The sequence below is a fragment of the Eptesicus fuscus genome, chromosome 2, assembly GCF_027574615.1.
Source record: "Eptesicus fuscus isolate TK198812 chromosome 2, DD_ASM_mEF_20220401, whole genome shotgun sequence".
Lineage (NCBI taxonomy): Eukaryota > Metazoa > Chordata > Mammalia > Chiroptera > Vespertilionidae > Eptesicus > Eptesicus fuscus.
The window spans coordinates 71,103,635-71,212,983 of record NC_072474.1 but is presented as its reverse complement, the minus strand read 5'-3'; the positions used below and the strand labels follow the sequence as shown (position 1 = coordinate 71,212,983).

Here is a 109,349-nt window from a genome sequence, read left to right as displayed (position 1 = left end):
TCAGGGGAAATCACATAGAAAAGGCTCTGTTTGTACTTCTTCAGCAGCTGGACCATATTTGTGAAAAAGGATGACTACATACAGGCGATTTTATAAAAATATTTCAGATAATTTATTTAATTCTTCACTATACTAATTCACTCAGGCCTTTATTCAGTTGACTTTTATTGAGCACAATCTATACGCAAAACATATCATTAAGTACAGCAAAGTATCCAAAGTATCCTCTATCAATAAGTATAATATCTGGAATTGAATCTGAACTATTGTATAACTGATGGTGAAATATTTGAACCATTAAGACAAGTATAAATGGTTTTGTGACAAAAATTTATATTCTTTTATTTTGCAAAGATGACTCTGAAGTGAACAGATTTTTTTTTGCCTTAGAAATTGTATGAATTATCTATTGTGATATAACAAATTATTATAAAATTTAGCAGCATACTACAACACATATTTCTTATTTCACACAGTTTCTGAGAATCAGGAATCCAGGGAAGGTTTAGCTGAGTTTTCTGGGCCAGGGTCTCTCAGGAGGTTATAGCTATTAGACAGGGGTGTGATCATCTGAAGGCCTGACTAAGGCTATCTCATGGCCCATGCATATGGCTATGGATGGAAGGCCTCAATTCATTGTTGGCTTTTGGCAAAAGGTCTCTATTCTCCTCTTGTAAGCCTTTCCCCGGGGCTGCTCTTAACATGGCAGTTGGCTTTCCCCAGAGCCAGAGGTCCATGAGGGTGAGCAAGGAAGATGCCACAGTGACTTGATGACCTAGTCTCCGAAGTTACATGCTGTCACTTCCGCTTTCTTCTATTCATTGGAATTGAGTCACTAAGTCCAATCCATTTGTAAGGTGAGAAAGATTAGGCTATACCTCCTGAAAGAGGAGTATAAAGACACTATGGATATATTTTCAAACTACCACAGAAGTGATGTTAATGTCTCACTTAAATAATTTAGTTGAACTTTTTTGCATGTAGTAGAACTCTGTTTGCATGTACTTGCTATTTTTTGTTAACTTTTTAATCATAGCTTTTTCATTTCCTGATTTAAAAAGTAATACATGTTCATTATAAAATCCTATATAATAAAGAGGTAATATGAAAATTGACTGTCACACCCTCACACAAGATGGTCATTCCCATATGGTCACAAGATAGCCACCACAACATGGCTGGCAGGGGAGGGAAGTTGGGGGGGATCAGGCCTGTAAGGGAGGGCAGTTAGGGGTGACCAGGCTGGCAGGGGAGGGCAGTTGGGGGAGATTGGGCCAGCAGGGTAGCAGTTAGGAGTCAATCAGGCTGGCAGGGGAGTGGTTAGGGGCAATCAGGCAGGCATGCAGGTGAGCGGTTGGGAGTCAGCAGTCCCTGATTGTGAGAGGGATGTCCAACTGCCGGTTTAGGCCCGATCCCTGGACATCCCCCGAGAGGTCCCAGATTGGAGAGGGTGCAGACTGGGCTGAGGGACAAACACCCCCCCCCGCCCCCCCCCCCAGTGCACAAATTTCATGCACTGGGCCTCTAGTATTTAATAAGCAAAGAAAAATTTTAAAAAGTGAATCATTGATAATTCTATAATCCAGACATAACCACATTGAACATGTCTTTAGTTTGTGAGTTGTATGTACAAATACCAGTGTTCACACACATATAAACACATATTTTATGCATAGGAAATATTTTAGAATATTTGTGTGTATAGTCTTATTTACATAAGGAGAATTTAACCCTATCATTAAAATTTATTTGGGAACAATTCTAATAGCTGCATAACATTCTATGGATAAGTATTTCTTTCCTTCTTTCATCTTTTTTCTATTTTTGACATTTAGGCTATTTGTTTCTTTTAACAACAATAAATAGGAATATAGTAAGTATATTTGCATAATGTCTTTGTATGACTGATTATTTCAAGATGATTCTAAAAATAGAATTATAATTTGAAATTATAGCTTAATTGCTTTCAAGTTATATACATTTGTATTTCTACAGTAGTTTGAGAGCCCATCTCATTGTAATTTGTTGAGTATTTAATATTGTCACTTTTTAATCTTTACTGATTTAATAGGCCAAAAAGTATATTTTACTTTTTGTTACTTTGTGTTTTGTTGACATGCCAGTTATTTTTGCTGTTCTGTTCCAAATTCATTCATTGCTGTCAGCTTTGTGAAAGGGATATGGACCCTTTAAATATGTTTTCTTTGCAGCTTGGATGCCATGCTTTGTCAGCAGAGGGCACTGGAGAAGCACCTTAGGAGGAAGTCTGTCTTTCCTGATTCCTAGTGGCTGGCTGGGTGGCCGACTTTTTTCTCCACTGCTCTGCCCAGTGCTAGTTGCCAGTGGCTTGCAGCTTTCTCTAGCATTTATTTCCCCCACAGCTTTCCCAGTTTTTGATTGGGTTTGTGGTGGCATAGCCTGGAGCTCCAGTGCAGGCCTGTGCCCTACTCAAATCATTGCTCTCTGCACCTTCTCCTCAACTTGGTGCATGTTCCCTGAGAGGGCCCTGTGGGCTAGCCATTTAGTGAGCCATTTGCCGGGCCTTTATCCCATGCAGCTTTAAAGATGCCACAGAACCAAATCATACACAGAGTTGTCCTAGGTTTCTTCAAAGGAGGCCCTTCCAGCTCCCAGTCCTAGCAGCATCCCTGACTCTCTGTGCCGACCCTGCTGCTCGGCCTACTTGTTCCTCTAAACAGTTTCCTGGGGACCGCCAGACACAGACCCTGTGTGATCTGAGCCTTGCACCTGCAGTGAAGTCCCAGGTCTCTCTGCACACCTGCCCACCTGCCCACCTGCCCCAGCTGGTCCACCTCTCAGAGGTTGTTTTCCTGCTTGCCCTGTGGCTGTGGCCCTGCTTGGTGTGGGCACCCAGCCAACTTCTCCTCCATCCAGTGGGTTGCAACCACACCTTCTCCAATGAATTCTGAATCCCTTGTTCCAAGCTTTTTCTTTTTGGAGCACTCTTCCTCAGCCATAGGCAACCGTTTAGCATTCTCTTTCCATCTTTTAGTTATTCTCCTTTATACCTAACTCCCTTTTCAAATGACTGTGTGGTTTCTGTCTCCTGATTGGACACAGACTAATTGATTATGTTAAGATACAACTTTTTCATATACTTAGTAGCCATTTGCATTTCCTCTTATGTGATTTTACTTTACATCTCATCTGCCTTTTTTTTTTTTTTTAAATCTGTCACTTTGGGTAATTTTCTTATGTGTTCTGTAGACTTTCAATATATTAAGGTAAATCTGTCATATTTAGGACAGATACTTGATGGTACTTTAAGTTTATTTATTTAAAATATTTTTATTGATTTCAGAGAGGAAGGGAGAGGGAGAGAGAGAGAGAAACATCAATGATGAGAGAATCATTGATCGGCTGCCTCCTGCACACCCCCTATTGGGGATCGAGCCTACAACCCAAAGAGTTTAATACAATGGATCTGAGAAATGCAAATGGAAGTAGTTTCCAGAATGGAAGAAAGCTGCATAGAACTCCATTTTAATATAGAGTTCACAAATAAAAACATAGATGAGACTGTGCCATTCTCAGTGTTTTGTGTTTTTTTTTTTCCAAATTGGTTTAGCAACTTGTAAATACCTTGAGCACTATTTTATAGAATGAGACGCCTTAGAGAAAAAGAGCAGAACTCCAGATTCCTCTCCTAGATTCAGCTATTAGAGCTTTGCATATCCCTTTGTATTCATTCAGTAACAATGGTTACTGTGGGCCAAGTCTTGGCCAAGCTGATTAAATATGTGAAGTCTCTGTAGTATATGTTTGGAAAAATAAAGAAAACTAGTTCAGTTGACCTAAAAACATCTTTAAGGAAGTCATCAGTAAAACAGCAAAAAAGGGGGCTCAGGTTGAGAAAATTACTCTTAAGAGTCCACAATCCTTTCCTTCCCAAAGGATTTATAGCTCTGATGCTACAGATTGCCAAAAGTCACCTACCCACATAAAGACAGCTCTAGATTTTATGAAAATATTAGAGTTTTCAAGGAGCTATAAGACGGTCACCAGCAGATTTCTTGGTGGGGGGAAGTATATACTTCTGTTTTATTTCACTAGCTGGCAGCTTTGACTTCTGAATCATTTCTGAGAGTTGGTTGTTGATATTCCAGTTCTCTTTACAGTTCAAGCTAAACGACATTTAAACTGCGTGAAGTTGAAGGTGCCATTAAATTCCAGTTTATTGTTTCTCTATGAACGCTATTTGGAATACACAGTATCCAAGCTTATTTCAGTTACTGAAACTAAATTCAAGCTCATTTCAGTCCCACTGTGAACCTCATCACCTCTGAGAGAGACAAGCTTTTTCAACATTCAATTTTCTACAGAGTCGAGTTCATATATATTTGCATGAATGCAAGTATAGGGTGGATACACTCATAAAATAGTAACATCTCTCTGATTTTGTTGAAGTGTTTTAGCAACAGCAGCCACTAAACTGTCGTCTCTGTTTTTACTACCTGTTTACTTAGAAGACATTTCAGTATCATAGCCTTTTCTGTACTGAATCTGAAAATGAAAAGGAGAAAAAGAATATTAAAATTTGGACACATTTAGTGCATTGAACTTATTTAAAGGAACAAGCACCCCAGCATGCATGCTCTTGACTTACTTTGTTTTTATTCTTTGAATCTCTCTTTTCTCTTCTTCATTTAATCTCTGAAGGATGGATTCCAGGAGAGAAAAATGGAAGTTAATGTATTGAGCCACCTAAAAATAAAACGCACAAAAAGGAAAGCAGAATATTTATGTGAGAGGTGCTCAGTCAGGAGCAGGCAAAGACAGACTCAGGGTGATGGTATTCATACATCACTGCTAATTTCTTCCGTATCTTTATCCATGAGGAAAATGCGAGCGTTCTTTTTGGAGGGTCCCTGCAGGAGCCTGTGCAGTAGTGGAATGTCTGTCTTCTTCAGCCGTCTCCTTTCTGCAAAAGAAAACAAGAACCAACTGTAGTCAAGAGTCCGTACTAGGGAAAAAGAAGAAAGGTAGTTTCGCTATTCACTTTCTTTCTTTAGCTCGCTTTGAAAGAAGAACTAAAAAAATCCATGTACAATAGGAGGCACTCACTCAAAAGAGTTAAATTGAAATTAAAACCTTGAAATAAACTAAAAATGAACTCCTTTCTCTTGTTACTCCTCAAAGTTTGACTGAGAGAATTCAATCTTGCCTTTGGTTAGGATGTTCAGAAAAATCTCCAGATCCATTTATGACTTTTATCAAGCAACACACTGCAAAAATTCTTTATAATTTTTCATTCATTCATTCATTCATTCATTCACTCATTCATTTATTCAACAAATGTTTATTGATTCTTCTCTATTTTGTTGAACAAAAAGCCATCTTCCTAGTTATTCAGATCCAGTACTTTGTAATTATCTTCAATTCTTCCTTTCTCTCTTACCCCACATCCAATCCTTGGCTCTTCCTTAAAAATATATTCAGAATATTTTGCTATTGGGGTATTTTTATTATTTCCTTCATCTGTGGGCTTCATCCATTCAGCCATGATAATGAGATAAGAAAGAAAATAACAGCCATTTGGTATATTCTAATTTCTAACTTCCAGCACAAAAGCACTTCTAGCTCCTATCAAAGTAGCTTTCACATCTGTGATCTCATTTTTATAAGAATGAAGCATAAACATATCATAGTGCCCTTATATTCATCTTCTTTCCTCTTTCCTTCTTTCCTTCACCATTTTTGAGTTCCTACTCTGAGTCAGGCATTGCTCTATAGTGCAGGGTACACTACGGAACAAAACAGAGTAAAACCACTTAGTCTCACCAACCTCACATTCTAGTGGACAAGACACATAGTAAGGAAAATAAATCAATTTATATGTTAGTGATAAGTATTCAGAAGAAAACTAAACCAAGGAAGGGAGAGGATAGAAAGTGTGTGTGTGTGTGTGTGTGTGTGTGTGTGTGTGTGTGTGTTTGCAATTATTGATAGGGTGATTGGGGAAGCCTTCAATGACAAGTAACACTTGAATAAAGACCTAAAAGAGATGAGGGTGGAATCATGAAGCTATTTGGGGGAAGTGTGTTCTAAACAGAGTAAATAAACAAGTAAAGCACTCCTGAGGCCAGGGCATGCCTAATGCCTTCAAAGAACAGCAAGGAAGCAGGGTAGCTGGAATGGAGAAGATGCAGGGAGAGCTAGTGAAAGATGAAGAGATGTAAAGGGGCCACTGTAAAAACTCTGGTTTCCTGTGAGAAGACAGATCATTGGAGGATCTGAGAATAGGTTCACATCTCATGGTCTGATTTACATTGTTGATAAACAATCTGTCTGTTACATTGAAATAGACTGAAGGGGAAGGGTAGACCTTTTTACATTATAATTTATCTATAAAATAAATTCCCTTGGGCTCTGAAAAATTTCAAGAGTCAGAACTGTTCTCATCCCTTTGGCTGGACTTACCTTAGGAAAAAAGTCAAGAGAGGGTCTAGAACACAGAAGCTCACAATTGAAGTGATATTATATATTCCTGTTTCCACAGTGTCAGAGTCCATTGCTTTCTTACCATTTCTGAAGCAATAGGGAACCTGGGTAATTTAGCTCTTCTCAATAACACACTAAGTCCTCTTTTGACCTCTATATCTTATGTGAACTTTGTTTTGCACCTTCAATTTGTTCCATTCTTTATATTATAGAGCAAGGTTTCTTGCTTCATAATTTTGCTTCATGGTCACCTGAGATAATTATTAGAAATACATATTATCAGACTGTCCCCGGATCTGGAGGGGCTTGGGAATCTGTATTTTAAATGAACTCTCCAGGAACTTCTGAAGTGCAGCAATTTGAGAAACAGTGTTATAGGTTATGGGCTTAGTAGATAAAGCTGTTAAAATGCACCCATCTTTATTTTTCATATTACTCCCCAGACAGGTGCCATTTGCTGCATTCTTTACTCTGATCCTGGTCCCTAAAAGTTCCCTGTTATGATTATATTCAGATATTTTATGTGTAAGAAATTTTGAAACAATATATAAAAAGGAACATAATATTCATAGATAAAATTTTAAAGACCTACATTTTTACAATAAAAAAAATGTGCTATTGAGGAAGGCAAATGGCATACAATTTTTCAGTTATCAGAAAAGTTCTGAGGCTCTAAGGTGCAGCATGGTGACTATCCTATATAATAAAAGCCTAATATGCTAAGTGTCTGGTCGTCTAACCACTTCTGCCTGGCAGCCTGATCACCCCCTAACCACTCCCCTGCCAGCCTGATTGATGTCTAACTGCTCCCCTGCCAGCCTGTTTGCCCCCAACTTCCCTCCTCTGCCGGTCTGGTCACCCCTAACTGCCCTCCCCTGCAGGCTTGATCGTCTCCAACTGCCTTTCCCTGCAGGCCCAGTCACCCTTAACTTCCCTCCTCTGCCAACCTGGTTCCTCCCAACTGCCCTACCCTGCTGGCCATCTTGTGGCGGCCATCTTGTGTCCACATAGGGGCAGCCATCTTTAACCACATGATGGCAGCCATCTTGTGTATTGTAGTGACAGTCAATTTGCATATTACTCTTTTATTAGATAGGATAGAGGCCTGGTGCATAGGTGGGGGCTGGCTGGTTTGCCCTGAAGGGTGTCCCAGATCAGGGTGTCCCTTGGGCATGGGGTGGCCTGAGTGAGGGACCTGTGGTAGTTTGCAGGCCAGCCATGCCCCCCGGCAACTCAAGAGGAGGCCCTGGTATCTGGGATTTATTTATCTTCTATAATTGAAACTTTGTAGCCTTGAGCAGAGGACAGGGCAGCCCAGGGCAGGCGGGAAGCTTGGCTTCCTCCATTGCTGGGGAAACCCAAGCCTCCTGCTGGCTCCGTGGCCACAGCCATCTTGATTGTGTTAATTTGCATACTCGCTCCTGATTGGCTGGTGGGCGTGGCTTGTGAGTGTAACGGAGGTACGGTCAATTTGCATGTTTCTCTTTTATTAGTGTAGATATGTTTGAGAGCCAGCTTTAATTTTCTTATAGTTATTCTGACATCAAAATGTGTTATTTTACTTATTTCTGACACCTAAATTATAACCTGGGATATAACATTTCAATTTTTTCAATTTTGAGGTTTTCCAAAAATTGAGTATCACCTTGGGTTTTCTCTAATTTCTCACTCGCTGCTCCTAGCATTCGATGCATAGCACCTTTTCAATGTCCTGGTTCTAACATTTTACCCCCTACCACCAAGTTCCAAATGTGTTTCTCTACTGAGGAAGAGTAACACTCCTACAATGTGTCAGGCATTCTGCTAAGAAAGAGATAAAAGTAAGATCATAGAAAAATCATCTATAATGATGACTCCAGTAAGAGCTACAGTGAGAAGGAAAAGCCAAAAAGAAAGAAGTACAGAGAGAAACAATGACTCACATGCTTAACAGTTCCTGGGAAGCTTCATGGATTCTCAAGGGCTCTGATCACCATTCAGATAATTGAATGTTTGGCCAACAAGCAAACTTTTTTTTGTATTATAAACTCCTCCAGGATACCTTTTCTTTGGTTCCTCTAAAACACCCTCCCCTCCTTTCTTTCTTTTCTCCCATTCTTCCACAAATGGAGTAAACTGCTCCCCTGCCTTTCCTATGGGCAGAATACTGGGGACATGTGAAAAGGGTGATCAAGCTTTCTTACCTCCTGTTGCAAAAATAATGTAAAGTGCAAAATCCTGGGCACTGTTTTCAATCTGTCAGTGGAAAAAAAAATAGACATGAATTATTTGTTGCCATATGATGTTTTCTAAGCCAACCAGACCCAAATTATATACCCATTTCCTCACTTTCATTTTTCACTTTTAAGCATAAAATCTCTGTTCCCTGGGAATAATGTAATTTCTCAGGGCACAATTAATAAAAGGTGTCACACATAGGAAAGAATTCTTCAGAACTGAACATTGATTTTAGATTTACATGTTCATAGGTCTTTTTCAGACAAAAGCATTAATATGTCTATAGTTAAATTATATACAAGATATTTATACTACAGTTAAGTGATAAAAATTACCTTAAATTTTTTAAGAAGTTGCTTTATTACTTCTTCAGTGTTCATGTTACTGTTTATTCTGACCTTAGTTTCTGATTCAAAGGCTGGGGTGAAAATTGATGTCTAAAAAAAAAAAAATATTGTCATGTAAGTCTTTAAAATTACATCAAAGTAATAGCAGTCAATATTTTGAAACTGTCCTTCTTTGGGCAAGGAAATTAAAATCCAAGGTCACCATTATAAAAAGCTTGTTTTCTTGTTTTTGCTTTCTTTGTTGTTGTTGAATATTATGTCTCCTTTTAAGCAGCCTTATATTGTTTCTAGAGTAACTTAGGTAAAATATTATTCGAGCATGTTCAAAATATTTTCACTAGATGATTACACCATTCTTTAGTATAATTTAAGATTTCAAAATAAGTTAACTATTATAACTAAAAACAAATAAAAATTTACATGAATAGACTTTTTTAAACACATGCCACACCTTCCTTCTCATTAGAAATAATTGTTTTAAATTGTTTTCAGTTCAAACCTTATAAAATCATTTCTTTTTGGTTGGTCAGAAATGACCCAATGTTGGCAATTACATATGGTTCAGCCTATATCTCAACTAAGTTTTGGAGTAAAAGTGCTACCGATTGAAAATCTAGAACAATATTTCCCATAAATTGCTCTATTCAAGAGTCTGCCTTCTAGATGATACTTGGTAAAAGGTTTCTGTGGTCAGATAAGTCTGAGACATCCCTCTTGGGGGTTAGTAATGCACCATAAAAAACGTTATAATCCTATATAATAAAAGGGTAATATGTAAGTTGACTGAAAGGCGGAACAGCCAGTTGCTATGACACACACTGACCACCAGGGGGCATATGCTGAATGCAGGAGCTGCCCCCAGCCCACAGGTCCTGGGCCTGCTGGCCAACCTTTCGGTCCCTTCCTCGGCCAGGAGGCTCTGATCGCCGGATGGGGAACGGGGAGCCAGGTGTTGGTGGCGGCAGATGTGGGCAGTGCCAGGCCATGGTCCCCGCCCCACTGGTCACCCCACACACAGAGGGTGACCAGCTTTGGGGGACAGAGCCAGTGAGCGGGTGGGAATGGCCAACCTCTTGGTTCCTCCCCGCAGCCAGCAGGCTCCAATCGCCCGATGGCGAACAGGCAACCAGGGGGTGGGTGGCAGCGGGGGGCGGGGCCAGCTGCCCACAGCCAGGGAAGATGGCCCTGATCGCAGGCCAGGAGTAGGGACTGTACCCATGCACGAATTTCATGTGCTGGGCCTCTAGTAAGCACATAACCATGACTTTTTCACTCTCAGTTTGATCATTTTTCTTACAGTAATATCCTTTTTAAGTATACCTATTAATAACCAATGGCACATACTTTGGGAAATGCTGACCAATATTTGTTTAGCTAGGATTTCCTTAACTTATACATATTTCATGGTTACGTATGTACACAGAGATTAAGATGTGTTGGTACTTAAGCAAGGGCTGATTTACCTATTTAGGTAAGTCAATATGTAAGCAAATTAGTGTTTATTAGGCAAAATATATAATTCATGAAAGTAATGGTATTATTCCCAAGAATGACAGAATTCTCAAGTAAATGTTTTTCTTTATTTTATTTTTGCCAAACAAACAATTATTAATTTAGCATAGTTGTAACTATGTGCTAACATATATTCTAAGCCCTTTATAAATACAAATTTAATCCTTATAACAACTATAGATAGACAAAATTAACTTTATTATAATATAAATATGTGTTCAAAATTTAAAAAAGAATAGTGAGTGGAGAAAACCACTTAAACAAAACTTCAGAATAAGAATAATATCAATGGATTATAGTAGAAAGAGGAGCAAGACAAAGATTTCCCTCTGAGGAGAAGTATGTAGAGAAACCAAAAGTGACTACGGGAGATCAAAACAAAACAAACAAACAAAAAAAAAACCCAGAAGAATGTGAAGTCTCCAGAAACTATACCTACAGAAAACTTAAACAGAACCTAACTTCAATTATCATACATCTTCACATGAAAAGCCCACTTACCTCAGTTTCTTTTACCTGATACATGTTTGGCTTTTAAAAAAAGTTACAAGTCAAGACATAAACCACAGTCTTTAGAGACAAAGGAAGATCATAATCAAGCTCAGCTATAATACAGATATTGGAATTATCAGACAGTGAATTTTAAATAACTACAATTAATATGTTAAGAGTTCTGATGACCAAAGCAGGCAACATGCAAGATCAAGTGGGTAATGGAGTAAAAAAGTGAAAACTCTAAGAAAGAATCTAAACAAAATGCTAGAGATAAAAAACACTGTATTATAAATGCAGACTGTCTTTGATGAATTCATTACTCATAGACTCAATATAGCTGAGGAAAGAATCAATGAGCTTAAAGCTAGGTCAAAAGAAACTTCCCAAACTGAATTGCAAAGAGAAAAAAAAAATAAAATAAAACAACAATAGTAACAAAAACAACCATAAAACAATAGTGAGTAGAGACTCACAAGGTAGGTAGTTGGTAGGTAGTATATGTATAACTTATGACCTCAAAGGAAATATGACTCCATGTATTCCACAGCATAAAAAACAAAAAAGGTTCTCACTCATTAAGTAGCAGAATGTAAGAAAAATGCAATTACATATATATTTTAAAATAAAAAGGAACATTAAGTAAAGGTTTATTTCCATATATCTCATTTATGTGTACAATCTCAAAGTGTTCTAAGACAGTAGAAATGAGGTGTGTTCAGCAGATATGGACACGAATGGATTTTGGGGTGGTTTAATGGAATGTTAGATAGATGAGTCCTATATTGAGAGATTAAGTAAATAAACATCAAAGTATATATATGGAGGACGTTTGGGATAAATTTTTGTTAATTATGGAGAAAATTAAATGTTTGTGGACATTGTAAGGCATGAATGGGTCACAAATATCACAATGTAAGCATCTAATGTGGATGTTATCCACAACCTAACAATACTGTCCTTACTAAGAGGTTTCATGGTATAAAAATACATTTAAAGACTGTATCAGCCCTGGCTGGTTTTGCTCAGTGAATAGAGTGTTGGCCTGAGGACTGAAGGGTCCTGGGGTTTGATTCTGATTCCAGTCAAGGGCACATGCCTGGGTCGCAGGCTCAATACCCACTAGGGGGCGTGCAGGAGGCGGCTGATCCATGATTCCCTCTCATCAATGATGTTTCTATCTCTCTCCCTCTCCCTTCCTCTCTGAAATCAATAAAAATATATTTAAAAAAAAACTATGTGTCTTTCAAAAAAAAGGGCTATGTCAATTTAAGTTTATAGATGCTCAGAATTGTATACCCATTGATAGACAGAATGCTTTGGGTTTGGGGGTTTTCTTTCTTTCTAACTTTCTTTCCCGCCCTTTTTTTCCTAGTTATTACATTGCAGTGAATGACATTTATGTGAAATACCTGTAGTCCCAGCTTGATCTCTTTCAATCAACAACAATAAAGCGAATGTAAATGGAGTCCTTCCTTTGTGTTCGGCACTGTGCTTAACTCACCTTATTCCATTTAATCACATCAACAACTTGGTAAAGTAGGAAGGATGAAGGAACTAAGGCTAAGAGATTCAGTACATTTTTATTTTGCTCAGCAAGAATTTTAAATCAGGTCATTAAGCTGTAGCACCCAAGCAATGAATCATGTAACCCTATGCTATGCAGCCAACTTAGTGCCCAATTCATTCTTACTATAAGGATCCCATCTGGAAGCCAATTATTTGGTACAATGTGGCTTTCACTGCCTTCTTTAACACAAGATGACCACACACAACATAATTCTGAGGAGAAGAACAGGAGATCTGTAGTTGCACATTATGTTGGGGACTGTCAATGTTCCTTTATGGCCAGGAAGATAATTCTTGAACCAAAAAAAGAAAAAGTCTAATTTGAACAAAGCATTCAGAAGAGAGGTTTGTTCCCCCCCAGTCTCCAAAGGCACACTACTGATACCCTCACAAGGATGGAAGAAGAAGGACTAAGGTAGAAAGCCCTATAGGAAAAAGTTTAAGGTAAATGAGTTAATATTTTATATTAAAGAGCTTAGAGTGGTGCCTGACATATATTAAGTGGTGCCTGACAATGAATGGATGAATGATTGCTAAAATATATGACATGAAAATTATTTGTTTTAGAAAAATAATACATTTTCTACCCTGAGTTAAGTAAAATGTATTACAAATAGCACGGAGAAGCACATGCAAATTTAACACATATCAAATGAAAAATAAGAATACAAATTATATCAAAACTACAGCTAGACTTATATAGAAAATGACGTGTATTTGTATAAGACCTGGAAGGGAACATGAAAAATGAGAAATCTGATTTATTGGCGTAAATAGGACTTTTACAAAATTTAAATGTTAATGCTTAATGTACTTTATTATTATTTTAATCTTCACCTGAGGATATGTTCACAGATGAGAGAGAGAGAGAGATACATCGATTGGTTGCCTCCAGTACATGCCCTGATGCCCTGACTGGGGATCAAACCTGCAACCTAGGTATGTGTCCTGAATTGAATCCAGGTGCTTTTGGCACATGGGACAACACTCGAACCGAGTCACCTGGCCAGGGCTGTTTCCTGTACTTTAAATAAAACTCTACTGTAGCACTTACATTATTCTAATAACATTTGTCATTGTATTGGTTTCTTTGCCCATGTTTTGAGCTCCTTTCTGGCAGAGGCATAGACTAATTCCTTTTTATATTGCCAGTGCTTGGCACATACCAGCTACTTAGGTAAGGTTCATCCATCAGGGTGACTAAGAATTTGGGTTCTGGAGTCTGACAAAGCTGGGTCCAAGTTCAAAGTAACTATTAAAAGCAGTGTAACCTAAGACAAGTTGCTTAACCTCTGTGAACCTCAATTAACTTGTATGTAAAGTAGGGAAAATAATGGTACCTATTTCATAGCATTGTTGCAGTTTATTAATGAGATAATTAATCATAAATCAATTTAAATTGTTAACCTAATACATTACACACAGAGCACCCAATAAATATCTATAATAATAAAAGCGTAATATGCAAATCAGCCAAACAGCAGACCAACCGTCCAGACAACTTTCTAGACGACCTTCCGGATGAAGCGGGGGCTGCAAGGGCTGAGGCAGCCGGGGCTGAGAGGGCCTACTCTTGCACTAATTTCATGCATTGGGCCTCTAGTTAGATATACTACTACTATTGCTATTACTATTTAAATTGCAAGATGAATTGAATGTTATTGTTAGCATAATAGACAACACTATTTTAAATGACACCAATAGAATTGTAACTCACTTCATGGTTATAAAAGTGTCCGTTAATAGAAGCTCTATGTTTCTGTCTGTCTTTTCTGTCCATCATTGGAGTCTTCATCCTTTTTCTCACCAGGGTTGCTTCACTCATGGTTCTATAGAGCAATGGAGATTCTGGCTCTTCAGCTGCATGAGGCTTCAGAGTGCTGCTGTGATAAGATAAATAATCTGGGAAGAATAAAGATAATAGGCACATATCATTTAACCGCCCACCTCTTTGCATCTTGGGTGGATTTGTGTATGTATTTAGTAATACGTAACTAAGCAATGGACTCTAATGCTTTTAAACAGCGAGGGAATAGCAATGCTCTTATGTAAGAAGAGGGTCTGCTGGCGGCATTTGTGTTCTATTTTACCTTGAGATTTTAAATAATTTTCTATTGTAATTAGAGCATCATGAAATAGGCATGAGATATTTCATCTTGCTCTAGCACTGGTCCTCAAATACAAATAGATTTTTATTATATTTTTGGCATCAAGATATTGAGAGTCCCCTGGGTTTAGATGAGTATTTTTTTCCAAGGGGCTAATTGGAAAGATCCTTATCTAAAAGATGTCAAGAGGCTGTGAGACAAGGATCAGGGAATCCTGGAAGGACATCATGTTTGTTATACAATATGATTTGTTACATGAAAGCAGAGGAAGCTGAATTAAGAATGGTTTGAAAAAATAAATAAACATTGGAAGTTGTAGGTAGATTCAGGAAGGTAATGTCAGTAGGAACCCTTGTTCAGTCTGAAGCCAGCTTGGTAATATCACCACCAGAAACATGAACCTGCCCCCAGTCTCAGTCACCCTCCTTCTTGGATCTCTATATATTATACAAAAAACAAAATCTCTTTAAAATATACGCTATTATACCTGACACTCAGTAGTCTCAGTAAGTGATAGGCGTTAATATAATTACTATCACATAAATTATTATTGTCATTACTACTGATGCCATTTTTTATAGGTGCTGGCATTTTCCATTGGTTTGGCAAATTGATATAAACTCATTTGATGTTCAAGTAGATTTTTCTCTTTTTAAAACAAATGCTTGAAACAACTCTATCAAATATAAATAGTGACCTCAGTATATCTGCCTCTTTCTGAGAAGCAATGTTATGTAAATATCTACCAACTAAAATGGTCAACTTCTAAAAAGATGTGAAGTTCAGTCTGAGATGCATGGCCTAACATAAAAAGCTACTGAATATAATAAATAATCCTAATCCTTGGGAAAAACATTGAATAATTTTATGAGAACAAACTTAATTCAAGCCTTTAGCTCTCCTTAATCTAATAAATCTAAGTGCCTTGATGTAATTTTTAAAAACCATCATATTTTTCTAGAGCTAAGTAATGTTCTTAAACATCACATCAGAACTGTAGTGATTTAAGCCTTTTTTTTGAAAACATAAAATAAGAGTTTATTATGTAGTACTGTGTAAAATGTTAGACTTCAGAGAAACATTTATGATGCATGCTTTAAAGTCTCCTCATTAATAACAGTTTGACACTTACCTTCCTGGGAATTCATTGCTTCAGACACTGGAATCTCAGTCCTGTCCAGTTCACTAATATGATAAAGATCATCAAATTCTCCCCAGCGTGTCATTCCCCTGGAAGATAATAAGTCTTATAAGTGACATCAATTCCATTCATATTGAGGTCCATGATGGTTTTCAGACTTACAGCATTTTTATTAGTACTGTGGGCCTCTATTGGTAGATATTTCACCCTGATTTCTAACAATTTTACATTATTAAAATAATATTTATACCAGAGTGGACAGCATGTGTTTTAAATACTTCATTTACTTATTTTGAACATATCTTGACACAATAATTCAATACATAGAAACACAGGTTACATAGATTCTGTAAAATGGATGTGCAAATGGAACTGGTAGAAACCAACACAACCTGTTGTTATACAGAGATCTTATAATGCTCTCAAGATAGTTTAGATACAAAAAGTGTTCATTCTGTCAACCTGCATTGAGTTCCTGTTTTGTTTTTTTCCAAAGCATTGTTAGGTAAAGTGGCTCCAAAATAATAAGATATGGTGCCTATCGTCAAGGTCTTGACTACTATGAAGAATGCAATTTATAAAGGAGGAAAGTATATGCAAACTTCTTTTCTAGAAAATTATGATTTATATGGGATGCTAACAATTGCCAAAGCATCCTAATGCCCAGAATAAATAAAACTAGGCAACTGCTTATTTTTTCCAGGTGGATCAACAATCATCTTTATTTTGTTTATCTCGCCTCAGACAAGTTACTTATCTTCTCTGTCTTTTCTATAAAATGGAGATGATATCAGTATGAGCTGGATAAGATGGTTGAGCAGATTGAGTTAATTTGCGTAAAATTCTTAAAACAGTGTCCAATACTTAGTAAGCATTCAGTATGTGTTAAATTATCATAATTGTCCTCATCTTCACCGTCATCCTCATCATAATCACCATTATCTGTATCTACTTCATGATGGTCCAGGAACCATTAGAGATCTAGGCTATCCCCAGATCTCTCTAGGTTAATGGATATTATTAGTGATATGACTATCTTCTTCCTACTAAAATCTCATTCATAATGTTTGTTTTCCTTATGACCAAAACATATTCACCCATAGGGTATTTATGGGATTAATTCTGGCTGCAACCAAAAATGCTTATTAATATTAGTGGTCAGTATCCACAAATTGATAAATGTGATACTCCACATAAAATGAAGGATAAAAATCACATATTCAATAGATGCAGAAAAAGCATTTGATAAAACCCAGAGCCCATTTGTGATAAAAAACACTGAGCAAAGTGAGAATAGCGGGATCGGACCCCAACATAATAAAGGCCATATATGCCAGCCAACATCATACTCAATGAGCAAAACTACGAGTATTTTCCTTAACATCAGGAACAAGACAGGGGTATCTACTTTCACTGCTTTTATTTAGCATAGTATTGGAAGTCCTAGCCATGGCAATAGGACAAGAAGTAGGAAAGAAAAGGTATCCAACTTGGAAAGGAAGAAGTAAAATTGTCATTATTTGAAGATGACATATTATATAGAGAGAACCCTAAACTACTAGAAACATCAAAAAACTACTAGAAATGATAAATGAATCCAACAAAGTAGCAGGATACAAAACAAATATCTAAAAATCAGTTGAATTTTTATCCTATATAATAAAAGAGTAATATGCAAATTGACCATCACACCAAGACACAAGATGGCCACCCCCCATGTGGTCAAAGATGGCTGCCCTCATGTGGACACAAACAGGCCGCCACAAGAAGGCCGCCACAAGATGGCCTGCAGAGGAGGGCAGTTGTGGGAAGTTAGGGGTGACCAGGCCAGCAGAGGAGGGCAGTTGGAGGTGATCAGGCTGGCAGAGGAGGGCAGTTGGGGGAGACCAGGTCAGCAAGGAAGGGCAGTTGGGGGGACCCAGGCCTGCAGGGGAGGGCAGTTGGGGGGGAATAGGCCTGCAGGGGAGGGCAGTTGGGGGGGGGACCAGGTGTGCAGGGGAGGGCAGTTGGGGAAGGGGGCTAGGCCTGCAGGGGAGAGCAGTTGGGGGGTACCAGGTCTGCAGGGGAGGGCAGTTGTGGGTGATCAGGCAAGCAAGGAGGGCAGTTAGGGGTGACAGGGCTGGCACAGGAGGGCAGTTGGGGGAGACCAGGTCAGCAGGGGAGGGCAGTTGGGGGGACCAGGCCTGCAGGGGAGGGCAGTTGTGGGGGGACAAGGCCTACAGGTGAGGACAGTTGGGGGACCAGGCCAGCAGGTGAGGGCAGTTGGAGGGGACCAGGCCTGCAGCAGAGGGCAGTTGGGGGTGACCAGGCCTGCAGGGGAGGGCAGTTGGAGGGGACCAGGCCTGCAGGGGAGGGCAGTTGAGTGGACCAGGCCAGCAGCGGAGGGCAGTTGGGGGGGACAAGGCCTGTAGGGGAGGGCAGTTGGGAGCCAACAGTTCTGAATTGTGAGAGGGATGTCCAACGGCCCGTTTAGGCCCAATCCCAATGGGATCTGGGATCGGGCCTAAACGGGCCGTTGGACATCCCTAAAGGGTCCCAGATTGAAGAAGGTGCAGGCTGGGCTGAAGGACACCCCCCACTCCCTGTGCAAAAATTTCATGCACCGGGCCTCTAGTATACCAATAATGAACTATCAGAAAGGGAAACTAAGAAAACAATCCTATTTGCAATTGTATAAAAAATACCTTGGGATAAATTTAACCCAGGATGTGAGAGACCTGTACTTGGAAAATTATAGGACACAGAAGAAAGAAATTGAAGAAGATACAAATAAGTGGATGCATATACTGTGTTCATGGATAGGAAGAATCAACATCATTAAAATGTCCATACTATCTAAAGCAATCTACAGAGTCAACGCAATTCCTATCAAGGTAACACTGGTGTATTTCACAGAACTAGAAGAAATATTCCAAAAATTTGCATGGAACCCCAAAAGACCCCAAATAGCAATCTTGAGAAAAAGAACAAGGTTGGGAGAATCACACTACCTCATATGAAACTATACAACAAAGCCACAGCAATCAAAAAAGCATGGTATTAGCAGAAAAACAGACATATAGACCCATGGGACAGAATAGACAGTCCAGAAATAAACCCACACCTTTATGATCAATTATTATTTGGCAAAGAAGGCAAAAACATACAATGGGATAAAGATAGACTATTCAATAAATGGTGTTAGAAAAATTGAACATATACACTCAGAAATATAAAACTAGATCACATTCTTACAGCATATATAAGAATTAACTCAAAATGGATAAAGCCTTAAATGTCACATTTGTAACCATAAAAGTACTAGAAGCAAACATAGGCAGTAAAATCTCTGACATTTCTCTTAGCAATATTTTTTTCTGATATGTCTCCTCAGGCAAGGGAAACAAAAGAAAAAAAAAAAAAACAAATGGGACTGCATCAAACTAAAAAGTTTTTGTACAGAAAGGAAACCCTCAACAAAATGAAGACAGCCCATTGAATGGGAGAACATATTCCCAATGATACATCTGAAAAGGGGTTAATATCCAAAATTTATCAGAAACTTATAAAACTCAACACCAAAAAACAAGCAATCCAATTAAAAAATGGGCAAAGGACCTGAATAGATTCTTCTCCAAAGAGTATATACAGATGGCCAATAGACATATGACAAGATTCTCAATGTCACTAATCATCAGGGAAATGCAAATCAAAACCACAATAAGATATCATCTCTCACCTGCTAGAATGGCTATCATCAATAAATCAACAAACAGCAAGTACTAGGGAGGATGAAGAGAAAAGGGAACCCTCATGCATTGTTGGTGAAAATACAGTTTGGTGCAGCCACTATGGAAAACAGTATGGAGTTTCCTAATAAAAAATAAAAATGGAACTGCTTTGTGACCCAATGGTTCAACCTCTGGCAATATAGCCAAAGAAACCCCAAACACTGATTTGAAAGAATATATGTACCCTTATGCTGATTGCAGTGTTATTTACAATAGCCAGGATTTGGAAATGGCCCAAGTACCCATCAGTAAATGAGTGGGTAAAAAAGCTGTGGTACATTTACACACTGGAATACTACTTGGCTGTAAAAAAGAAGAAAATTTTACCTTTTGCGACAACATGGATGAACATGGAGAGTGTTATGCTTAGTGAAATAAGCCAGTTGGAGAAAGACACATACCATATGATTTTACTTATATATGGATCTAATGAACAAAATAAAGAAACAAACAAATAGAAACAGACTCATAGATACAGAAAACAGTATGGTGATTAGCAGAGGGAAAGGGGAATAAGGGGAGGTAGTAGAGGGTAAAGGAGGATAAATGGTGACAGAGGAGATTGGACTTTAGGCGGTTAACACACAATACAATATGCAGATGATGTATTATAGTAGTGTATACCTGAAACCTGTATAATTTTATTAACTAATATCACTCCAATAAATTCAATAAAAGTTTAAAAAAAATACTAGTGTTGGTGAATATGAATAAATGTGATTCTTTTTTCCTTGATCTTTGAATTATTTTGAAGTCTTTTTACAATTTTTATATCATTTGAGCCTCACAATAGCCTTAGGAAGGAAAAAAGGGGATCCTAATATATTTGTTGATTAGTTTTCCAGTGAACTCTACTATCTAACATACAGTCGGTCAAAACAAATACTGTAATGTCCAAAAACTATAAATAATAACTTTAACTCAAAGAAGAAGTATTCAGGTCCTGACTCAGAATCTATTCTTATAATAGATGAAATTATTCATTTTCCACAATGTATAGAAGATTAATAGACAAAGGAGGAAGATACAATTATCATAAAAAGGGGGGTAGTAATTGAAAAAACAGACTACCGAAGAAAAACAGAAACTAAAAAGGAGAAGCAACCTGGTGTTATTTCATAAGGGGGAGATGAAATGCACAAGAATATGCAAGACCAGTAATGTACTATACATTCTTGGGAACCCTGGCAGACGTGACACCTCTTCTCACTTTCTTATAGCTTAGTGGCGCCACACTACTACTGGGAGACAGACACGGCTCAATATAAGCAGTGTTTAACCACCTTTTCTTCCTACCATCTTAGGAGACCACACCAATTTTAGCTCTGGTTTGCATAATTTGAAGTACCGACATATACAGCTGTGCACATGACCAAGTTTGAGGGCAGTTATCCAGAGTTTTCCAAAGAAAACTGACTACAACTTTATGTAATATCAAGCAGTTTAACTTGCCCCAGCAGGAGACTGTTTGGATTGCTCTGACGACCAAGCTTCAGGATGAATACCATTAGCAAATTTAAACTGTGGGTAGGTTTTCTAATGAGTTGCAAAAGAAAAAGGAGGTAGGTATTTGATAGGCCAATAGCAGATGTCACTTCTGTACCCATAATGTAAGAAAAACCCCCACTATTGATATTATTGAAATGTACACCTGTCCAGTTTCTGCTCTTTATTTCATTCCACTATGACTTGTCCAAAATGTGCCAACGCTGACTTTGGAAAGATAGGAAAAGCAGGAGGAAAAACTGATACTAACAAGCATAATAAGGCTGTCTTTTTTTTTTTTTTTTTAATTTCCAAAAGAAAATACTTGGACCAGATATAAGAGATCAAAGTACTCTCTATAGAATTCATTCCATAAAGGATTATAAGTGGTCACAGCTCAAACAAACTGATTTATTTTAAGCTTCTACCACTCCCAGTAAACTGACTCAGTGTGACTCATTTCTAATGTAATTAAAACAAACCAGCACAACAAACGGATGAATCTCTCAAAGGGTGAACTGAAAGGCAAGATGGCAGTGCTTCCTGCAGCTGAGAACACAACTTCCACTTTTTTTCACTCCACATCCATCCACGGGAGCTACCAAACCTGTGATCCTGTGACTGCAGAGGTGTAAGTTCTGCCCATAGAAACCCCGTGTGGGGAAGGGATCATGAGAGCAGTTCCACAGAGTGAGGGAACAGTCCGTTTCATTTCACAGTTTCATTTGAGCTCAGTATTTAAATGAATGTGGGTGTCTAGCATTGGAGTGCAACAAAGAGGAGAACCTTAGGCGGCTCTGCAGCCCACTAGGACACCCCAGGCCAGGGGGCAGACCTTCCGAATTATGCTGCACCTTCCCGCTGAGTGTTCAGAGGGCTCCCAAGAGGGATTCTTGGCTAATTAATTGCAGCTGAATCTATTCTTGCTCTGTGTGGGCGAAAGAGAGGAGTGGGATCTTTTTCTGACAATCCTCACCCACCAGAAGTATCTGATACACTGCAAGTGTGCACTCAGACATTCTCCCATAGCTCTCATTACTGCAGTAAAAATCAAGCAGTTTTCTATGGAATTCTTTCTCAATCTTCAATTAAAGAGATAATTCCTGTTTCAGTCACAGTAATGCTCTGATAAACACTGGAAAGTGGAAATGGAGTCCATGAAAGTACATCCTGAGGATAGTCATTCATAACCTGCCACAGTATGTGGAGAGGCATTATTATCGCCTTCTCTACCTGGACTCTTAAAACGTACCCCCAAATTCAGGATTTATAGGAACAAGTTCCTTATATTTTAAATTGAGACATTAAAAAATATCTTGGGATATTCAAAATAACGACGGCTTAATGTGATAATACAATGCCTTACTGCATCCCCTTGACATCTTCCCATAATGGTCCATACTTATCAAGTTTTCACGAATAAAATCATCAAAAGGAGCTGGCTGCCAAGAGAACTTGGCAATGAGTTCTAAGGTAATATGGAGAATGATAGCTACTTTTGCCAAATTCATATCTTGTACAGTTTTCTAAAAGCAGGGCCCAAGGGTAATTTCACTTTTTCAATGATGCTCCTACTCATTTAGAATCATCAGCTCCATCAATCACATAGTATATGAAGGTGAGGGATGCAGGGCTTCATCAGGCTGCCTAGGTTTGTGGTCTCCCTTCCACTCTCTCATAAGTCCTGGACCCTTTGCCCATTGGCAATCTTAGCTTGGGTGGAAGACTAGTCAGAAGTAGTATATGTACAGAGAGTTCTCACAACAGAGGTAATTTAACCACCAGGCTTCCGAGGGCTTCATTTAATACTATATTTGAGTCCCTTCTTTGTGTCAAGCACACTGCTGAGTAATGGGATAGCAAAGATGAATAAGATATGCTCCTTACGCTTGCGGAACCCGAAGGCAAGATGGGGAGATAGGTACATAACAATATAGGTAGTGGCATGCTCTGAAATGGTATAGAAAAGTTGTCAGTGCATCTAGTACAGACTGAGGTGTCAGAAAAGGCTTTCTGGGGAATGTGTTATCCAACCTGAATCTACAAGCATCAGTCGAAGAGTCTGAAAATAAGTATGGAAAAGCAGGTAGACTTCCAGGCAGAGAGTTAGTGAAGTAAGAAACGGTATGCTATATTAAGGGAATAAAAAATGTTCAGACTTGCTGGAGCATCATGTTTGAGAAAGATCGGCAAGGTGCAAATCATAGTGGGGCTTCAGTGTTTTCTTCAAAGGAAAAGCGGAGCTTCCCTCATGGTGTAATCTGTTGTTGTTGTTTTTTATTATGGTCAAAGACCAGATTGGGGAAATCATCCTGGCGCCTCTCCCTCCATCCTCTCCTTTGCTCTGCTAGAACTCTTGGCCATCTAGCTATAGATGGGAGGATGAGTGAGGTGAAGGTTTAGTACCTTCACGCACATACAAAAGGGAGATGAGTTACAACTTCAAGGATTAAAGAAGAAGGGAGGTTGGATGATAGAAGATCTATTTTTTTTTTTTTTAGGAATCTCCGTAAGATTTCCATAATGGCTGCACAAGGGTTCCCTTTTCTCCACATCCTCACCATTTCTGGTTAAAAGTCATTTGTTGACTTTTTGATTATAATGTGCAGTAGTTCCTCACTGATGATTAATGATGTTGAATATCTTTTCATATGTCTCTTGGCCATTTGTATGTTTTCTTTGGAGAAATGTCTTTTTATGTCCTCTGCCCATGTTTTGATTGAATTGTTCGTTCTTTTGTTATTGAGTTGGATGAGTTTCTTATATATTTTGGATAGTAATTCCTGACCAGATGTATTATTTACAAATATATTCTCCCATTCTTTTAGTTGTCTTTTCATTTTTGATGGTTTCCTTCACCATGCAGAAGCATTTCAGTTTGATAAAGTCCCATTTGTTTATTTTTGCTTTTGTTTCCCTTGTTCTAGGGGTTATATCCAAAATGATATTACTCAGAATTATATCAAATAGTGTACCACCTATGTTTTCTTCTAAGAGTTTTATGGTTACCATACAACCCAGCAATTCCACTTCTGGGTATTTATTTAAAGAAAACAAAGACACTAATTTGGAAAGATATTTGCACCCCTATGTTTGCTGCAGCATTATTTACAGCAGCCAACACATGGAAGCAACTAGGTACCCATCAATAGATAATTGAATAAAGGACACACACACACACACACACACACACACACACACACACACACTGCAACATTACTCAGTAATCCTGTATTTTGAGACAACATGAATGAACCTAGAGGGTATTATGCTAGGTGAAATAAATCAGACAGATAAAGGCAAATGTTGCATGATTTCATTTATATGTGGAATTTCAAAAGGCAAAACAAATGAACCAACAAAAGAAAAGCAGACTCAGAAACAAAGAACAAATTAATGATTGTCAGAGGAGAGGAAGGTAGAGGAATGGGTGAAAAAGATAAAGGAAAATATAGTCAATAATTGTGTTATAAGTTTGCACAGTGACAGATGGTTACTAGACTTAGTGTGGTGTTTACACAGTAAGATGCATAAATGTTGAATCACTATGTTGTACATTTAAAACTAATATAATATTGTATACCAATTATGCTTTAATAAAAATTAAAATAAAAAAGGAGGAAGGGCGAGTGGGAGAAAGAATACAGAAAAAATATATACATTTGATTCCTTTTGAGAATATTTATTTGCTTTTCTAAAAATAATGAAAGGTAATGAAAAAACCAGCCCATCTTATTTATTAAAGGTATGGTTGCATAAACCCACACAGAGGACTGTTTTGTGCATTTACTGAACTTCAAATACACCTGCTGTGCCTTGTTGAACAGGGTCAGGACAATTAGTTGGAGCATAATTAAATCTCCTTTCCAGAAAGCAGAAAGAGCCCTTTGTTTCAAGATAAATTTAAAATTTAAATTTGTATCCTCTTTGTGTGTGTGTGTGTGTGTGTGTGTGTGTGTGTGTGAGAGAGAGAGAGAGAGAGAGAGAGAGAGAGAGAGAGAGAGAGAGAGAGAGAGCAGGCCAGGGATAATGAAATCTTGCCTATACATTTAATTTTTTCCAATGAACCCATGCAGCCTTCAAGGAGAGAAGCAATACAACAGAGAGATCAAAATCACAGGCTCTCCAGCCCGTAGACCTGAGGTTCAGTCCAGTCCTGCTACATAGTGATTAGAGATCTTGCATAATTACTGAATTCAGAGCTCTGGTTTCTGAACACCTACTTCATAGAGTTGCTAAGGGATTCAGTGAGACTGTATGTAAGCATTTAAAAGAGCTCCCATCTGTAAGAGTGCATACAATAAAGGTAAACATGAAGGTTATTTAAAGAATTAGAAACATGAATGATAGCTTACATTTTGGAAAAGACATCTGGTGACTTCACAGTAAAAGAAGGGATTTGCTTCTCATCTTGTATTTTCAGCTGTATAGGCCGTTTTACTCCCCAGAAAATGTCCAACATTCCTTCAACAATTAGTTTACCATCTTCAGTCTAGGGAAGAAACCAATCATCTCAAACATTGTTTTTTGTATTATTTATAGAAGATAAATGTTTCAACTGAAGATGTAGAAATTAAGAATGTAAAACATCTTAATAAATAAATGTTTAAGTGGGATTGCTTGGCTTTTCAATTTATCTTCAAAATAATTCTACTTTAGCATTGGAAGAATTTTTTTTAAGTTGGAAATATTTAACAAAAGAAGAAAAAAATATTTTAATTTTGATAACAGCTATAACCAGTGAAGTAAGTCACAATGATGATGACACGCCCATCAGAGGGCACAGTATGGTAAAGCGCTTCCTGAATTTTATGATTCTGCAAAGTTCTCTCCCTCACATTCAGAGCCTATGGTTAAATTCTTTTCCTCCCCACTAAGTAAGTAAATATCTTTTCTTCTCCTCCCCACCCTACCTAGATTCTGGAGCCTGCTTCCCCACTTTGATGTTCTCCACAGCCATTGTCACCATCTGACATACCATACATTTTACTCCTGTTTCTTGTCTGTCTACTAGAATTTAAGCAGCATGAAGGAAGCACAAAACAAACTTCTAAACATCAGGAATTCTGTGGGAACTATTGAATTAAAATGTAAATCATAATTTTCTTAAAGTTTTTACCTTTTCCTAAATTTTATATTTTTATAATTATAGATATTAGAGATCTCTCAGATATTGAAATTATTTAAAATTTGATCCATTTCTTTTTAAAGGGATCAGTTGTTGTTCTGTATATAATTACATTTGAGAAGTTATTTGAAATATCCAATTGAAGTAAATTATTTAAGCTGACTAGTAAACATTAGAGGGCTTTGTAAATATCCTCTGTCCCAAATGCAGATTTAAGCCAAATCATGGTGACCTAAAGTCAGTGTTCTACCACCATAATTGAAGATTTCAACCAGAATATTAGAAAATTATAATATTCCCTGGGACCAGGAAGATATAAAAATGGGAAGCAAGCAGCATTAGAATACAAGACTGTGGCGAGAGAGAGAGCTGTGGAGAATGAGGCATTCAATTGAAAGGAAGGAATGAGAAGGAAGAAATAAAAGAGAAAGAAAGGAAGAAAGAAGAAAGAAAGAAAAGAAAGAAAGAAAGAAAGAAAGAAAGAAAGAAAGAAAGAAAGAAAGAAAGAGAGAGAGAGAGAGAGAGAGGGAGGGAGGGAGGGAGGGAGGGAGGGAGGGAGGGAGGGAGGAAGAAAGGAGGGAGGAAGGAAGGAAGGAAGGAAGGAAGAAAGAGGGAGGGAGGGAGGGAGGGAGGAAGGAAGGAAGGAAGGAAGGAAGGAAGGAGGGAAGAAAGGAAGGAGGGAGGGAGGGAGGTTGGTTGGTTTAAGGTCAGTGTGTACAGTAGCCTGAAAATGTTTTCTAGCTTCAGGACTTTCCGGAATTGTTTCTTTAACATTTGGAAGTGTATTATTATGACATGGTATACATGCACTTTAATGATCATGCATTTTAACAACCAAATCAGACTATGTTACAGATATGCCATATAGTTATGGTTTATTGAGTAATTCTCCATTGATAAGAGACTTAAGATACCTTCAAATTTTTTTCCATTACAAACGATATCACTGTGAACAGCTTTCTGTATACATCCTGGTGCATTCGTATGGAAGTATTAGGATAGATTTTTTAGAATTGCTGAAAGCACATATGTCATTAACGTTATTTTAAATGCTTTCATTTTCCCCAAAAATTCTGAGTAAGTTATTGATGTCCCAGGACTAGGATTTTTGTGATATACTTAAGAAAATTATGATCAACTTAAAGATGAACCTGTTTCTCAGACCATTTGTGCTACTGGCTTATGAACTCCAACTCATCCCAACTTCTCTGGACCTTTATGGAATTTTTTTCCTGTGAATCAACTGTATTTAATTTATTTGATGGACTTACCTGTCCATATGTAATATGCAGATTTTCCTGGTTCGCATAAAAAATGTTATAGGTCTTCAATAAAGAATTAAGTTGTTCCCTAAAAGAAAAAAAAAAAATACGTTCAGTTACAATCAGTCTTGGCTCTTTCACGGTGAAAAACAATAATGGTGCTTCCAGGTCATAGAGGTATGAGATGGAAAGAAATGGTTCAATGGGATCTTTACTCATCTGTCATTTTAAATTAATGTAGGTCATTGAAAACAAAAGGCTTCTTAAGACACAAATAAACATTAAAGGTGCTAATTCGTAAATAGCCAAAGAAAGGAAAATGACTCTGGCCAAAAGTGGTGAGGAGAGTGATCTACAGCAGAAGGCAGCCATGAAATAGACATTTGGTTCTACATTCCTTTTTTGTTTTGCAACATCTAACCACCTAGAATGTGCCTGACACTGTGCTTCCCACTGGGGATAGAGCAATGGTTCAGAAAGGGTCTCTGCTCTGAGTTTCTGCCTCTTTGTGGCAGGGGCTGTGCCAGGGGGAACACTGTATCCTGCCACCCTCCATCCTTTACTCTGTGCTGCCCACCGCTCAAGATGCTTATCTTACCTACTCCGTTGGTCCAAGCTATTGTCTTTCATCTGGATTATTGCAACAGTCTCTTAAAAGCCTCCCTGTGTCCGTTGTCTATTCTCAACAATAGGAGTTATTTTAATCCATTCTTGATCATATCTCTCTTTTGTTCAAAAACTTCTCATTTTTAGGAAAAATGCCAATATCCTTCCAATGACTTCAAAGGCCAGATGTGATCTTGTCTGCTGCTACACCTTCAGTGTCATTTCCTACCTCTCTCTCCTTAGCTCACTACACCTCAGTCACTGACCACCTTGATGTGCCTTGAACACTCCAGCACATTCTCATCTCAGGGCCGTTGTATTTGCTGATCCCTCGGCCAGAACGCTCTTTCCCCTGACACCATGCTCATTTAAAAAAATTTACTCAAAAGTCATCTTCTCAAGAAGTCCTTCTTGACCATCCAATCTAGAAATTTGCTGTCTCAAACATTCATGTCCTGCTTTCCTCCTTGCTTTTGTCCCTTACTCACCATCAAAACTTGTATACATTTTACTTATATTCTTATCTATAATAATAAAAGCATAATATGCTAATTAGACCGGACATCCTTCTGGACAAAGCCAGGGCTGTGAGGGAAGCCCAGGTCCCCGGTGTCTGCAGGAGGGAAACACGGGTCCCAGGTGACAGAGGGAAGCTGGTGCCAGCAGCCGAGGGAAGGAAGGCCTACTCTTGCACGAATTTTGTGCATCAGGCCTCTAGTAATATGTAATTATATATTTTTATATATTAATAAATACCCATATATTATAAGAATATATGTTTTTATAGTATTGTCTTATATTCTGTCTCTCCCACTAGACTATCTAGATCCCTGAGAATGGGCAAGCCTGTGTGTTTTGTTTACATTGTATTTCATGTGCCCGGAAGAGGGCCTGGCACATAGTAAGAACTCAGCAAATGCTGATTGAATGAAGTGACCAGAGAAATTTTTATTCCTAAGAAAACAAGACATACCAAAGAAAGGAGAAAAGGGTTTTTAAAATATAAGCAGTTTTATACGGGAGAAATCTCATGATATTACATTCCCAAATATATCAATAATTAATATCCCTTTGATCCTCAACATATCTCTCTCCTATAAGAATTTTGGCTCCTTGAGGGTAGAAATTTTGGTCATATTTATTACTGTCTTCTCAGTGTTTACAGCAGAGACTTGCTCATAGTAGGTTCTTATTTAATAAATACTGAATATTGAACAACAGAATTCATGTATATTAATTTTTACATGTTTGAGATTGTGTAAACATTCTTTTTCCATTTGAGTTTTCTCTGTCATATTTCATGTCCCCATTTCCAAGAATCAATACACTCTGCACAATCACCACATAAAAAATTTCTATAGAATATGCACCCCTATGTTCATAGCAGAGTTATTTACAATAGCTAAGATTTGGAAACAGCCCACCCATCAGTAGATGAATGGATAAAAAAGTTGTGGGATGTTTACACTATGGAATACTATGCAGCTGTAAAAAAAGAGGGGGAATGAGAAGAGATAAACCAAAGAACTTATATACTTATATGCATAGCCCAAGGACATGGGCAATAGGGTAGTAAAGACCTGGGGTATGGGTAGGGGCTGGGAGGAGGGGGTAAAGGGGAGAGTGGAAATGGGAGATATCTGTAATACTATCAACAATAAAAAATACATTTAAAAAGAGAAAAAGAAAATTTCCATTTCAATATTGAAAAAAGAAAAATTTCTACAGAATTCCTGTATGCTATATCATTCAATTTCCCAACTGGGTTACTTTATACTTTTAGTGTTCGTAAATATTTCTATTCAAAGTATCACTGAGCACACTGATTTTGTTCCCTTGGAGACATTGCTGTGGGATATTTCCTAAAAATTGCAGTCCTGGTGTTGATCACAAACACTTTTCCAGCTCTCATTATTGAGTGTCAGGACAACATATAGACATTTCTGGTTCACGTTCTAATATGCTGAGCTGTGAGAGTTGTTATGAAAGCAATGAATTTTTACGTAACCTTATTCCCTCAGCTTCTCTTTCTGATAAAACTGCAAGTATCCTCCAAAATATTTACCTCAGGATTATGTATAGTTAGAAAGGTTATTCTCTGGGAACAAGCTATTTGGAAAATGTTTCTGTACCCAAACAAAATCTGACTAAACCTTCTGCCATAGAATTAACTCGGGGGATTGGCAAACAAATGACCCAGGGAATTGGCAAACAGTAGTCCCGGGCCATTTGTTTTTTTAAAATAAAGGTTTATTGGAACACAGCAACACTCATTTGTTGGCTTGTTGTCTGTGGCTGCTTTCCTGCAACAACTGCAAAGTTGAGTCCTTGTGGCAGAAACCAGATGGCCCACAAAGCCTGAAATATGTTTTATCTGGCTCTATCGAGAGAAAGCCAGCCAACCTATCAGCCATGTGTAACACAGGGTAACTGAATACCTCAGGAGTCTTCCATACACAGGCAGGATCTTGCTGACTATTAATGGTACTTTGAAGGATATTGGAGTGTGGGAGAAGAGTTGAGCTCAGTAAAATAATGTTAAGATAAAATTAGGTAAGTTAATGGTGCAAAAAAGCAAGGAATTACCAAAGAAAATTCAGAAGTTAGGTGAACAACTATAACAATGGTGAGTGCATTCCAAATACAGTATTTAAAAAATCATCACATTTTAACTCTATGTACCTGACCAGAGGAACTTTTGGAGATGATTTGTTTATACAGCTGATGAAACAATGGAGCACAAAGAGCTGAATTGTTATTGATCCTCTGCTGACTGATTCAAATTATGTGCCCTAACACAAGACCTGTAGTAATGGTCATTCATTCATTCACTGTGTGAGCACAATCATGAGGCCGCAGTCATATTCTGAGGGTGGGTGAGAGCTTAGAGGAATAGAAGATCTACAGCAAACATGGGAGGGTGAATATTGAACCAGGAAAGTGTGATGAGCTTACCAGGCAAAGTAAACATTAGCGAGGCCATATAGCTTTCTATAGCTATTGTGCAGAAAGCTCAAAGAGTTGGGATTCCAAGAGTATAACACGGAAAATGGGGAGTGGTGAGCCATGAGCTGAAGAAGCGGACAGGAACCTCGTGAACCATTTTAAGAGGCTTAGAATTCACCCTGCAGGCAATGGGCAGCTACTGAAGGTTCTTGGCAAGAAAGAGACAGGATGATGCTAAGGGCCACTAGGGAACTCATGGGAAACAGATTTCAAGACAGGACAAGATGCAGCAAGAGGAGTAGGACCATTGTAACAGTACTGGGGCAGAGGTACAGGAGCAAGGCTATGTTCCACGGAAAGGTGATCAGATGCCCCACATACATGGGAGGATCTAAAGCATTAAAGGGACCTAGAATAAGTATAGGGATTATGCGGTTTAGGAAACCCAAAGGTAATCACCAATCGTTACCTAGGCAGTCCCTAGTCAGGAAAAGAGACACTGATTTAAGATACACTGTAACTTATCAATGGTAATTGTAATAGATTTTAGAGTACACTTAAATGTTATATATGAATCTCTCAAAAGAGCACCCTTCCCTCTCAGCCCCCAAATCATTAATCCAGCCCAAACCAGAATGCTTAGCCTCTGTTCAGGCCCTAACAAAGCTGTAAAATGGGTGATAAGCAATGGATTCCATATCCCATCTTCTCAGTTTATAAATCTCTGGTGTATAGAAGCCATAAGGATACTCAGGAAGTAGATGTAAGGTTCAAACAGCCTGTCTACTTTATGAGTGACAGATAAGAAATCGATTTTCTAAGATCTGGATGTTCTTTTAGAAAACATCACACAGTATATCATCTGGATTGTATTTTTACAAAACTAAGGGATGGCAAACTTCCATGTAAGCTGGACATCCAACTGAATGAACACAGAATCATAAGCTTCCCCAGGACAGAAGCAGGCATCGCATGCTGACAGTGCAGAGAGGGGATCCTGATAGACGCTGATGGACACCCAGAATTATTCATTACAGCTCCTGGAAGAGTGCTAGCCAGGGAGAGACTTATCATGGAGTGACAGGTGTAGAGGAAGGATGCAGGGGAGAGCCCAGGGTCCCTGTTCCTTTAAGGCTCCCAGCTCAATTTTAATGAGTCATAATGGATCAACTGTAAAATGCTTAGGTGTACTTTGTACTTTGTGGCCTGAATTGCAGCTGCTCAGCAGATGGGAATTACCCACAATCTGACGTTTGCCATGAATAACAGACTTAGCAAGAAATGAGTTCCTCAATCTTATCACGCTATTTAGCTGCCCGGAAGAAACAATTTTATAAAACTGTAATATGCATGGACATTGGATGGCGCGATGTACAGAAGTGAGTTATGAATAGGTAGAATGGATGTCAAATACTAGTTGTAATAAGAGTGCTTTCTCTTGTTTTACTAATGATTCATGGCATAATTAAGTGGATATCAGATCCTTTTCCTGGAAACCAAAAAACCCTGTCCCATTCTTTACTAAGTAACCTTTACAGTCTGGACTCACTGAAGGCAAGCCAGAAATAGTGTTGCATGTTGTATTTCAACACACACTTCAGAGACTGCCACACGACACAAAATAAACTTCAGAGAAAAATACAGCCCACGCAGCCACCAAAGATACATTTGGCCATGGCTGTGCTTCCTGAGTTTGTGTGACTTCTGCCTCTCGGAGTCTTGCTAAAAATATTCAGGCTTCAAATCAGGCAGCCACTGAACTGCATGGAGGCAGCAGCGCTAGGAAAAGTTCCGCTGTGTGTGTTGCCTTAACAGCAGGAACCTCAAACATGTAAGAGTCTCTGCAAAGATATGAAAAACTGAGGCAGAATAAAAACACTAAACTGCTCTCTTACACAGGTTATTTCCTCCTAAAAAGTCCCCCCCCTTATTGATTTTGTTCATAATGTTAAATTTTAGCAATGACATGAATAATTTCATGTCAGTTTAAAAAAAAAACAATTTAAACTTACTGTATCTATAATAATAAAAGGGTAATATGCTAATTAGACCAGATGTCCTTCCAGGCATCATTCCAGACATCCTTCCAGATGAAGCCAGGGCTGGAGGGAAGCAGCCCGGGTCCCGAGTCCTGGGTGCCTGCCAGCGGCTGGAGGAGGGAAGCCTGGGTCCCAGGTGCCAGAGGGAACCTGGTGCTGGCAGGCGGAAGGAAGGCCTACTCTTGCATGAATTTTCGTGCATCGGGCCTCTAGTGTTTTTATAAAATAACTAGGAGTTAAACATGAAAAAGTAACAAATTGAATTTGCTGGAATTAAGGTCGGATTTTTAATTTTAGTTGCTGTAGTTCTGTACACCTTCCAAACTCTATATAATACGTGCATAACTAATTAATAATATTTTCATAAATTTACTTCCATAAAAACATAAGTAAATGCCTCCATGTTTGGGGAAAGGTGGCACCAGAAAATAGGAGAACAGAGAATTAATACAGGCTTATCCTTAAGCTGCTTGCCAAGACAAATCATCATTCCATATTGCTGACATCTGCAAGCAGTAGCAGAATTATCTTAACTCACTTTATCCCTCATTACTGTCAACTCGAATCCTGGAATTAACACTGCAAACTTCTGCAGCCCCTCTTCCAGAAGCGGCCCCAGCCCCAGGTCTTATTTGCCTTTGGCCTCATCTTTTGGTTCAAATGATGAGGGAAGAAAACCTTTCAACCTTTGCATGAAGACCTTCCCCAGTTAGCAAAGTAGGTTATTCACATTTCCATTACAAATGAGGATCTGGTGCTACAGAGTGAAAACTGAGAAGTTGGAAAGAGGAGGACTATCTTGATTGAAGTAAAAACGCAAAGCCTAAATTAACAGGGAGCTCCAAATTTGCCCAACTCATCCTGCCTTCCTTTGAAAGGGCTGTCCTTTGGAAAAGGAAGGGATTCTAACATTTCTAGCAACTTTGCCAAGGTAGCCTTAATTATTGCTGCTGTTTGGGGCCAGGGCACCTGTGATTTGTTTGTTCTTCCAAGCAGTGCTATCTTGAGGCCCCAACTCCCTCTTCAGTGCTGATAGCTGATAATTTTAACATTGGGAGAGGGGCAGAGAGAAGAATCTGGGGATTCATGAAATCCAAATCTAATCAATAAGGTAATATGACCAGACCTATCTCGCTTCCACCACATAACCACCCTCTAGCTGCTTTCAGCCATTTTGTGACATTCATATTTTCTGGGCTATTCATCTTTTCAATATGGCCCTGTAGTCATCAGTGGATAGAAATGTCAGCTTTTCTCAGCTCCTCAACTTCTGGAACTCTGATAAGAGCAAAAAGATTAAAGATTAGGGAGTAATTTCACAGTATTAAGAAGAAACTTGAGCCAGGCCAGTGAGGCTCAGTGGTTGAGCATCAGCCTATGAATCAGGTCACAGTTGATTCCCAGTCAGGGCACATGCCAGGTTGTGGGCTGGATCCCCCATAGGGGGCGTGCAGGAGGCAGCCGATCAGTGATTCTCTCTCATCAATGATGTTTCTATCTCTCTCTCTCCCTCTCCCTTCCTCTCTGAAATCAATATATATATATATATAGTCAGCAGATACAGAACAAAACACCTAAAATGTGTGCAAACTCCACTGTTTAAGAGAGCAGCTTTAACTACTCAGAGCAATCACACTAGATAAGACATGGAAGAGGGCATAAAAAGCAAGAGACAAAGGGGGATTGTATCATTTACCAAAGTGCTGGTTTCCTGAAGAAAACAGGAATGTGCTTTAGGTCTGATATCTGATTTTTTAAGAGAATCCGTTTATAAGGGTAAATATCAATATTTGATATTTTAACACTCTATAATGTTTTCTAACAACCTCAGATGAGGGAAGACACTTATCTATTCCCTTTCCCTTTATGGTCTAACTTCTAAAGATTTTTTAAAAAATTTATGAGTTATTATTCTAGTTGGTGGCTGCAATGAGCTGCTTCCATATCAGACCTTGGTTTCTGTTATCACATACAATTAGTGCCCACGAAAATATATTGTGAGAGCTACAAAAAAGCTGTGTATCTCTGTATGTATGCCCAGCATGAAACACAGTGGTATATATGCTTTTGTTAATCAGTGGTTCTCAAACTGGAGCTAGCATCAGCATCACCTGAAGGGCTTGTGGAAACAGATTGTGAGTGGCATCCCCCAAGTGTCTAAGTTAGTCTGGGATGGGTCCTGAGAATTTGTATTTCTAACATGTTCCTGGGTGGTTCTGATGCTGCTAGGCTAGGCATCATACTTTGAAATCTATTCTTAGGGTGCTAAGAATCAATGTGATATTATTCTTTTAGGGGAAAGGAAATCTTTCTGCTGGCAGATTGCAGGTTGAAATAGGTGGCCATTCCAATTAACACTAAAATAGCCATATATAACTGGCCCACTAATACTTCTGCTCCTCCCCCCTCTATTGCTGAAGTCAGGGGCAAGAGAACACTTTCCTTCACACGTTCCTGGGAAAAGGTTTGTTCTAGTTTTTCTATTGCTGCTGCTACAAATTGTCACAACCTCAGTGGCTTTGAACAACACAAATATGCATATTAGTTTACAGTTCTTTAGGTCAAAATGCAGGTCTCACAGGCTATAATCAAGCAGTCAGCAGGGTTGTGTTTCTCCTGAAGATTCTGGGGGAGAATACGTTTCTTGGTTTCCTGGCTGTCTCCAGTTTCCAGGGCCTGCCCACATTCCTTGGCTGCTGGCTCCCCTTTCCATGTTCAAAGCCAGCAATGGCCATTGACTTATTCTCACCAGGAAAACTCTGGCACTGACTTCTCTCAAAGAGCTCCCCTCCCATGTTAAAGGACCTTTATGATTACACAGGTTCCATCTGGATAATTTCTCTATTTTCCTCTCAACTGATTAGCAACCTTAATTCCATCTGCAGTCTTGACTCCCTTTTGCCTTGTAATGTAAAATAGTCATAGCTTCAGAGGAGCAGAATGTAAACATCTTTGAGAGGCCATTATTCTGCTTATCATGGGATTTAAGAGCGACTCCTATCCAAATAGTGTCAGAACACCTAGGAGACATCTTGTTAGAAATCAGAATCTGTATTTTAATGAAGATCCCCAGGAAATTTGTATGTGCATGAAAGTAGAGAGAAGCCCTGATGTAGATGAATCAGTATTTAAGGGTAACACATGTGAAGTCTAAATACTAAGTTCCCAATTCATTTTTTGAGGTAGGTTAACCATCCCTCCCCCCCCCACACACACACTTATTCATAACCATCCAAAACTTACTGAAGAATTACTATGTAACAGACAATGTAATAGATGCTGGGGGCACTGCAATCAATGAGGCCCCTGCCATATAGAAGGAATACAGAAGAAAAAAAGAAGAAGAAAAAAAGAGATATGCTAATTTCACAAATATATCCTATGAGAATAATGACACAAGATCATGTGATGCAGTGCACTGAGAGGACATTTTAGAAAGGGCCATCAGGAGGCCCGAAATATTACCAGTAAACTGAAACCTCAGTGAAGGAAAGGAGCCAGCTGTGAAGAGTCAAGGAGAGTGTTCCAGGCAAGAGGCACAGTGCCACATCCCATATGTGGGATTGAGCGTGGCATGGTCGATGGCGACAAAAGGGGAAGAGTGGTTCAAGGTGAGGTCCTAAAGGTCCTCCAGGCCAGCTCCTGTTGCGCCTTAGAGACTCCTTACGGTAAGGATTCAGCAATAGAACTTTAAGGCTTCAAGAGAGATGCTGTGACATACATTATAAAGAAACTTCTGGCTGCTGGAGGAGGATGGACTGTGGGGACAGGAGGTGGAAGCAGGGAGCCCAATTCCGAGGCTGTTGCAGTTGTTCAGGAAAGAGATAATGGTGGCTTGGACTAGATGGTGAGAAGCAGTTGGATTTTGGAGGTGGAGCTGATTGGATTTTCTGTGGGGCTGGGTACAGAGATGAGAGAATGGAGCAATGAGATTGGGATCTAACTTTTGTTGGGATCTTGCTTCTCATTTTATCCACGAGCTAAACTTCCATTTCAGGTGTTTCTAATACATGCCTTATAGATTTAAAAAAAAAAAAAAACTAGTTGAAAAGTAAACACAGTTGCGCCATGCAACACCAGTCATTATTGCAACAGATGGAGGCTGACTGTAAAATAACACCCTTTGGGAATGAACAGGTGGGGGTTTTGTGCTTGTTCAGGATGACTGCCTGGACTTCACAGTCTGCTACCCCTTGATGGGGAAAACGATATCTATTATTCTGTTAATGAAGTCTTTTAGTTATTTTACTGCTATGCCTTTCAGCCTCTGGGACTAGGGGATTGTTACAAGAGTGTCTGAAACACAACAGGTGGTCAGTGATCCTCAGGGCCGTCCTTGTGAGTGTGAGCTAACAACAGGAGCTTTCTTACCTCCCCCTTCTGTAGTGGGGTCTTGACTTTGACCACGGATTTCCTTACATTTGAAAAATATAGATTAAGCAACCTCCTTGTTTCTCTTGTGGGCACCCTCCAACTATTCTCCACACTCTATACAGAGTATATAGAACATATCTCATCATATATTTTGTTTAACATCCTTAACTGTTTCCCATTGCTCTTGGGATAAAACCCTTTAATACTTATCAAAATAGGTAAAGTCCTGCTTGGTTTCTCCTCCTCTTTAGCCTCCTTTCAGAAAATGTTTTCCCTGTGACCTGGATGGACCTCAGCCACGCTGGGTACCTTTCCCTTGCTGGAATGGTGCTCCCTCTGGCCATAAAGATTTTGGGCTGACTCCCAGTGTCAGGAATGCTTCCCCCTCAGTCCCTTAAACTTGCTAGTTCCTTCCTCCTTCAGATCTCTGGAACCTGCCCCTATGTAGCCTAGGTCCTTATTCTCTCCTAAATCTGGGCTCCTTTCCATTAGAACACTTACCCTCAGTTTGTTATCATCCCTTAAGACCTGTGGTTCTCAAAGTATGATTCCCAGGCCAGTAGCATCCCTACCACCTGAGAACTTGTCAGACATGCAAATGATTACTCCAACCTAGACCTACTGAATCAGAAACTCTAGGAATTGGGTTCAGCAATCTTTAGTTTAATAAGCTCTCCGAATGATTCTGATGAAGGCTCAAGTTGGAGATCTTTAGCCTGAGATTGCCCTTGTCTGTTTTTACTCAAAATTCCATACCCCAGCTTCTAGTACATCTGGCTTACTGTAGGTCTCAGTAATTATTTGTTTAGCAGGCGTCCTCAAACTACGGCCCGCGGGCCACATGCGGGTGTTTTTGCTGTTTTGTTTTTTTACTTCAAAATAAGATATGTGCAGTGTGCATAGGAATTTGTTCATAGTTTTTTTTAAACTATAGTCTGGCCCTCCAACGGTCTGAGGGACAGTGAACTGGCCCCCTGTTTAAAAAGTTTGAGGACCCCTGGTTTAGGGAATAAAATAAAGAAAATTAAACCCTGACCTATTTGTAAAGAGGAAAAACATCTTTCACCAGTGTAGCTAGAAATTAAACTCCATAAATTAATATATTTTTATTTTATTAGACATTTGTATTGAAATATTTTCAGTGTATCTTGGACAGAGAGACGATCTAATTGTTTATTAATGGATTGAAGTAATAAAATAGGTAAACGTTGAGTAAATCAATTTTATTGGGAATAACAATCATATCGATATGCTTAATGACTGTGGACAATATATATTAATTGAAAAATATCTGATAAAGAAAGCTTAAATATGACATTTTTCACATGTCTGGGGGGACTTTCTTGGCCTTTTCATGACATAGTAACAGATGTGGTATCCAATTTCTCCTAAAAATTTTGTGTGTGTTGTTTTTGCTAGATCATCAAACATAAATAATAAGAATTTTTAAATAAAATTTTAAAAACACTGTCTACATAAAAAAATTTTCTCATTCTTAACATGATGGTCCTAAACACGCCTCAAACGTTTTGCCCTTGGCTTATTTTAGAATCCTGACTCAGACAAAAATGTGTCTGAGAAGGCGGGCTCCCCCATCCTTTACTAGACAAGAGTCCCGCGGGCTTCAGGGAAGTGGTGCTCTCTCTTCATAAACCTCCCTGCAGGGCATGCTGGGGCACGCAGTGTTCACTCGAGTTCCTTTGCTCAAGAGAAGGCCCTGGCCGTGAACTTGGGCAAATATTGCCCTCTGGCTTTACCAGCCAGGTAGGAGCAGCCTCTGAACACTGGTTCTTTGTGCTGGATTTGTGCTCAGAGGTGCAGGTGGCTGGTTCCTTTGCTTCAGCAAAGGGCACTGGCCAACATGCTTGGAAAAAGAAACTGTTTGGAATAATGCACTTTCTGCTAAAATTTACTACATCATGCGAATTAAAGTTATTTACTCAGGGCAGGCACGCACACGTGCCTTGTGGGCTGCAGTTGGAAGAGTTGTAGCCTGCAAGGGTTTGTATTAGGTTCCTAAACAGGAGAAAAAGTCGAACAGGTTCCCAGAGTGAAATCTGACCTGCATTCTACAACTGAATTTGCATTTTATTCAGGCACGGGGGTTGGCATTTACTCACCTCTAAAGTGCCCTGAATTCAGCCTAGAACCTGTAATAAAAGTACTTCAAGAGCAACCACATGGAACCATTCTTTTTTAAAACCCGGCTCACTTAGAATATTTACCATGTGAAGCAACAGAGTGATGACCCCAGGCAATGAAACAGCACCTGGAACTTGAGTCATGTGAGCGTGAAGCTAACTTATGCCAACACCCTTCACCCAGGGAAGTTTCTAAGCTCAGAGAATTCTCATCCAGGAGTAAGGCATACATTTTATATTGATTACTGTGCTATTAATATTAAAATCTCTTATTTTATTGATGACATGTCATTCTTATGAAATTTGCTAAATTAACCAAATTTCCATCAAGCAGATTCTGTTTTCCTATTAATTTCCATTATTTTTATGTATTTTTGTGACAAAAAAAGAAAAATCCCTTACTAAGTTGGTAATTCTGTCTTGATTGCTAGAACAATGACTGGTACAGTGTGGGAGCTGAATCACTATTGGTTAAGTGAGTACATGAATGGAGGTGTTTGCCAGCTTTGTGATGTGTTGGATATCATAGGTGGTCAGGGATATCATTATCATTTCTGGCCACTATTTTGTAAAGATTTCCCCAGGCTCCAGGAATTCTGTTTATTTCAGGTGGTCCTCAGTCCTCAGACTTTAATCCTTTCCTACTGTGAGCAGTGGTTCTTAGACTTCACTATGCAACAGAATTACCTAAATAGTTCTGGGGTGGAACCCAGGATCTGCATTTTTAACAAGCATCTGATTGGGAGGCAGGTGGGTCATGCACCACATTTTGAGAGATGGTACCTTTATGTCAAGTGTTTGTATTTACTTTATCATCTGGAATTCCAATTAATACATGGATTGTAGGGTCTGAAAGGGGCTCTGGGTTATAGAAGATAAACTATAAATCCTTAATTCAGTCAATGAAAAATATGACATAAAATAAGGGTCACTAGAATCACAGATCCTTCTTTGGAAATATCCTCCTCCAAAATATATGGTTTCATTGTGACATAGTTTACTGCAGGCCAATTATAAAATGGGAAGGCATATAGATTCTCAAATTTTGTTAGCTTTCTTTCTCCTCTTATATTCCTGATAATTAGAAAGTATTTATAAAAATATTTGCAAAGGTAAATATTATTATAGAGTGCTGACTTTAAGGTTATTTTGTAGGAAAGTGATTAATACATTCTGGCTGAGAGCTGTGGCTATGCTATCAAACTAATCATGTACTGCTTTCATGATTTTGGCTAACCCCAAGTATCATCTGTTGTCAATGTTTTTCTAATTGACTCCACTTTTAAGTACGATTTTATTTGTCATGAGCAATAATGTTTGTGAAATCAAAAATTTTATGTGCTAATTATATTTTTCTGATATTTCCCATAAATGGTCAAATAAAAGTCAATTACCTATGTTTCACTTATAATCATCCAGGTACCCCACCTGGGAAACAGGATGCAAAAGATGCTTAGGGCTTACCCTCAAAGGATTTACATTCTACCTCAGGAAATCATCTGTTATGGAACAATAAAGACAAGTCAGGAGATGTAAGCTGCTGGTGAGAGAAAAATCATCAAAGATTTTTAGAAAGCTAATTTTTGTAGCAATAACATTAGATATATTTGTACTCTTTGATCCAGTAATTCCACTTCTGTGAAATAGCTCATGTGTATTCAAAAAATTGGAGCCATCTTGAAAGTCAGAATTAAAGGAATGATTATATGATGATACTTCTATATCATTGAATGTTATGTCATTAAAATCATCTTTAGGAATATTTTTTAAAAATAAATAAAAATATTTCGAATATATGCCAGGTGTGTAAAACAAGATACAGCATGACTTCAACTATGGCAAATAGAATCATTAGAAGACATGGAATCTGACAAATTAAATAGTACTGGTATATATTTTCCCTTGGTTTTGAGGTTATGGATAATCTTTATTTTTTCAATCTATATGTTTCTATATTTTCTGTTTCATAATTATACTAGAGGCCCAGTGCACAAAATTCGTGCACTCTGGGGGATCCCTCAGCCCGGCTTGCGCCCTCTTGCAGTCCAGGAGCCCTTAGGGCAGTGATGGGCAACCTTTTGAGCTTGGTGTGTCAAACTTCGCCAAAAAACTGAGCATAACTCGGGTAGTGTGTCACTTTGAGGAAAAAACATTATTTCACAAATGTTTCACCCTCGGCATGCAGCCGCCTCAGTGGCCGCGTGTCATCAGAAATGGCTACGTGTGTCAGTGCTGACACGCGTGTCATAGGTTCGCCATCACTACCTTAGGGGATATCCGACTGCCGCCACCACTGCTGCGCTCGCCAGCCATGAGCCTGGCTTCTGGCTGAGTGGTAATGCCCCTGTGGGAGTGCACTGACCACCAGGGGGCAGCTCCTGCGTTGAGCGTCTGCCCCCTGGTGGTCAGTGCGCATCATAGTGACTGGCTGTTCTGCCATTCGGTTGATTTGCATATTAGCCTTTTATTATATAGGACTAGAAGCCCGATGAACAAAATTCGTGCAAGGGCCTCGTCCCCCACCACTGTGGTGGCTGCTTCTGCCTCACCCCCGCCGCTGTGGCTTTGTCTGGAAGGTTGACCGGAAGGACATCTGGTCTAGTTAGTATATTATGCTTTTATTATTATAGATTAATATGAATATATGCATTATAATAATTTATCAAAACAATCATACTTCATAATTAGGAAATACATATTTTAAAATAAAAATTAACACAAGCTAATTAAAATCTTACTGCAGTTCAAGGAGGATTTCATGGGGAAAGTGAAAAGGTGAGACTGGAAACAATAAAATATTACAAAAGAAGCAGAAGTTGACTTGGTATCTATCAGTGTATGGAATGGGTGTCTATGTTGGCTAAAATTTGTGATTTCCATTCTGTGACTACTCTGTAGAGAGATGAACAAAAGTAGGGGATGTGGTGATCCAGGATAGAAGTTACCATTGGATGGTCATGGCTACAGTGAGATAGACATAATTCATTAGAGCTGAACTAGGAGCTCTAGAAAGGTGGAAGAAAACTTTATTCTTTAGAGAAAGGGCCAGGAGAATAAAGAACCCAGAGGATAAAGAGAAATGCATGCATATAAATGGTGGGGATTAGCCAGAATAGGCATACCCCTAAGAGCAGACAGGAGTCAGGGAGGGCACAGGAGCTTCTCTATGACATTTGTCTTGAGGTTTTGTCAGGGAAGGGAGATTGATGCCAGAGTGTGCAAACAAGAGACAGTGTATTGGTTACCTGATACCTGATGTGCTTTAATCTGATCACAAGGGCAAGTCTAAAGGTTTGAGTGAGAAAGAACCTTGCTTCCTTGGTAACTCGTGAGGCAAAGCTGCTGTGTCACAGGTGAAGTCAACTAAGGGACAATGGTTGTAACCTCAGCGGTTGTAATCTGAGAGGTGGGCCCCCAGGGTAGTTTAGCAATACTGGTGGGGCAGATGGGAGACATGATTTCATGAGCTGAACTGAGTCATGCAGAGCTGAATAACAGAAAATGCGTACATGGGTTTGTACATTCTTCTCTTATAGTCTGTACTTTTCCTTCTCTGAACCTTCCTCCCGGTGTGGTAAATTTGTTTTCTTGGTTGGGTAAACTTACACTGCACAGAAAGCATGCAGGCAAAAAGAAACACTGGTGCAGGCCTAGGGCTGTTGTCTTTGGAGACACCACTCTTCTTTCTGTAATTGTCTTTGGGAGGAGGCAAATGTAGTAGGGGGACCTTCTTGGGGCTGTCCTGGGCTCTCATCCCGTTCTTTGCCTCCTGTAATTCTCTTGGGAGCCTCTTACTTTTTAGTCACAACCTCTCACCTTCTCCATCATCTACCTACCTTGAAACTAATTTGCCCCCTGCTAATCTTGCAGATCACTCAAACCTTTTCTTACCTTTTTCTCTTCCCAACCTGTCATCTTTTCGCTCCTCTCAACAATGCTCATCTTGTTACCAGGGACATCTCTGACCAGTCTCTAGGACCTTTCTGTAGAGGTTATGTTCTCTGACCTTCATTGTCAGTGTTTCAGTTAAATTTCCCAACTCCTCAATTTCCCTCTTTTCCTTGTATGTCCATCAATGCTTCAGTTATCTTGACATCTCAAAGTGGTGTCACAGGTCTAAGGTAGGCACGTGCCTGTAGGGTGGAGACTGAACAGAGAGGAAGAGCAGTATATATTTACTATATTACCCATTACATATATGACATATGACATATGACATATGACATATATGTAATGGGTAATATAGTAAATATATATGACATATATGTAATGGGTAATATAGTAAATATATACTGCTCTTCCTCTCTATTCAGTCTCCACCCAATATACTTCTTCCTTGCCTCCTTGTTTTCTATTGTTCTTACTTCATTTCACTCTTTTCAACCTTGGATCTGGAATCTTCTCTGTTTATACTTATTCCCTTGCTGATCTTACTCATTTGCAAATGTAACACGTCTAGGCTGAACTCCTGATCTACCACAAACTTGTTCATTTATAATCTTTATAAAACCAGAAAAGTTTAACTTCATTTTTCTCAACCAAAACCTTGGAATAATCCTTATTTATTCTCTTCCTCTCACACCCCACATCTAAACCTTCAGGAAAGCTTTTTTTTTTTTTTTTTTTTTTTTCCTACCTCCACTGCTGCCACCTTGGTCAAAGGCACTATCATCTGTAGCCTGGAATATTATCAGCTCCTGGATAGTTTCTCCACTTCTACTCTTGTCTCTTCTTCATTCTTCTCTTAACGTAACAGCCAGACTGATCCAGTCACCCATGTACTCAATATCCTTCAATAGCTTCTCATTGTGTAGGTGGGAAAGATGAAGTATTAAAATGGCCTATGAGACCCTCCTTGTCTAGCCCCATTATGTCTCTAACGTCAGCTTCTACTGTCCTTCCTACTTCACTTCTCCACACTGGCTTCCTCCGCCCCTACAGGCATGCGCCTACCTTAGATCTGTGAACTTGCCGTCCCCTTTGCCTGGATCCTCCCAGCCAGATACCTACACAGCTTGCTTGTGCACCTCCATTGGGTTTTATTCTGTTACTTCCTCACTGAGGACTTCCCTGGCTTCTTATATGAAATCTCACCTGCCTGCTCTCCACTCCCAGCACTCAGTACTCCCTTTCCTGCTTTATTTTTATTTTTCATACCTTTCCGCATCTAATAATATATATCATTACTCATTTATCTTAACATACTGACTATACAGTGGTCCATCCTTATCCATGAGGATACATTCTGAGACCCCCAGTGGATGCCTGAAACTGTGGATAGTACCAAAACCTGTACATACTATGTTTTTCCTATGCATACATACCTATAATAAAGTTTAATTTATAAAATAGGCAATTTCATGAATAGAAGATTTGTTCTTACCATAAATCTTAGCAACCTCAGCATAAAAATTTTTTCTTTCCTTATTAAGTTAAGAATGTTTACCTTTGCTTACTGAAGGCTTCTCTTTGGCATATCTGAATTGCCAGCAGCACTAATCCGGTATTTTGGGGCCATTGTAAAATAAGGGCTGCTTGAACACAAGCACTGTGGTACCCTGACAGTGGATCTGATAACTGAGGCAGCTACTAAGTAGCCTTTGGGCAGGGAGCCTATATGGCCTAGATATGCTAAGCAAAAGGATAATTCATGTCTCAGGTGCGACAGAGTGGGATGGTGAGATTTCATCCCACTACTTAGATTGGTGAACAATTTAAAACTTATGAACTGCTATTTCTGGAAGTTTCTATTTAACATTTTCAGATTGCAGGTAACTGAAACTGTGCATAAAGGGAGACTACTGTATTCCTTTTTAGAAGGCAAACCCATCAGGGTAAAGGCTTTGTTTGGTTCATTGCCAAGTGCTCAGGATCAAGAAGAGTACCTGTCCACAGGGAGTTAGTATTTGAGGAATGAACCCACTATCTTGTACTTTATGTCTTCTTCCTACTTCTTGTACTTCATGCTGTCTTCCACGGGGCTTTAATTCCATTTTTGATCATATTTGTTCCCTATGATTTTCTATTTCCAATTCTTGCATCATTTACATCCACTTCCCTCCCTCATTTATTTGGCTTTGTTTCTCCTTGTTGTAAGACATGCTCTAGCTCGGTGAAGTTCAGTTCTTATATTTTCTCTAATAATTTTTAAATCTCTACTTTATTATTCCCAAAGCAACATAAGATGCTATTTACTATGTGTAAGAAAATAGCCATGGATGTTGGCCATATATTGTATTACCTAATGGGGAACAGTGAAAATGAAGTGTGTCCTGAGGACAAGGGAGAGAGAGGAGATGACAGGAGACCCTATGTTGGGCTCCTGAGAATCGTACCAATGGCTAAAATAAAAATTTAGCTGTTAGTAAAATTAGACCACCATTTATGAAATATGAGTGATTGTTCCATGAAAGGCTATGGTTTAGCAGTCTGTAGGAACATCTTTCTTCAACTTATTTAATGTCTCAACTGGTGATTCATATTACTGATATTGTGAATGATATATCATGCTTAGAATGATATAGTGCCGGGTATAATCTACAAAGGACTGGCAACTAGAATAACATAGAAGACAGATATACAGTTACCCAGTAAGGAATGTCCTCTCATTGACGAAGATCCAAGAAGAGTACTGGTGGGGCATCATAGTCATCTTTCCTCCCTTTTTGAGGTCATCTATGGATACCCTAAAACATTAGAATAATATTAATGGCATGCACCTGTGATGCATTCAGAAATCAGTTTCTGACTTAAACTGAATTTTCTTGTTGTGTCCCTAGTGTGTAAAAGTATTTGGGGAAGAGGAGTGTTTAAGTAGTGTTTCATGTATGGGCATGAGGGTTGGGTTGAGGAGAAAAGGAAAGAGAATATATTTTTTTTACCATGTGTCTTACACTCTGTAGGTGAGCCAGTTTATAGACCTTCTCTCATTTAATCCTGCGACCATCTATCCCAGCAAGGTATGCAGGCTATTGCCTCCACTTCAAACTCTCAGTAAGTAACGGAGCAGATCATTTGAAGCACGGCCTGAATATCTTCAAGGCCTCTACTTTGTTTCCTTTTCACCAACATTTTTGCAGTTTGGAAAAGGTTATATACATTAATTTTTATTTTATTTTCTATAAATTAGTCCATGCTAAGATTCTTTTCAAGGATGTTTTCTATGTCTAAGGGAATTAATACTGAGGATACATGAGATGTTCTGCAAAATCTTCAATTGTAAGAAAATAAGCTTAGAGTTCAGAGATCAACTACAACTCCCTTTGAGTGAGTTTCTAAATGGCCTCCTCCAAAGCTCTTTTTCACGATTGCTCATAATTTGTTTTGGGAACAAGTAATAATGTGTTGTCTTCTCTGCCCACTCCTGCAAGCCCCAACCTACTTAAGTTTTAAGATTCTTAGATGTTTTCCTCTGTTCTAATTACTCAATCTGTGCTTTTGAGAAAAATCTATTTTGTCTCTTTTGATATGATCTTTCATTTTAAACTGAAAATTGTTTTCTTCATATAATTTAGGAAACATAGTAGTAAAGGAAGAGGAACAAACAATTTAATTTTGACAATCTCTAATGAAAGATGATAAAGAGGACATATGAAGAAATATCAGATAAGCCACAAACATATTAACTTGACAAATGGTCTTCCCCTTGTTAATCAATTTGAGAAACTGGCAACTGTGGGATAGAGAGACACAGAGAGAGAAAGGCAATCAGGGCAGAGCATAGTTGTAGGAAAGTTAGGATACAAAATCCAATGTCGGCCCATGATAAATGCTAATGATTTGCAAATTTATAAGTGGAATCTTGGATCAAAGTTATGATAATAATAACTTTATGGTTGATGGCTGTCTTAGCTATACTCCTGGTAAGGAATGTACTCAGAATATCCAAATCTGGCATTACTACTATTATAAAGAATCTTATTTCTGAATTTTTAGTATTTGATTTGGAATACACTCTAAGGATTTTATTTCATTTTTCAATTTATCCACAGTTCTAATACTACCAGATTTTCGTGATTTAAAAGTTATCCTCTTGTTCCATCCCTCTATAAATGCACAGGTATGCTTGGAGTGTTTGAAGCTGCCACAAAGCTTACATTTTATTGATAAATATAAAAAGAAAAAATGAGACACCATATGAAAAATTCTGCCCAGCTAGAATAATGTTTCTGAAGACTTTCTGGTTATATTTTATAGTAAAATCTCCAGAAATTTATGAAAAAATGTAGAAGTCTTCTGTTATTATATTTTAAAATAAAATTTCCAGAGACTTGTGGAAAAAATATCAGTCAGTTTTAAACTTCTGCTTACTTAGCAGCCCCGTGTTATTTTCTTTAAGAAGATGTTAAATCCCAAAGGCTTCTAGGGTCCCAAATGAGGCATTTTGCTAAACTTTTGTGGCAACATAGGAATACAAGATAGCTACAGTAGAGAAGAGATCCTGGAGGTATGAAGAAAAGAGAAAACTGTATTAGGTAAACTGGAAAACTTCAGAATAAGTGGCCCAATGCAAGGAAGAATTGACCAATTTGGTAAGTTTTTGGAGTATTTCTAGAAAGAATTTTCTCCTGTAAGATTCTGTGCAAGGAAACATATTCTTCCTATTACAGAAATTAAAAACAAGCTGGCTGAACCCTGCCCATTCCTGCAGACACAATTTTAAGTTTTCAGGCAGCTAAAGTCAAGCTCGGACTTGCAGGGTTGATAGTGATGTAACATCACTGAAGTCTCCTTCAGGCTCTGGAAACTGTGGTCAGACATGAATAATATCCTCCTTTAGGTTGTCATATAAATGGCATTAACGTATAACCAGAGATTTTAAGTATAATAATTTCTAGTCATTCCATTGCTTCAAGCCTACAGAATTGAAAGGAATATAGCCAGAATAAAAAGGTAGGCTGGAGAGAAAAGATGAATTTTTTATTTAAAAAAGAGGGGGAGGGATTTCCTTCTTTTTCTTCTGAATCAGATTTTTTTGTTGGGATAGGGTGTGTGGAAGACATTTCATGTTTTTCTTTCTCCAGGAGACTAGCCGTCCAAAACAAAACTAAACTAAAAAAAACCACAAAAAAAGCTATTCTCACATTTCTTATGCATATTTTTCCTTATAGCACACTGTTAGTTTGAAATTCTGTCATCTCTTTGAAAGCTATGAGCACATTTCATCAGGCATATTGTAATAGTCTCTAAGCTGAATAGTTGACGAGTTTCCCATTATGCTTTTACCATTCTGATCTCACTTCATCTTCTTGTTCACAAACCTTCCTGGTATCTCATTCTTAGCAAAGCAAATAGAGCCCATGTCCCTTAACCTGACATTCAGGCTTTCTGCAATTCCACTCAAACCTACCTTTTCAAACTTAAACTTGAAGCTTTTCTTTAACACCAGGCCTTCAAGTCTAATGAAATCTCAAGCCACAGAGTGCTCTACCAGTTGCTTTGTATAAGAGGGCCCTTGTCACTGCAGGTCCAGATTTCTGCTTCCTTCTAGTCCCTGATCAGGTTTGACCTTATCAAATATCCCACAGCCTATTTACACTGTTGTGATGCCATTTTCTGCATTTGACCTTGTATTGTTATTATTGATTTATGTCTTGGCTACTCATATCCTCTTGCTCAAAGAATGTGTTCCTCTAGATGGGAATGTCATCCTCTTTGATAGCACATTATTTAGAGGAACTCTCCATATCATGGAGAGGACTCAAGCCCCAAGGGTCAGCAGCTCAGCAAACTGGGCAAATTAACTCTGTAGGTCAAAAACTACATGAGAGCCCTAACTGGTTTGGCTCAGTGGATAGAGCGTCGGCCTGCGGACTGAAGGGTTCCATCCCAGTCAAGGGCATGTACCTTGGTTGCGGGCACATCCCCAGTAGGGGGCGTACAGGAGGCAGCTGATCGATGTTTCTCTCTCATCGATGTTTCTAACTCTCTATCCCTCTCCCTTCCTCTCTGTAAAAAAATCAATAAAATATAATTTTTTAAAAAACTACATGAGGTATTTTAGGCTCCCTTGGGACAGAGACACAGCACACTCCGTGAGCCCTATAAATCTCATTTTCTCATTCATAGAATTTCGCCTGGGTTGTTTGGTTACACAGTCCTTGCTCTTGTTTCTAAAACCTGAGTTTTACCTCTAGATTTATGATTCTAATCACCCACAAAGAAAAGTTACTGATGCACCCTATAAGATTTCTCCAATGGTTACCTTGAGGTCGAAACACTATCTTCCCCCTCCTGAATCCAGATTAGTTATCATCTATTCCTTTAATTTACCCTCCTTGCACCTCTCCTCCTACATTCCAATAGTTCATTTTTCTCTGCCTCTTAGCAGCATTTGACAAGGTTGATTGTGCTCTCCTTTTGAAACACTTTTATCTTTAAGGCTTTTTAAAGTAATCACAACAACCCTCCCTTATTTTCTTGCTGTGTCATTGGCTTCAATATTTTAGCCTCCTCTGCTGACTTCTCTAAGAATCACAAAATGCTGGCTTTTTAATGTCCTTGGCCATCCTCTCTATCTACACTTTCTTCCAGATACTTGAATTAATCTCCAGCACAGACTCTCTGCTGGGCTCAACTATGTACTTACTCTCTTTGGATGTCTAACAGCCATCTCAATATCAACCTGGCCAAAACAAAACCACTGACTTTCTCCCATGCTCCAGAATTCCCACCTCCACAATTCTTCTCTATCTGCCCAATTAAGCACAAAAACTAAGAGTCTTATTTTTTTAATTCTTTCATCATAACCAGATTCCAATCCAGAAGTAAGTTCTATTGATTGTATCTCCATATGTAACCTGAACTCAAAAGCTTCTATTTCCAAAGCTATCGCTTTGAGCCAGGCCACCATCATCTTTCTCCTGGATTATCTCATCAGTCTCCTGACTGGTCTCCCTGCATCCACATGATGATCAACATTCCATTCTTCACACAGCATAACGGCAATTTCAAAGATCAAGTGAGATTTTGTCATCCTATGATTAAAACTTTGCAAAGACTTGCAAGAATGAACTAGAATAAAATATAACCTTCTTGTGATTACTCATGAGGTCCTGTCAATCTCTTCAGTATTCACTTCCTTTATTATTTTCCTTATTGAATCTATATCATTTACATTGGCCTTCTTTCTGGTTTTCAATTACCCCCTAAGTTCATTCCTGCCTCAGGGACTTATACTTGCTGCTTCTCCTAGTTGGAGCATCCCCCACATCATGCAGATCCCAGCCCCTGTTTCTTCTCTCAGAGGCTTTCTGTAAGCAAGTCTCTGTCACTCTTACATTATTTTCAACTAGTTACATATCAGTATCTGAAAGGATCTTATTTATTTACATTGTCTGTCTTCCTTAAGTACAACACTAGTTTCTTACAATAAGGGCTTTTGAAAATTTGCCTGTGTACATCCAAATATTAGAATTTGCATGGAAAATGGAAGGAATTAAATTAATATTTGTTGAGTGACTAACTGAATCTAAAGTTGCAGATATGGCCCAAAGGATTAAGAATTATTTATAAACATTTTCTAGACCTGAATTAAAATGACATTTTAGCTGAGACTAGAAGTTGGACATATTTTGAACTGAAGAACCAAGATGGAAGCCCCTTAGAGTCACAAAGTGAAAACAGACAGTGATGGGCTAAAGAATCATTGCAGAAGATTCCTGTTTATATTCATGAAATAGCTAAGGCATCATTAAGGGTGGCAAACAACAGGCTTGTAAACTGGTGATCTATGCTGAACCAAAGCAAAAGATTTCAGATGGGATTAGAGAATTTCAAAAGCTCTGACCTTAGGAAGACAGACAATTGAATGGAATTTAGGGAAGAAAATAAAAACAGCATAAATTTTTGTTCATAGACAGTATATACTAATTAAATAAGAAATAGTATTGACCATATCTGAATCTAAAATTGACTAAGCAAAATATTCTAACAGTCTAGATACCAGAAAGGTAAAACTTTGATTTGGTAGAAGTCTCATTTTATTATTCACTAAAGGGTCGATGCATGAAATTCATGCAAGGGGCTCAGCCCTCACAGTCCTGGCTGCCTTGGCCCTCGAAGCCTCAGCTTCGTCCAGAAGGTCATCCGGATGGTCATTCTGCTGTTCGGTTTAATTAGCATATTAGCTCTTTATTGTATAGGATTGCTGAAGTGATAAATAGATCTATGAATTCAGGTAGTTTTCTCTCTCCATTTCCACTAACCATGATTCATAACAAATTAAAACCTGGTTGGGCTCTTGTGAATATCTTTTAAATGATGAAGACTTGGTAGATTTTAAGCTAGTTTCCTCAAAAGGCTTAAGAGGATGATCACAGAGGCTATGATTAGCAGAGATAGAGAGGATTTATGAAAACAGAAAAAAATTATATAGAAGCCTAGAGTTCTTACTTTGGACATTCACCATTATTTTGATAGAACATAATAAACTATAATTTGAGGAGGAAAGCAATTGTTATAAATCTATGTACTTTACTGGGAGGGCTCTTCAGTCTTGGGGCCAGAGCTTATTCACTTAGATTGTGTATGCAATAAGATTACTCATTTAATAAGTGTGGCTATTTATTTTTTTTTATTTTGTCCAGACAGAGTGGAGCTCAAAAGATAACAATTAGCAATTAGATAGGTCAGCAATTAAGTTCTGGAGAAATAAACAGTTCTGAAGGTACTAGGCAGGTCTAAGGTCACATAGGCCTAGGTGGCTCAATAGGGAAGGAAAGAGACTAACCAAGTAGAATGGACCTGAGCAGGCAGACAGGTCAGAAGCTTGAGCAGGCAGCATGGGAGCACTGAGTGTGTGGGCAGCAGAGACTGGAGAACATGAGAGAGCACCAGTGGTTTGTCTCCCTCTGCTCTGTATCCTGCCTAGATGTGGGTTTGCCCTCACTGACCAGTTGCTAGAATTTAGGGAAGGGGAAGGGGAATCCAAGCTGAAATGAACTCAAATGGACCACTCATTTAAGTGACCTTCCTGTGCCCAAGCATGGATTAGTTAAATGGTTACCTGTTTAAAAGTGGAAAATTTGGTTCACTCCTTTGTATAGTCAACAAATATTTCATGAGCTCCTTCTTTGGACCCACATCCGTACTAACCACAGGAAGTATAGCCTATATTTCTAGCTGTAGTCCCTTATGCCTGAGGCCAGTGGGTCTACAGTGTCAAGATGGTCATAATTTTACAATGAACTAAAACAAAAAATACAGGTCTAACTTCCCTAGGATCCCCAGCCAAAGAAAATTTTTCCTGCCATTTCACAGGAAAATATATGCAGCTTTCTAATTACTTCTTTCTCTTTCTGAGTAATATATTTTATTTTACTTAATTTGACTATTTGTTCCTTTCGAACAGAATTATCACTTATTTTAGTTTTGTATTACTCAGAGTGAGTATATATGTATATACAAGCATATAGATAAAACATACGCAAAATAATGAATATATTTAATATATGGGGAATCATATTCAAATAATATTAAAATTGAGAGCTTTGAAGTTGAATGATAGTTATGTTCTTTTTTATTTCATACCCACTTTTAAGATCGTATGCAAAAAATATATAACATACACCATAAAAATTATAAAAAACATAACACATTGAAGTAACAAGTGTATATTTCGATTATTAAATAAGATTATATTCAAGGTGGTACACTTGAAGTTCTTTTTTAAATTATTGTTTTGGCTTGAAGAGGCAATAGAAAGTTGAAAATATGTATTCAGCTCCAAAATAAAGCTATAAAGAAAATAAGCTCTGACCTGGATTCATAAAGTTGAGAAGAAAAGATCTATATATAATTATCTAAAAAAAACACCCTATAATTCTATCCATTATCCAAAAGCGTCAAGAAAAGTATGGTTTGTGAGAAACATTTGTCTCCATATTTTTTCTAAAGAATGCATTTCATTTGCAGAGATGGTAAAAGTTCAGAGTTGGGTTATTTAAACTATCATTTCATTAAGTGATATTCATTGCAGTTAGTTGTTTGTTTTAAGATAGAAATAAACAAAAATGTATTAAAGTACTTGAATTTAAGACAGCACTAAACAGGATGTGGATCAAACAACCAGACGTCGATGTGACCATGTCAGTGCTCTCAGTTCCAGTAGAATCCAATTTGAAATGCCAAGCCTTTAATAGTCCATTTCATATTTACACAGTGCTAAGACCATGTGCCTTGTTCTTCCCAGAGTGTCCTCAGGGAAGTGAGGGAAGCAAGAGCAGTAGAAGAAGCAGGCTAGCTTTAAGCCATGTCAGGATTCAACGAATCTCGCCAGCCCACAGTCTAGAAGGGAGCTGCTCGGTCTGCCAACACATCTTCTAGAATTGCTGCTGTGGCACAGCTCAAGGATTTTCTACTTCATCTAAGTTTCCAAGAGGACATTCTAAGGTGGCTTCACAGGCATCATGACTCATCTTGCCTGTTCCTATGTTGGCTGCAAAAGAATTGGGAGACTCTCTTCTCTTGAGCTCCATTTACTAGGCCTGGGATGATGTTGATGAAAAGTTGTCTTTAATCATTTCAGCTAATAAAATAGTACCCTCATCACTTAAAAAGAAGACACCTGAAATATTGGTTTTATACTTGAGATGATGTTATGAAGGGATGAAATCACTAAATAGTATTTGACAGCTCTGACAGACCTAAGTTTAATTTTGTAACAGGGCCTAATCCTCTCTAACCCTGGACTTGGCTGCAGAAAATATTCAGAAGACAGTTCTTTCTCAGAGGCTGTATTTTCAATTGACCCATACTTGAATATATTTTAAAAATCTAAACTTTTCTATGAAGCCCATGTATTTCTTTTTCTTTTTTTTCTCCATGTATTTATAACAACCCTAAATTCCTTACCACCTTGTAACCAATGATTCTATACAAGTAAGTTGACTATTAGCATTAGATTTCTATTTCAAATGAAAGTGTAATATGATTCTTATTTTACAGAGTTAAAACAAATATCAGATGTAAATCTTTTAATTACATGTTAAAAAGACATGTTACATATATGTTATACTATTTTGAATATATTTGAAATTTTATTTTTTTCTTAATCACTGTTGGTTGTCTCTCTCTTCCCATTCCAAAAGCATTTAATAGTCTATCTTAAAATGTTATATGCATTAGAAATAGTAGAAAAACACATGTATACTAAAACAGACTTGAACAAGGAAGATTTACCTACAGTTATGTGGTTAAATAAGTTAATTTCAAGTAAGTTATTCTCAAATATAACTAAGTAGATTTATTTTAATTGATGGCACTGTACATTGTTGAGACATATGCCTATTAAGAAATAAAATCAAATAACTTGGTTTAAGAAGTTCTAACAGTTATGTTTGATCAAATAATTGAATCGATACCCCGCCCCTAGGAAATGACCTTCAGGCCACTTCACAAAGGACATTCCCTTTCGCTTAGACCACATTCCACTTCCTAAGACCACATTCCACTTGCAAAGACCATTATCTCTCCCCGCTGGACCTTTCCAGGATCCAGACCTGCACAGGGAATTCTCCACCCAGAAAAAGCCCGCCTAGAGTCCTTTAAAAACTTCTGACTCCCCATTTTGGGTGCTGGCACCATTTTGGGGGCTCAATCCACCTTGTATCCAGATGAACTAATAAATTTATAAGCCCTTACCACTTTGGCCTCCTGTGTTCCTCCTTCGGCGACCCTAACACTAACAATATCTACTCAGCGTAAAAGCATATTTCTGCTTTGAAAAATGTTTAGTAAATACCAGTAGTGAAATTTATTCTAAATGGATTTAGTACTCTTATAAGTTTTTAATTAAACCACACTAAGTTCACTCAGACTCTAGAGGATAATAATGTAGTCAAGTTCAGTTTGGTTGGTTTTATAATTCTATCCACAATTCTCCAGTCCATATTCAATTATAATTATATTGGAGAATTTTAACTCTACAATTTGAAAAAAGAATCATGTCCATTGATAGATGAATGGATAAAAAGTAGATTTGTAGTAGTGAGTACAGGAAACAGAGTTTATTCACTATTGCAATAATCATAACATTTATGTCTTTGTCCACGGGAACAACAGTAAACCTACTTTTGCCCACTCCTGTATATACAATGGAATATTAAGCAGCAATAAACAAGAATGGAATGGCCTGGCTGGTGTGGCTCAGTGGTTGAGCATCAACATATGAACTAGAAGGTCACAATTCGATTCCTGGTCAGGGCACATGCCTGGGTTGTGGGCTCAATCCCCAGTAAGGGGAGTGCAGGAGGCAGCCAATCAATGATTCTCATCATGGATGTTTCTATCTCTCCTGCTCCCTTCCTCTCTGAAATCAATAAAAAATATTTTTTAAACAAAAGAATTGAATCTTGCCATTTATGACACATTAATGGATTTAGAGGGTATTATGCTAAATGAAATGTCAGGCAGAGGAAGATAAATACTGTATAGTTTCACACATATGTGGAATGTAAAACAAAACAAAACAAAAGCAGACTCATAAAAACAGAAATCAAAGTGATAGTTACCAGAAGGAAGTGGTTGGAGGAATGGGTGAAAAAGGTGAAGGGGAATATAGTTAATATTACTGTGATAAATTTACATAGTGACAGACTCAGACGATTACTAGAATAGTGGGGTGGTCACATTGTAAGGTATAAAAATGTCAAATCACTATTGTATACCTGAAACTAATATGACCAATATAAAATTGCATAACAACTATTATTAAAAAAAATAAACTTTACAAATTCAGATAGTATCAGCATTCGCACACACACAAAAAGATGAATAGAATTGACTACAAATCACTTAAATGTTTTATATTAGTGAAATAAAAAGAACATTTCATCAATGGAAATACTTTGCTAGTCATAGCTACTAAGTCTGTCTTCCTCAAAGTTATGAACATTAATAAAACTCACAGCAATGTTGCCCTGGCTGATGCGGCTCAGTTGGTTGGAGCATTGTCCCTTACACTGAAAGGTGGCTGGTTCGGGTTCGATTCCCAGTCAGGGGACATACAGAGGCAACCAATCAATGTCTGCCCCACCCCCCTCAAAAATTAAAAAAAAAATTAAAAATCTCTATAAAAAACACTAACAGCAATATTAACAAAAGTTCCCTTTAAATAAAATTTCTTAAAATAAGGTGCCTTGCCTATAATTTAAGTTTAAGAGGCAACAGCCAACAAAAAAATAGGTATCATTCTTTTATATATTTTGGCCACCAACACAAATGAAAGTCTACATCACTTCAATACAAACAATACAATATGTACTACAATGTAAGGTGGTAGACTCTATGGTTTAATTTTCTCCAAGTTATTCCAGGGGCAATCTCTTTTACTAAACTCAGACACGATCATGGGTTCCACAAGATGGGACTGTGTGAAATTCTCCTTCTAAAATTATACTTTAGTTTTTGAAATAACAGATGGATATACATGTGACTTTTCCAAAGTAAAATTGATTGAGTAGCAAATAAGTTTGAACTCGCCACCATCTACTCTATTTGAAAAAAGGCAAGAAGCCAGGGAATGTCATTGCTACTGAGAAAGGCAATACTTTTCCCACCGGCCACCTGCTCACAGGTCCTGGATCCACAATGTCTGGTCTCCGCTGCTCAGCTCCTGCTTCCTGATCTGGCCCCTTCGGCAGAGCAGGGTGTTTCTTCATGCTAATAGGAGGCAGCATTTATAGAATGCCTGCTCAGTGTTTAGTTCCCATTGAAGCCCTATTGGCAGCTCCTGTTAGGATGCTCACTTTTAGAGATGACAAACTGAGGCTTAGATAAGCTAATTCACTTGCTATGGAATAAAATACTAAGTGGCAAAGCCAGGACTTGAACCTATGGCTCTCCTGCCTCAGAATGTTATCCTTAACTCATGGACTCCCATGTAATTAGTTATGAATCTTATTTCATTTTTTTGGTACAGTCTTAAATTATATCAGAAATCCTTTGCAATTTTTTTTTTTGGGGGGGGGGGTTACATTTCTGTAGCTTTGTGGAAACAAAAGCTTAGCTGACTGAACCTTTTATTTGTTTATTTAATTTTTGTTAATCTTCACCTGAGGGTACTTTTCCATTGATTTTTAGAGGGAGTGGAAGAGAGGGGGAGACACAGAAAGAGAAAAATCATGTGAGAGACACATCAATTGGTTGCCTCCTCCATGCATCCTGACCCGATCTCACCTACGTGCCCTTGGACAGGAATCTGCAGGCTGATGCTCTATCCACTGAGCCAAATGGGCTAGGTTTGAACCCTCTTTTTAAAATACCTTCCACGCTAGCTGATTCAATACAACATTGTAACCACAAGAACACTCAGAGACAGGACGATGGCATGCCGGGAGTCCGGTATCCCTGGAGAGTTAGCACAATTCCAGGTCCAGTGCTCACTGAGCGATTTCCCTGAAGCAAAGGGAGGAGGGGCTCGGTGGCCACACTAACCTCCATACCTCCCCCCTCTTCTTCCCTCCTTCCCCTCTCCTCACAGGCACACCTTGGTCAGGAAAGAGCATTCTGAAAAAAAAATCCAGAGGAAAAGTAATGTCCGTTTTCACCTGTTACACTGAGAGCAGAAGGAACCTTTTTACCTTAACTGCTGGGCTGAACTTGCTTGCGACAGTTCATTCCCCTGCTGGGTCACAAACTCTGATTGTCGGAAAGTCAGCGCTCACTCACCTGTCCGGGAGGTCCGAGCCAAGTGTGGGAGGAGGGGTGCACAAGGCTCACCTGCACACCGCTGGGGCTCTGCTCCCGGGCGTCACACACACACACACACACACACACACACACACACACACACACACACACACTCACACACACACTCACACTCACACAAGGTCATCAAGCCCAAGAATCTTGTTAGTTAATTATTACTTCCTTTCACCACCGCAGGGAAATGTCAGAAACCTGAGCCACTCCCTGTGCCTCAGTGCATGTTGGGAGTGTTTACTTTCTTTCTTAGGAGGATCAGCTGATAGACACTCTCTTTTGCTCCTTGTCACACATTTTGAGGAGAAGTGAACTGACATCCTGATTAACGCTTTAACCACTGAGTTGGACTGATTCTACTCTCTATTTTCTAGTCTATCCAGATTATAGAGGAATAGTCCATGTAAGAGATGACACCAACTAAAACTTAATGTCATTATTATTATTATTATTATTATTATTTTTAGAGAGAGAGAGAGAGGAAAAAGGAGGGAGGAGAGAGAGAAAGAGAGGGAGAGACAGAAGTATAGATTGGTTGTCTCCCTACACGCTCTTACCAGAAATCAAACCCCAACCTAGGTATGTGCCCTGACTGGGAATCGAACCCTCAGACCTTTTGGTGTACTGGACATGAGCCACCCAGCCAGGGCCACCTGTGATTTTGTTTTTTATGTTCTTTTTCAATTAGAAATTTCAATACTTTTTCATCTTTCTCTCTCTCTCTTTCTCTCTCTCTCTCTCTCTCTCTCTCTCTCTCTCTCTCTCTCTTCCCACCTCCTTTACCCACCAGTACCTTTTCACCCAAAGTAGTGCTTCCCACACCCGAGGGTGCACCAATATAACTTGCTAAACCCCAATAGGACCACAGCACCTGTGAGACTGATCTAGTATGTCTGGGGTGGGCTGTAGGCACCTGTATTTCTTTATAAGCACCTCAGAAGAATCAGGTAGTCATCAAAGTTTGAAACTACTGTAATAAAGTATAAAAGAGGAAATGAATAATAACTGAGACCCTACCTATTGAATTGGATTTGGGGATTTTGCTTTTCCTCAGTACCTCCAATTTCAAGAAAGCCACCAAAGTCTAGTTAACTAGACTGATTGTGGTGATCATTTCAAAACATATACAAATATTAAATCATTATGTTGTACACTTGAAATTAATATAATGTTATATGTCAACTATACCTCAATTTAAAAAAAAAAAAAAGCTACCTCTTTGAAAACTACCAAAATGCCAAAGCTTTAAAAAAAATTAAATAAGATCAGTCCAAAGAAAGGAGTGAGCACCAAAATTTAGAGACCCTTAGATGACAGATGCTGTGGGAACAAAAAGTGCTTTTACCACACAAGTATTTTTTGGTATCATCGATGCTTTACCTATTTCCTATGTAAAACAACTTTGATAATATTTTTAAAAGTTTTTCAAGTATAATCCTTAGAGCTTTCAAAAGGAATTAAATATTATTCCTGCAATGAGTTTAGTAAGCAGAGTTGATATCGCGTGTCCTGAATGTTCAAGTGTTGAATTCACAGATTGATTGGTCATCACTCAAGATTTTCAGGTCACATGTTTGATTGATCACAGTATTTCAAAAAGTCAGCCAGTTTAGCTAGTTAACTTATGGTCTGTAGAGGTCAGAAACAACCAGATTTATCATTCTTTGGACGATTTTACTAGAATCAGGCGAATGGATTTTTTGGGTCACAGTCAAAACTTGTAGCACCTCATTTATGAGGACAGTGTGACTTGGTATTACTTGTGAGTATTAGTGTGGTTGCCATGTGGGCACCACAAACCCTGCTGTTCTGGGCTGACCTTTTAATGATGACTAACAGGACCTGCAGTGTCCATAGCTCCCAGGTCCAGGACGTCTTTGTTTAATCCATGCTCCACCCCCAACATCTGCACTCTGTGGGCATCATTCCTTTATGATCAGTATCAGGGCAACTGTTTTTGCATTTTTTATGTGCAAGCATCCTGGAAACCTTTATTCTGATTACTAATTTGCAACTGGTTTCCTTCTGGTAGAGGCTCAGTGACTCCTTTTGTTTTTGAGTACTTACCCTTTTGCATATGTAATGTTTTGTTTTGTAATATAAAAATACATAATCACACATGTGATGTGGAAATTTTGGAAAACACAGACATATAGAAAAAGATCACTTACAATTCCATCTCTCAAATGTAGTTACTATAAACAATTTGGTGAACGCCTTTATTGACATAGTTCCTCTACGGGTATTTACCAAAATGCTACTACATTTGGCTTAGTGTTTAATAACCTGTTTTTATCACATAAAACATCTTATGAACAATTTTCCATATGTTAGTCACTGTTTCCTCCCCCACCCCCGCAATGTGATTTTAACTAGTTACACTATATTATACCATATGGATATACATTATTTATTTAATCAGTTCCCTATTGTGGAAATTTATGTTACTATAAACAACACTGTAGTAAATGTTTATATACAACTTCACCCAACCGTGATAAGGCCCGTTAGCTACATTTCAAAAATTAAAGTTGCCCGGTGAAAGGGAAGGACCTTTTAAAAGGATTTCTCTTTTAAAAAAGTGTCAATTTTATACTCTTAGGATAATTCCTGAATTATTATTATTTGTTTAAATATTTATCAATTTGAAAGCTTAAAAAAATCGTATTCTATTTTAAATATGTATATTATTGATTACCTGTAAGATTGAACTCTTTCTTTAGACTTATCCTATATTTTTGCTTTCTTGTTTATTGTATTCTTTGTCCATCTTTTCTGTATTGATTTATAAGATCTCTTTATATATTAAACACATCAACTCTTTGTCATATACTGTGATTATATTTTCTAGTATTTCCTGTTAGTTTTGTTGGTATATCTTTTGATATACAAATTTTAAAAATTTAAATAATCCATTAATATTTTTCTTTATTGCGTACTTCTTAGTGTTCAAAAGCTTTCCCATTCTTAACGCATATATATACGTATACATATGCATATACATTTTCTTTTTCCTTCTGATTTATTTATTTAACTATTATTCATTTATTAAATTCAACATTTCAACCTACCTGGAATTTATGTTGTTAAAAACTGGGATATTTAAATCTAACTTAATTTTTCTAAATAACTAGTCTATTAAGCAAGTAGCATTTTAAAAATAATTATAGATCATAAACTTCACAAGGCAAGTTCTAGTTCTGTGCTCTTGTCTATTTTATCCCCACAACTCAGTACAGTGACTGGCAAGCCCATGGGTGCTCAGACCAAATGAATAGTCATTCTTGATTCCTTTCGCTCCCTCCCTCCACTCCCCACAAGTTATGATGTTTTGTCTTAGTCTCTGCATCTCCACTACCACCTAGATTAGGAAGCATCACTTCTTGCTCAGATATTACAGATGGCCTCCTAATTGGTCTCTGCCTCCACTCATGTCCCGCTACAGTCCATTCTTCACCTATAGCCAGTGTAAACTCTACAAACAAAAATCAGGTCATAATACCATCTCTGATTTTCTTTGCTGAAAACCTGACTGCTGGTTGGCCACATCCTCACCCCCACTGCATCGGGGATAAAAATCTAAATGTGAGCTCCTTGCCCGGCCTCCAAAGTCCATGTGCCCTTGTCCTTGCCTACCTCTTTGACCTTCCTGCCTGACTCTATACTTGCTGCCCTGCATTGACTTTTATTCCTGGAACAGACCAAGCTGGTTGCTGCTTCACTTGGTGTTGCCTCTGCTAAGAAAGCTCTGCTCTTGTCACAGCTGATTTCTTTACATTTTTCTGTTTTCTTGTGTTGTTTTTTTTCCAGATATTATCTCCTTAGAGAGTCCTCCCATGACTGATCCAAATAAGGTCTCCAATCTTTATCACAGCCTCCTATTTTATTGTACTAATGACAATTATCTGAATTTATTTTACTGTTTTGTTTATTATTGAATGTATATTTATTGTTTTGGATCATCTATTTATTAGGATGATTCTCTCATTAAAACATTACAGAAGAAGGACCTTCAATTCTCTGTTCTCTGCTCTGTTCTCAGTGCCGAGAACAATGATAAGCCACGTAAAAGGCTCAAGAAACATCGACTATGAACAAATAATGGTGCCTTAATAAGTGTGTGCTGAGTAAGTAAATACAGATCATACTCTTCCTGACTTGAAAGAACACTTTTATTAAGAACTACGTACAAACTTTCCTTGAATTTTCCATCTTTGTAATGCCATACATAGCTGCTCACTGTAGAATAATGAGGATTTAGTTTATATTTAGTATTTTTAAGTCATGATTGTCATTAGCAGTTTCTCATAGACCAGCAGTAATTGATGACTTCATGTCTGAGGGAGAAAGGCTCCTAAAAATAGATATTTTTCTTGTTTGATTATTTCTTTTAGGGCATGGAACTGAGTGCTGGATTGACTGCCAGTAATGGCTCTGATTTGCTCATGCTCCCTGTATTTCTTGGAAGGACTTTCCTACACTGGTTTGGGCTTGGCCATGTGACTTACTTTGGTCAATGGGTCAATATCAAATGATATAAGCAAAGGCTTGAAAATCAATTGTGCACTGGGACTTACCCTCTGTTGCTCTCAGAGCCCTGAACCATTGTACTGACAAGCCTGAGCTAGCTTGTGGGATGATGGATGATGAGACCTTGGCCCAGTTGTCCCATCACGCCAGCTAACAGCCTAACAGCAGAGCCACTAAGCTAACTGCAGTGACTGAAGACCCATAAATAAGTCCAACTGAGAACAGCAGAACTGCCCAGCTGAGCCCTGCCCAAAGCACCATCAATGGCTGTGTTAAGCCACTAAATATCAATGTTTATGTTTTAGAGCCCAGGCTAACTAATGCATCAGGAGGGTTTGTGTTTTTCCCCACTCACACACAGATGTGTGTGTGCACACACGAAGGTGCATGCACACCAATATATTGTTAATTGGGAAAAAGAAAAATACTTGTATCACAATGTGCTCCTGCCACAATTCTGCTATAGGGATGCAATGACACATGGAAATGGAACAGAAAAGCAGTGGGGGGTGGGGGGGAAGATGTAAGTTATCCTGAGATTGGGTCATTTCCACAGACCATTACATAATTCCTGAAAAAATATGTAGAGATGATTGTAACTTAAAGAAAAGAAGTGGAGAAAAAGAAGTTGCCTGATTCTAACATTCTGTAACCCAGTTGCCATGGACCCACTCATATTGAGACAGGACAAGTGGAATAGGGAAACTGGGACAGACAGCCGAACAAACTGACAGAGCAGTTTACAGCAGGCACAGAAGGTCACCTCCTTGGAGATAACATCTAGGCCTCAGTTGTATTTCAGTTCCAGACCCAGAGAAGCAGCAAAACCAAGTGGGCAACACCAGGACCAGCTGCAATGACTGATCACCCCCTGCCCTGACACTGACCAATCAGTGGAGACCACGACCCTGAAGGAGCACACCTAGAAAACTGATGAATATTCTGCTGAAACTCTCCCCTGAGACCTCCCCTAAGATTCTGCCTTGCAAAAGAGAGATAAAGCCTCAAGACAAAGGACCCAATGCTCACTCTCCCTCTGGGGAGCAGCCCCGCCATTCTCTTCCCCCACTCTGGCCCCTCACAGGCATGCATCTCCTAAACACTAAAGGGCTCCAGGAGGCTTGTAACCAGGGGAGCAATGGGCAGTGGCAGCTCCTCTGAACCTGTTTTCAAGGACCCCTTTTCTCTGACTTCCCAGAGGCTAAGGCAGCCCAGACTAGGCTCTCCTGTTGCTTTAGCCCTTCCTTGTTTTACTGTCCCCAGCCTTAATAAATGTTCCCTCACAGTCACTTGGACTCATGCTGTGAAATTTTTCTTGCATAAAGTCAAGAACCCACAAACTACCAGCCTGCTCTAGGCAGAACTGCCAAGGGCCAGTTCCAGTTTCTGGCAACAATATCAGCTTGTTTCATGGATGTATTCCTCATTTCATATCCGAGGCTATCCTTGGAACCTAGGCTATTCTCTAAGTGAATTGAAAAAGGAAAGCAGAGTAGCTCCTAATACTGAGGGGATTCCCAACAAAAAATCCTAACTGGAGATTGCCTTAATAGGGAAGCCAGACATTCACAATAAGGCAACATAATAAGTTACTTTTCCAATATGCAAAGTTCAAAATAAATATAGTTTACAATTGGGAGTTTTGCCAGAAAGATCTTAATAAATTACAGCAATTGTAACATTAATTCTCTGGGAAAAAGTCCCAAAATTTATCTTGAGCTTGTGGAATAAACTGTCATTTCCTGTTTAAATTAAGGGACATGTAATTGCTTTCCTTTAAAAACCAAGACTTTAGAACTTTAATTTATTTTTTAAAAAATTCTTTGTTGAGAAATTTATTTTTAAAATTCCCCCAAAACTTTAACTAAAGTGATGTTGTTCCTGATGTACAGGTCATTTAAAAACTTTTGGGTAGTTGATGAATTTTTTAAAAGCCTTACCCTCTGCGGTTATTGTATATTCTGCATTTATACTGACTTTTGAATCAGGCTATGATTTGCCCTAATGATGGGGGGAAATGCCACACACCTGCTTTTATAACTTGAACAATGAAAAATAGTTGTATTAATTGAGAAGTGATAAAAATAATTTCCATTTCATATCTTCAGTATGGGCTGTTTTTCAATAGTGTAATGGCCAGTGGAAAGAAGTCAGCTTAGTCCCTGGAAATTTACTGGAATGTGACTGAAATCTGGGTGGGGACATGGCTCATTCCATTGATCACCAGGGATGATTCTGCTAATCTGGCTGGCTGTGCTAATGTTCCTCTTCCCTCCCCAGCACCACGTCCATCCCGCCCAGAGCTGCTTGCTCCCCTAAGTCAAAGAGGACCACCTTCCCAGACAAGGGAAGATTTTTCTTCGGTCAGGGGTATAGGAGTGACTGCCGGGCTCCCCTGCTAAAACCAAACAAGCTCTCAAGGTCCATTTGTAGGAGAACACAGGGCAGTCAATCCCCAAGACTCTATCACATTAAAATGAGGTGCTGCATGTGGCAATCTGCCTTTCTTAAAAAAAAAAATTGCTGCCGAAACCGGTTTGGCTCAGTGGATAGAGCGTTGGCTTGCGGACTGAAGGGTCCCAGGTTCGATTCCGGTTAAGGGCATGTACCTTGGTTGTGGGCACATCCCCAGTAGGGGATGTGCAGGAGGCAGCTGGTCGATGTTTCTCTCTCATCGACATTTCTAGCTCTCTATCCCTCTCCCTTCCTCCCTGTAAAAATCAATAAAATATATTAAAAAAAAAATTGCTGTGTGCCCGGCAGGTACAGAGATGGTCATACAAAGACCAATAAGACAACTGCTGCTCTTCAGGAGCTAACATCTTGAACATAAACATGGATTCCATTCGTCTTCTCTGCTACAGGAAAGAAGAGATTTAAAACCACATACACTTTCAAAATTCAGTGACAAAGAAACACAGGATATAATGGTGTTTTGATAGATTTTTAAGAGGTGAGGAGATATAAGGGGTTTTAAACAGATATACCCTTTAAATGAGTGCAGAATCATTTTCAAATAAATGAAATGACCAGTAATCATTCTCCCACCCTAAATGTTACTGCTTTTTAAAAACTGGTAATTGTGTACAAAACACATAGAAATTCAATAGGCCTGGCTGGTGTGACTCAGTGGTTGAATGTTGATCTATGAATCAGGTCATGGTTTGATTTCCGGTCAGGGCACATGCCTGGGTTGTAGGCTCGGTCCCCAGTAGGGGTATGCAGGAGGCAGCTGATCAATGATTCTCTCTCATCAATGATGTTTTTATCTCTCTCTCCCTCCCCCTTCCTCTCTGAAATCAATTTAAAAATATTTTTTAAAAAAGAATTTCAATGGAATGTGACAGTAATTGCTGTTTTTCAAAATACGACACTTAATCAATTTGATTTGTATTCTATTCTGTTTCTCTGTTCCCTTTTCCCCAACACACACACTTGTTATCATAGAAGACATCTCTTCAAGTTTTGAGAAAAAATGAATAAGATAACAGTATAACAATAACAACAATAATAATGTATTGTATGAAAATTTAATTCTACATGACAATAGCTTGTAAGCAATTAAAGTAAATGTACTTTAACAATATCAGCAGTTGAATGTTATGGAATGTCAAATTGTCACCTGGACATTCTTCAGGGATGTATTGTAATGGTGACCATATTTTTAAACAAAAAAATTGTAATATTTGGTATGACTCCTGGACAGAATACATAAAATTAGAATTTGTTAAGAAATCATAGACATATGACTGTTAAACAAATAACACAATCTTCATTAATGCAGACCTTATGTGTTAAGTTCTATACTTGTCCCCTTATGTTTGCCCTATTACTAAAGGACCACATGATTGACAGCTCCCATCATTTCACATTTATTCCAACCATCCTGTTACTTATAGCACACACTTGCTCATTAATCATGCTTGAGGGTAACAAAAATTTTTTTTAATCTTTTCCTTTAAAAGGCCTCATGGCAGACTTAAAAAATGTTATAAAGTGTCAACTATTGTTTTTCTTAGAAGGCTCCACAATTGCTTTCCATCTCCCCCTTAATAACTACAACTATTTGTGGGTCATACATTCTAAGCATAGGTGCTAGTATAATTTCAGAAAACAGGATATAGCTGAGATTATGTTGGTTACCACCACAACATGCAACTCCTGGAGCAAACCCTGTTTGCACCAAAGGATCCTTCGTGGGGTCAATTTTTGTGATGTCACATAGATCACAGTATATTGGCAGAACTAGGTTTAACACTTGAGTAATGCAATTATATGTCTTCTGGGTTGTATACTCATTAGTTAGAATAAAATGCTGATCTGGAATAAATGTTAACCTATCTGAACCACTCTCATTAAGCTATGTATTTTTTTCTAATTTCTACAGATAGTCTTTGCTTTTGACATCTAATATTCTGCACTTTTGCTGCTTTTATTTTTTTTTGTTGGTCCAACAATCCCAAGGATATAGAGTTTTTACCAAATTTCTTCTGCACTATGACCTAGATTTTCTGTTTAAATAAATTCAATTGAGGCATAATTTATATAATACGACGTACCCATTCTAAGTGTACAGTTTTGAGCTTTGACGAAAGTGTACATCATGTAACTACCACTGCAATCAAGGTGGAGAATATTCCCGTCACCCGCATTGTTCCTCAGGTCCCGATGTACGTAGGCCCTCACCCCTACCCACAGGCAGCTACTTATCTGTTTCTTATCACAGCAGACTATTTTGTTTGTTTTGAAACTGCAGCTGTATAGTAACCACGGCGATCTTACTTAGTTCATACATTTGCTTGAAATCGCTGGGGGTTCTGATGGAGATTTATTCTTTTCTTTAACAAGTGTTTATTGATCCTCTATCATGTACCAGCCATTTTCTACCAATCCTCTTGTCTTTGCTTGTGATGACAATAAAAGTGGAGATAATTTTATAACTGTATTTCATAGGTAAACTTTTTATTGCTTGCCAATATGCAATATGGAAGTTAAGGAAAAGAAATACTATGAATTTCCAGGTTGGACAATTTATTTTGTATTGAGTGCTGACTTTTATTGAGCATAACTGATATATAATAAACTGTACACATTTAAAGCATACAATTTAACAAGGTTTTACATATGTATACCCCATGAAATCATTATCACACTCAAGATAATGAACATGTCTATCACCCTTGGAAGTATCCTCATGATCCTGATCCCCCATTCTGTCCATATAAGAATTCTAATGGTTCCACATCTTCACAATCACTTGGTATGGTTTGTCTTTTTAATCTTAGTCATTCTATTAGGACGGTATTAGTGGTATCTCATTGTGGTTTTAATCTGCATTAGTTTAATGACTAATGATGTTGAATATGTTTTATGTGCTTTTTGAGTATATTTTTGTGATTATTTGGAAGAAATTTTCCAATACTTTAAGACTTCTCTGATGAGACTAGTGGTGATATTGACAAATGTGATGTTTTAACATAAGATAATGAAATGTCGCAAATGGAAAGATTTTATTCTTTTTTATGGCCAATAAATATTCCATTATATATATGAACATCACATTTTTATTCAATCATATACTTATGGGCACTTGGGTTGCCTCCATATCTTAGTTATTGTAAATAATGCTGCAATGAACATAAATTTGCAAATGGATTTCTTTGGCTATATACCCAGAAGTAGAATTACTGGGTCATATGGCAGCTCTATTTTTTTTTTTTTTTTGAGGAACCTCCATATTGTTTTGCATAATGGCTACACCAGTCTGCATTCCTTTCTACAGTGCATGAGGGTTCTCTTTTTTCCACATCCTGGCCAGCATTTGTTGTTTGTTGACTTGTTGATGATAGCAATTCTCATTGTGGTTTTAATTGCACTGGTGGAGACATTCCTTGTATTACATAATGTCAGATCAACCTCTAACATTTCAGTTGTGCCACCCTTTAACACTGACCACTGGCAGACAAATACAGTCCCTTCAATGGCCAGCAGACCTGCAGTTTAGGGAGAAATGGGGTGTGTGTTTTCTTTTGGTCTTGGACTACATAGAAGCTTGTCAGTGAGAAAAGGAATGTCAGAAAGGAATGGTTGAAAGGAAGGATTGAAAGAGTAGGAAAACTCGATGTTCTTAATATGTTTTTCTCCAGACATGTCCTGAAATGTGACATTCCATTCCTGTAATCTGTCATTTTCTACTCTACAGCCAACGGTTCCAACCTCCCAACATGTTCCTGCAAGCAAAGGTCTGAACAAGGAAGCTACTGCAGAAAAATCTCTTTTAGTGGTATCAGCAAAATTTAATTGAAATGTAGATTTTAGTAGTCTTGCCCATTTGTGCCTTTTAAAAGGACCCCAGAAAGAGAGGCCTGTAGCTCAGGAACTGTAGCGCCAATAGCCTCACTCTAAATCCTGTCTCCACATCTGATTTCTCTTAGTTTCCCCATCTATAGAACAGGGATAATAATGAAAATAGTAATATCCACTTTATAGGGTTGTGGTGAGGATTAAATGAGTAAGCACAATGAATGTGCAAAACCTTCAGAACGGTTCCTGGCACAGAGAGAGCATGTGTGAGTGTTAGCTATTATTTTAATGCCTGGAATAGTTACTGGTTGTTTCTCTCCCCTTTCCAACATATACACATGCACACCCATACACATATATAAATATACACAGACACACAAAGTTTTTATGATATTGATATTAAGATGCATATAATCTTCTTAGGGTGTTGTATACAATTAAAAGTGCTTTGATTTAAAGAGTTTTCAAATACTGTAGCTATTCAGGGCAATAGACAAAAGGAAGAATGTTTTAATTTCTATGGCATTTTTCTAGGGACTAGTGTTCTTTCATAAGAGTCAGCATATGAGGTAGAAAAGAGTGTGGTGGGGGATTTTGGGGGCTTTTCTTCCTCTTCTCAGTTTTATAACCATTAATCCACATCCGTCTTACCAGCTGCCCCATCCCCTGACACTCACTCCAGAAAAATTAAGGCCTGGGGAGAACTCATTGCACTATTTTGCACACAGTTTAGCTTCCTGCTTCCAGACCAAGGTCTCATGACCACCTTCACTTAAGAAGACTCAACCTTCCCAGGTTGAAACTCAAGATGTGATGCGTTTTCAGGCTTTGAGTGCACAAGAAGGCCTTAGCTAACACAGCAGCCTGTCTCCTCCAAACTCCCCATCAGCTGTCATCAGAAACAGTGACTTGGCTTTTTTAACCTTAAGTTCCTATTGGTACAGGTCCCTGGAACCTGAGCCTTAAAGATTCACATTTCCATTGCAATTTTATAGCCGGACGGTTCCCTTGTTCCTAAGAGGATAGCCTCTCACCTTGAGTCTGGTTTCCTTGCCAGTCTTAAGATTGGGGAGCTTGAGGCTGCAGGCACTGTGCTTAGTGATGTTGAAGCTGCAGTTCTGGAGCACACCTTACCAGCTTCTCCTTTCTACACATTGCTGCTTGACTTACCCATGGCTCTGTACATGGCAGACTTCAGTACATTTTCTTTGCTACCACTGAGAGTGGCTGTGTTCCTGTCTTTCTTTGCTCTAATCATTTGTCTCAACCCAGAAACCACTGTAAAAGGAGATGTGGACACTCTAATGGGGTTAAATGTGGCTCAACATGGCATAAATGGTGACCCCATAGCTCACTGGCCCACGCTCTCTACCTGCAGCACCGGAACTCAGTACACCGCCCCCCCTCCCCCCCCCAAGCTCTTTCCTCAGGGATTTCAGCTCAGTCCTTTCATGGTCTTCTCTCTGACTCCTGTTTGCAATCAGGTGAGGCCACACCCCTTCCAGGGCTGCTGGTTTCCAGTGCTGACGTTCAAGCCTGAGGGTTTCACCCTGAGGCTCCAATAGTCATCTGAAACCTAGGCCTGAAAGCAGCTCCTGGGCAGCCCCACCCCTAACTGCCATTTCCTTTTCAGTAAGGGTAAATCTGTCATTCCAGTTGTTCAGGCCATGAAACATAGAGACAGCCTCAACTTCTCTCTCTTTCTCACCTCACCCAACCCATGGACAAATCCTATTTGTTGTATCTTCAGAATATATCTAGGGTGCGCCAATGATTAACTCCCACGTTACCATCTGGTCGGAGGTATTGGCTTGCTCATGGGTTTTGGAAAACTTAATAATTGGTTTCTTGCTTCCATTCTGTTCTTCCAACACAGCCTATTTTCAAAGTGGTCCTTCAGAGAATTTTTTTTTTTTTTTTTTAGTTCTACTTTCAGATCATGTCATTCGTGATGCTTTAAAAAGCTCAAGTGGCTCCTTATTTCACTCAGATCAAAAGCCGAAATCCTGAAAATGGTCCTCGAGGCTTTGCTCAATCTGGCTTCTGGTTCCACCGCTGACCACATATGACTGGTCCCTGGTGATCACTTAGAGTGTGTTTGTTTGCAGTTGCTATTCCTTCTACCTGACATGCATTTTCCCTAGGTGACACATGCCTATGGCTTATCTTGAGTTTATGCTGAATTGCCACCTCTGACCATTCCACTTAAAACTGCAACCCCACCCCCACCCCAGGGCCACCATTCCTGCTTGGTTTTCTCCACAGCATGCATTCACTTTTAGATTTTCCATTGGTGTATTGCTCACCTCCTTTCACTTGAATATAAACTCCATGAGAACAGGGGTTCTCATCTCTTTTGCTCTTTGCTGTAATCTCAGTGGTTTCAGTTGTGCCTGGAATGTAGCAGACACAAAAGATATATTTGTTGGTTGGTTTACAAATGAATGAATCTGCCAATAACTATATTTACTTTGGACTGCCTTATTAAGTGAAAGACATGGTGCTACATTTTATCTCAATGAGCCCGTATAGTATCGGGCCCTCTATTACAGAAGGGAGTGGTTTTGTTGATGATAAAATATTTTGCCAAACACACAATGAAGCCCTTCTTGATGCCTCAAGACATAAAGTTGAGTACCATTCCCATCCATTCCTAGGAACACATTAGGCTGATACCATACTTTTGGGGAAAACTTTTAGCTTAACAGACAGTGTGTTCTGATAGAAAGATAATTTTAGAAGGACTGTTTTCCCCTGGATCTTAACAAAGCTGAGCCCCTTTTTCACATTGTTCAGTTGCATGGAATCATAAACAAAATGGCGATAGTATCTTTCCCTTTTCTGCTTCAAAGTGGTATTGTGAGAATAAATAAGCACTTATGTTTATAGAAATGTTTTTGCTAATTATCTAAGGGTGTGTGAGACTCTCCAAGAGGGTCTTTAGCAAGAAGACCTGTTTTATGCATGAAGAAGCCCAGCCTTGGAGGCACTGCCCACCCGGAAGCCACAGGAAATCGGGCAATGGTAAGTTCTCTGGGTGCAGCTGGCCTGGGCACCGCATACAGAGAGAACACTGGCTTTAAACTTTGTTCTGCATCAGAATTGCCCCAGCACCCTTTAGAACACAGACTCCTGGGCCCCAGTGCCAGAGTTTCTCAGTCAGTAAGTCCTCGGTGAAATCTGAGCACTTGCATTTTTAATATGTTCCAGCTTAGGGATCAGACTTGGGAATAGAATATAGACTGCTGTTTGCTGCTGTTCTTTGCTGGATGCAAACCCCTCCTCCATCCTTGCAGCTGGACCCGGTGCCCAGGTGAGGGCTCCCCAGCTGTCACATCCAGGGCCCCTGCTGGTGGCTGAGTGAGAGAGGGACCAGAAGTGATGGATGGAAGTAAGCTCAAGTCTCCCTGTCCCCCCGGCTGAGCTTTGATTCTGCAACTATGAGGATTGACATTTCTATCTCTTACAAGTGGTGACGACTTGTACCACAGGATTGATTTGGTTAGTTCACTGATTTTTCAAAGGCAGAAAACTGAGGGTGGGAGTAGTAATCTACTACTGAAACTTCAATATACACATAGGACACTTAGTAAAATGCAGATTCCCCCTACCACCACCGTGACCTTGCAGGAATGCTGACATATTGAGTAGATCTAAGGTAGTTCAAGAAATAACATTTTAAATAAAAACCTAGATGATTTGACAATGGGAACTCAGGGGACCCATTTGAGAAATATTTGATTTAATAAGTTGCCCACGTTCACCCAGATAATAGCATACATGAAATAGAACCATGTCTAATTCACTAAAGTATGTTCTTGAGTGCCTACTATGTGCAAATAATGTTCTAGACTCAAAACAGGCAATGGTTCAAAAGATAGACTGAATCACTCATGCCCTTTCAGCTATAAATGAGCTATCTCTTTGTAAATGTGTCTGATACAAAATGCTTGAGATGAACTATGCTTTATTTGTGCTTCAATTTCAGCCACTGTTATTTAAGGAAATGGCAATTATGAGCATCGTTTATATAGCATCAATTTAAAAATATAATAGCAAGTAGAGAATGTTTTCTCTAAGGAAATCCATTAAAACACCACATAAATCCATATCATACAACACAAGTTAACCTAATGCAATCCAATACAATATATTTAGTACAATACAGCAAGAAAACAACGTAATGCAATACAAGGCAATATCTCATTGCAGCCGCAGTGCAGTAGAGTTAGCTCCAATCTCATGTCAGGTCTTAGTCTGTGGCGCCCTCTCGTGGCAGAATTGAAAAGCTTTCTTGTGGAGGTTACAACTGCCACTTTCAATTGAAGGAACACAAAAGAAGATAAGGTTCAGCTGTTTTATTACACGGTAGAGGTAATCGATTTAGAGACCCGAGCTTCTACCTGAGCTGGTAATAAAGTAACTGATCGTGCTGTCCACACTACTGATTATTTTCAACATATTCTTTTGATTTGTGATAAATAAATAAGTTGCCCAAGTTCATCCAGACAATAGAATATATGGAACACAACTGTGTCTAATTCATTGAAGAATAGTAATCAGCCGAATTCTCCAGCCAGCAGATAGGAGACTCGAGTGGCAAATACAGGAGTGTTAGAAACCCTATGACAAATTAACATAAATACGTAAATAGAAAATGTAACAGAATATAATAGAAATAGAAAAATCTGTATCTTCTAATAAAGAGTTATCTTCTTTGTGGTTGGAGAGCAGTTGCTTCTATGCTGTTTGGAGACAGCAAGGAGAACATTAATGATAAAAAAATTTCCTTATTTTTCAAAATGTACATGTACAACTATTCATTCAATTCATACTTATTCATTTGTTCAAATGAAACGCACATATACACACAGAGCCAGTTCATTGCATGGTAGGACCCTTTCCCTCCCTCACACATTTACTGAGGATGATGAGAGCTTTTTGGTCCCAGGCACTGTGTGAAGCACTGGTGGAGCTCACAGTCATGGGCTGACTCCTTCATCTCCTTTGTGGAAAGTGTGTTCTCTGATTGAGCATGATGACATATGTGATCCAATACCAGTGGGTCAAACTCAGGTGATCCAGTTAGGTGTCTCTTGGCACTCTCAAGCTCAATTTTGATGGTAGATAGACAAGTATAGCAATCTTGGTCTGAGAAGGTCTCAGTGATGAGGGATTTAGGCTCTTTGAGGGCAGGTTCCTGGATCATGTCACCTGGAAGCCTCTAAGACAAGGAGAGGTGCCCGCTGAAGAGAAAGAAAATCTGCAGTGGATTATGGAGGAAGGAAGACAGTGTCAATTGCAATTCCAGGACCACTTGCAGTGAGAGGGGCCATACTTCCTTCCACTTCACTTCTTCTCCCATGTTTCTCCCAGGAAAAGAGACTCCTGGAATCCTGATCCTGATCCCTATCTGTATATGAGGAAGTGGGTGCCAGCAGTGCTGGGGTGGACCACAGGAGACATAAGTCAGTATACATAAGTTATGGCCCCAGGTTCTCCCTCATTGCCCAGTTATTGGAGTGTTTTGAGCAGATGGCCTTCAGTCCTGACACTTCAGCAGTTGTCTCAGCTGCAAAGTTGCCGGGGTTCTTTTCCCAGCCTAACAAAGGGTTCAGCATTCTGGAGAAAGGGGCTGATGCGTAGATGATTAAAGAGTCCAAGGATGAAAGATAATTTTGAAAGGCATTGGGGGTCAGAGGAGCTTCAGCTAAAGGAACTGAAGACTACTTCCTTGACTCAGGACCCTGCTTTTATTAACACAATTTGTCCTAAGGCAAGGTGGAGATAATACACTTCAAAAGGTAAGGTTTTCAAAGGATAGGGTACAGAAGCATTGTCAGTTTGGGTAATAGCCTATAGCTATTTAGGTGTTTGGCCAACAGGAGGCAATAAAATGCCCTGAGCTGTCTGGCAGTTAACAATCCTATTCAGGTTTTGGGGAAGTGCCATTTAGCCCCGTTTAGCCGTTCCAACGGGTAAACTACATATGTGGCTCACCCTTGTTGAGCCGCTCAAGCTTCACCAACCTTTTGGTGAAACTCTTGTAATTATTACATGCTGGAATTGGTTCCTGGCACATAGTCACCTTACCCAAGGCCATACCCTTTGTGTCCTGTCCACATCATTCACTGGCAAGGTGGAGGTACAAAGACCAATTTGACTCAACATAGGACAACTCTGATGGGCCATTGCAGCTCCGTAATAAACATATAAGTTATGACTTCGTGAAAGATCTAAGAGATTTCAGTGCAAGTTTATTTAAAGTTTCTGCTATTGTTTGAAATTAGGATGCTATTAAATTTTAATTACTATATATAACTTGATAATAACACCTTAAACATGTAACTTTTCTCTTTTTAAAGAATATTTACATAGAATAAAGTCTCATGATCAGTATTACCAACTCAAGGCACATGTATAATTTTGTACCTTCTATGGCCTAATTACTTTTCAAAGGGTCATGCAGGTTTGCTGTGGGATGCATCAAAATATGTTTCCATATAGTCCATGCTTGATAAACACCTCCAGCTCAGGCATTTCTAAACTTTGAAAATTCTACCTAATTTTTCTTGGTATAAAGATAATTTGCTCAGCTAATTTTGAAACTTTCTCTAAAAAAAAATTAGACAAAGTTTTAAAATTTTATCTACATATGAATGAAAGAGATTAAGAAATGTCATCAATTTGCTCTAATGAAAGTTGCTATTAACTTAATAAAATAATTTTCTACTCAAATTATAACCTTACAACTCTTTTTTAAAGCTCTTTGGACCTTTTTCAGTTTATTTGGGAAGACTTATTTTAATGGTTACTACAACACTTGTATGATTGTGAGGAAGAGAAAAGCTTCCCCTCATATTCAGGAGTTGGCCTGGCCCTCCCAGCGAGATCTTAGTGTTCTCCTGTTGAAATAAACAATTTCACAGAACAGGGACATCAGACAAGCCACAGGGTGACGAATCAAGACACAGAGGAGACCACTTCATAACCACATTGGAACACAAAGTCAGGAACATGGTTTAAGCTGCAAAAATGATCAAACCTCTCTCTATCCTGGCTAATCAGAATGGCTGCTGCTTTTTTACCAGTCATGGTTTTAGCATCGCTTTAGTCTTCTCTTGGTCTAGATAAGATTTATTAAGATACCCAACTATGGAATTGTCCCACTTCCTGACAACATGCAATCTAGAGAAAAACCCTTCTCCCTAATCTCTCCTCCAAATCACCCGACACAAGCCCAGATTCTACAATCACTTCTTCCGGATGCAGTTTCAGTGAGACACTCCTCCCCTCGGTGTGCTTTCTCTCCCACGTGATGAGCAACACCGGCTACTTGTTCAGCTACAGCGTTGCCCTGGGTGAGGGCATGGCAACTTCATCCTATTAGTAACGCCAGTTTAACTTGGCTAGAACATTGGAGGCGAGGCTGACATATCCTAATCTAGTCTTCCAGGTTAACTTCTCTAACGTGCACAATATTTTCTCTCCTGAGTTCCTCAATTTTCAGTGCACTTTTTTTCAAACAAGAAACAGGCCAACAAAAGTATTTATTAAATGCTTGGCAATGTATACGTACATATGCCTGTATGTGTGCCTATGGAGAGGTGACGATCTGGTTAGTGTTTGGCCGATGCACCTCTTGCCATTTGCTTATATGGCATTTTGAAACTTTGAGGCCTTTTCCAAACTGGGTCATTGCTGATCCAACTACCTGTGGGTAAGTAGAAAGACAAAAGAGAGACTAGCGAGAAATGTGTAGAGGGACATAAGTTGGAGAGGAATCTCTCATGAGGGCAAGGCTATGGCATGTGGTTCAATGTGGGGAGCCAATATTTTGTAACTGGCAATATGTGAAATCAGTAGAGAGACTGAGTAATGCTTTGTATATGTAATTCTCTGAATTCCTGAGGAAAACTTCATGGGGGAGATGGCTTTGAACGAAATGAGAAGCAAGCAGTCTGGTCATGTTTTATTTCTCAACATCATTTCCTGTTCTGAGACTAAAAGGTAAACTATGTCTGACAATGTTTCCGCCAAGTTCTCAGAAAATGAAGCTTTTCTCGAGTTTGACATAAACTGTGTCTCACACAGTTACACAAGTTGGTGAATAGTAGGATGACTGATGCAGTGTGAATGCCTTCATTCCTCTGAACCTGCTATGATGAATCGTAAATTACAAAATCCAGATCAGCTGCATAACCAGGATCTTTGGTCTGGCGACAATTCTCCATCTTTTATTTTTAGGAAGATGTCCACAATGAAGCCTTTATTACTTTATGTAAAAAGTAAATCCCTCATTTAAAGTTACTTCATGCACCGAAGTTTACAGTATTGGAATCCGTGTATCAATTGAGAGCTTTCAGTTGGAGAAAACCTGAGTCAATGTAAATTTATTGGCTCATGTAACAGAAAACTGAAGAAAGATCTAGATCAGACATGTTTGGGTCAAAATCTTGGCTCTATATCTTCATTCTGTTTTTTTCCTCAGCCAGGATGTGACCACCTGGTCAAAGATGTCTGCAGCAACTGAGGCCACATGCTTCCTCGTCCATTTCCAGGGCTGAAAGTGACACTTTTCACAACATCAAATGATATTTTCCAGTTCTTTATGCCGATTGAGCCCAGGGGTGTGAAGTATGCTGATTGATCCTCACCTGGAGCTGGAGGAAGGTAAGTCCACTTCAACATGGTGGTTCCAGCGTGGTTCCTACCTAGTCACTACACGTATTTCCTTAAAGGAAAGTCACGGATGTTTCAGATGAGGGGAACAGAGGGAATAGAGGGAATAGATACTGTCCAGGACTTTCCATTTTTAAACCTTATCCGTAAAGGAAGTGATATCCCATCTTACCTGTAAGTGGCAGTATTGGGCTAAAAACATGGGCTCTGGACTGAGCAGCCACTCAATTCTGAGATCCACCAATTGTAACAACAGGGTTATAGGCAAGTTTCTTATCCTTTCCATGCCTGGTCATCTTCATTTGTAAAATGAAATTAGTAGAATCTTCCTTGTGTAGCTTCTATGAGGATTCAGTGGGATAATACACATACAGCACGTAGCACAGTGCTTGTCAATTTCTAAGTACCTGTACTTGGAACTATTTATTTGCATGTGAAGTAGCCATTTAATGGACTCCCTAAGGGAATCACATTTATGTGCTTGAGCATCGGCCTGCTGCCCAGTGTGTTGGAGGTGTTTTTTCCCAATCCTTGGGTCATTTTTGTCAGTTAACTAATTTATTTTAGGCAGATTCAGTTCTTTGGGCCAGATTTAGAAAGTGGTCTGATACTAAAGAAGTGATGTGTTGTGGTACATTGTAATATAAATGTTCAAAAAGAATCCCCCCACTCCCAGGGTTCCCAATGGGGAGGTTCCTTAGCAGTGTAAATATCAATCTTAAATGGGTTGAAAACAGAGTTCCAGTACTATCTTATTGCATCTCTATGGTTTCTTGTTAGGAAAATCATCAAATAAGGCCTGCTAAACCTACACAGAGCAATTAGTCTTGTTATTCCTGCTTAGTTCCTTTAGCTCAGTAATTGGAAAGCTGAATATACTAGTTTGGCAATAAAAAAGTGATTTTTCTTTTGGCCTGCAACTCTTTTATTTCATTTTAATTGAAGTAGGGGTGAGATGAGAACAGTGGTGAGCAGGGAGAAAGGAGATGAAATAACCCTAGTTATTTGTTTTAAACTCACCCAAATGATGGCTAAAATCAGAGCTTGGTGAATTAGGGGAGATTGCATCAAGTAAATTTGCTTTTCAAAATGATTTATCATCTGCATGTATAGAAGTGATGAACCTGGTGAATTTGAAATGGTTTGCGTTTACATGGGAGCAATAAGATAGAGGAAAAGAGCATCAACTTTGGAGACAGAAAGACCTGTCCTCAAATCCTGACACCACTGTTTATCAGATATGTAACCCTGGGAAATGTCTTAACATCTCTAAGACTTAGTCCCCAAATCTGTGAAAGAGGCAGTGTTACCTTCTTTGTAGAGTTTATGGGATGATTATAAAGGATAAATATAATTGTCCAGTATATGATAGATATAAAAAGCACAAAAAATATTCTTATTTATAAAGATTCATTGAACATGTACAGTTGTAAGAAGGATATATGTATATAGAAGCAAAGTATGCAGTGTTCAGAATTCCATGACTTCTTGTTAAATGTCCTACATCTGATCAAAAAGCATTCTCCTGTCCCAGGATCTTAAGGCTTTAGGTCTAAAATTGAGAAATTCATATACTTCCTAGTGTCATTGAGGAGAGACAATAAACTGAACTGCCACCATCAGCCCAAATCATGTTTTTCAAGCTTGGATTTTGAAATCCCTTGAGAACGTCAGAGAATCTCAACTGCAGTCCAGAACAATGAAATCACAAGTTTTGGGTATTGGTTAAAGCTTTGCAGAACATTCAAAGTGCAGCCAAGGTGCTTCTCAAACTATGATTTGCATATGAATCACCTGTTGCTCTTATTAACTTGTGGGTTCTGATCCTGTAGGTCTGGGAAGGGGCCTGATCTCCTACATGCCCTGCATGCTCTTAGGCAATACCAAGGCTACCTACACTTCATTTTGTGTAGTCGGGCTCTGAGATATTTCCTCCTTTCTTCCCACCACCGCCCAGTTCTGGGACAAAGCCTTTTTGTAAAAGATATTTTCTCTTTCTCAGGAATTGCTTCACCTACTCTTCACTTCAGTTTAAGTGAGATATGGTAGTGTATAAATTTAAGGTGTAGAGTATAATGACTGGACAATCATATATTACAAAATGATTACCACAGTAATGGTAGTTAACATCCATTACCTCATATAGTTATACATTTTTTTCTCTCTTAGCAACTTTCAAATATACCATACAGCACTGTTAACTATAGTCATCATGTTGTACATTATATCCCCAGAACACATTTCTCCTATAACTGGAAGTTAATAATTTTTGGCCACCTTCATCTAATTCCTTTACTCCCTACCCCACCCCTCACAAATCTGTCCTCTTATTTTTTGAGTTTGGGTTTTTTGTTTTTTTTTAAGATTATACATATAAGTGATATCACACAATATTTGTCTTTCTTTGTCTGACTTGATTCACTTAGCATTATGCCCTCAAAGTCCCTCCATGTTGTCCCAAATGTCAGAATTTCCTTTCTTTACATGCTTGAATAATATTCCACTGTGTGTGTGAGTGTGTGTTACATTTTCTTTGCCCAGTCATCTGTTGGTGGACACTTAGGTTGTTTCATGTTTTGGTTATTATAAATAATGTTGCTATGAACATGGGGCTGCATGTATTTTCAAGTTAGTGGTTTAATTTCCTTTGAGTAAATACCCAGAAGTGGAATTGCTAAATAAAATGGTAGTTCCGTTTTTAATTTTTTATAGTGGCTGCACCAATTTACATTCCCATCAATAGTACATGAGGGTTCCCTTTTCCCCACATTTTCACCAGCACTTGTTACCTCTTGTCTTTTTGATGATAGGCATTCTCCAGGCATGAGCTGATATCTCACTGTGGTTTTGTCTTGCATTTCTCCCAGGAATTTTTTTTCTTTCCTGAGGTCATCTCTATCCATGACAGTAGAATGTTAATTTTTTTCTCCAGGAGTTTTTCAAGTTTCTCTATTCTTCTTAGAGTAATTTTGATTTGCGAGAAAGATATACCTCTGTTTTTAACACAAGATGACCCACAACTATATCAACAAAAAAGTTGTTAAATTACTTGATAAATGTGAAAGCCTTCAGAAATGTATTTGACTAATCTGGAAAGTTGTTAAAGAAGATAATTTTTGCACAACTAAAAACCAAGAAGAATGCTTATTCAGGCAACATTTGTTTAAATTAAAAACTATCAAGAATTGTTGAAACTCTGACATTTGGATTTGAATCCCTAAACTACTTTAGACCAAACTGTCTTGTTCAGGGTCATTTAACTAAATTCCACTGGTTAGAATACTACCTATAGCTGACCCTGACTTAGGGCATAGGAAGCAAAAACTCCTTAACAAATCTGGTACTTACCCAGGATATGCTGTAGGTAAATTTACTTTACAGTTGTTCTAGGACATCGTTTGAAGGAGAGCCAGGATATTTAATATCCATTTCTTATTTTCTTAGCTTTTTACTTCTTTCATCTGACATAGAGGACCAAGCTAATGACATTTGAATGAGTTATATCTATGTTTGAACTCTCAGACTTTCCAATTTGCTATCTTTGGGCCTGGGACTGTGTACTTTGTTCATTTGCATAAATACTTGTTTATTATGATCTCACAGAACAAAATCAGAAAATAGTTGGTTTTAAGAGTGGCTCAGCAGCTTGACTATGTTGTCATGTCATCAAGGCTCTTCTGATCCCATCACATTGACAATGTCTTTCTCAAGATACTTTCCAAGTATCACACCTGCACAAGACAATGTCATTAGTAGAAAAAGAGCTTATCTGTAATATGTTTCTATCTTACTAGGAAAGAAAGTCTGTTCCAGGATCTCCCAAGTAGACTGCCCTGTTATCCAACTGGCTACAAATGGGTCACAGATCACCCCAAAAGGAGAATGAGATTATCATGATGGATTTAGATTCATGGAGGGTAGAATTCACATTGTCACATTGTGGATAGCACATAGTCAGATCAGGATCCATTAACAAGGAAAAGGGGGATAGGCTGTTGGATTGCCAATTATTTGTCTCTATCACAACACTGATAAATGTTTTTCTTTGTTGTTCAAACTACCACTGAATTAGGCAATTGCACATTGGCCCACAGGGAGCATCAACAGGCTTGTTAGCCCCAAGCTGATGTATTGTTTTACATGAGAATGTTCTTAGTTTGCATCGTGGAAATTTTATTTCTAGGAACAAGAGTGATTCTTATTTTGTTACCATCAAAAACTTGAAAAGGGTCCAGTTACCCATTGGGAACAGTATGACCTCTGTTGCTCTGTGCAAAATCTAAGACTAAGCAAACGAAACTGTTTACTTACAAACAAATACTCTAAGATAACATTACAGTAAGCCTCTCTCAGAGGAAAGAGGACAAATTTTGCTGCCCTTGTTATCAATATATCATAAATATTTGTTGCTTTCAGTGATATTATATTACAAGTTCTTCACTGGAAGTATCTGTATCATATTGATCTTCATGTTCTAAGATGCTAACACATTTCTTGGCTCATAGTAGAGGTTCAATAAATGTATTGAAAATATCAAAACACATGATTTCAAGCGAAGTTACTTGTCAAAGTTTTAAGACAAGGTTCTTGTCTTGGCATTAATAAATACATTTAATTCTTTTTATTACCATATTCAGGCAGTTTGGCAACGGCCTTTCAGCTGTTGCAAATGCACCAAGTGGTATTGACGGTGCCAACTGGTGAACTGACATTACTTGGCAGAGCTGAGTAGATGTGGGATTAAGATGTTTTCATAGCACAAATCCCTCCATCCTTCCCAAGCTTGTTGGGGCATATCAGTCCCAGAGTCCATAGCTGAGAGGTATCAGTAGTGTAGGAGCCAATTCATCACATTCGAAGCCCCGCTGATGCCTCTGTGTGAATCAGAGCAAGGCATGAGGGTGTAGGATTCACTCTAACTTGTTTGGCTGCTTTTCATGAGGTGGCTGATTAACTTTGGCAGTCAACTCATTTCTCTGTTTGATAAAGATGGAACCAATGTGCAATACTAGAAATTTCTTGAAAATGAAATACTTAGATATCGAAGGAAAGTATCAAGAATAGCTGTCAATCAGGAACTTTTGAATGTGATTTTTCTGAAAGGTGTCCTATCAGTCACCCAATGCAACACTTTCCATTCTGTAGGGCAATTCAGAAACTTGTGCCAGAAAACTTTCCTCTCTTCTGAAACATGAACACTACAGGGCAGAGGGGCATGTGTATCCATTAGCACCTCTACGTGGTCATACTGACCTAGCACTCTCTTGGTAAGAGGCAGTTCAATGATGACTGGACATCTGGCAGGCCCTGGCTAGGAAGGTTGATTTGTGCATTTCCAGTCCCTTTCAGCCTGGGTAGGTCTTGCAGTCTTTTCTGAATGGAAGACTATAGCATGAACTTCCTCACCTAGGACTCCTTATGTCTGGAAGTTGCCTGGGGCTGAAACTGACAAGTTGGGAGGAACACTGAGTCAGAATATGGCAGGAAAAGTCTCAGATTCTGGAACTGCATTTTCCGGCTTCAAATCATTGCTCTGCCCTCTCTGTGTGACCTCAGGTGAATTGCTGCACTTCTCCTGATCTCATTGCTCACTTTTCTCAGCTCCAAATAGGATTGTAATACAGGTTAAATGACAACACTGTCTGCCTCAGAGAAAGCATTTTGTAAGTAAGTAAGATTATCATCATTTGTGTTGATCCCAGTTCAGACACTTTAGCAATTCTATATGGGCCTGTACAGCAGTAGCATTAATTTAGAACATTGCTTGGTTATACAAGATATATACCAAAATAATCTCTATAGTGACTTAGTTGTGAACATAATTTTGCATTAGTATTTTTGTTCAAAATTTTCTTAAGTACCTTTTAAAAAATAATTTCTTTATTTTCAAGTCAAAATTTAAGCTTTTCAAGGGCTGGGCTACTAATTTCTTCACATACCAAATACAGAAATGCTACATGTATGTCAAATAAAAAGTAGACTGTTTTTAAAATTAAAAAAAAAAATCTATTGAGAGGCAAGCTCTTCACAATGCCAAAACAGATAACCAACCAATATAGTCACGAGGCTCCTAGTTTCAGAAGAGTTAAATTCTTGGGTTGATTTCATTGTTCTCAGTTTAATAATCTGACTACTTTATCACATAATCTCTCCAACTAACATCCAAATGACTTTAGGATACCTGGAACTCATTACTGACTTTCATCTTAAGGAGGATTGCATGCTAGGATTACTTATGGCTTAACTGAAGACAGAGGTTGCAGTATTGAGACATAATTCCTATTTGGAGATTAACGTCATATGGAGTTAGAGTCTGTTTTTTTACTACTCACCTGAGGACATGCTTAGAAACAGGAAGGGAGAGAGAGAGAAACATCAATTAGTTGCCTTCCATACACACTCCAACTGGAGACCTAACCCACAGCCAAGGAATGTGGCCTGACCATATTTAGGAATTGGACCAAATGAGCAACCTTTTGGTGGACAAGATAATGCTCTAACCAACTGAGCCACTCTGGCTAGGCAGTTAGGATAATTTTTAATCAAAGAAATATCTAGTTGGCATTATTCAAGTAACACAGAGTTTTTGATGACAGGAAACCATGCAATGTAGGTGAAATATTGATAAAACATGGCATTGTGGGATGGGGGCAGCTGGGGAGAGGTCAATTGGGGGAAAAGGAGACTTATGTAATACTTTATACAATAAAGAATTTAAATTTTAAAAAATCAAGATCATTAGAAAAACAAAACAAAAACAAAAACAAAAAACACATGGCAGTGTGTCCTGATCTGAAAGATAACATTTTGATCATTTCTCTGGTCATTTAAAACTTGCATCTATGTATTGTGTACAATTTCTTCTTGGCAACTAAGAATAAATTATTTCAACAAGGCAGTAGGTTTGGCTCAGGCAGGCAGTGCTGCAGAGTTATGAAAAGCATTGGCTCTGGAATTGGACTTTCTGCAATCAGATCAATGCACCAGCACACTTACCTGGCGTGACCTCAGGCTGGTTCCTTGACCTCTCTAAGGATCTATTTTCTTGTCCAAAAAAATTGGCATAAAAATAGTACCTACATTAGGTTACTGTGAACATCATATTTGAGAATATATATAAAATGTTTAGCCCAGGCACTATATAGTTAGGGTTCACTACCCTCAGCTATGACCACATTTTACTATCTTTTGAAGATACTTCCTACCCTGATCCTATATTGTTAAGTAACAGAATGAGGAAAAGAAGGCTCTTCCTGGTTAGCATCAAGTCCTACTTTATTCAGGGGAATTCTAATTTGCATTTCAATGATTTTAATACTTGTGAGACCAGAAGGTCATGGAATTGGATACCCACCCTGTTTTTTTTAGGACCTCTGAATCAGGTTCAGACTAGCTGCCACCTTCTTCTAGTATTTTCATCTACTGAGGCCATCTTCCTCCCTGCTTTCTCCGGTAAGCCAAGGAGCTGTTGAGAAAACTGTCAACACAGAAGAGCAGGTTCCTGGAAGGAGGAAGTGACATGTCTGAGGCCAAGTTTCTGTAGAACGACTGGGCCTGTCTTAATAACAGCCAATTTTAATAAGCATCTACGATGTGCTGCCACTGAGTTAAACACTTTACATGCATTATGTCGCTTACTATTCATAACAACCTTTTGGAATAGGACTTTCATTATCTTATTTTTATATGATGTAATGAAAGTAAAGAGAGGTATCTTATTTGTCCAAATCGCCCTAATTCTTAAGACTAGGGTGTGCTCTGAACACTATACAATCCTGAATACAAAGACATTGTGTCTGAAAATTGTTGCTTTTTAAGGCTTGTAGGGTAGATATAATTTTGAAAGGAGAAAGATTAACTTCTTTTGAAATGTTCTTTTATCTATTTCTCCAGGATCTTTTTTTTTTTTTTAAGTAACAGCTTTATTTTCTAATATAGAAGCAGTTAGAAACATCAAAGGAAAAAAGACTAAATAGAAGACACATTTCTTTTGGTCACTTACAGACAACTCTCATTTCAACTGCTTTCTAGACTTAACTCTCCGGGGTTGGGATTAATTACCCTATCCTCTACTCCCAGAACACTTTTAAAAAATAAATTCACAGCATGGTCAGGTTGATCTTAAAAATATTTAACAACTATTTTTAAGATGCTGGCTAATGGAGAAGTAAGGCCTGGAGGGCATAATTAACCTTTTAATTGCTGGAGCCAGGGTATCTCAACAACCTGGCAGCTGGGGTGACTGGGAAGCAGTTAGGAAATAATGGCAGTGGGTATTTACCAAGCATTATGAAAGTATATGCCACATTATTCCAAAAACCAATAAGGATGTATGGGTTCAAGGCCTATTTCCTTTTTTTAAAAAATTTAGATATAATTGACATATAAGATGATATTAGTTTCAGGTGTACCCCATAATGATTTGATATTTGTATAAGCAGTGAAGTGACCACCACAATAAATCTAGTTAACATCCATCAACATACAGAGTTACAGAATATTTTTTTGTCATGAAAACTTACAAGATCTACTCTCTTAACAGCTTTCAAATATACAATACAGTACTAATTATAGTCCCCATACAACCCCATGACTTATTTATTTTTTACAGCTGAGAGTTTGTACTTTTTAATCCCTCTGTCCCATTTCACCCACCCCATGCCTCTGGTAACCACCAATCTGTTCTCTATATCCATAAGCTAGTTATTTTTTATTTTGTCTCTTGGGTGTGTGTTTTTTTTTTTTAATTTTAACATAACTTAGATCATATGGTATTCATCTATCTCTGTCTGACTTATTTCAGTTAGCATAATGCCCTAAATGTCCATCCCTGTTGTTGCAAATGGCAAGACTTTCTTATTTTTTGTGACTGAGTTATGTTTCAGTGTATATATGTACCACCTTTTCCTTATCCATTCATTCAGAGATGGACACTTAAGTTGCTTTTGAATCTTGATTATTGTAAATAGTGCTGCAAAGAACATGGGGGTACACCTGTCATTTCAAGTGAGTGTTTTTATTTTCTTCAGATAAATACCCAGAAATGGAATTGCTGGATCATATGATAGTCCTATTTTTAATTTTTTGAGGAACCTCCTTACTGTTTTTCATAGTGACTGCACCAATTAATATGCCCACCAATAGTTCAAAAGGGTTCCCTTTTCTCCACATCCTTGCCAACACTTGTTACCTCTTGTCTTTTTTGATAATAAGAATTCTATCAGGTGTGAGGTGGTATTTCATTATTTTGTGGCCTCCAGCAAAGACTGGGAGAAAAATGTGTCTAAATAATTACTAATTTTTATCAGTATTTTAAAAGTTGAAACAAATTTTCTGAACCTGAACAGTTAAACCAGATCAACCAAACATGGGGGGGGGGTGTAAGGTGGGGGGGATATGTATATATATCAGCTAAAAACCTTATCAAGGTCCTATTTGTAAACTTTAGTCATGGCTCTGTAATCAGAACAACTAACTGTTGAAAACATACCTCGCAAATGTTCTCTGCAGGAAAAATTACAGCTTTGTGGTCATATCGAGAAAATAAGAAACAAGGAAGCTCCCATATTGTCCATGATCTATAATTGTCTCTTGAGAGGAACCCATGTATAAAGCCTTTGAAAGAGGTAGAAGAAAAAACCAGGAAGTAGAAAATGACATTGACAGTTTCTTCCTCAGCCTGCCCAGTGTTTTGATCTAAAATGTGATCAAATGTATTGGGTGCATTTAATTAATTAATTCAACAAATGTCTGTTAGGCACCTTCTACATCGGTGTTTGGATATGGTAAAATGGAAGTTCCTATCCTTGTGGAACTTATATTTCAGTCATCAACACAAGCAAAACATAGAAGCACATGAATGTATTTAGATAAATATATATGTCAGGTGGTTATCAGGACTCTGAAAAAACATAGCATATGGGTGGATAGCGATCAATAAGGGAATGACACTTTAAATAGGAGTCAGGGAGGCCCGTTGGATAACACTGCCTTTGAACTGAGACTTGAAGGAAGTGAGGGAGTGAGCCAGGCATGTATTGGATGAAGAGCATTCCAAGCAGAGAACAACAAGTTCAAAGGTCCTTCAGTCATTCTGTGTATTAATGAGCTTGTAATACAAGGAGCTGGGCTCTCATTACCACTTAAGTATCTGGTGACAGTACTGTGGCACTGGCCAGGGATAGATAGAAAGCAAACCAAGGTAAATAGCAGGTACAAACCTGGGTAGAATCAAAAAAGAAAAAAGAAAAGGAAGAGTTTTTAAATTTCTGAGTGTAAATTCAAGCATGGTCATTTGCAAACATCTTGCTACTTTTCCCACTCACTGAATTGCCAGGAGCTCTCTCTGTGTTGCCCCAGATTTCAGACTTGAACATGTTCTCTGGGCTCTGTTTCAAAGCTTCCTCTTTGTTACTAGCTGCAGCCTCTTAATAGATCCTTATTCCCCACATTATTTTTTCTTTCAGTTGTTTGAACTGTGGTGCAAAGAGTCTCTCTCTCTCTCTACATGAACTAGCTCTGCTGCTCCAAGGCTTTCCTCACAACTAAGCATTTACGGGTAATGATGACTTGATGAATGTAAAGGTCTTGACTCAATGACTGCTATTTAGAAAATTTAGGTTACCAGCAATGCTCCCTTCTCTTTCCCCAAAGAGGTCAACGGGTGTTGCTAAAGAAGGTGGGAAACCTGTTCTTACTTGTGAAAAAAATCCACAAGGTACAACTCCACAGTGCCAAGGAATGTTGGTGTTGACTGAGGTCAAGTTAATACTTTCTACAAATGAGAATCTTAATAAATATCTGTTGAGTTGAACTGGAAACAACTCACTTAGGAAATTTAAGATATTTACTGCTCTATGTGTTGAAATCGTCCTTGGCAAATAACAGTGAACATTTTTTTTAGAGAAGATTTTATAAATTATATTTTCTTTAATCATATAATGTCTTCATTCCTCTCCTATAGCTCAGTGTAGATATAACCTTAATCATTGCTTAAGGAAAGCTCTACTGCAGTAACTCATTATTTTAGAATTGAATGGAACCCAAAAGAGCTCTGTTTTTCTTACATTCTGGAACTTGAGGCCCAGAGAAGTTATATAGGATTAGAAACAAGGTTCCTGATTCTCAGTTTGGGATCTTTTTCATTACAACATTCTGCCCTTCATGGTTTTCTGTTATTGCTTCATACCCCGGAAGCATCTTCCTTTTTCTCAGGCAGCAAATATAGGAATAAAATACACTGCCAGGAAACCTGGAATCCTAGAGGCAACAGGTAGATTCTTACCAGACACAGTAGTCATAATTTAGCCCAAGGCTGAGGCTGGTTGGAGAAAGATATAGTGGTTTTCCAAAACAAATAGTTATTTCAGACAAACAGATGATGACTGCTTTCCTTTCTCATTATAGTTACTCGTCAAGTCATTTTTTAATTGAATTTGTTTTGTCATCAGATAGAATTCTAGCAGCTTTTTCAGCTTAAGAACAACCTAATCAGAGTTCTCCAATAGCTGGGCTATAGCCATGTGGAATCATAAATAAAATCAGCTACTAATTTAAGCATAATAACTAATTTCTTTCTTGCTAGTTCCAGACAACAATTTTAGGTAGATTTATTATTCTCTTATTTGCCTCGGCTAATGGGATAACAAAGATTCTATTTGAGTCAGCCAATTGTTTATCTACAGACAAAAGGACACATCTTAGGTAAACAGAAACCTCTCTTTTCAAAAAACAAAGGAAAAGTTTTGACTCATCACTTTGAGTGGAGTCGTAAAAAGATAACTTTTAATATATGTGACTCATAAAAAAACACAAATATACATTAAGCACAAGAATGAGAAACCCCCTAATCTTGGTGTCTTAGTCACAAATATATATAAAGTATATTCACTATTTTATATGCAATGTTCAATAGATGATTATTGAAATCTCCACCTCTTCTCTTTTAAAATAAAAAGAAGTTTTGATGCCTTCAAATGGAAAGAGGCTTATGGCAATGGGGAGAAGTTGGACAGTGTGGCAGTAGTTACAGAGTGAGTAATGTTTTGATTTCATTTTTTTCTTGATCAAGTATAAGATGTTAATGCCTTTGCAAACACAGTTATTGCTGCACCCGAAATACACAGTGGAAAATAAGGCTCACTATAATAAAAGCAAACAAAGTATTTGGATAATAGTTACACTAACCAAAATCAATAGATAGCTCTATTGAACTCTGCCTGCACACGATATGTATAGAGCTCATTTATCAGTACACTCATTTTTTCTCTTTCATTTCATGGTGAATATTGAATTTGGAAGAACTGTTCTATTTCCCTGAAGGGTGTTATATCTTGATCTCTTCCCCAGCTCTCCTTCTCTTCCTCCTCCTCCTTCCTCCCGCCCCCTTACATTTTAGTCATCCTGATGAAGGATAAGGGAGGAAAAAATGGACAAAACGTTCTCATCAACACATTCTTTTAAAGAGTCTACTATGTGTCAGCCCCCCAAATACCAGTAATCTCTGCTCACCTGGAGCTTACATGAGATTTGGAGAGCACAAAACAATAGACAATAAATAAAGGAATCCAATAATTACTTCACCGAGAGGGTTGATTTAGTTGGGAAGCTCAGAAGAGGCCTCAGTTAGACAGCGATGATATTTGAGCTGTGACTTGAAGCAATGCACAGCTCTGGGGACAGAGCTTTTCAGGCAGAGAAGAAGACCCTAAGACAACTGAACCTGGCATGTTTGAGGATCAAAAAAAGGCATGGACAGCTGGAGGAGAGTGAGTGCCACCTAGACAGCTGAGATGGACCAGAGTGTGACAACCCTGAGGAGCTACCATAAGGAATCAGTACTTTATTCTAGTTACAGTGGGAAGTCATTGGAAGTTTTTAAGCAGAGCAGTGACATAATTTGATTTATTTTTTAAATGATCACCCTGGCTGTTGTAGTCAGGTGAGAAATGATGATGTTTGGACCAAGGTAGTATCATATCAGTGAAGATAGAGAAATGCTGACAGGTTTGAGATGCAATTTGAATATAAAAGCAAGAGGACTTATTGATGGATTAAATAGTATGACAGAAAAAGACAGACCAAGGATACATTCTTGACTTTTAATTGAGCAACTAGATGAATAATAGTTTTTGGTAAATAGTACCATTTACCAAATTGAGGAGCAGCTGGTTTGTGGAGTATCAAGAGCTCTCTTTTGGCCATGACATCTGGGGAAATCTCTAAGACTTCTAAGATGAACATTGTTGCAATGATATCTTTTATTTATAGACTATATCATATACTTTTAACATTTTCATTTCCACAACTGATGGATAGATTACATGGGCAGATGGGGAGAGCTAAACAAGAAGGAGACATGAGTAAAGAGATGAGGGGCACAGAGCATGGAGGAGAGGGTGTTCACTGTATGGTTGTTGTTGCTGACTGCCATGCCAGGCGATCCAGCCTTCACTCTGCCTGTGCCACCCCCTAGAAGTTCACTCCCTTTTCCTCCCCCATGCCTTCTCTAGAATATCCTTCTGGGGGTTGAGATGAAGAACTTCCAAGGAAAAGGAAAACAGCAATTGATTGCTACACTCTTTGTTTTGCAATAGTCATTTGTCTTGGAAATGCTACACTTTTCTTGATTTATTTGTCATTCCAATTATCATATTAAAGCTTCCTAATCTCTGAACTTCTGGGTTCACTGAGTTCTAGGAACCAGGAAAAGAATATACTTATTCCTATTGAATAATAATTCAGCATTTACCTCTTTGATATTTATATTTCAATAAATATAAGCAATTTGAATGATTCATTTAAAGGAATGTTTTTTAAAACCATAAAGTAACACTGAGGATAGATCTTATCAATGATTCATTGTCTTTCACACAGTTTCCAACTGAATTTTAAGTTTCAGAGGAATGTTATTTAAAGTTACTAGTTAATATTTATGTCAAACACTATTACATTTAAAACATTTTTATTTTGAAATAAGTTAATAAGAAATTGCAAAGATAGTACAGAAAGTTCCACTGTACCCTTCACCTGGTAGCAGCTATTATTTTTTTAAAATCCTAATATGTTTGCTTTTAATTAATTCAAAAGAGCAAATATTCTCTTACACATAATTGGATTTTTGGTTAAAAAGTCTATATTTGTATTTTTGCTCCATATATATTCAGAGCAGAATTACTGAGTCACAAGGTATTTATATGTTATTTATGGAGATTTAAAATTAATACATTTATTATCTAATATTTTAAAATCTAATAGCAAAAAGGAAAAGATGTTTAAACTACCTATAATCCAAGCACTGAGACTTAGTATTATAAAACTTTATGTATAAAGTCTTCCTGTGTGAATGAGGGAAGAGTGTTCCAGGAAGTGGGACAAGCCTGTATAGAAGTCCAGTGCAATAGACTTCATGTCACTTTTAAGAATTGGAGGCAGTTCAATATAATTGGATAACAGACAGTGTGGGAGAAGACTATGGAGAACTCACTAGGGGCATGTTAATGGAGGACCTTATAACTCCCCAATTAAATTTAGTCTTTAGCCTAAGAGCAATGGAAAAAATCATCACAGATTTTTCAGGTGAGAAATAACATGATCAATAACATGTTTTAGAAGATCATTTCTGCCTGCAGTGTGGAGAAAGGAGCAGAGTGGAAGAAGACTTGAGACAAGAAACAAGATCTAGTAATTCAGGTAAGAGATGATGGGTATGTGGACTGGTGAAATGTCAGTGGAGAAGACATTTGGTTATTAATAGGATCTGAAACATTAAGAGAGAGGGACAAGTCAAGGAGAGCTCCCAGTTGCTTGGGCAACTAAATAGCTGGTAGTTCCATTCACAAACAAGAGAAGGGGAGATCTGGGTCAAGAAGGAGATGATGAATTAGTTTTGGATTTAATTGTTTGGGATGAACCACAAGTTATCCAAATGGAACAAAAGGTTACAGTAGATACATAGTTCTTTGATTCAAGAGAGAGGTCTATCTTGAAAATACAGTTTGGGAGTTATTGGCAAATAGATGGCTACTCAGGTAAAATGAATTCTAATGAAAAAGAAAAAGACTGAAGAGAAAAACAGCTATATTTTAAACCCTGGGGAAAAAATGAGACTACAAAATAATACAATGCAATGTAGCCACAGAAAAAATAGTGGAACCAGAATTGTGTAATGCCAAGCAAAGAAAGGTTTTCAGGAACAGGGGAGCAGGACCAAGTGCTTCTGAGTGAGCATATGGAATGAAAGAAGTACTAAATTTGTCTCCATGCCCCTCCTACCTATTTTTTTAAATTTTATTGATTTTTTACAGAAAGGAAGGGAGAGGGATAGAGAGTTAGAAACAGCGATGAGAGAGAAACATTGATTAGCTGTCTCCTGCACACGCCCTATTGGAGATGTGCCTGCAACCAAGGTACATGCCCTTGACCGGACTCGAACCTGGAACCCTTCAGTCCACAGGCCAGTGCTCTATCCACTGAGCCAACCAGTTAGGGCATACCTATTTTAATGAATATAAATATTTATAGATTGCTGGAAGTATAAATTTCTTTAATGCTGAGAGCAGTTACACTTAACACTACATAGGTGTTGAGGATCTCAAATGGTATTTTATTAGATAAAGGAGGTCAACAAGGTTTAGGCACAGACTGTTTTCATGAATAAATGTTTGGAATGGAAGGGTCATGGAAGGATGTCAGAGATGGGCTTGCTGGACTCAAAGCACAGAGCGAGGGGCTAGAGAGGTGTGGATGTTCCTAACCTCTGACTGCCTCTTGAAGAGAATTTAAAGGACTTTTAGGAACCAAAGGATGGATGGGCTTCTGAGCTTATCTCCTGGGAGTGAATCCCCAGCAGGATGTAAAGAGGAAAGCTGCTGCCAGCACTTTATTTGAATGAAATGAAGGAGGTGGGAAAATAACATTATGGATAAAGCAGAGATGACTTTCAAGATATCTCTTGATAGTTTAGACTGGTTGATTTGTGTGCTCTTATCATCAATAATCCAGTGTTTTTCAGTGGTAAATAGTATGGATGGGAGTCTAGACTGTTTCTGTGTATTACAATTTTATTTAAATAGTAATGGTTTTTATTTGATTCAAACTAGGGTGTTAATGGCCTAAAATTAGAACATTCTCTTGCCTCTTTTGATATCTCCTAGGGAGGGAGGTAGAATCTCTCAACACCTACACAGGATATATATATCCTGTGTAGGTGTTGAGAGATATATATATGAAACTGAAAAAGAGAATATAAAAGAAGAGTTGCTGAGACTATCAAGCTCTGGCCTGGGCTAGGCCTGCTGGGTCCTGCTATCAACAGCATGTTTATTATTTTCTTTTTAACTATACTTGCTTTTGTTTTGCTCAATCCTGTAAACAAGTGTTGTGCAAATCCTCAAGCTCAGCCATTGTATGGAGGGACACAGATGAAAGACATGGCCTTCAGGAGCAGACAGTTCCATGATGGCAGGGTCAAGGGCCATCAGATTTATCTCTATATCCCCAGCACCTAGTACATAGAAAGTGTTCAAAGATATTTGCTTATTAAAAATATCAGTGTTGCACTGAGGCCAGGCCACACAGGCAATCTATATATATATAAAAGGTTAATATGCAAAGTGTCCTCTCAGGAGTTCCACCAGGAGATCTGGAGTTCAATCGCTTGTTATGACATGCACTGACCACCGGGGGGGGGGGGGGGGGGGTGGCGCGGAATGAAGGGAGGCCCCGGCCAGCAGCAGGAAGGCCCCAATCAGCCCTAATAGCTGGCCAGGCCTGGGGACCCTACCCATGTACGCATTTCATGCACCGGGCCTCTAGTATTTTTATAAAGATACTGTGATTCATGTTCTAGCAAACAAATATTGCTGACAGTACTTAGGGGAAATACTCATATCTGAACACAGCTTACAATCTACTTGATGATAAGTAAATAAAAGTATAGATTAATAGGCAGTGAAACTCAAAGATAACATATCATCTAAGACAAATTCTTGTTTTAAACTGTTTTGAAGCAGACTGTGATATATTGCACATGATGTAAGGCCTCAATCAATACCATTTTAATAAGCAAAATCAATACCATTTTAATTCACAACCTGGGGCTTAGTTTGTTACTTCCATCTGGTGGGCACTGTCATATTTACATTAAATTTCAAAAGCTGCAATGCTGCAGACCTCTCTGTGCAATGTTTGATTTCATGTCTGCAGTATTGAGTTTTTCTATGAGAATTAAAGACATTTTCACAATATAAGCATTTTGTGTTTATTTAATACTGAAATTCAAGAGTGTCAGTGGGGTGACTTCACTGAACAATCAACAGAAACCAAACACTTAAAACCAACAGTACAATATAACTGTGTGTAATGGCCCTGTGAAAGGTTATATTTATGAGCTGCTGTACTTTAGTTTTCATAATAGGTCAAGTCTCGGAAATTATGGACTTCTGTAAAGAGATGAAGAATTAAAGGGATTTTAGAGAATCCAGTTAGAATTAAAATGTCATTGAGGCAATTTTAGAGAATCCAATTAAGAATAAAATTTCCCTTTACAAGAAATATTCTTAGGCAAGAGGGATAATTTAACAAGTATTTCTATTAATGATTTGTGAATTACAGCCATATTAATGCAATCTTCTATAGAAAAAGGGGGTAAATGAGAGCCACTCCACACCTGTCCTGTGCCAGCCCTGCCTCCATTGCCAACATCATGGACTTTGAAAGTCTCTGCTTCTGTTTCCTCATCTGTTATAAGAGGAAGTTAGATTAGACCAGTTGTCTACTATAATACAGATCTAAACTCCTTCTTATAATAAATACTTTATGCTATTCCCTACAAAGCAAAAATAAAACACAGAAGCACTATAATCACTTTACACACATAATTTAGTGGATCTCAGTATAACATCCTTTCCATAATATAGGGAAGAAATAGAGGGAAAGTTACTTATAATTAAATAATGTGTGTTATATATAAATGTCCAAGCATAGGCACACTAGAAGACAAGGTGAAGCAGAAGGATACATGTACCTACTTACATTTGAGCGAAGTGAATAATTCAGAAGCCACTCCATTCAAGAAGCACACAGAAATGAAAGCCCAGGAGTCTAAATGTGAACACTAGAATAAAAACAATGTTAGGATAAATAATAATAGACCAGGCTGATTTGTAGGTGATAAAGGAAGGACAAAATAAGAAACTATGATACTTCTTTGACTACTTTATTCGCTGTTTCTTTATGAAATGTTTACTTAATCTCGATGGTTTTATGGATTATTTTGAAAAGAAAAAGTCTTGGAAGACTGAGTAAGTTGGTTAATTCAAATACCGTGGGGAGGTAAGAGGAATAGAGAGCACTAGGGGATATCTGTTTTTTTATAGTGCAATCAGAAGACTTATCTGAAGAGGCATGTTTGCACAGAGAACAAAAGGAAGCAGAGAAGATCATGCAAAGCGCAGGAAGACTCTGATGGGCCGTGCTTAGAAAGTGAAGCAGCTGTAAGAAGGTCAGTTCAAGAAGGACACACACTGGTAGGTCAAAGGGTAGGAGTGGCAGAAAATGAGGTCAGAGAAGTGCCACAGGAGACCATGTAGGGACTTGAGAGAGACTCTGAGGACTTTCAACTTTTGTCTTAGTGAGATGGGAAGCCACTGGAGATAGTGAGCTGAGCAGTAACATGATGAGACTTGTATCTTATTTTTTAAAGATTTTTAAAATTTATTTTTAGAGAGAGAGGAAGGGAAAAGGAGAGAGAAACATCAATGTGAAAGTAGAATATTGATCCGCTGCCTCCTGCACTCCTCCAACCAGGGATTGAGCCCGAAACCTGAGCATGTGTCCCGACTTGGAATCGAACCAGCAACCCTTCAGTGCACAGGACCACACCCAACCAATTGAGCCACACTGGCCAGAATGATACTTGCATCTTAATAAAAGTCTTTCTTTCTTTATTTCTTTCATTCATTCAGAATGAATATGTTCCAATTAAACATAGAATTGTAAGAGAGGAAGTAGGTAGACCAATAGACCAGTTAGGAAGTTATAAAAATTCTTCAGGTGAGAGATAATGGTGGCCTGGGCTTAGCAGAAGAGGTACTGGGAAGTGGCTGAATTTTAGATATATGAATGCTAAATAGAGAGTAGATAGAAGTTGCTGATTATTGGATGTAGGAGTAGGAGAAAGGGAATAGTCATCACTAAAATCAAGACTTTGCTTGAGCAATCTGAAGAATGGGTTAGATATTTACTTTCTGAAATGAGGAGTGGTAAGTGTGACTGAGGAAATGAATTTAAAATTTTACTTTATTATGGTTAATTTAAATAGTTGTATGAGCTGGTGGTTACTGAATTGGACAGCATAGCTCTAGAGAGAGGAAAGTTGGTGAAACAGACCAGAGAAGGTCAATTGCTGGAGTGACGACCTTGAGTAGCTGAAAGAAAAAGGGATCTCATACAAAGGTGTAGGCAGGTTTGGCCTTGAAAGGGGCTTGGGCAGTTGATTCATTGTAACAGAAGGGATGGCATGTGGGTTCAGATACAGGTATGTTGGTCAATGTGGTGGTGGAGGTTTATGGAATTTCTCTTTTGATTGCTTCTATGTGTTCAGTGAAATAAAGTATGTGTCCAGGAAAATTGCACATGGCAGGGCTAACAATACACTCTTTCACTTGTGCCTGGAGGAAGACAATAGCAAATTCCCAGTCCTGTTCTTGCATTACTTCAGCCTGTAAGGCTAAGTTTCCTAATGCCCCACTGACCTACTAACATTCCTGAGGTTCTGAGCAGTGTCATAGGATCACCTAAATAATAGTTACCCGGGAGATTAAGTCCCAAAGGCGGAAACACATTTCTGCTTCACTGAGTTGTGTTGTGATCTCATTGTAATGCTACTTTGAATGAAGACAAAGATCGTTCTGGGAAAGAAAAACCTAATTTATGTGGCTCACAACATGAGCATTACAACAAAGGGAAAACATTTTGGACTTTGTGAATAGATTCAAACAAGGAACTCTGGAGTTCTGGTGGTCCAGACAGAGAGGTGTGGATTCTGATCTCACTCTCTCTCTAAGGAGCTTGCAGAGCTGAATTTCCCACCTCCCTTGGGAGTGCTGAGGCCCATGTTTTAATCTGCCTGATCAGCTTTCTCTGCGGCATGCCTTTCGGCACCTCGGAATCAACTTGTCTGAACCAAAACTCACCAGTAACAGGATGAGCTTTTAACATTCTTTCTCTTTCCTACTGGAATTGAGTTCATACAGGCTGAGATGACAAAGAGAGACAGACCACGAGATTGTTAATCTGAGGTGTGAAAGATTTGATTATCTTGCAGGTAGCACTTTTCTCCAGAACATTCTCTCTCTTCACTCCTTTGTGATTCAGCAGGGAGAGATTTGAAGATAAAGGTATAGTAGTGAGGTCAGCAGGAAAGGAACCTCTAGGATTCCTGAGAAAAGATGTAAAAGGACAAAGGGGCTTTGAAAGAGGAGAAAACAGTAGTAGGAAAGGGTAAGAGGTTCCTCAATCAGCTTTAAGGGGATGACCAACTGGGTGAACCAAAGGCCAACAGCTGTGGCATTGCAGCAGTCAGAGAAATGTGTGCCCATGGCCATGGAATAGGGTGCAGAAGTCTCTTTAGACTCCCAAGTTATTCTCTCCTTATAGTTTCTTTGCAACTTTTCCAGCTATTTGTCAGAGTTTTATTTAGGCCATGTGGGATAAACTCTGTGCTGATCCTTCTTGTCCTGGATATGGGCACAGTTTTGAGGCTTCACATATATTCAGTTTACCAACTCTATAAATATGTGTTAATCAAGTTTCAGAGCAGGACTCTGAGAAGCACAGAGAAAACAGTTCCATTTATCACACTGTGGCTGAGAGATAGGCAGGTCAATAGGTGAGGATGGTGCAGGGCCTTACTCAGGCTCTGGGTTAGGTCTGGAAATGAAAGAAAGGAGAACTCATGACTTTCTCTTTAAGGAATGTACTTAGTTCAAAAGGGAATCAAGACAGATAAGGAGTGTTTCCTGGTATGTACAACTCCTCATAAGGTTGAGGGAGGGGAGTGCTAGATGTGGAGGAAGATTTGAAAAGGAATTCTGGAAGTAATCATTGAAAAGCTGTTTTGAAAAGATGTAGTTATTATATTTGCTATTTTATCATCTTTTTGAAAAAAATATATTCTCACAGCTTTCATTGTATAGTGCTTTGAACCCAATCATATGTATAATAAGTTGGGGGAAACCTTTTGAGGAAAAGACTGAGGTATAGTTTCAATGGTTAGGGCTCCCAGATGAGACATCTACACCTGGAGTGTAAACATATATTTCTTTCAAGTACGATGACTTTGGGCAATTAATAGAATAAAATTTTAACTTAAATCATTTTATGATAGCATAAAATAATGAGACATGAGCAGGAAAAATGAAGGATCATAATCTCATCTGTCTTGATTTTTCAATGAATTCTTAAAAAAAATTGCAACATGAGGTAGACTCATTGTTTGATGGTTTAGGAACCTAACTCCTCACAACAACATTTGCCAAGACACTTAATCTGTTTTTTTTTTTTTTTTTTAAAAAAAACCTTTTTTATTTTACATTGTTAATACAAAGAATAAACTTACGATTGTTTATTAAAGAGATTCTAAAGTGTTGAAATGTCAATAGCAGTAAACTCACTTCTTAACTTGCACTTGGCACTTAAGAGGCATCAAATTGTTCATAAACTAATAGCTGACAGCTATTGTTATTTCCTGGTGGAGATTTCACCGTGAGGGCAGGAGAAGGCTGAACACTAGATGCTGTTCATCATGTGCCTTCGGATATATGTACTTGAAGGTCTGAACTTTACATTAAACATATAGGACCAAATGTCACTGAATTAAGTAGAGAGGAATCTGTATGAGAGAATAAGGCTGTGGAGTCACCTGTGGTTCCAAGTATCTGCTGGATTTGAGCTTTATCTACAACTTTTTTCACATGCACTAACTCAGGAAATGCTGCTCATGGGATGAAGCTGCTTGTCAGGCTTATGACGCAAGAAACTGAAATATTAGCCAAATGAAATGTTGCACCATCTAGGCTGTTCACTCATAGCACATACAATTTTGAACATGATCATCTGTAGACTCAGATCTGCCAGCCTAGAGACCACTAAGAGGAGCAGAAATGAACCACTCGGGGGAACAGTCTGACGTTGGCTGCAAAGGACAATAGGATGCCTGCAGACTCAGATCATGCTGTTTTCTTTCTTCTACATGGCACATCATGACAAAGTTATGCAAATATGACATGAAGAAATAATTTCTCAAAGGCACTTTCTTTGTGCCAAATAGACTCTGGATAATTTTAGCTTATTTTAGAGTCTAGCTCTCCCAATTTTCCTACAAGCTAGAGCCAGGAAATGTTTATTTCTCAGAAAGGCTTAGGCCCTACAAAGCAGGGCTTGGAGTGAGAGAGTCCCCAGGGCTGGGTGAGAGCAGGAGGCAGTTTCATGGATGTCAATTCCTTTCTTTGCCATGGCCTCCCATCTGAGTGGCTAGGGTTCACATAAGGAATAATAATTATCATCTAAACTTAGGGACAGAAGTGCCTGGCACTGAAGGGTAAAACCCCATCATTTTATTCAAGCTCCCACTCAAAAACTCTCTCTTCTTGACGAATAGGATCTGAACATTGACTCCCTAAAGTAAAAATGCAGTGACCACTAGTACATCAGAAGGAAGTGTTATTAAAATAAAACAAATATCCAGAAAAAAAGTAAGTATTTTGCAATGGGAGAATTGTAGTCCCTCAGTTCTATTGTTGGTAAAAAGTGTTTCCAGGTGCCCTAGCTGGTTTTGCTCAGTGGATAGAGCATTGACCTGCGGACTGAAGGGTCCCAGGTTTGATTCCGGCCAATAGCACATGCCTGGGTTGCGGGGTCTATCCCCAGTAGGGGACGTGCTGGAGGCAGCTGATCAATGATTCTCATCATTGATGTTTTCTCTCTCTCCCTCTCCCTTCCTCTCTGAAATCAATAAAGAAATATATTTTAAAAAGTGTTTTCAGGTATCACTTACAATCCCCTGAATTCTACCTGCCATACTCTGTGAACACACTGCCCCCAAGGACTTTGCCCTTCACCTAACTGTTCTCTCCCGGTAGCTCCATTTTCTCCCTGAGCTTTTAGATCTCTGGCTTTACCCATCCAGGTAGCTCTCATGGCAGAGGATGTTTGTCCTAGGAGTTTGTTCTCACTGGATTGATTGGGAAACATGATTCTTTTGACATTAACCAAGGGTCTAGAAACAAAGTGTTAAAAGATCAAGAATTTATTCCTTCTGGAATAGATATTCCTTCCCAAATGTCCTGGACTGGCAGAGTATTCTGTCTTCCTAAATTACTGTGTGTAGCCTCGAGGGAGGAGTTCTCAGTGATCAGCTCTGGGGCCACTTTATTGTCCCCACCCCATTTCTACCAAAAACACTTTTCCAAACAACAACGAAAGAAAGTTGGCATGCCCTGGGATAAGATGTGTTACATTATCCTAAGTAAAGATGGAGAGAGATGCCATTTTACAAATGGAAGGGACATAAAAAATAATCTATCCCAATTCTCAATTTTCTGATAAGCAAAAGAAATTTTCAGAGAAGTCACACATTTAAAATTGCTTGTTGGTGGTAAAATTGCAAGTCCCCGATTTCCACTTCTGGGCACTGTTCATTATGGCATGATGTCTATTATATTAACACTAGAGGCCCAGTGCATGAAATTCATGCACTTGCACGTTGGCGGGGGCAGGGGGGGGGGTGTCCCTCACTCCAGCCTGTGCCCTCTGGCAGTCTGGAAAATCCTTAGTGCTGCCACGGAGGTGGGAGAGGCTCCCGCCACCACTGCTGAGCGCACCAGCCGTGAGCCTGGCTCAGGGCTTCTGGCTGAGCTGTGCTCCCCCGGTGGGAGTGCACTGACCACCAAGGGGCAACTCCTACATTGAACGTCGGACCCCTGGTGGTCAGTGTGCGTCATAGTGACCGGTTGTTCCGTCGTTTAGTCGATTTGCATATTAGCTTTTTATTATATAAGATTATTATAAGGGCCACAAAAAAGTGCATTCAATCCAGCACATGGTTATTGAGTCTCTACCATGGGCTATTGCAGCTTACTACGTGATAGTCACAGACTGAGGTGCTGAGTGCACCCATAAAGACCCTGCTCCCCCAGAGCTCACATTTACTGGAAAAAAGATGATAAGGAAAACACTATTTTTATTATGGTTATGACTTTTAGGTGTCATACTGCACAATGAGGTAATTTTCACTGAAAATGGCTGGCTGAAAAGTTATTCTATAAGCAATTGAACATGTTTATCTTTTGTGACATTCCCAATTGAAAACATTCTGGCTGTAAGAGTGCACACCTCAGGGTAGCTCTCCCGTTCTCTAGTTTTGAGGTGTAGTTAAATAATTATGACAGGAAGTAGGGGAACTATTTAGAAGGCATGCGAGAAGGGCAGTTATTAGCACAACTACAGAAATCCAAAACAGAAATTGACCATAAATTGATTGGGAAAATGTGTTTTACAGTAATTATTATTATTATTATTATTATTATTATTATTATTTTGCTAAGAGATTATATTAGGTCAAAATTTCCTATGAATATTTCTGCATAAAAATTCACTTTTGATGAACATTAATTATCTCATGAAATGTAAGTATAAAAAAGAAGTTGGGAAGCTGGGAAGAAACTCTAGCAATGAGGTCACTGCAAGGTGAGCTTTCATTAGAGGCCTCTCCCTGACCTGGGTAAGACAGCCCACAAACCTTCCATCTCCTTTGTTTTGAATCCAACTTTTTTTTTTTTTCTAAACCAACTTTCTGTTGACTGGATTACAGGTTAGAACACTGGCACTCTAGATTTTTATAAAGAAAATGTTACCTATGCCACAGTGTATGAGCCAAATTATCTAGCTTCTTCTAAGAAGGAATTGTGCTTACAAAAGTGAATTAATAACTTAGTAATTTCTCAAAGAGAAGTCATTCATGTATTCTGTAAATGCCATGCTAGTTATTTTTTCCTCAAGAGGCAAGACCCAGCCCTTGACCCAGACCTTTACAGTCCACTTGGGGAGACACCATGAGATGGAAAACTCTTCTAAATTTAATAGGAGTTCAGACTGAGAGTCAGATCACGGATGTCTGGGATTTGTGCGAAGTCAGCCAGAATCCTATTCATGTGAAGTAGAATATTCTCATTAAAACAATCATAGACCGACATCAGTATTGTCATTACTAGAGGTAAATGGGAATAGTGAGAGGCAGGAAAGGGTAAAGAGGGAATAAATGATGATAGAAAGAGACATGACTTTGGGTGCTGAACACACAATGCAATATGCAGATGATGTATTATAGGATTGTACACCATAAATCTATATTATTTTATTAACCAATGTAACACAATAAATTCAATTAAAACAATAAATCATTGCCCCAAAAATACCACCACCAATCTAGATTGAGCACTACTATGTGACTGGTACTAGTCTAGACAATTAGGACTCCCCTGTAAACTAAACACTGATTACATTTAGTGGAGGCTTGTTTAGTTACTTTGATAGACCCCACAAGGGCTTATATCCCATGATGCTTCATGGCACTCAAGATAAGCCAGGTGCCTGCAGCAAAGGGGGTGAGTCTCTATAACTGTATGGAAGACTCACTCTGAGGAAGTAAGGGCAGGAAAGCAAATATGATTTCCTCTTGCAATTTAAAATCCAGCCTTAAGCATTTCTGTTGAAATTTTCTAAGCCAAATTAATAATCTACAGACCTAGGGTACTTTTTCTTTATGAAAACTGCTCCATAAAGAATACCCAGTTGTCAAATATTAATTGGCCATAAAAGTGTGGGTTTATTTCTTGGCTCTCTGTTCTGTTCCATTGACCTATATGTCTGTTTTTATGCTAGTGCCATGCTGTTTTGATTACTATGGTCTTATAGTATAGTTTGATATTAGGTAGCATGATTCCTCCAACTTTATTCTTCTTTCTCAAGATTGCTGTGGCTATTTGGGGTTTTTTTGTGATTCCATATAGATTTTTGAAATACTTGTTCTAGTTCTGTGAAATATGCCATTAATATCTTGATAGGAATAGCATTGAATCTATAGATTGCTTTGGGTAGTATGGAGATTTTAATGATGTTAATTCTTTCTATTCATAAAATGCTATATGCTTTCACTTATTTGTATCTTCTTCAATTTCTTTTTTCAGTGTCTAATAATTTTTGGAGTACAGTTCATTTACATCCTTGGTTAAATTTATTCTGAGGTATTTACTTTTAATGAAGTAAGCCAGTCAGAGAAAAACAAGTACCATATGATTTCACTTTTTAATGAAATCTAATGAACAAAATAAACTAAAAACAAAACAGCAACAGACTTGTAGAGACAGAGAACAGACTGACAGCTGTCAGAGGGAAGGGGAGTTGGGGGACTGGGTGAAAAAGGTGAAGGGATTAAGGAAAAAACAAAACCTCATAGACACAGGCAACAGTATGGTGATTAACAGAGAGAAAGGCGGGGGCGGTGGAGGGAGGTAGAAGAGGGTAAGTGGGGGATAAATGGTTATGGAAGGAGACTTGACTTTGGGTGGTGAACACACAATACAATATACAGATGATTTATTATAGAATTGTACCTGAAACCTATATTATTTTATTAACCAACTAGAGGCCTGGTGCATGAAATTCGTGCATGGGGGGTGTGTGTCCCTCAGCTCAGCCTGCACCCTCTCCAATCTGGGACCCCTCAAGGGATGTCCGAATGCCCATTTAGGCACATCCCTCTCACAATCCAGGACTGCTGGCTCCCAACCACTCATTTGCCTGCCTTCCTGATTGCCCCTAACCACTTCTACCTGCCAGCCTGATCACCCCCTAACCACTCCCCTGCCAGCCTGATTGGTGCCTAACTGCTCCCCTGCCAGCCTGATCACCCCTAACTGCCCTCCCCTGCAGGCCTGGTCCCCCCCAACTGCCCTTCCCTGCAGGCCCAGTTGCCCCCCAACTTCCCTCCTCTGCCAGCCTGGTAACCCCCAACTGCCCTCCCTTGCAGGTCTGATCCCTCCCAACTGTCCGCCCCTGCTGGACTGATCGCCCACAACTGCCCTCTCTTGCAGGCCTGGTCCCTCCCAACTACCCTCCCCTGCTGGCCATCTTGTGGCAGCCATCTTGTGTCCACATGGGGGCAGCCATCTTTGACCACATGGGGGCAGCCATCTTGTGTGTTGGAGTGATGGTCAATTTGCATATTACTCTTTTATTAGATAGGATGTCACCCCAATAAATTCAAGAAAATTTTTTAAAAAGAAAGAATAGATCACCCTAGCATGGCTCTGTGAGTGGCTCTGAAGGAGGGAGTGAAGTGTGGCCAGTCTGCTGGACCTGAGCCTGGGGAGCTGGGCCCACCTTCTCAGCTCTGCACCTGAGCAACTTTGTAAAAGACAACTATGTTCTTGGAACCTCAGTTTCTAATTATCTAAATGCAAACAATTTGCAAAGTCTAAATTGTTATACTGATGTGAGTGATTATGCATATTGATGTCTAGATTATTACATTTTGAGACTATAGTAGAGTGAAGGTTACAAATAGGGTGAAAATTCAATCATGTATTGAGAATCTGCTTTGGATTAGGCAATGTGCTGGGTTGTTTGTGTGTGTGTGTGTGTGTGTGTGTGTGTGTGTGTGTGTGTGTTTCTAGTTACATCCTTTTCATACCAGTCTTGTAAAGAGAAATTATTAGTTTATTTTATACATAAAACAACTGGGATTCAGAGAGTTACCTAGAGTCCCAGAAGCAATGAGCAGAGGGGATGGGATTCTAATTCTGAAATTAGTTGACTTCATACTTGTGCTTTAACTGGGCTAAGTGGCCGCTCATACACAATGAATAGTACTATTGGAGAATCTCTTAGGTAAGTGCTTTACTGAAATACAGTTTCCCTGCACAATAAAATGGGAGTGCTTTATGGTTAGATGAACTGTTTTGAAACTACAAAAAATACATAAGGATCACTTATTTTTAAAAAAATTCTTATGCTGTGACATTTACCACTATCCTTTCTGAAAATGGGAAACTACAACTGAAAAGTCCAAAACAGGATTAAGGATTTAGTTTGGAACATGACATTTATTTAGATTATAGTTTAATAATAATTGGTGGGTTATTCATTTCAGAAGGTTAATTGGATCTCTGACAAACTTTCATAATAATCACTATCATATAATGGTTTTTATTTGTGGCTCAATGCTGGCTAAGGGCATGTTGATATCACTCCTCCTAGCTCCTTTCTAAATCAGAATTGCTATTATTTCCAGTCTTTCAGATGAAGAGAAGGAGATAGAGAAACCCAGAGGGGAGGTTCCAGTCCAAAAATGGCTGCCTTGCCTGTAAAATGATGCTCTGCTGTCTCTCCTCCTGATTCTAAGACAGCAACAGGGGGATGCTGATGAAAAAAACAACACAAAATAAAACAAAACAGAACAAAACAAGAGATTAGGCAAGCTTTCTAAGGATCAGGTCCACTCTCACGAAGATCTGATCTTTCTGATTTCTACATTGCTTAAGTTATTAAAAAATGTGCATCCTCATGTTTACTATGACACCAGTGATAAATGTAAGAACATTATGTTTTCTTGCCAGGATGCTGAGTCAGGTTTACGTAATTGTAAAAAGGAAAATGAGTACTTTAACCTGGTTTGCAGAACAACTGCCCAGATGATCACAAGTTCTTGAATTTCAGTTGTGATCCGTGTTTTGGGCAATTGGCTTTCCTTAGTCTAGGTCTAGGATGACAGAACAGAGTTGTAAAAAATGGAAAGCTTAAAGATATTTTTTTTTGGAAAAGAACTTTCTCTCTTTTCTTTTTTTTTATTTTTATTTTGAAGGGGATGGTATGTGAGGTTACATATTATCAGATAATTATTTGGACTAAAGTTTTCAGTTTCAATCTTCTAATTTAATTTTATTTGTGGTAAGAATGAGTGCTCCCAATTATTTAGCACTAATCATATGCTAGGTGCTTTCTGAAGGCTTTATGGGTATTAACTTAATTATTTACTGACTTAATTCATAACCATATTTTGAGGTAAGTACAACTGGTATTATATTTTAGACTGTGAAAAAAATGAGACATGTCCCAAGTCCACATTGATGGTACTCTTTGGAAATGAGTCTTCAGCCCTGTGTTATCTGATGTTATATGTCTGTTTTTAAGCACTATCTTATAAGTTTTAAGCAGCATCTTCATTATGCCATTGAAACGGGTTTCTGAAAACCTTATTATATGTAAAGATCAAAACCGATAATAATAATGACAACACTTTCATAATACCTGTGTTAACACACTAACTCCTCAGAACAATATTGTCAGATAGGGAGTCTTTTCATCTCAATGTTATGAATTAACCACTAACTGCAAGGATTCAAATCAGGCATTCTGTCTCCAAAAGCGATATGCTCTTAACCACAATTCTATTCTGCCTCTCTGATCTATTAATTTAATTAACTACATATAAGTGCAATTATTTTAAAGAATTACTCTGCATCTTTAAAAATTTATACACATATGCATTTCAGGCTTTTATCCATTCTCAGAACCGTTGGTCTGCCAATGAAGATGAGCATTTTTTATTTTGGATACGTTATGTTTGCAATTTCTATTGTTTCTCAACTGAGATATCAGGTTGACAGTTGGATGTTCAAATCTAGACAACTAGATATTCAAGCCTGGAGCCGCTTGGTGTCAAGTAGAATGAATTGATTAATATCAAAGGCTGAAAGCTCAGAGTCAGGGGGCATTAAAAGGCAGACAGAATAGATTTTAGTTTTAGCTCTGTCTTTCACACAGTGGGATCTGGGCCAAGGTTTTTCATCTCATTGAGCCTCAGTTGCTTCCATTATGAAATGGGGATTTATTCAACAGACATGTATTGAATGCCTGCACTGTTCTAGGTGCTGGACATAGCCAGGAACAAAACAAAACATACAGAAATGCTCACTCTTCTTGAGTTTATATTCTACTGTGAAGGGGCAATGTGCAGAGTTAAGTAATAAACCAATGAAAAAGTGATATATCATGTCAAATGCTTGTAAGTATCAAAGAGAACAAGGAAACAGGGAAGGTGTGAGAGATTGTCGGTTGGAATAGAAATGGGGAGCTGAGGATGGTGAAGAGTTAAATTGTAAAAATTGTAAATGATACAAATAGTTTTCTTAGAGCTGTGATGGATAATAGCCCAATAAAATGGAAACAAATAATATATTTTTAACATTCTGTTTTTATCTATAAATCAGGCTGTATGTGCTATTCAACTGTATAAAGATAAAACAGAATGTTATGATTTTTAATTTCTTATGGGTATTCTTAATTATTATCTGGAACTAAAGGAAGATCAGTGAAGACCCCAGTTTAAATGGTCCAAAATTGGTCCAAAACTCTAAGCTGAGCTATACTTCAATTTGGATGTGAGTAGCAGAAGGAAGCATAATTTATCCCTTTAAAAAAAGGGGCGGTGGGGAAGAGCTGCCTTTTGTCACACAATTATCTTTCTAATACAATGCTATAAGCATGTCCATAATATTAAATCACAAAAATAACTCTGAAAGGAAAATGGAATATGCAATATTGCCTTCTGTTTGTTTCTGAAGGGATGAGCTATTGTTCCAGATATTTTACAGTTCTATAATAAAAAAGTAGCTGAAAAAGATTTGCTTATTTGACATTTCTTATTTTAGTGCACATTATTAGGTTATTCACTTTCTTTTTTCTTTTTTCTTTTAAATAGCAAGAATCCATGTATTTATTAATTTGTTTGTTTATTTATTTACATTTAACTCTATTTTGTATTAGTTTCAGATGTACAGCATAGTGGCCAGACAATGATATACTTTATACAGTAACCCCCTTTGCCCCCAGTATTTTAAGTACCCACCTGGCACCATACATAGTTATTACAATATTATTGTCCATACTCCTCAAGCATGATTTATTCTGAATGACTTTACTTTTGGAAATTCACCAACTTGTAATGTGAAGAACATTGAATGGAGATAACAATTATGCAAAATAATTGGCATCAAGCCTGGTACAAATAGGCACTTGGAAATGTTACTTCCTGCCAGTCCTCTCTAATCCTTTTGCTTCACCACTTAAAAGCCCTGGATCATGACTGTTCAGCTACATTATGTCTGGGCATCATGACCCATGATGTTCCACTCCCTGGAAGGAACGCCTTCTGATGTTGACCCTAAGTATCTCCTTTCCCCTCTCACCTTTCTCCTTTCTTTATTACTTCAAAATAGGACATTCAGGTAGTTGAAAGTATATTAATAATGCGTAGGTCACTAGCCACATAAGAGATGTTAACTAACAGTTAAAAAAATTTTTTTTAAGAATGAAAAGGAAAAAAAACCCAACACACAAACACACACACACACAACACACACACACACACAAACCCTGAGATGTTTTAGGCCATTGCTAATCTCATATTAGCAG

General features: G+C 38.5%; 1 protein-coding gene across 3 annotated transcripts; it reads right to left on the bottom strand.

Moving 5' to 3' along the window:
- Positions 1-3,221: 3,221 nt before the first annotated feature.
- Positions 3,222-58,363, bottom strand: RASSF6 (Ras association domain family member 6). 3 transcript variants are annotated; one of them, XM_008160891.3, is made up of 11 exons: positions 58,269-58,363; positions 46,187-46,285; positions 27,503-27,581; positions 25,459-25,595; positions 15,840-15,937; positions 14,317-14,501; positions 9,015-9,116; positions 8,646-8,697; positions 4,824-4,942; positions 4,628-4,725; positions 3,222-4,524 (listed from the first exon to the last, which is right to left on the bottom strand). In XM_008160891.3, the coding sequence occupies exons 2-11, from the start codon at positions 46,249-46,251 to the stop codon at positions 4,449-4,451; spliced, it is 1,011 nt and encodes a 336-aa protein (XP_008159113.2). In that variant the 5' UTR covers positions 46,252-46,285; positions 58,269-58,363; the 3' UTR covers positions 3,222-4,448. The 3 variants fall into 3 exon arrangements, with proteins under 3 accessions (XP_008159113.2, XP_027993924.2, XP_054579463.1); XM_028138123.2 differs by lacking the exon at positions 58,269-58,363 and adding an exon at positions 58,181-58,221; XM_054723488.1 differs by lacking the exon at positions 46,187-46,285.
- Positions 58,364-109,349: the final 50,986 nt, after the last annotated feature.

Coding starts and splice junctions, on each gene's coding strand:
- RASSF6 (XM_008160891.3), bottom strand. CDS start 46,251: ATGACTATGATGCCCCACCAGTACTCTTCTTGGATCTTCGTCAATGAG. Junction 8,698..9,014: donor AACTTCTTAAAAAATTTAAG/GTAATTTTTATC, acceptor TTCCACTGACAG/ATTGAAAACAGTGCCCAGGA. Junction 4,943..8,645: donor CATTATTTTTGCAACAGGAG/GTAAGAAAGCTT, acceptor TTTCTTTTGCAG/AAAGGAGACGGCTGAAGAAG.